The following is a 144,179-nucleotide window of genomic DNA, read 5'->3' on the forward strand; positions in this document are numbered from 1 at the left end:
AAAGAGTTGGGGACCCAGCACTGACCCCTGCGGAACACCACTAGTTACTGGTTGCCAATCTGAGAACGAACCATTTATCCCAACTCTCTGCTTTCTGTTAGAGAGCCAATCCTCCGCCCACACCAGAATATTACCCCCAATCCCGTGATTTTTTATCTTGAGCAATAATCTTTTGTGTGGCACCTTGTCAAATGCCTTTTGGAAGTCTAAATACACTACGTCCACTGGTTCCCCTTTATCCACCCTGTATGTTACTTCCTCAAAAAACTCAAGCAAATTTGTTAAACATGACTTCCCCTTCATGAAACCATGCTGAGTTTGTCCTATTAAATTATGTTTATCCAAATGTCCCGTTACTGTCTCCTTAATAATGGACTCTAACATTTTACCAACCACAGATGTTAGGCTAACAGGTCTATAGTTTCCAGCCTTCTGCCTACTACCCTTTTTAAATAAGGGTGTTACATTAGCAGTTTTCCAATCTGCCGGGACCTTTGCTGAGTCCAGTGAGTTTTGGAAAATTATTACCAATGCATCCACAATCCCTACCGTTACTTCCCTCAAGACCCTAGGATGCAAGCCATCAGGTCCAGGGGATTTATCCACCTTGAGTCCCATTATTTTACCAAGTACCACTTCCTTAGTGATTTTAATCGTATTTAGTTCCTCCCCCCCTTGAGCCCCCTGTTTGTCCAATGTTGGGATATTCTTAGTGTCCTCTACTGTAAAGACTGATACAAAATAATTGTTCAGTGTTTTTGCCATCTCCATGTTTCCCACCATTAATTTCCCGGTCTCATACTCTAAGGGACCAACATTTACTTTAGCCACCCTTTTTCTTTTTATATAACTATAGAAACTTTTACTGTCTGTTTTTATATTTTTTGCTAATTTACTTTCACAATCTATCTTCCCTTTCTTAATCAATCTTTTTGTTATTTTTTGCTGTCTTTTAAAGACTTCCCAATCTTCCATCCTCCCACTAGATTTGGCTACCTTATATGCCTTTGTTTTTAGTCGGATACTATCCTTAATTACTTTACTTAGCCATGGATGGCTATCTTTTCTTTTACACCCTTTTTTCCTCAGTGGAATATATTTTTTTTGGAAGTTGTAAAATTACTCCTTAAATGTACACCACTGGTCATGTACCGTCTTACCCTTTAATCTATTTTCCCAGTCCACTCTAATTAATTCTGCTCTCATACCTTCATAGTCTCCTTTATTCAAGCTCAGCACGCTTGTTTGAGATCCAACCTTCTCACCCTCTAATTGAATATGGAACTCAACCATGTTATGGTCACTCATTCCAAGGGGATCCTTTACTAGGACATTTTTAATTAATCCTGTCTCATTACACAGGACCAAATCTAAGGTTGCTTGCCCCCTGGTCGGTTCAGTTACATACTGCTCAAGAAACCCATCCCTAATACACTCAATGAACTCTTCCTCAAGGCTGCCCTGCCCAATTTGATTTGTCCAGTTAATATGATAATTAAAATCCCCCATAATTATAGCTGTTCCCTTATTACAAGCCTCAACTATTTCCTGATTAATACTCCGTCCAACAGAGTTGCAACTGTTCGGAGGCCTATAGACTACACCCACTAGTGTTTTATTCCCCTTATTATTCCTTATCTCCACACAAACTGTTTCACTATCCTGCTCCTTTGACCCAATATCATTTCTCTGTATTATAGTGATTCCTTCCTTTATTAACATAGCCACCCCACCTCCTCTCCCTTCCTGCCTGTCCTTCCTGATTGTTAAATAACCTGGTATGTTTAATTCCCAGTCATGGTCACCCTGCAGCCATGTTTCTGTAATGGCCACAAGATCATACCCATATGTCATTATTTGTGCCGTTAACTCATTCATTTTGTTACGAATGCTACGTGCATTCAGATAAAGAACTTTCAAATATGTTTTGTAACACTTAGTTCCTGTTTTTTCCCTTTTTAGTACTTTACTTTTTGCTCCATACCTTCTGTCCCTTCCTGACACATTCTGTTTTTTAATTCCCCCACTGCTACCTAAGTCTATGACCTTCTCTGTTGTCATTTCTATTATTTGCTCTCTAGAAACCTCCCCCCCACTAATTAGTTTAAAGCCCTCTCTACAGCCCTAGTTATATGATTCGCCAGGACTCTAGTCCCAGCACTGGCCAAGTGGAGTCCATCCCAACAGAACAGCTCCCTCCTGTCCCAGTACTGGTGCCAGTGTCCCAAGAAGCAAAACCCATTTCTCCCACACCAGTCTTTGAGCCACGCATTTAACTCTTTAATTTTATTTATCCTCGCCAAATTCGCTCGTGGCTCAGGTAATAACCCAGAGATTATTACCCTTGAGATTCTGTTTTTTAATTTGACCCCTAGCTGCTCATACTCCTTTAACAGAACCGTCTTCCTTGTCCTATCTACGTCGTTTGTACCAACATGGACCACGACAACTGGATCCTCCCCCTCCCACTCCAAGTTTCTTTCCAGCCACGACTTTAACACGACTAACAAAGGTTGAGTGATTATAATCAGGGATGCTCAAGAGGGCAGAATTAGAAGAGCACAGATATCTTGGGGGGTTGTGGGGCTGAAGGACATTACAGAGATAGGAAGGGGCAAGGCCATGGAGGGATTTGAAAACAAGGATGAGAATTTTGAAATCAAGGCGCTGCTTAACCGGGAGCCAATGTAGGTCAGCGAGCACAGGGCTGATGGGCGAATAGGCCTTCGTATGGGTTAGGACATGGGCAGCCGGGTTTAGGATGACCTCAAGTTTACGTAGGGTGGAATATGGGAGGCCAGCCAAGAGTGCATTGGAATAGTCAAGTCTAGAGGTAACAAAAGGCATGGATGAGGGTTTCAGCAGCGGATGAGCTGAGGCAAGGGCGGAGACGGGCGATGTTACGGTGGTGCAAGTAGGCGGTCTATGTTATGCTGCTGATATGTGGTCGGAAGCTCATTTCAGGGTCAAATATGACACCAAGGTTGCGAACAGCGTGGTTCAGCCTCAGACAGATGTTAGGAAGAGGGATGGAGTCAGTGGCTGGGGAATGGAGTTTGTGGTGGGGACCGAAAACAATGGCTTCGGTCTTCCCAATACTTAATTGGAGAAAATTTTTGCTCATCCAGGACTGTATGTCGGACAAGCAGTTTGACAATTTAGACACCGTGAAGGGGTCGAGAGAAGTGGTAGTGAGGTAGAGCTGGGTGTCGTCAACGTACATATGGAAACTGACAGTGTTTTCCAGGCAACATGTAGATGAGAAATAGGAGGGGGCCAAGGATAGATCCTTGGGGGACACCAGAGGTAACGATGCGGGAGTGGGAAGAGAAGCCATTGCAGGTGATTCTCTGGTTACGATTAGATAGATAAGAATGGAACCAGGCGAGTGCAGTCCTACCCAGCTGGACAATGGTGGAGAGGTGTTGGAGAAGGATGGAGTGGTCAACCGTGCCAAAGGCTGCAGACAAGTAAAGAAGGACGAGGAGGGATAGTTTACCTTTGTCATAGTCACAAAGGATGTCATTTGTGACTTTGATGAGAGCCGTTTCGGTGCTGTGGCAAGGGCAGAAACCTGATTGGAGGGTTCAAAATATGGAGTCGCGGGAAAGATGGGCACAGATTTTGGAGGCAACAACATGTTCAAGGACTGGAGAGGAAAGAGAGGTTGGAGATGGGGTGGTAGTTTGCAAGGATGGAGGGATCAAGGGGTTTTTTTTTGAGGAGAGGGGTGATGATGGCAGTTTTGAGGGAGAGGGGGAAAGTACCTGAGGAGAGAGAACCATTAATAATATCAGCTAACATGGGAGCCAGAAAAGGAAGTTGGGTGGTCAGCAGTTTGGTGTGACTAGGGTCAAGGGAGCAGGACGTGGATCTCATAGACAAGATGAGCGCAGAGAGGTTATGAGGGGAGATCGGAGATTAACTGAAGAAAGATGTGAGTCAGGGCTAGGGCAGGGGGGAACATTAGAGGAAGTTTTGTCCTGCGGCTAGAGGAAGGACGGGAAGTGGCAGAGGCAGCTGAACGGATGGTCTCAATCTTAGAGATAAAGAAGTCCATGAGCTCCTCGCACTTATCGGAGGTGAGGGTGGAGGAGACAGGGGAGAGGGGTTTAAGAAGACTGTTAGCAGTAGAGAATAGGAGTCGGGTTTATCTTTGCATTCCAGAATGATTCTGGCATAGTGAGCAATTTTGGCAGACGAGAGCAGGGCTTGATAGTGCTTTATTTAGTCCAGCCAGATCTGGCAGTGAATGGTTAAACCAGTTGTCCACCGTTTTAATGCAATCCATCATTCCAGGATTATTTTATGGAGAAGGAAAAGTTTAAGGATGGCTCCAAATAGACCTAGGCTATCCTCTTTGGCCCTAGCTCATGACACCTCTGATATAGCAGCGGAGAGGCGCATAATGAGACTCATGCAGCCAACAGGAACATTAGCAAGCATAGTTTAATTGTCTTGAAGCAGCACTAGATACCTGGACAGGTCAGGGGTCTTTCCAATGTAAGCCCACTACATCTGCATGGTCATTGTAATCTACTGCATATTCCATAGCTTTGCCCTCCAATTTGGCATAAGCATGGAACAAGTTGAGGAGCACAACAATCCACAGCCAAGAGCAGAGCAAGAGCCAGAAAGACTCCTGCTGAACCAGAGGACACTGTCTAAGTCCTCAAGAGGGCTATAATAGTACTACAATAGCCATGGGGCAGGAAATAAAAAGTAAGTGTCCCACTTAGATTTTAAGTTCTGTTCTGCCCAGTTTCCGCCGGATGGAGGGAGTTAAAATTCTCATAATTTCAGCTCTTGGGATAAGGCCTGAATGTCTTAGGATCTCTTCAAACCAGCTGCTCTACAGTGCATTCTATTTACTGCAGATGACTGTTTTTATAAATTTCTTAAAATGCCGATTAACTTGTTTAATCAAAAAGGTTGTTCTGTGCAGAGACTTCTGTCAGTTTTGTGAAAAAATATTTGCTAGGCAATTTGCAGTTGCTGATAATCGAACCATCAAGTATTACAACAGTGCAAGCCAAATGGTAGTTTGAAGCAGATTCTGTTGTGTTTCTGCTGTTTGATGTTTTTCGATATTGCATTGTGACTGCATTGCATTCAGTGAACCAAGTATATAAGAAACCAATGCCATTCACAGGAAATCTTAACAAATTCAACAATTCTGTATTCAGTAAATTACATAAAAACAGCATTCAAAGCAAACCTCACAACAAACAGAGCTTAGTGTCAATTTGACAGTAATTGCCTGTGTGACAGTCATGAAAAACTATGTGCAATTTACAGCTACCATCAATATTCCCTTTGATACCCTCCTCCAAGCTGTAACCTTAAATCACTGGAGCTCACTGCATAGATCACCTGGCAGTTGGTCAGCTCTAGACTCCCGATTAAGCCCCTTTAGCACATTTTAATTGAACATTGCAATTAGTGCCTTCTGACATTCAATGAGCAATCCTACTTCCAACAGCTCCTCGTATTCCTATTTGCCTCAGCAGAAACTGCCGAGTTTGCCTTTAGATGCAGCAGCTTAATGTTGAATTTCATTTTTCTTCTGCTTAATTCCACTTTCATCAAACATTCGGCTAAAACATTCCTTAAATGTTACTATATTCCTCAGCGTTTAAAATTCAGCCTGATAAACAAAACAAATTGAAATCAAACTGAAGAAAAGACTATACTTTAAAATCCAGTTCTAAGTCACTGCTCCATTTGTAAAGAATGGACAGGTTAGATTTTTCACCCCCTCGCTATTCCCCACTGCTTCCCCTTCAAACAATTTCCCGGTGGGCAGACCCAGTGGCATAAAATGCCCCATTCCTGCATTTGTGGACGTGCAAAGGATGTTTAAATGAGGAAAGTGTAGCCTCTGCTGTATTTCCCATTTGCCCTGTTTGAACACTGGGTGCAAGAGCCACCTGTTAAACCCAAGCATCCAGTGTTCACCAGTCAGCATGAATGCCCTAAAGTGACTTTGATTGCTGGCGCGGCCCATGTAAGCATTCACAGAGTCCTGCCCTACCTAGATCCAAGGAAAAAAACGGCGATTTTTTTTCTTTCTTGCAGTTCAGAGGCTGCTGGAATCCCGACACTGCTGCAGGCCGCCAATTCTTGCCATGTTCCGACTCCATCCTCCTTTCCCTCCCCCTTCAGCACAGCTGGCCAGCAGAGGCCTGAGTACCTATCCCCATATTTTAAGAACCCCAGGGCAGTGTTGTGTATGTACCTTTAAGAGAATAACTGGTCTCAGACTGCAGTACCGGCAGTGACCACCCCTGTATATAAGGCGCTAGAGAGCCTCTGTTTTGTTAGATTCGTTTATGCCTTTCACCAGTAAAGTTCTGTTTGTTTCTCTCTGCTAGTCTGTGTCTCAATCATTCACGGACTTAACACTGGCGACGAGTTAGAAACGAACTTACCTGCAACTCAGCAGCAGCTCCAACGACGTGTTGAAGGTCAGAGCCAGAAGAAAAAAAAAAAAAAAAATAGGCCATTGAAACTCGAGCAACGGGCGTCGACCGTCAATCATCGATTTCAAAACTTGCAGGAGAGACTGTCCAGAGCCAAGCTGGGTTCCTCGGTCTGTGGTTTCCCAGCTAATTGGGCTGGTGGCAGGTAGTGCTCTGATCCTTCCTGGGCTGCAACGGGGCCGGGCAGCGAGTTGGGAAGCAAGGAGAGAGAGAGAGAGGGTGGAGCATACAGGGCGCGGCCGGTGTTTCAAAGCTGGGCAGCGTTCGGACCTCAGAAGAGGGAGGGAAGTGTCCCAGAGGGTCCGCTCCACGATGGGAAGATAATAAAAGAAAACGAATTAATATTTAACGCGCAGGAAACCGTGGAAAGCAGCGCTAACAACAGCGGGGAAGAAGGAAAAGCGTGGGAGGCGCCATTTTGTTAAATCGGAGAAGAAGGCAAAGCGCGGGAGGCGCCATTTTAGATTTGCAAGATGCCGAAGACTGGCTGTATCACTGCTTTTGATAATACATTAGAGGACTGGACCACGTATGTGGAAAGAGTCAAGGTATATTTCGAGGCAAACGATATAGCGGAGGGGAAAAAGGCATCGGTATTGTTAAACTTAATGGGCGCTAGAACGTACGGCCTATTGCGGGACCTGATTACTCCAGCCAAACCGAAGGCGAAGAGTTTTAACGAAATTGTTGCTGTTCTACAGGAGCACTTAAACCCTGCACCGCTGTTGATAGCAGAAAGATTTAAATTCCACAGGAGAACTCAGCACAAAGATGAGAGCAATGCTGAGTATCTTACAGAACTACGCAAGCTATCAAAGCACTGCCAGTTCGGAGCAGGACTGGCAAGTTACTCGCAGAAAAAGAGCTGACGCTAGATAAGGCTTTCAGCATGGCAATATCGTATGAAGCAGCAGCCAGGGGAGCTGCAGAAATTCAACAAAAACCACAGGAATACGGCACCCACGAAATGACATGGGGATTTGCAAAATGTTATCGCTGCGGCAGAACTAACCATGACCAGAAGGACTGCTGGTCCAAAGACAAAATATGCAGACACTGCGGAAAGATTGGACACATTGCACGAGTTTGTAGGTCTGGGAAGAAGACCAGCGACAACAAAAAGGCTACTAAGGAACTGTACAAGAAAGTACAAAAGATGACGGACAGTAGTTCCGAAGACCAGATGAGCGATAGTGAATCCGGAAACATTAGACTAAGCTGTCTCAAACTTCACAATGTAATCGCAAAAGAGGATCACCAAACCATTTGGGTCACTCTCACGATAGCAGGGTCCCAAGTTAAAATGGAATTGGATACAGGATCAGCGCTAACCGTCATGAATCAACGAGACTACGAGCGGCTATTTTCACACATACCCTTGAGAGAGACATCCATCGCCTTGATGACATATACGGGGCAAAAAGTATACCCCAGAGGCAAAATAAGGGTGCCTGTCGAATACAATGGCAAGAAAATACGGAAATTGTATCTCTACATACTGCCAAATGGTGGACCACCGTTATTGGGACGGGAATGGATCAGGAAGATAAACTTAGATTGGCATTCCATTCATGCAATGACGATGGACGGTAAAAAAGATGAAGACGTCACTCCTGGACGATTGTCAACAATCTTAGCTAATGCCAAAGAGATATTTCAACAAGAACTGGGCACGCTTAAAGGCGTAACCGCCTCGATAAAAATAGAAGAGAATGCAGTTCCCAAGTTTTTCAAAGCGAGACCGGTACCATATGCAATTCGCCCAGCCGTCGAGGCAGAGCTGGAGAATCTGGAGAAGGCGGGCATGTTGTCTAAGGTCGACTGGAGCGAGTGGGCGACACCCATCATTCCTGTCATGAAGAAAACGTTAACCAATAAGTCCAGAGAGCCAAGGAAGATTCGCATCTGTGGGGATTTCAAGGTGACGGTGAACCCTGTCCTTCGCACAGTACAATATCCTCTTCCAAGGATAGAAGACATCTTCGCCTCGCTGTCTGGAGGGAAGCGTTTTACAAAAATTGACCTAGCACAAGCATATTTGCAGATGGAAGTTGAAGAGTCCTCTAGGAAGTATCTCACGATAAACACTCACAAAGGTCTTTACCAGTATCATCGATTGGTATTCGGAGTAGCATCGGCTCCGGCGATATGGCAAAGAGCGTTGGAACAAGTCCTGCAAGGGATTCCGGGGACTCAGTGTTACTTGGACGACATCCTTGTAACAGGTGAAGATGACAGTGAACACCTTAACAACCTAGAACAGGTGCTCACTAGACTACGGGAACATGGGCTGCGAGCCAACCGCCCCAAGTGCGAATTTTTAAAGAAACAGATATCGTATTGTGGCCACGTGATTGATGAAGAGGGGTTACATAAGTCCCCTGACAAAATTGAAGCGGTTGTTAAGGCCCCAGCGCCTGAAAATGTGTCGCAGCTGAGGTCATTCCTCGGGTTGGTGAATTACTATCATAAGTTTTTGCCGAATTTGTCGACAATTCTGCACCCACTGAACGCCCTGCTACGAACGGGGGTAGCATGGAAATGGAGCGATGATTGTAAGCGTGCTTTTCAGAAGAGTAAGGACTTAATCACTTGAAAGGAAGTATTGGCTCACTACAACCCGGCACTGCCAATCAGGCTGGCGTGTGATGCGTCTCCCTGCGGCATTGGGGCGGTACTGTCACATAAATTCCTTGATGGTTCGGAGAGGCCGATAGCTTTTGCGTCACACTCGTTAACTTCTGCCGAGCGTAACTACGCCCAGATTGACAGAGAGGCCCTCAGCCTAGTGTGGGGGGTGAAGAAGTTCAATCACTATCTGCACGGTCAAAAATTTACTCTACTAACCGATCATCAACCTCTTGTCTCCATTTTCAACCCTCAGAAGGGCGTACCGATAATGACAGCACAACGGCTGCAGAGATGGTCCCTTTTCCTAGGGGCACACCAATATGACATCGAGTACAAAGGAACTAAACAGCATTGAAATGCTGATGGATTGTCACGTCTACCGTTGCCGACGGTGGAAGAAGAAGACCTTGCAGTGGATCCAATGGAGTTATTCCACTCGACCATAGTCGAATGTCTCCCTGTGATGAATGCAAACATAGAAAAGGAAACACGGAATGACCCGACACTATCACGGGTCTATGATTTAACGGTGAAGGGATGGCCAGCACATGGTGAACCACTGCTGCCAGCATTCTCGCCGAGAAGAGAACAGCTGTCAGTATGCAGAGGAACCTTGATGTCTGGATCCAGAGTTGTAATTCCACCTAAGTTGACGGATAGAGTGCTCAATGAGCTTCATGAGGGTCATCTGGGTGGGGTAAAAATGAAGAGCTTAGCCAGAGCGTTTGTGTGGTGGCCGGGAATCGATAGAGAAATCGAAGAGATGACCAAGAGCTGTGCAGGATGCCAGAAGGTCCAAAACGCCCCACTACAAGCTCCTCTGCATCCATGGGAGTGGCCCTCATCTCCATGGCAAAGGGTGCACATTGATTTTGCTGGTCCCTTCATGGACTCGATGTTTTTAATTGTGGTGGATGCACATTCAAAGTGGCCAGAGGTAATAAAAATTTCCTCAACCACCACGGAAAAAACTATCACAGTTTTACGAACCATATTCGCCAGGAATGGGCTGCCTGAACAGATTTGCTCTGACAATGGACCACAGTTTGTGTCTGAAGAGTTCCGGAGGTTCTTAAAGAACAATGGTGTTAAGCATTACACATCTGCCCCATATCATCCAGCCACTAATGGATTGGCCGAGAGGTTTGTCCAAACATTCAAGAAGGCTATCAAGGCAATGTGTAATGAAGATATACCCCTACAACACAAGGTGGACAACTCCTTGTTTGCCTACCGGAATGCGACACATGCGGTTACCAACCAAACTCCAGCCATGATGTTCTTCAATCGAAGACTACGATGCCACTTGGATTTGGTTAAGCCAAACGTCCGAAGAGATGTGGAGAACAGACAGTTTCAGAATATGAATGAGAGGCCGACCAGGAGTTTTAAGATAGGTCAACCAGTTTTGGCCCGGGGCTACCGCACTGAGAAATGGCAGCCAGGAACGATTTGTACATGACAAGGACCTCTCATGTATAACGTGGACGTTGGGGAGAGCATTGTAAGACGACATGCTGACCAGATTCTAGAGTCACTGGAAAACGTCAACTCCACACCACGATCTGATACACCTGGTAATGAAATCGACGTTCCAATTGCAGCTACCGCAGACCCGGTAATATTGGAAGCAGATGAACCAAACAATGACATTGATTCCGACTCAACATTGCCAGAAGAACCTGATACCCCAAAGAGGCGTTAGCCAGACAGAATCAGGAAGTCTCCTCAAAGACCGAACTTATAATTGCTTAAACTTAACCAATGTATCTAGCAACAGTAATTGTGATTGTAATTCGTTATCATTAGTTGTTAAATGAATGTTATGTACTGTTTATCTAAAAGGGGAGGAATTTTTGTGTATGTACTTTAAGAGAATAACTGGTCTCAGACTGCAGTACCGGCAGTGACCACCCCTGTATATAAGGCGCTAGAGAGCCTCGGTTTTGTTAGATTCGTTTATGCCTTTCACCAGTAAAGTTCTGTTTGTTTCTCTCCTGCTAGTCCGTGTCTCAATCATTCACGGACTTAACAGGCGGAGGCCTTATCAAGTAAGTATAAAACTTACCTTTGTGGAGCCATTTCCTCCCCCAACCCGTAACATCAGACTACTGGCCTCGGGCTTGAAATCTAGCTTTGGCCAAGGAGGTGCACCCAATTGAAGACTATCAGAGAATCCTGGCTTTCATCTTTCAATGTGTTCACAGAACAGTCAGAGAGAGAAAATTGTGAAACCTGTAGCACAGACACATTTTATGTTTCAAAATTTTCCAATTAACATTCATGTAAAATAAATGATCCTGAATTTTTAGGTTAAACTCCTAATGCAACACTTGGTCTGTCGTTGGGATCCACCATGGTGGCTTAAGTTCTACCATTGATCAATAGTCAAGCCATTAACCTCAACATGATCAGTTTCCTTATTTTTTAGTCAGCTCTGTCTACTTCGGCCAGTAATCACTATTAACCAAGTTCCAGGAAACCCAAGACAGTCCTTCATCGAAATTGTCCAACAGTAAATCCAACTACCATCGCCTTAATCATAGATCGACTGACTCAACTTGGGTCATCTCCATTAACGTCACCTAACTTTGGGTAAAGATCACAATATGATGCAACTTGCTTAACAATGAGCATTGTCACCATCAACGGAATCAACCGGATGGCCCACTGAGTTTGGTCCATCATCCATAATCTTTGCATAACAATGAACGTGGTCACCACCAACAAAGTCATAATGTGGCCCAAATGACACTTTGCTCAATAACGAGCATTGTCACCATCAACCAATTGACTCAATCTAGCCCTCTTTCCACCTTGCTCAATAATGGCATAAGCATGCAGTTGCCAGCCTAGTGACTGTAGTCCCAATGCACTGCACTATAGAGCAGTAAGGCGCACATTTGTTTAGGCATCCTTATTCCTCATATCTTGTCCAATTTCAGATATGTAAGTTGCTCCGTTGCTCTCACTGTGACCCCTGTATCCCTGCACATTCTCCTGATTACTATTACCTTCATCTTAGCATTCACTTTTAGGCTTCTTATTGGATTTTGCAAGAAGCCTGCAGTATATCTTTTACATGTAATACTGATGTACTATTCACGGTAAAAAGGGATGGAACTACATGTAATGTGCGACTTTATTGGTAAGATCCCCTGGCTCTAATAGTGAATGCATCCTTGCTTGTTGCTGTGCTCTGTTCAATGGCTGGAACCCTGCTCACCTTTGAATTCCCAGTCTACCAGGACTCTATATCAGGACTGCACTGCTGTGCTGGATTACACTGTACATCCTGACTGCCGTGACTCTGCTCTGCCACTCAAGTTGGTTCAAGTTTAAGGTAACCTGTTCCAGCATATAATGCCCATCCCCCACCTGCTGCTCTTACCTGCTGACCTTCAGGGCTGTACTTCAATGCACTGCTGGCTTCTCAGCTTTACTCTGCTGTTGTGTTGAGTTCCTGGACAGAAATTGGCTTTCTTCTGGGCTGAAGCCCATTTCTCAGCTTGCTCCTAGGCTATACTGTGACCTCCACCTTCGCAGCCGCTTTCTACTGAGAGTAGATTCTCTGCTGGACGGCCTCTATTCTGGTACCTCGTCTGCCTCTGCTGGTTCATTTTTTTGCTCCTCCACTCAACATTTTTCACTCTATGCAGGGCTAGCTCTTGTCTATTCCTGCTGGTTCCCATCCTTCTTTGGACTCTGCTCCCTTGTTGCTGAATGATCAAAGCTTTGCTGTTTTGTTGCTTGCTTCCCTTGGCTGAAGACTCCACTCATCCTTCAGAACTCCTCTGTCATCCTTCGCTGGACTGGGTTGGACCACCTCATACTACTGCTTCTGATCTTTTGTGGCCCTCGCTTCCCTACAGCTGTTCCACGGACCAGCTCCCTCATATACACTGATTTTGTGGATTTGCCTTTCATCCTCTCTTGGCTCCTGGACTTCACTTCTCTTGGTCCTTGGGTTTCACTCTCACTCATCCTCACTCCTCTGTTGGTGTACTGGATCCGCTGGTGTGCACTGTTAACACCTGAGGTCCTCTGTTTCCACTGTATAACCTCCAGCGGGGCACCCACTGGTACTCTGCACCTTGAACAAACTCTGTGCCTTGAACAGCTCCTAATTCACTCCCTCTCCACTAAGTCTCTGGATGTTAGTTTGTCAATGCTCCAAGATGAATCCACTCTGTCAACAATTCAACTTAATTCCACCACAGGTCCTCAGACTTTAACTTTGAACTTTTTCATATCATGCCCACCCTACCCTCTGTTTATGACCTGGACCTGTCTCTCTCAATCCTTGCCATACCAATGTAACCTGAATTCCATCTGTGTCCATTCACATGCATACTCTGCTCTGCATCTGAGTCCACTTGTTTTTATCTCTATTTTCTCCCCTTGGCCTCTTTCGGCCCTTTATCTCCTGTTTCCTCTTCTTTTGGCTACCCAGTCTTCTTCCTGGGGTCGTCATCCATTTTTTGTTGACCAATTATGCCTCTGTGAAGCACCTTGGAGCATTTTTCTATATAAATGCAAGTTCTTGTTGTTGTACTGAAGCCCAATCCTGCTGCCTGTGGAAGGTCAAGGATGACCACGGTAATCTCGCTCTCCAAGGCTTACAATAATAAGCATGGAGAAATGCTAGAAGTGTGATCTTCATGCATTATATAGCATTTTTTAAATGTAATTCTATTTCTGTCACTATTGTGGTGGCCCATCAGTTACTTTTTAGCATTCTAACAAGCTGAACGTTATAATGACAGTGTCAAATGTGCACTGGTCCATTCGGCTTTGGGGAAAGTGCTATACGGCTTTCAGTTACTTGGCAGGTTTAAAAATCATATATTGCACCATTGCTGCCGCAAATTGAAGTGTTGCAGTGGGATTTGATGGTGCAAAATCTGTGGAGCCTGCCATGTGAGTAAGTGGCTGCATCTGGTAAAAAACATTATGCCGGCAGAAGTCATTGAGGCCTTTGTCTGTGGCCATTACTACCTGTTTTGGGCCTGACAGTTTTAGTACCTACACTACATTTTCTTTACAGCCCTTGTGTGTGAATGTTGTACCCTAAACACAGCTTAAGTTGTCACCTTAATATTCCATTGAAAAACATTCCCCTTTGAACAATATAAGTGCTATTTTATTTTTAGCATTTCATTCCTTTTGAGCACTTGAGTTTGCATTGTCATTTTTAACCAGCTTCCTATAGATTTATGTTGGACAGCACAAAAAAATTCAAATGCAGTGATCCCTGCACCCACCAAAATGTAATTTAGTTACACTGTTTATTTTGAAGCAGACAGCAAGGACAGTCTTCATTTCTTGATGTTTGAAATAAGCTAACCTTTTCAGGCAGGTTTCAACAGTTGGGATTTTTTGTTTCTTCTTGATAAACAGTTTTGTTCTGAATTTCTCATTTTTTGTGACTTTCACAACATAAGAACATACTTAAGTTTTAACTTCATTTCTTGAGTATTGTTCTGCTTTCTCGTAAAGCTTTTTTTTCAAAGTGTGGAAGTTTTAGTAAAAGTGCTCTTTGGGACAATGACTTTTTTTCCACATGGTTTCATAGATTCTCAACTCTGAGAACCTTAATTATTGCAACCTGTGAATGAAGAATGCAAGAATGTTTTAAAAAAAAGAAGCAATTTGCCCGGTTGTCAAGAAGAAAATGGCTTCTGTCTGACTGCGCCTGGAAAGGCAGATGCACCTCGCCAAAGCTTTTATTTTTTATTGTTGAGTGAAAATTCCTTTGCACGGGAAAAAAATCAATGCAAACTTCCTGACTGACTCTGAACAAAGGAGAAAGCCAGATGGCAAGAGACAGGTGGCAACTTGGGTTCAATAGACTGAAAGAAAAAACATAACATTACAACAGACTGAATGATCGAAGTAGCACATCCTCCTTGATCCTAGCCAGGACAGACTGCTCATTGTGTTGTTCAAATGTCCTGAAACATGCTTTTCATCTTTTTGATAGAGCACATTTCTGATTCTCAGATATTAGATTGAGGTGCTAAACTGTACTTCTTTACAGTCAGGACTTGGAGCATGTTTGCCTATGAGAATATTTAGCCTTTGGAAGAAAAAATCTGTCAATAAATATGATGATAAAGTGCCCTGTTCTAAAGAAGCTATGAGGATAACCCAATGGCACAATGCCTATAGAATGAGAAGACACATATTTGGTTCCAGATTTGTTCACATGATAATTTCCTGATTTTAGTCGGGTACAGAGGAGGTGTGTACCTGGAAGATGGAAAAATCAGACAGCAGATCACTCTGTTACATTTGCATATCCTTCAGCAACCAGCTAAATAGTATTGTTGTTAAAGACCTGTAAATAGGCCATCTGCCTGTTTTTCTTGCTCAGAAATAATACAGTACATGTAGGGTACGGGAGGATCAAAATGAAGAAGAAAATAACTGGTGAAAAAAAAACATGTTTTGCTTTTGCTTTACTATAAACAATTAAATGAATAATTTACTCTGATGTTTTGTCAGGCTGGAAACTTCAACATAAATCTTCCCTTTCATAGTGACCTTGAAATTCCTTCAGATAGATCAGTGTTTTGTCTCTCCTACCAACAAACTACTCAATGAACCCAGATACAATTGTTTAAATTGTATCCTACGGGTCTGGCATTGATGCCAGCTGATTCCCGGTGGAAGCACTAATTTACTGGAAGGTCCCAGCAGCCCTATCTATGGTCATGTAGGTTAAGGATAGAGAAATAGATGTAAGATAGCAGTCAATGGTCTTTAATATCCAAATTGACTGATACCCCGTTATAACGGGTACAGAAAGCCCATCAACATAATGCATGTTGATAGGCTGCCCATTTTCTATAATATTTCTGTGAGAAACATGTGAAAATCAATAGAAAAGAATGTAATATGAGAACTACCGTGCATTTCTCATTTCTCACTCTTCCAGTTAAAGGAAAGCATTAGGCTAGTGTAATGTTAATGCCGGTCTAGTAGACACATTCTATTATGTCCGTGTGTAATTGAGACACGGACTGCAGGAGTTGGTTACAACAGGTGTTTACTGAGTGGCGACAAAACTGGAACTACTATGCAAAGTTACTACACAGGCTTATATACAGGGGTGGTCACTACTGGTACTGCAGTATACAGGGGCTGCAGAATATAGTTCCTTCTGCAAAGTACATACACTACAATTCCTCCCCTTTTAGCTAAACAGTACATAACATTCGATTAATAATTAAATAACATATTTACAATTACAGCTGCTAGATACATTAGCTGAAGTTAAGCAATTATAAGTTCAGTCTTTGAGGAGGCTTCCTTATTCTGTCTGGATAACGCCTCTTTGGGGTATCAGGTTCTTCTGGCAAAGTTGATTCGGGATCAACGTCGTTGTTTGGTTCGTCTGCTTCCAATATTGCCGATTCTGAGGTAGATGCAATTGGTACTTCGGTTTCATCACCAGGTGTATCGGATCGTGGTGTGGAATTGATGTTTTCCAGTGACACTAGAATCTGGTCAGCATGGCGTCTTACAATGCTCTCTCCAACATCCACGGTATACATTAGAGGTCCTTGCCGTGTGCAGATCGTTCCTGGCTGCCATTTCTCTGTGCGGTAGTCCCGGGCCAAAACTGGTTGACCTATCTTAAAACTCCTGGTTGGCCTTTCATTCATATTCTGAAACTGCCTGTTCTCCACATCTCTTCTGATGTTTGGCTTAACCAATTCCAAGCGGCATCGTAGTGTTCGATTGAAGAACATCTTGGCTGGAGTTTGGTTGGTAACCGCATGTGTCGCATTCCGGTAGGCAAACAAGAAGTTATCCACCTTGTGTTGTAGGGGTATGTCTTCATTACACATTGCTTGATAGCCTTCTTGAATGTTTGAACGAACCTCTCAGCCAATCCATTGGTGGCTGGATGATATGGGGCGGATGTGTAATGCTTAACACCATTGTTCTTTAAGAACCTCTGGAACTCTTCAGACACAAACTGTGGTCCATTGTCGGACCAAATCTGTTCAGGCAGCCCATTTCTGGCGAATATGGTTGGTAAGACTTTGATAGTTTTTTCTGTGGTGGTTGAGGACATTTTTATTACCTCTGGCCACTTTGAATGTGCATCCACCGCAATTAAAAACATCGAGTCCATAAATGGACAAGCAAAATCAATGTGCACCCTTTGCCATGGAGATGAGGGCTACTCCCATGGATGTAGAGGGGCTAGTGGTGGGGCGTTTTGGACCTTCTGGCATCCTGTACAGCTCTTGGTCATCTCTTCGATTTCTCTATCGATTCCCGGCCACCACACAAACGCTCTGGCTAAATTCTTCATTTTTACCCCTCCCAGATGACCCTCATGAAGCTCATTGAGCATTCTATCCTTCAATTTGGGTGGAATTACTACTCTGGATCCACACATCAAGGTTCCTCTGCACACTGACAGCTGCTCTCTTCTCGGCGAGAATGCTGGCAACAGTGGTTCGCCATGTGCTGGCCATCCCTTCACCGTTAAATCATAGACCCTGGAGAGTGTCGTGTCATTTCGTGTTTCCTTTTCTATGTTTGCATTCGTCACAGGTAGACATTCGACTATGGTCGAGTGGAATATCTCCACAGGATCCACTGCAGGTGCTTCTTCCACCATCGGCAACGGTAGGCGCGACAATCCATCAGCATTCCCATGCTGTTTAGTTCCTTTGTACTCGATGTCATATTGGTGTGCCGCTAGGAAAAGGGACCACCTCTGTAGCCGTTGTGTTGTCATTATCGGGACGCCCTTCTGAGGGTTGAAAATGGAGACAAGAGGTTGATGATCAGTTAGTAGAGTAAATTTCTGACCGTGCAGGTAGTGATTGAACATTTTCACCCCCCACACCAGGCTGAGGGCCTCTCTGTCAATCTGGGCGTAGTTATGCTCGGCTGAAGTTAACGAGCGTGACGCAAAAGCTATTGGCATCTCTGAACCATCAAGGAGTTGATGTGACAGTACCGCTCCAATGCCGTAGGGAGACGCATCACACGCCAGTCTTATCGGTAGTGATGGGTTGTAGTAAGCCAATACTTCTCTTGAAGTGATCAGGTCTTTACTCTTCTGAAAAGCCCGCTTACATTCATCGCTCTATTTCCATGCTACTCCAGTTTGTAGTAGGGCGTTCAGTGGGTGCAGAATTGTGGACAAGTTCGGCAAAAACTTATGGTAGTAATTCACCAACCCTAGGAATGACCTCAGTTGCGACACATTTTCAGGCGCTGGAGCCTTAACTACCGCTTCAATTTTGTCAGGGGACTTATGTAACCCCTCTTCATCAATCACGTGGCCACAATACGATATCTGTTTCTTAAAAAACTCGCACTTGGGGCGATTGGCTCGTAGCCCGTGTTCTCTTAGTCTAGTGAGCACCTGCTCTAGGTTGGCAAGGTGTTCACTGTCATTTTCACCTGTCACTAGGATGTCGTCCAAGTAACACTGAGTCCCCGGAATCCCTTGCAGGACTTGTTCCATCGCTCTTTGCCATATCGCCGGAGCTGATGCTACTCCGAATACCAGTCGATTATACTGGTAAAGACCTTTGTGAGTGTTTATCGTGAGATACTTCCTAGAGGATTCTTCAACCTCCATATTCAAATATGCTTGTGCTAGGTCAATTTTTGTAAAACGCTTCCCTCCAGATAGTGAGGCAAAAATATCTTCTATCCTCGGAAGAGGATACTGTACTGTGTGAAGGACTGGGTTCACCATCACCTTGAAGTCCCCACAAATGCAAACCTTCCTTGGCTCCTCAGACTTATTGTTTAACATTTTTTTCATGACAGGAATGATGGGTGTCGCCCACTTGATCCAGTCTACCTTAGATAACACGCCTGCATTCTCCAGATTCTCCAGCTCTGCCTCGACGGCTGGGCGAATTGCATACAGTACCGGTCTTGCTTTGAAAAACTTGGGAATTGCATTCTCTTCTATTTTTATCGAGGCGGTTACGCCTTTAAGAGTTCCCAGTTCTTGTTGAAATACCTCTTTAGCGTTAGCTAAGATTTTTGACAATCGTCCAGGTGTGACGTCGTCATCCTTTTTACCAGCCACAGTCAGTGCCTGAATGGAGTGCCAGTCTAAACTTATCTTTCTGATCCATTCATGTCCCAATAACGGTGGTCCACCATCTTGTAGTATGTACAGATACAATTTCTGTATTTCTTTGCCGTTGTATTCGACAGGCACCCTTATTTTACCTCTGGGGTATACTTTCTGTCCCGTATACGTCTTCAAGACAATGGATGTCTCTTTCAAGCGTATGTGTGAGAATAGCCGCTCGTAGTCTCGTCGATTCATGATGGTCAGGGCTGATCCTGTATCCAATTCCATTTTGACTTGGGACCCTGCTATCGTGAGGGTGACCCAAATGTTTCGGTGATCCTCTTTCGCGATTACGTTGTGAAGTTTGAGACAGCTTAGTCTCTTGTTCCCGGATTCACTATCGCTCTTCTGGTTTTCGGTACTAGTGTCCGTCATCTTTTGTACTTTCCTGTATTGTTCCTTAGTAGCCTTTTTGTTGTCGTTAGTCTTCTTTCCAGACCTGCAGACTCGTGCAATGTGTCCCATCTTTCTGCATTGCCTGCATATTTTGTCCTTGGACCAGCAGTCCTTCTGGTCATGGGTTGTTCTGCCGCAGCGATAACATTTTTCAAATCCCCGTGTCATTTCATGGGTGCAGTATTCCTGTGGCTTTTGCTGTATTTCTGCAGCTCCCCTTGCTGCTGCTTCGTACGATACTGCCAAGCTGAAAGCCTTATCCAGCGTCAGCTCTTTCTCTGAGAGTAACCTCTTCTGGGTTCCTTCACTCAGGATTCCCAGACAAATTTGTCCCGTAGAGTATCTGTCAGTCCTGCTCCGAACTGGCAGTGCTTTGATAGCTTGCGTAGTTCCGTAAGGTAATCAGCATTGCTCTCATCTTTATGCTGATTTCTCCTGTGGAATTTAAATCTTTCTGCTATCAGCAGCGGTGTAGGATTTAGGTGTTCCTGGAGGATATCAACAATTTTGTTAAAACTCTTCGCCATCGGTTTGGCTGGAGTGATCAGGTTCCGCAATAGGCCGTACGTTCTTGCGCCCATTAATTTAGTAGTACCGATGCCTTTTTCTCATCGGCTACTTCGTTTGCTTTGCAATATACTTCGACTCTTTCCACATATGTGGTCCAGTTTTCTATTGCATTATCGAAGGCAGTGATATTGCCAGTCTTCGACATCTTGGAAATCTAAGATGGCGCCTCCCGCGCTTTGCCTTCTTCCCCGATTGAACAAAATGGCGCCTCCCGCGCTTTGCTTTCTTCCCCGCTGGATTAAGATGGCGCCTCCCGCGCTTTCTGTCTTCTCCGCTGCTGCTAGCGCTGTTGCTGGCATTTTTATGCCTTGATGGCGACGCCCTATGGTCTTCGCGCACTTCCCCCCCGTGCTGCTGCTAACGCCGCTCTCCGTGGTCCCCGTGGCAAACTGCAGCTCCTCGCGGCTTTCTGCGCTTCTAATTTCTTTTATTTTCCCGTCGTCAGAGCAAACCCTATGGGACACTTTCCTCCCTCTTCTCGGGTCTGTATGCTGCCCGGCTTCGTAGCACCGGCCGCGCCCTGTGTGCTCCACCCTCTCTCTCTCTCTCCTCTTCCCGACAACGCTGCTCGGCCCCGTTGAAAAGCCACCCGATCGAGCTCTAGCCCGTCGCAGCCCAGGAAGGATCAGTGTACTACCTGCCACCAGCCCGATTAGCTGGAACACCATAGACAGGATAACCAAGCCCCGCTCTCGACAGCCTCTCCTGCAAATCTTCAAATCCGATGAATCAGAGGCGGTTGCCCACGGTCGACGCCCGTTTCTTCTGTTTTTTTTTCTTTCTTCCTTCTGGCCTCGACCTCTGACAACTTCGCTTCAGGGATGGATCCCCATGAGGTGGTGCAGACTGTAGGTAAGTTCGGATCTGCTCGTCGCCAGTATTATGTCCGTGTGTAATTGAGACACGGACTGCAGGAGTTGGTTACAACAGGTGTTTACTGAGTGGAGACAAAACTGGAACAATATGCAAAGTTACTACACAGGCTTATATACAGGGGTGGTCACTACTGGTACTGCAGTATACAGGGGCTGCAGAATATAGTTCCTTCTGCAAAGTACATACACTACACATTCCAAGATAATTCGTGTGGATTACCAGCTACATTATACTTTAAAGACTAAGTCAGATTTTAATTGCACAGAAAAGTGCTTGAAGACAAATGGGAAGTTCTTTTATATCAAATTAAACATGTAAAATGGCACACTGGCAGTAATCTAGTGCTGTAAAACAACCTAATGGTTCGAGTTTACTTTTGCCTTGTACACTTGTCAAAAAGGCAATTTCCAGAAGCGGACTGAATCTGCTATGAACTGAAATCCAAGTAATTATGCATTCCTAGATTGGACGAGCAGACCCAGGGTTAACAATTGCCCTCTAACTGCAGTATCACAGACCACTGCGACCTCATGACTGTTTTTGAAAGGTGGGAAATACCACGGTGCAAGACAATTAGTACAGCCGAAAACTAATAGTCAGATTTATTTACAGGTGGTGTTAGAGGAGGGGCTCTTATTTGTAATTTATTATTCAATAAGGTTCTAAACGTTGAAAATCAGGTGTCAGATTTCTTAAGTATACAGTACATGGACGTACACTTAAAAGGCCGTTCTTACAACACAACCTTGCTGGTTTAGTTGTGTAGGAGGTGGTGTGGGGTGGCGTGTCCGCCCAGTCAGTTATGCCTCTGACTATTTATGAGTGGTTCGAATTGCTCCCACACCCCTGGGTTCTAGACACCGGACTTAGGTACAAGGCGGCGATACAGAAAAGACTCAAGTAGACAGGATGTAAACAAAACCAAGATTTTATTGAAGAAGAAAATTAACACAATCTTATGAAAAGTTACTAGTATAAACTTTTACAAGCAAAATACAAAATAACTATATACTTATACAGGGAATGGGGAACACATGGCACATCGAGGGAAAATGACTATCTTATCCCACCCCCTATACATAACTAGGTTAAGCTATGAGGGGTCAGAATTCATGCTCACCAATCCAAAAGATCTGCTGAATTCAGACAGCGGTGGGGTTTGGCGTTCACTCTTTGTGCTCTCTGGAGCCTGCCGTCATCACGTGGTCTCAGGGTGCTGCAAGGGCGTTGTCCAGGTACAAGTACCCCAAAGTTAAAGTCTCTGCTTGGGTAATTTACCTCGCAGGGATGATGGTTCCTCATCCTCGGCCGATAGTTGGAGTTTGCATGAAGATAGTCGCAGGTCAGCTGGACTGAAGGCCTGATTATTCGAAGCTTTTCTTCAATCGTCTTTCCATTCACCTTCTTCACCACCTCGCCTCGTCATGTCCCGCCTCGCCTGGCCTGGTTTGTCCGCGTCCGCCTGGCGTGATGCTGGGCGGCCCTGAAGGAATGGGGAAGGCACGGGCAGTGGCCGGGCGGTAAGCGCAGGATGGGGGAAGAGCAGTAGCCATGAGGGCGAAGGGCCGGAGCAGGAGCAAAGGCTGAGAGAGCAGCGCAAGAAGGTTGCCAGTGGGCCTACAATTATACTCCTTTGGATGGCCCTGATCTGCACGCCAAATCAGGTTAGTTCTTTGTCCCAATCTTGGCGGGCTATTTTAAATAACGGTAGCAATCTACTCTAACTGTTTTTAGATGGCCGGTAATCGCATCTACTGGCCGGATAATTGACTTGTTTTGTTATTAATACCTCTTAATGGGCTTGTCCAGCCTCGATGGCTTCCTTAAGCTGTTCCCGATTATTTATGCAAACTGATTGATGGCCTTAACTATAGGCCTAACTGGGTTTGATCTGTCTCCGATTTGGTCTAATACATAATTCAAAGTCCTGATTGGTTTTCAAAATGCAAAGTCTCTCTTCACAGAAACTGCAGCTTTGGTTTCGATTTCTCCACGAGCTGCCTGTGCCGCAGAGTCCAAGTTTTAAAAAATCTCACAGGCTTTCTGCCACGAGGCGCAGATGCCATTTTGGGTACCCTTTTTTCATTAAAATGTCCATGCAGGGTCCCTTTTCTTATTAATAACCTTTGGGGAAATGTAGAAATTTTGTGAATCTTACACTCCCCCCTGTGATACTAAAACTTGCTTGAAGTATCATACTTTTACAAAGTGAGCAAAAAATTTCTGACCCTCCATAGTCAACCTCCCCCTGTAGTTACCTATCTAATATACCCACGACACATGCACTTCTCATTCCGTGAAAATTTAGTGTACATCAGCATACAGAGAGTAAAACTACAGACTTTACACACACCCAAGCATGGAGGGGGTCCAACACCCCTGCACCACTTGGTACACATACATCTTTATTAACCGCGTCGCAAAAAAACAATAGAAAAACCTTTATTAAAAATAACAATAGACAAAAAACAACAACCTTAATCAAAAATACAAGGAAAAAGACTTAAACAGGCGTATCTCCCTCCACCTTTACATAATGTTCTTTCCAGACCTTCTGGTTACGGTATTCTAACAACTGATCTTTTCCCTTACATTAAATGCAAACTAGATACAACACTATCCCTAACTGGCAAACCACGAGAATGTGGGAAGCCAGTCTGATCCGCGAAGGGACCTCTATGTTAAAGAAAATGTCCCACCAGGGTGGAATCACAATATCCAATATCTTAGTCCCTATCTCTACTGTTTTCTACTTTAGAGTGTAAAATTGTGTCTGCGAAACTATGACGGCTTTGAGTATTTTGGTAAGGTGTTCAGGGAGAGGGGGGAATTTCGTAGCCAAAGTGGGCTACGTATTTTTGCAAATCTGTAAAATTCTCCTTCACAGTGAGATGAACAGTGGAGGGTTCAGGAATGGGGACAATTCGCTCCTGGGCCACTTGAACTTCTGCCTCGGGTTTAAAACAGAAGCTGCTTTCACTGACCGGACACCAGCTATGCTGTCCATGCTGGTAGTGGGATGCGCCACAATTTATAGGTTTCGCGCCAGCAGCTCTGAACCCACACTGCGGTTTCGAATAGGCATTCAAGTGCTGGGGACACAGGATTATGTGTGCTCCCCGGCTCCGGCACCCTGAGAGGTCAGTACCTGTCATAGCATGCTCCCACTTTATGACGTAAGGCGGGACCGCTGTGAAATGAATGTGTGCACCCCCTTGAATGACTCCAATGTTCTCAACCCTGTATACCGGTGCGGGTCGGGCTGTTCTATCCATGACCGGCATCCTAACTATTACTCCCATGATTGTATGGTTGGACCGCCCACAATCCACGGGGACTGGACAGGTTTTGGAGGCTAGCCGGAGTTGGCACGGGCTCAATGCATTCTCAAAAGGGTGGAGGGCTGCGAGGTGCTTGTTGCTAATCCAGGAGGGGATTAACCCTGTTTAAAATCCTTCAGATTACTGCAGCCCTCGCCCAGTAACCACGCCCCGTATAACACGCACACCTCATTCTGCGCAGCCTGGTCAGAAGCATTTCTGTCCTCCCTTATGAGTGCATTTACTGTCTTTGCGTGCTTTTCCAACTCGGCTATGATCTCCTTTAAATGGACCGTCATGGCCTGGTCCACATGCAACTCCGAGCCCACTACTTTGTTCTCATCCAGTAATATCTTCTTTAACTGTGTTTTTAAACCGTTTATCTGGGTCTGCAGCTCTATGTCATCTAAACTGTTGATGACAGAGGACCCAGTATTAAACACAGTAAAAACATCATTCCATACTCCCCTTCTTTGCCTCCCTGCATTACCCAAAAACTCTCGGAGTGTGGTGTAGAGTTCGGTTTTGTCCACGTGGGCGAAATCGAACTTGCAAAACTTCTTGAACATGTCCTTTAATAGGGCCTGGTGTAGCTGCTCTGTTTCTATTGGACACCACTCCGGCAAATGTACCTCGGTGAGATTTAAAATCACGGAGGCTACCACGTAGTGTACCCCCTGGTACAGCATCTGATCGGTGGGGACTAGTACCAACCCATTCCCTGGTCCTTTGTGGTGGTGGGGCAACCTTCCCTGGGTAACCTCGGCGCCTGCGCCGTGGGCGGGGGCTTACGGGGGCGGGTTACAAGCTCAGTGACGTTGACTGGGTTCGGGGAGTATGGGACCGCACACACCTTCTGGCTGGCATCCCACCTTATCCCCTTCCCGGTGTCGTGCCACTGCCGGTGGAAAACGATGGACATGCCTGCGGGGCAGACCTCCTTTGACCCCCACATACAGATATAAATCCCTTGATCCGGTTCCCACCACTTGTCCCAATGCACACTTAATCCTCCGTGAGTCCCTGTGATCATCCGGTGGGTGTTGTTCCCCAACCGTTCCCACTCGACTTTGAGGTTCCTCATGTCCTTGTTCAGCTTCCTGAGCCACCACCATCTATCCAGTGGAATGTGTCCTTTACACGTCAAACATATTCGCTTCCCAACGGTGATGCTGACCCTCGTGGTAACGACCCGCACCCTGGGGCTCAGGAGTGAGGTCTCCCCGTATGTGAATCCGGTTTGGCTGGAGTACTGAGGCGAATTGGACCCCAACCATCCTGGCCACCTTCCCTCGTGGAAGTAGACGGCGGTCTCCTCCGCATCCCGTTCACCGCTCCCATCGATCGTCGTGGGCGCCTTATCTCCCGAGCACCTGTAGATGTGGGAGTCCTGGACGTCGCCCCGTCTTTCGAAGCTCATCCCAATCAGGGCGAATAGGATCACGATCCCCTTCATCCTGAAAATCTTTCTGCAAAAGATACAAAAACATGCAGCCAGGTCCCCAAGAGATTATTTGGCTTGGTGAAGCATGGTCGGGTCCCGCGACCTCGACCCCAAATATACACACTCTTAGCAGATTACTCACTAAAAACTACCCATCATCTCATTTAACTTAAACTAAAACACCCAAGCCTAAGTCAAATAATTAAACTTAACAACAAACACTAACCATAACTTAAACTAAAACTATATACATCCGCCACCCGTCTCCGGGCGGCCAGGCTAATCCCTGGTCGGACTGCGGCTCGCCGCTACCCCCGGCATGACCGCACCGTCCTTCCCTGTTGGTCCCTCGCAGTCCGTGGCTGCTGGCTGAGGACCTCTGTCCTTGGACCCTTCCCTGGCTCGAGGGGCGGCCCTTGGTAACTGGAGGGCTGGTGACCATGGCTTTCTCGGCTGGGGCATCCGTGGGGACCTTCTGGGGGCCTTGACGGGTGGGGCTTTCTTGGCCGCTGGGCCTTTAACCCGAACCGCTGCTCCCTCAGGCTTGACCCCTCCTGAACCTGGGCTGGGAGCAGGTAACCTTTCGCAGCCTGCTGCTGCAAGCTGAGGGTCTCCGCACCCAGGTCCCATGGCTGGGTCCGGGGCGGGGTTTTCGACCTCAGGTCCCCCCCTCTCTACACCTGGGTTAGGGGCGCGGTTTTCACCCTCAGGTCCCTCCCCCTCATCTGGATCCCAGCAGAGTGGGCGAGTGTCCCAATTGATGGGCGGGGTGGCCCCTCCCTTTAAGCAAGCCACAGCGCCTGCCTGTGCCGTCTGTGAACTCGCTCCTGCTGCAGGCTGAAGATATTTATCCTCAGACCTTTTCCCAACTGGCTGTTTTCCCCTTTCAGACGTAAACAGCTTACACTGGTTGATATGAAACCATTTTGTATGCCGGGGCATCTTCACGGCGTAAACCATGGGGCTGGCTTTATCTACAATACTGTAGGGCCCCATGTACAATGGCTCCAAACTCCCTACTCGGGCATAGTTTCTTACCATGACCTGATCTCCTACCTCCCACTCGTGGTGCTTTCTCGGTTTGAGCAGCAATCGGTTACTCCGATGCTGCCTTCCCATGTTCCCAGCCGCGTGCTCATGGACCTGCTTCAGGTGCCCAAAGAGGTTTCGGGCGAACCTGTCCCGGTTGACCTCTCTGAGCTGACCCTGCGTGAGCACCGGGGCGAGTACATGGGTGGGGGTCCGCATAACCCTGCCAGTCATTACCTCGTACTGGGAATACCCCGTACTTTTAGACTGGCTGGCCCGGATCCCCATCAAAACCAACGGTAGGACCTCGGCCCATTTACGGGGTGAGTCCAACGTCTCCTTTCTTAACCTTTCTTTGAGGGTCCGATTCATACGTTCCACAATCCCTGATGACTGCGGGTTGCGGGCCACGTGCCATTTCCCTTCAATGCCTAACAGCATAAGGGTGCTCTGCATCACATGTCCGGTGAAGTGACACCCTTGGTCGGACTCCACAAACTGTGGTATTCCCCACCGTGAGAACACTTCCCGGACCAGGATCCTGGCAGTACCCAGAGCTGTGGCTGCTTTGCAGGGAAAGGTCTCTACCCATTTGGTAAACACGTCCACCAGGACTAGGCAGTACTTGTAGCCTCCCTGGGTGGTGGGTAGGGGCCCGATGTAGTCGACTTGTATCGACTGCCATGGTCCCTCTACCCTCCTGACGTGTCCCATAGGGACCTTCATTTTATGGGGGTCAGGGTTGTTCGCAGCGCACACAAGACAGCCTGCACAGAACTTGCGGACATCGTCCCTGAGTCCCGGCCACCATCCCGCCTGTTCCACCCTCTGCAAGGTGGTTTCAGGCCCGGGTTGTCCCGCTCCTGGACCCTCATGGGCCAGTTGAAGGAATTCCCTCTGGCGCTGCTGCGGCACAACTCACTGTTCCCCCCGGAACAGCATACACTCTTTAACGGAGAGAGTCGCTGTGCCATACGGACCTTCTATTCCCTTTCCCTCAGCAAATGCGCTGAGGACTGCTTTTAGGACGGGGTCCTGGGCTTGGACCGTCTTAAGGTCCGGGGCTAATGCTACCCCTACACTCCCTTGGGTCCGGTCCCTACCTCTGACCGCCGCCATGGGTCTGGACCCAAATGTGTCCCAGAAAGTGCCTGCGCGGGCACCCTCCTTGGCGAGCAAGTCAGCCTGCTGGTTGCCTTGGCCGTGGGGTTCTGTGGAGGAATGGGCCTTCACCTTGTGGATGAAAACCTCCCCTTCCTCCCCCACTGCTGCCAGGATCTTTTCCAGTAGGGGTTTTACTGTGAGGGGTCTCCCATCAGCGGAGGCGTATCCGTGGTGAGACCAGATGGCTAGGTACTCCGTACACGAATTGCCCGTGAACATGCTTTCTGAGCAAATCGTGTAGGGGGTGGGGAAGATTTCAGGGTGTGTAACAACGTACACCACTGTGGACAGTTCAGCCTGCTGGGCGCTCATGGTGCTGGGGAGTTTAATCGCCAGGGCAATGTTTGCCGCTGGGTCATAAACTCCACACCCCGTGAGACGCTCGCCAGCAGATACCGTGCTGGAACCATCTACATAGATCTCGCGGCCTGTGGGATGTATCCCGGCCCGTAAACCTATGTTCACTTCCCAAATCCCGGTGGGCTGTTCCAGGATATACCAGGTTGGCTGCGAGCTTTGGCTCACAGAGACCCTTCACCTTGAGATCCATCTGTGAGAGGAGCAAGGTCCAGCAGGCAATGCGGGCAGTGCTCACTGTTCCATCCTTGATCCTCCCGTCCAGAAGCATCTGGGTGGGTGTGTGATGGGTGAGGAGGGTGATGGGAGAGGTGCCTGTGAAGACCAATGATCTTTTCACAGCCCAATGTGTGGCCAAAAGGTGCCACTCACAGTTGGAATAGCTCTTTTCCACATCAGTAAGTATCCTGGAGGAGTAGACCACCGGCCGCAGCCGGCCGTGCCGCTCTTGGAGCAGCACAGCACTCAGGCTGTCCCCGCTGTCTGCTACCTCCAGGAAAAACTCTTTCCCCCCATCTATGGCCCCTAGAGCTGGCGCGGTCTGCAAGTCTTTCTTGAGCCTGACAAATGCTGCCTGGCAACCCTCATTCCAAAGCCACTCCACTCCCTTGTGGACGAGTCGGAGCAGAGGGGCTGCGGTGGCTACATAGTCCTCAATGAAATCTCTATAGTACCCGGTTAGCCCTAGAAATGACCTCACACCCATTACTGTGTTAGGGACTGGTAGTTCTTGTACCGCCTGCCTCTTAGCCTTATCTATGGCCCTTTCTCCAGCGCGCACGGTCAGACCGAGGAATTTCACCTCCTGCTGGCCGATCTGCGCTTTCTTGGGATTTACCTTGAAACCCTTCTGCCCTAGCAGCTCCAGCAGTTCGGCCAATAGCGGGCCATGCTCCTCCTTCGAATCAGTGAACAGGAGCATGTCATCCACATATTGGACCAACTGTCTGGGCTGGCTAAAATCCTTCAAACTGTTGGCCATGCATTGATGGAAAATGCTGGGGCTGTTGTGGAAGCCCTAAGGCAAACAGTTCCACATGTACTGTTGCCCTTTAAACGTAAAGGCAAACTTGTACTGATCCTCCCTCCTTACAGGGATGGACCAAAACCCATTTGAAATATCCAGCACCGTGAAAGTGGTCGCGGATGCTGGAATACTCCCGATGAGGTCGGCAACTGCTGCTACTGTGCGTGCGCAGGCTGGGATGTTGCTATTGAGCACTCAATAGTCCACCGTGGCCCTCCAGGAATTGTCCGGCTTTCTGACCGTTCATAATGGAGAATTCACGTGGGTAGCTATCTGTCTCAGAACTCCCTGCTGCACTAACGAGGACATGGCTGCTTCCATGTCCGGTTCTGCTTCCCTGGGGAAGTTATACTGCTTCTGTGGTCGGGCCATGGTGCCCCCGTCTACGCTGACCTCAAACCCTGTAACCCTCCCGCAGTCGTGCTTGTGAGTGGCAAATGTGGCCAGGTGGGCCTGCACAAATGCCTGGAACTCTGGTGGGGTGTTGCTGACCATGAACCCGAGGTTATAATCCTCTTTGGGCTTCATGGTGCAGAGGGTCCCCTTCCCCTCCTTTCCCGGGATTACTATGACCTCTCCGTTTACTTTACCTGCCCCCCAAAGGCAGTGATTCCTCAAATCCACTAGGATCCCGTGGCCTACGATAAAGTCGGCTCCCAGGACCCCTCTTCCACCCTCCATGTCCCATTTCATCAGGACACAGGTCCACTTGGAGCAGAGCGGTCCTAACCGAATGGCGAGCGGGATGGAAAACGAGCCAGCCTGTTCCCTACCCGTGAACCCCGATAGACTGTATGGGACCCCGCTGGAGAGAGGTGAGGTGGTGGGGTTAGCTGAGTAGACCACGGTGCATGCTGCCCCCGTGTCTAACAGATAGGTCCTCATCATCTTCTCCACCTCCATCTCCAAAAGGGGTCTTTTCCACTCATCGTATTGGAGAGAACACAGATAAACAGGCTGCGTTGGCTCTAGTCATGGCTGTGGGTTGGATGGGGCGGATGGGGTGCGAGCACCGGTGGCGGCTGCTACTCTCCCCTGGCCAGTCAGCAAGGACCTCATGGCATCCAAAAGTGACTTGACCTCTGCGGAAGGGGTCCCTGCCCCTGCCTTTTGGGCTGGGGCTGTGGGATGCTTTCCCTTGCTATCTTTCCAAGGGTTTTTGCACTCCTTCTGTCATTAACCATCCTTCCCACACCCATAACAATTGGTCTTGGTGTTGGGGGGGTTACTCCCTTCCTGGTGCCACTCTTTCCTACCCGGTCCGGGTTTTACCTCATGCACCTTTCCCTTGGGTGGGTTGCATCGGCTCCCCTACCGTTTTTATAAGCCAGAGTGAGCTGCCTAATCACCGTAAGTTCGGTGGTCTGGGGATTTTTGGGATCGAACCAGGCTTCTGCCTTGGCCCGGGCCTGTGGCAAGCTGTTCGCCACCAGGCAACGGAGCCAATACGTCAGGGAATCCCTATTCAGGAACGGCCGGTCCGGCGTCCCAGGACAGGCCCTCCGGTACACCGGCCACAGCCGGTCCACAAAAGCCTGCAGGGTTTCCCCTGAGAGCTGGATTGTCTTCTCCACATGGGAGAAAGTACTTCCCTTATCCATCCCCATGGCCTCCAGAACTGCATCTCTAAGCTCCTCATACCCGCACTGTCCCCTTTTGCACTCGTCAGAGAGGGATTGGAGGAGACTACTCTCCAGGGAGAATAGCAGCATTTTGGCCTTCTCCGCATCATCACAGTTGTTGACGCTGGCCGTTTGCTCTAATTCCCTGAAGTGGATCGAGGGGTCTCCCTTTTCGGAGAGCCTCGGGGGATGGTTGACCATGGCCCTAAGCTGTTGGGTGTTAAAGGGTAATACGAACTGGTTTTGGAGGGGTCCCTCAATGTCGCCATTGGCGGGTGGGCCGAACCTCCGATGCCGTGCTGGGCACATCGGTCCCGGCTCTGACCTCTCGGGTGGGGATTGCTCTATCTCCACCCCCACCTCGGGCTCCACTCCGGGCTCCACTCCAGGTTCCACCCCCCCTTGCTGCCAAACCTCGCTGAAACATGGCGCTACGGGTGGTGGTCGTGAGGTCTCCTCTCTCTCAACCGGGTCGTCCCTAGACACTACCGGTGACGTTGGAACTGCCCTCCCCTCGTTCCCCATAAAATCTGCCTGACCTGCCTTTGGGCTTATGAGGCATACCATGCCTTTTGCCTTCCGGAGGGCCCGGCTCAGATTTTCTATCCTCTCTTTACAGGGGCCATGGTCTGCCTCCTCAAACCCCTGTTCACTTGCTAGCTTATACGCTACCTTTACCTCCTGTACTTTCTCTTCCTGTTCCCTAATCTGCCTTGCCAAGCGGGCGTTCTTCTCCCACAACCTTAACTCATTTCCCTTGGCCTCGGTGACTTGGCACCGTAGGTATTCCAACTGGGCCCTGTGTTCTCCCACTAAATGCACTCTCTCCTGATTCAGAGCCTGCAAAGCTACTAATAACTTCTCCCCTGCAAGAGCCTTATCCTGGATCTCCAGGGCTGACTCCCTTAACTCGACTGCCTGTGCTGCAACGAGCCTGTCCAAAAGCTGGACCTGCTTTTTAAAACACATCAGCCAAACTGCCTTCTCTAAGGACTTCTTGTGTTCCTTTCCCTCTGTCCACTTAGCTGCTGCATCTACCGGACGCGCAGCCCTTAACAGAGTGGTGATCCACTTCGTAGTGATATTCACCTTGCTCAACACGTAATCAGAAATCCTTTCCTCCATCATGGTTCGCTCATCCGAACCACTGTCCACTGCATCGCAACCTTGTTGCCGCTGTCCTGCCACGGTCACCATTTCTGTAGGGGTTGGTGTGGGGTGGCGCGTACACCCAGTCAGTTATGCCTCTGACTGTTTATGAGTGGTTCAAATCGCTCTCACGCCCCTGGGTTCTAGACAACGGACTTAGGTACAAGGCGGGGATACAGAAAAGACTCGAGTAGACAGGTGGTTGGATGTAAGCAAAACCAAGATTTTATTGAAGAAGAAATTTAACACAATCTTATGAAAAGTTACTAGTATAAACTTTTACAGGCAAAATACAAAATAACTATACTTATACAGGGAATGGGGAATACACGGCACATCGAGGGAAAACAACTATCTTAACAATCCCCTTATCCTTATCCCACCCCCTTTACCTAACTAGGTTAAGCTATGAGGGGTCAGAATTCATGCTCACCAATCCAAAATATCTGCTGAATTCAAGACAGCGGTGGGGTTTGGGGTTCGCTCTTTGTGCTCTCTGGAGCCTGCCGTCGTCACGTGGTCTCAGGGTGCTGCAAGGGCGTTGTCCAGGTACAAGTACCCCAAAGTTAAAGTCTCTGCTTGGGCACTTTACCTCGCAGGGATGATGGTTCCTCTTCCTCGGCCGGCAGTTGGAGTTTGCATGAAGATAGTCGCAGGTCAGCTGGACTGAAGGCCCGATTACTCGAAGCTTTTCTTCAATCGTCTTTCCATTCGTCTTCTTCACCACCTCGCCTCGTTGCGTCCCGCCTCGCCTGGCCTGGTTTGTCCGTGTCCGCCTGGTGCGATGCTGGGCGTCCCTGAAGGAATGGGGAAGGCACGGGCAGTGGCCAGGCGGTAAGCGCGGGACGGGGAAAGTGCAGTAGCCATGAGGGCGAGGGGCCGGAGCCGGAGCAAAGGCTGAGAGAGCAGTGCGAGAAGGTTGCCGGTGGGCCTACAATTATACTCCTTTGGCTGGCCCTTATCTGCACGCCAAATCAGGTTCGTTCTTTGGCCTCGATGGCTTCCTTAAGCTGTTCCCGATTATTTATGCAAACTGATTGATGGCCTTAACTATAGGCCTAACTGGGTTTGATCTGTCTCCAATTTGGACTAATACATAATTCAAAGTCCTGTTTGGTTTTCAAAATGCAAAGTCTCTCTTCACAGAAACTGCAGCTTTGGTTTCGATTTCCCCACGAGCTGCCTGTGCCGCAGAGTCCAAGTTCTAAAATATCTCACAGGCTTTCTGCCACGAGGCGCGGACGCCATTTTGGGTACCCTTTTTTCATTAAAATGTCCATGCAGGGTCCCTTTTCTTATTAATAACCTTTGGGGAAATGTAGAAATTTTGCGAATTTTACAGTTGAGGGACTCAAATATGTTACATTTCTGAGATCAGTATCTTAGGCCTTTATGACTCCAAATATTCATTACAAACAGACAATTTTTATACATTTCTTCTTACTCCCTCCACGTGTCAATCCACACAATTCTGTATTAGGTAATTAGATAATTGTTAACATACAACTCCATAAAAGGACATTTAATTAACTTATCCCTTATCAATAAATTTAGTTTTTACTTACTTAGCAAGTTATTTTTCTGTGTACTCCCTTTCTTTGTTACCTTATCGCTAGTTTCACTTTTGTTGCATAGAATTGCTATTCCACCAAGTGAAACTTTAATTATAACTCTGTCTTTAACTCGGTACCATTCTGTACCAGTCAAACTCCTCCTCCTACAGAAATCCCCATTTAAAAAGGATAATATATACTCAGATGTTTTCCTTGTTAGCGCTAACTGTTTTTCCAGCACTTGTTATCGACTGATTAAATATATGCATCAGTATGCACTGGCATGTTTTTTAATGAGGTTTACTGAAGTCACTAGACTGACCATTGTTTTAAGGTCAGCCCCAGCTCAACAGTCCAGTGGTACTTTAAATTGACTTAACCTTCCCTGCTTAACAGGCAAAGGCTAAAGGTCATTATTACTACAACATAAAGAGCTTTAACCAGTTACACAGCCTGAAAAAACATCGCACCGTTCACAGCGGGGAGAAACCGTACAAGTGTTGTGTGTGTGGACGAGGCTTCTACTGATCATCCAACCTAGAGAGACACAAGGACACCCACACCATGGAGAAACCGTGGAAATGTGGGGACTGTGGGAAGGGATTCAATTACCCATCTGAGCTGGAAACCCATCGGTCCTTCTTTATCTGGAAATAAATACCAGGGTAACATTAGCAGACTTCAGGACAGTCAGATTAACCCTTTCTTTACAATGGAATAATAACTAAATGTTCTGGACTTATGGACTTGTACATGCAGATAGCGCCCTCTGGTGGTGGTTATTGTGTTAGCAGTGTTTGTATACAGCAGAGGTCAGTTGACCTTTCTTCCTGTTTGACCCCGGAAGCAGTTTTCCCAGAAAGAACCTGGCAGTAATGGAGGATCTTCCATGAGGGATTCCACTCTCAATCCAATTGCATCTTATCTCATATGTTAGGCCAGATGCAATATCTGTGAGTATCTATGTTTGTTAACATGATAGCAACTTTGTCAGTGTAGTATTTTGACACTACTTTGTTTACAAAAGGTTAATGTTCTGGACCGATGGACATTGTGACATCCTGGATGTTTTTACATGCAATAGCACCCTCTGGTGGCGGTTATTGTGTTAACAGTATGTAAGCTGGAAAGGTCATTTGTTCCTTTCTTCCTGTGAGAGGTCATTTGACCTTCTTACCTTTCTTCCTGTTGACCCCAGGAAGCAGTTTTACCAGGAAGAACCTGACTTAAGTAATGGAGAATTCCATGAGGGATTTTCAATCCAGTGTAATCTGACTTCATATGTTAGGCCAAATGCAATATCTTTTCACAAATTTGTTCAAGTAAAAGCTTCAAAACAGCAACCGCTTCAGGAAGAATTATTATGAATGAGTGTTTAACTTGCTGGATAGCTAGATAGGAGCACGTCAAGCGCGGCCAGTACAGTGAAAAGATATCAGTGAAAAGATAGCAATACGGCTAGCTGTGAAGAGTGGAGCAGCAGGAACCCAGAGTAAGCCTTAACCTCGTAGAGCACATCTACCTCACATCAACATGTCAGAAGATAATAACGAAAATGCTTTGCAGCAAGTAGAAGACCTTAAACAGGCAGACGAAACTAGAACATGACAATCGGTCTATAAGCACCGGTTACTACAGGTCGCAAGTTGGCTCACGGTCATCGGGTGGTTCTAGAGTAAGCATAGCCCTCGCCAGAGCACAGGCTAAACTAATAGCAGCTCAAGCCAGAGCTGCGCATACGGACAGTGAAATAGAAATAAAAGTAAGTCAGGCCCGTCTCCAAGCTGAATTCCAAGTGGAACAGGCCCGACACCAAGCGGAACAGGCCCGACACCAAGTGGAACGCCAGGCTGAACAGGCCCGACACCAAGCGACATTAGAGGCTCTGCAGCAACAAAAAGAGATAGATGCTGCATTAGCCGAGACACAAGTATTCGAGGCAATTTTGGAGGGAGCTGATCCCGAGACAGCTTACAAACCTTTAATTCCCGTTCCGTGGCAGAGTCCACGACAGCGCACCATAGATTACGTGAGCGACCATGCCGACATACAGTTTACAGGAGAAAGGGATGGAGGCCCGCACATCTCTACAGATGCAAACACTTCGTATAACATGCCACAAGTTGCCAACCAAGGTCAAAGCAGACGGCGTGCCTCAAGCCGCAGAGTGTCCGCTAGCAGAACTGAAGAAACAGTGCAAAGGAATAGGACGCCGAATAGAGAAAGTCGGAGGCAAATCCCCTCTCGGTCCCTTGAGACCCCCAACAGAGCCCCCAGCCAAGGCAACCCTGGCCCAGGTCCCAGCACCTATGACCTCGCCAAATACCTTGCACGTACCCACCTGGTGACTTCGGGGTTAATCAAGTTTGATGACAGGCCAGAGAATTATCGGGCTTGGAAGTCCTGCTTCCACGATGCCATATCGGGCTTAGACCTGTCGGCAGGAGATGAGCTCGGCCTCCTTATCAAGTGGCTCGGCCCGGAGTCCGCCGGACAGGCCTGCAGGATAAAAGCGGCCAATGTGGGGCAGCTGCCAGAGGGGTTGAAGAAGGCTTGGGTGAGGCTGGAAGAAAGCTACAGCTCGCCTGAAGCCATTGAAAGGGCTCTCTTTGACAGGTTGGCGAACTTTCCGAGGTTGACGAGTAAGGAACCCCAGAAGCTCCGCGACCTTGGAGATCTGCTGTCGGAACTCGAAGCCGCAAAGCAGGACGGCTACCTACCCGGTCTATCGTACTTAGACACATCCAGAGGGGTAAGTCCCATTATTGAGAAGTTTCCATTTAACCTGCAGGATAAGTGGATAACGTTTGGATCAAAGTTCAAGCTAAAGCACAATGTGGCGTTCCCACCATTCTCTGCGTTCGTTAAATTCATCCGTAAAGAAGGCAAAGCCAGGAACGACCCCAGCTTCAACTTCTTCTCCTCCCAACCAGCACTTGCCAGAAGAGACAAGTTCGACAGACATGGAAAGACACCAATATCTGTCCACAGAATGCAAGTGTCCTCAACTGAGCACACAAAGATTCAGAAGAAACCGGAGGATATGAGCAAACAATGCCGTATCCACAACATGCCCCATCCTTTAAAGAAGTGCAGAGGCTTCAGGGAGATGTCCCTGGAAGATCGGAAACAATATCTTAAAGAGAATTCTATATGTTTCAGGTGCTGCTCGTCCACGAGCCATCTCGCCAAGAACTGCAAGGTGGATGCAAAATGCACTGAATGTGAAAGTGTACGGCACGTTTCAGCACTACACCCAGGCCCAGCTCCTTGGAAGTCAGAAACGCCTCCTCCCACATCAGAGCACGGCGGGGAGAGAGAGGGAGCTGTTGGTACGGAGATTACATCCAGGTGCACCGAGGTATGTGGAGAAGGAGTGAGCGCAAGAGCATGCTCCAAGATATGCCTCGTTAATGTGTACCCTGCGGGATGTCGCCAGGAATCTGAAAAGATGTATGCCATACTAGACGAACAAAGCAATCGTTCTCTAGCAAGATCCGAGTTCTTCAACATCTTCAAGATCAAAGGAAGTCCGTCGCCTTACACGCTGAAGACGTGTGCTGGACTTTCAGAGACAGCCGGCAGGAGGGCCTGCGGTTACGTTGTTGAGTCAGTCGACGGGAAGATTAGCCTCCCCCTTCCTACACTCATCGAATGTAATCAAGTCCCCGTCAATCGTTTTGAGATTCCCACTCCGAATGCAGCTCGTCATCACCGTCATCTGAGATGCATTGCAGACGAGATCCCACCTCTTGACCCAGATGCAAGCATACTTCTGTTGTTGGGAAGAGACATCCTGAGGGTACATAAGATAAGGGAGCAGATCAACGGTCCACATGACGCCCCTTTCGCCCAAAGGCTAGACCTCGGCTGGGTCGTTGTTGGAGATGCGTGCCTCAAGGGCGCTCACAAGCCATCTCAGGTGAGCACACTCAAGACTTCCATCTTGGAGAATGGTCGTCCAAGCTACCTTACCCCATGCAGTGGACAGATCCGCGTGCTGTTTGACTCCAGTGCACCATATCAGGGCATCTCTCTCAACGATGTACTCCTCACAGGGCCTGATCTTAACAACAGCCTCTTGGGAGTGCTCATGAGATTCAGGAAAGAGCCCGTCGCCATCACTGCCGATATCCAGCACATGTTTCATTGCTTCGTGGTGAGAGAAGACCACAGAGACTTCCTCCGCTTCCTGTGGTATCGGGACAATGACCCTAATAGAGACATTGTGGACTACAGAATGCGTGTCCATGTCTTTGGGAATAGCCCATCCCCTGCTGTCGCCATATACGGACTAAGGAGGGCTGCCAAGGAAGAAGACGACGACTTTGGCAGTGATGTGAGAGGGTTCATCGAACGAGAGTTCTACGTCGACGGCGCACTGAAGTCATTCCCGACCGAAGCAGAGGCCATCAGTACCCTCGGATGAGCTCAGGAACTACTTGCACTATCCAACCTCCGGCTGCATAAGATAGCCTCTAACAGACCAGCAGTGATGGAGGCATTCCCCCCTGAAGATCGTGCTAAGGACGTCAAAGACCTAGACCTCTTCACTGATGACCTCCCCCTACAGCGTAGCCTTGGGGTGTCATGGAACATAGCAACAGACACGTTCACGTTCCAAGTCCTAGATGCCAAGAAACCCTTCACACGTAGAGGAGTGCTCTCTACAGTCAACAGCCTATACGACCCTCTCGGCTTCTTAGCCCCTGTCACCATACAAGGCAGGCTGCTCCTCAGGGAACTCTCCATACGCGCTGAAGAGTGGGATTCACCTCTCCCTGAAGAGATGGCAGCAGAGTGGGACAGATGGAGAGACTCACTCCAAGACTTACAGGAGATCCGAATACCTCGCTGCTATTCGTCTTTCTCTCCCTTAAATGCCCAATTCAAAGAGCTTTGTGTCTTTGCAGACGCATCTGCTAAGGCCATTGCAAGTGTGGCTTATCTGAAGGTCACCACTCAAGAAGGACAAAGCAAAATCGGCTTCGTCTTTGATAGAGGCAAGTTGGCGCACCAGCCAGACCTCACCATACCCAGATTGGAACTGTACGTAGCAGAACGCAACCTACCCCCTCACAGCAGTCTACGGAAGCTGCATCCTATCGTCGACATCGACGGACTGTCTCTGAGGTGGTTCTTCTTTTGTCGCCAGAGGACTCCAGTGACAAGTAGAGTTCGGACTATGTGGAGTCGTTAATGACCCCAGACGGGGAGTGTTCTGGACCGATGGACATTGTGACATCCTGGATGTTTTTACATGCAATAGCACCCTCTGGTGGCGGTTATTGTGTTAACAGTTTGTAAGCTGGAAAGGTCATTTGTTCCTTTCTTCCTGTGTGAGGTCATTTGACCTTTGTTCCTTTCTTCCTGTGAGAGGTCATTTGACCTTCTTACCTTTCTTCCTGTTGACCCCAGGAAGCAGTTTTACCAGGAAGAACCTGACTTAAGTAATGGAGAATTCCATGAGGGATTTTCAATCCAGTGTAATCTGACTTCATATGTTAGGCCAAACGCAATATCTTTTCACAAATTTGTTCAAGTAAAAGCTTCAAAACAGCAACCGCTTCAGGAAGAATTATTATGAATGAGTGGTTAACTTGCTGGATAGCTAGGTAGGAGCACGCCTAGCGTGGCCAGTACAGTTAATATTTGGTAGTTACAGAAGTTAGTCCAAATGTTAGTTAGTTATACAATTAGTCTATTCTACTGTTGTAAATATGTTTATATCTTATGTAATATCTGATGTATAGTATTCAGTTTTATATACAAAACATACTTTGTCTTTGTTTACAGTTTCACAAATTTGTTCAAGTAAAGCTTCAAAACAGCAAACGGCTTCATGAGGAATTATTTGAATAAGTGTTTAACTTGCTGAATAACTAGATAGGACCATGTCTAGCGAGGCCAGTACATGAAAAGATAGCAATATGGCTAGCTGTGAAGAGTGGAGCAGCAGGAACTCCGAGTAAGCCTTCATCTTGTACACCACAACTACCTCACATCAACATGTCAGAAGATAATAACGAAAATGCTTTGCAGCGAGTAGAAGACCTTAACCAGGCAGACGAAACTGTAGAGTGTGACAATCGGTCTATAAGCTCTGCTTACTACAGATCACAAGCTGGTTCACGGTCATCAGGTGGTTCTAGAGTAAGCGTGGCCATCGCCAAAGCACGGGCTAAGCTAATAGCAGCTCAAGCCAGAGCTGCGCATGCGAACAGAGAAATAGAAATAAAAGTAGAACAGGCCCGTCTCCAAGCTGAACTCCAAGTTGACCAGGCCCGTCACCAGGTTGCATACCAGGCTGAACAGGCCCGTCTCCAAGCCACATTAGACGCTCTGCAGCAACAAAAGGAGATAGATGCTGCATTAGCTGAGACACAAGTATTTGAGGCAATTTTGGAGGGAGCTGATCCCGAGACAGCTTACAAGCCTTTAATTCCCGTTCCGTGGCAGAGTTGACGACAGCGCACCAGAGATTACGTGAGCGACCATGCCAACATACAGTTTACGAGAGAGAGGGATGAAGGCCCGCACATCTCTACAGATGCAAGCACTTCATAGAAACATAGAAACATAGAAAATAGGAGCAGGAGTAGGCCATTCGGCCCTTTGAGCCTGCTCCGCCATTCAATGAGATCATGGCTGATCATCCAAATTCAGTACCCTGACCCTGCCTTCTCCCCATATCCCTTGATCCCTTTAGCTTTAAGAAATATATACAACTCTTTCTTGAATATATTTAATGAACTGGCCTCCACCGCCCTCTGTGGCAGAGAATTCCACAGGTTCACCATTCTCTGGGTGAAGAAATTCCTCCTCATTTCAGTCCTAAATGGCTTACCCCTTATCCTTAGACTATGACCCCTGGTTCTGGACACCCCGGCCATCATAAACATCCTTCCTGCATCTAGTCTGTCCAGGCCTGACAGAATTTTATAGGTTTTGATGAGATCCCCTCTCAATCTTCTAAACTCCAGTGAGTATAATCCCAATCGACACAATCTCTCCTCATACGTCATTCCTGCCATCCCAGGTATCAACCTGGTGAATCTTCGCTGCACTCCTTCCATGGCAAGAACGTCCTTCCTCAGGTAAGGCGACCAAAACTGCACACAATACTCAAGGCGCTGTCTCACCAAGGCCCTGTACAACTGTAGCAAGACATCCTTGTTCCTGTACTCGAACCCTCTTGCTATGAAGGCCAACATACCATTTGCCTTCTTAACCGCCTGCTGCACCTGCATGCTTACCTTCAGCGACTGGTGCACAAGAACACCCAGGTCTCTTTGCACTTCCCCTTCTCCCAATCTATTGCCATTCAAATAATAATCAGCCTTCCTGCTTTTGCCACCAAAGTGGATAACCTCACATTTATCCACATTATCGTACATTTGCCATGTTTCTGCCCAATCACCCAACCTGTCCAAATAGTACTGGAGTTTCACGACATCCTCCTCACAGCTTACCCTCCCACCCAGCTTTGTGTCGCCTGCAAATTTGGAGATATTACATCCAATTCCCTCGTCCAGATCATTAATATATATTGTGAACAGCTGGGGTCCTAGGACCGATCCTTGCGGTACCCCACTAGTCACTGCCTGCCACTCGGAAAACGACCCGTTTATTCCAACTCTTTGCTTTCTGTCCGCCAACCAGTTCTCTATCCAAGTCAATACCTTGCCCCCAATCCCATGTACCTTAATTTTGCACGCTAACCTCTTATGTGGGACCTTATCGAAAGCCTTCTGAAAGTTCAAATACACCACATCCACTGGTTCTCCCTTATCTATTTTACCAGTTACATCCTCAAAAAATTCCAGTAGATTAGTCAAGCATGATTTACCTTTTGTAAATCCATGTTGACTTTGTCCGATCCTGTTACTGCTTTCCAAGTGCTCTGCTATTACATCTTTTATAATAGACTCTAGCATTTTCCCCACTACCGATGTCAGGCTTACCGGTCTATAATTCCCCGCTTTTTCTCTACCACCTTTTTTGAATAGTGTGGTAACATTAGCTACCCTCCAATCCATGGGTACTGTTCCAGAGTCTATCGAGTTCTGGAAGATGACCAGCAATGCATCTACTATTTCTAGGGCCACTTCCTTAAGTACCCTGGGATGTAGATTATCAGGCCCTGGGGATTTATCGGCCTTCAGTCCCATCAATTTTCCTAACACCATTTCCGTACGAATACTGATTTCTTTCAGTTCCACCCTTTCATCAGACCCTATGTTCCCCGGCATCTCTGGGAGGTTATTTGTGTCCTCCTTTGTGAAGACAGAACCAAATTATGAATTTAGTTGGTCTGCCATTTCTTTGTTTCCCATTATAAATTCCCCTGATTCTGACTGCAAGGGACCGATGCTTGACTTCACCAATCTCTTTCTCTTCACATATCTATAAAAGCTTTTACAGTCAGTTTTTATGTTCCCTGAAAGCTTACTCTCATATTCTATTTTCCCTTTCTTAATTAATCCCTTTGTCCTCCTTTGTTGAATCCTAAACTGCTCCCAATCCTCAGGATTATTGCTTTTTCTGGCCAATTTATATGTCCTCTCCTTAGATCTTATGCTATCTCTAATTTCCCTTGTTAGCCACGGTTGAGTCACCCTTTTTGTTTTATTTTTATGCCAAACTGGGATGAACAAATTCTGTAGCTCATCCATTCGGTCTTTGAATGTTTGCCATTGCCTATCCACCGTCAACCCTTTGAGTGCCATTCCCCAATCAATCCTACCCAACTCATTCCTCAGACCATCGTAGTTTCCTTTATTTAATTTGAGGACCCTAGTCTCTGAGTCAACTACTTCATTCTCCATCTTAATGAAGAATTCGATCATATTATGATCGCTCCGACCCAAGGGGCCTCGTACAACAAGATTGCTAATTAATCCTTTCTCATTACATAATACCCAGTCTAAGATGGCCTGATCTCTGGTTGCATCCTCGACATATTGGTCCAGGATACCATCCCGTAAACACTCCAGGAATTCCTCCTCCACAGTATTGTTACTAATTTGGTTGACCCAATCTATATGTAGATTAATGTCACCCATGATGACTGCTGTGCCCTTATTGCACACTTCTTTAATTTCCCTTTTCATGCCATCCCCAACCTCGGCCTTACTTCATATAACATGCACCAAGTTGCCAACCAAGGTCAAAGTAGACAGCGTGCCTCAAGCCTCAGAGTCTCCCCCAGCAGAACGGAAGACACGGTGCAGAGAAATAGAATGCTGAATAGAGAAAGTCAGCAGCAAACCCCCTTTCGTTACCTTGAGACCCCCAACAGAGCCCCTACTCAAGACAACCCTGGCACAGGTCCCAGCACCTACGACCTTGCCAAATACCTTGCACGCAGCCAGCTGGTGACTACAGGGTTAACCAATTCCGATGACAGGCCAGAGAATTATCAGGCTTGGAAGTCCTGCTTCCACGATGCCATATCAGGCTTAGACCTGTCGGCAGGAGAAGAGCTCGGCCTCCTCATCAAATGGCTCGGCCCAGAGTCCGCCGGACAGGCATGCAGGATAAAAGCAGCCTGTGTGGGACGTCTGCCATCGGGGTTGAAGATGGCTTGGGCGAGGCTGGAAGAAAGCTACGGCCTGCCTGACGCCATTGAAAGGGCTCTCTTTGACAGGTTGGAGAACTTTCCAAAGTTGACGAATAAGGAACCCCAGAAGCTCCGCGACCTTGGAGATCTGCTGTCGGAACTCGAAGCCACAAAGCAGGACGGCTACCTACCCGGCCTATCGTAATTAGACACTTCCAGAGGGGTAAGTCCCATCATTGAGAAGCTTCCATTTAACCTGCAGGAGAAGTTGATAACGTTTGGATCAAAGTTCAAGCTAAAGCACAAAGTGGCATTCCCACCATTCTCTGCATTTGCCAAATTCATCCGTACAGAAGCCAAATCCAGGAACGACCCCAGCTTCAACCTCTTCTCCTCCCACCCAGCACTTGCCAGAAGAGACAAGTTTGACAGACATGGAAAGACACCAATATCTGTCCACAAAATGCAAGTGTCTTCAACTGAGAACACAAAGGTTCAGAAGAAACCTGAGGATATGAGCAAACAATGCCCTATCCACAACAAGCCCCATCCATTAAAGAAGTGCAGAGGCTTCAGGGAGATGCCCCTGGAAGATCGGAAACAATATCTCAAAGAGAACTCTATATGTTTCAAGTGCTGCTCTTCCACGAACCATCTCGCCAAGAACTACAAGGTAGATGCAAAATGCACAGAATGTGAAAGTGATCGGCACATTTCAGCACTCCACCCAGGCCCAGCTCCTTGGAAGTCAGAGTCGCCTCCTCCCGCCTCAGAGCACGGCAGGGAGAGAGAGGGAGCTGCCGGTCCGGAGATTACATCCAAGTGCGCCGAGGTGTGTGGAGAAAGAGTGAGCGCAAGAGCATGCTCAAAGATATGCCTCGTTAATGTGTACCCTGTAGGACGTCGCCAGGAATCTGAAAAGATGTATGCCATACTAGATGAACAAAGCAATCGTTCTCTAGCAAGATCCGAGTTCTTCAACATCTTCAAGGTCAAAGGAAGTCCGTCGCGTTACACACTGAAGACGTGTGCTGGACTTTCAGAGACAGCCGGCAGGAGGGCCTGCGGTTATGTTGTTGAGTCAGCCGACGGGAAGATTAGCCTCCCCCTTCCTACACTCATCGAATGTAATCAAGTCCCCGACAACCGTTCTGAGATTCCTACTCCGAATGCAGCTCATCATCACAGTCATCTGCGACGCATTGCAGACGAGATCCCACAGAAATCACAGAAATCACAGAAACCCCACAGTGCAGATAGAGGCCATTTCGGCCCATCGAGCCTGCACCGACACATATCCCACCCGATCCCCGTAACCCCTACACCAACACATATTCCACCCTATCCCCGTAACCCCATGTATTTAATCCCCCTAATACTAAGGGTCAATTTTTTTTATCATAGCCAATCAACCTAACCCGCACATCTTTGGACTGTGGGAGGAAACCGGAGCACCCGGAGTAAACCCACGCAAACACGGGGAGAATGTGCAAACTCCACACAGACAGTCGCCCGAGGCCGGATTCGAACCCAGGTCTCTGGCGCTGTGAGGCAACAGTGCTAACCACTATGCCACCGTGCTCTTGATCCAGATGCAGGCATACTTCTGTTGTTGGGAAGGGACATCCTGAGGGTACATAAGATAAGGAAACAGATCAACGGTCCACACGACGCCCCTTTCGCCCAAAGGCTAGACCTCGGCTGGGTCGTTGTTGGAGACATGTGCCTCAAGGGTGCTCACAAGCCATCTCAGGTGAGCACACTCAAGACTTCCATCTTGGAGAATGATCGTCCAAGCTATCTTATCCCATGCAGTAGTCAGATCCGAGTGACAGAGAAGTTCAGTCATACGGCTCAGCCTCAGAAAACCCCAGCGCTGATCTCCACAGACAGCACACAGATGATGCTCACTGGAGAGATCCCGGGTCAGTCAGTCTTCTGTCACACCGCCAACGACTAAAAACTTGCTCCATCGATCGATGACATGAGATTCCTCCAGGTTATGGACAATGAGGTCTCTTGTGACAGCTCTAACAGCTGGGTTGCACCCTTACCCTTCCAGAACCCTAGACAACGGCTGCCGAACAACAGGGGGTATGCCTATAATCGTCTTAACTCACTTCGTCGCACACTAGAGAAGAAGCCAAAGATGAAAGCCCACTTTCTGGAATTTGTCAAGAAAATGCTTGTCAACGATCATGCAGAGATAGCTCCTCCACTCCAGGAAGTCCAAGAGTGTTGGTACCTCCCTTCCTTCGGAGTCTATCACCCCAAAAAGCCAGAACAGATCCGTGTGGTGTTTGACTCCAGTGCACCATATCAGGGAGTCTCTCTCAACGACGTACTCCTCACAGGGCCCGATCTCAACAACAGCCTCTTGGGGGTACTCATGAGATTCAGGAAAGAGCCCGTCACCATCACTGCCGATATCCAGCACATGTTTCATTGCTTTGTGGTGAGAGACGACCACAGAGACTTCCTCCGCTTCCTGTGGTATTGGGACAACGACCCCAATAGAGACATTGTGGACTACAGAATGCGTGTCCATGTCTTTGGAATAGCCCGTCCCCTGCTGTCGCCATATACGGACTGAGGAGGGCTGCCAAGGAAGAAGACGACGACTTTGGCAGAGTTCATCGAACGAGAGTTCTATGTCGACGACGCACTGACGTCATTCCCGACCGAAGCAGAGGCCATCAGTACCCTCGGACGAGCCCAGGAACTACTTGCACTATCCAACCTCAGGCTGCATAAGATAGCCTCTAACAGACCAGCAGTGATGGAGGCATTCCCCCCTGAAGATCGTGCTAAGGACGTCAAGGATCTAGACCTCTTCACTGATGACCTCCCCCTACAGCGTAGCCTAGGAGTGTCTTGGAACATAGCAACAGACACGTTCACGTTCCAAGTCTTAGATGCCAAGAAACCCTTCACACGTAGAGGAGTGCTTTCTACAGTCAACAGCCTATACGACCCTCTCGGCTTTTTAGCCCCTGTCACCATACAAGGCAGGCTGCTCCTCAGGGAACTCTCCACACACGCTGAAGAGTGGGATTCACCTCTCGCTGAAGAGATGTAAGCAGAGTGGGACAGATGGAGAGACTCACTCCAAGACTTACAGGAGGTCCGAATACTTCGCTCCTATATGTCTTTCTCTCCCTTAAATGCCCAATTCAAAGAGCTTTGTGTCTTTGCAGATGCATCCGCTAAGGCCATTGCAAGTGTGGCTTATCTGAAGGTCACCACTCAAGATGGACAAAGCAAAATCGCCTTCATCTTTGGTAAGGCCAAGTTGGCACCCCAGCCAGACCTCACCATACCCAGATTGGAACTGTGCGCAGCAGTATTAGCAGTTGAGATTGCAGAGTTCATAGAAGAGGAGATTGATCTTAAGTTCGACAGCATCACATATTATATAGACAGCAAAGTGGTGCTAGGATACATCCATAACCAAAGTAGACGGTTCTACATATACGTGAACAACAGGGTCCAACGTATTCAACAGTCCACATCCCCCGACCAGTGGAGGTACGTCCCTACAGACCTGAACCCAGCTGACCATGGGTCTAGATTTGTAACAGCGTCCCTACTCAGCAGCACGACTTGGCTGTCAGGACCTGCTTTGCTTCAGGATCTGTCCCCACACTTCTCTGAAATCAACGAGTCATTCGACCTCCTCAACCCTGTTTCTGACTCCGAGATATGCCCGCAAGTCACAGCGAACGTTACTCAAATCTCTAAGGACCTGATGAGCACTAAACGCTTCGAACGTTTCTCCAAATGGAACACTCTCATAAAGACGGTTGCACACCTAACCCACACAGTCATACCTTCTCCCAGTCTACACAAGAGAGTAGCTGCCATGGGTGGCACATCTGTCGTAAGAGTCCCTCTGAAGAGGAGCTCGAGAGAGCCACAATCCTTGTGATAAAGAGTGTCCAACACGAGTGTTACTCAGAAGAGTTGAAGTGCATAGCAGCAGAACGCAACCTACCCCCTCACAGCAGTCTACGGAAGCTACATCCTATCGTCGACACCGACGGACTTCTCAGAGTTGGGGGACGCATATCGCAGTTTCAACTAGGAACGAATGCAACCAACCCCATCCTCATTCCAGGTCGTCATCACCTGGCCACTCTGCTTGTGCGTCATCATCATGAGGCTGTGAAGCACCAGGGCAGACATTTCACCGAAGGTGCCATCAGAGCAGACGGCCTCTGGTTGGTTGGAGCTAAGAGATGTATCAGCAGCACGTTTTTCAAATGTGTCACCTGCAAGAAACTCCGTGGGAAGACGGAGCACCAACAGATGGCAGATCTGCCAGCCGAGTGGCTACAAGTAGCATCACCTTTCACCTACGTAGGCGTAGACGTCTTCGGACCATGGGACGTGGTCTCACGCCGCACCAGAGGAGGACACGCCAACAGCAAGAGGTGGGCGGTGATGTTCTCATGTATGGCCACAAGAGCTGTACACATCGAAGTTATAGAAACAATGAGCGCCTCCAGCTTCATAAACGCTCTGAGAAGGTTTTTCTCAATCAGAGGCCCGGCAAAGCAAATACGCTCGGATTGCGGCACAAACTTTGTTGGCGCTTGCAGAGAGCTGAAAATGGATGGATCCAGTTCCAGCTCAGAGAGTGTGAAGAAGTATCCCCAAGAGCATAAATGTACCTGGGTATTCAACCCACCTCACTCATCCCACATGGGTGGCGCATGGGAGCGCATGATCGGCATTGCCCGCCATATCCTCGACTGCATGCTTCTCCAAGGTAGATCGTCGTGCCTCACACATGAGGTCTTGACCACACTGATGGCTGAGGTCACCGCCGTGATGAATGCAAGGCCCCTCATTTCCGTATCTTCAGACCCAGAATCGCCCCTCATCCTCACTCCGGCCATGCTTTTGACCCAGAAGACAGGTGTTCCCCCTTGTCCTCCAGGAGAGTTTGGGGAAAGAGAACACTTCAAGGAAGAATGGAAACGGGTTCAGAGTCTGGCAGACACGTTTTGGGGCAGGTGGCGACGAGAGCACCTCAACACACTACAGAGCCGATGCAAGTGGCAGGACAAGAGGCCAGATCTCAAAGAAGGAAATGTTGTCTTGATGAGGGACAATCAGGTAAAAAGGAATGAGTGGCCTATGGCTATCATCGTGAAGTCCCATCCCAGCCAGGATGGGAGATTGAGAAAGGTGGACTTGAGAGTCATCAAAGAAGGAACAGCAAAGGTCTTCTCTCGGCCCGTCTCTGAGGTGGTTCTTCTCTTGTCGCCAGAGGACTCCAGTGACAAGTAGAGTTCGGACTATGTGGAGTCGTTAACGACCCCAGACGGGGAGTGTTCTGGACTTATGGACTTTTTACATGCAGATAGCACCCTCTGGTGGTGGTTATTGTGTTAGCAGTGTTTGTATACAGCAGAGGTCAGTTGACCTTTCTTCCTGTTTGACCCCGGAAGCAGTTTTCCCAGAAAGAGCCTGGCAGTAATGGAGGATCTTCCATGAGGGATTCCATTCTCAATCCAATTGCATCTTATCTCATATTTTAGGCCAGGCACAATATCAGTGAGTATCTTTGTTTGTTAACATGATAGCAACATTGTCAGTGTAGTATTTTGACAATACTTTGTTTATAAAAGGTTAATATTTGGTAGTTACAGAGGTTAGTCCAAATGTTAGTTAGTTATACAATTAGTCTATTCTACTGTTGTAAATATGTTTATATCTTATGTAATATCTAATGTATAGTACTCAGTTTTATGTACAAAACATATTTTGTCTTTGTTTACAGTTTCACAAATTTGTTCAAGTAAAGCTTCAAAACAGCAAACGGCTTCACGAGGAATTATTTGAATAAGTGTTTAACTTGCTAGATAACTAGATAGGAGCACATCTAGCGAGGCCAGTACATTAAAAGCCATGAGGCACAGCAAAATACTGGGAGCACAAGGCTTAAAAGTAATAAAAATAGAAGCAGTACACTGGGGTTAAAATACTTTTGGAACAAATTTCTTAAGTGTGATGAACAACCATGTATTGGGTGGAGTGGTCTTTTCTGGTCCTTCCCCAGTGTCATGTTTTATATGAGTGATATGAATTTCCGGCACACCCATGGAGTTCAAATCTCCAACCGGAACTTCCTCTAGATTCAAAGGCTAGAGTTTTCCTTCCAGTTACTGCTTGTTTTTGGGTGGTCCCAGGATGTCCAACGAAGGAAAGTGGGGAGACCTACGACTGAATCCCTGCTTCGAAATGGAAACTCTCTCTGCTCATAGAATTGAGGGGGTCTCAGCGGGAGTTTTGAGTGGCATGAGTTCCAACAATTGCTCCGGCAGAAAGCCAGCCAGTCAATAGGACTGGGTGGCTCCCACTGGTTCCATTTGGCAGGAAATGAATTGTGCAGCCTTCCTGAAGAGAGATCAGTGAGCTTCTGAATGCAGAGGTGAGCTGCTTACTGCCTAATACAGTACCCATCACCTGACGGTGTCTGGAAGGATCTAGATGCAAATACATTTAAGCCAATGGTGACCTGAACTGGTAGAGAAATGCTTTTCTCCTATTGGAAATGGGCTGCAGTCTTCAGCCAGAGTTGACATATTTCCTCAATAGCCTCTGGACAGTGGGCAGGGGAAGGGAAGGGCAAGCCTTCTGACAGACAGCTAGCATAGAAGTCTAAGTAAGACCTTCTTGCTCTGTAGACCCTGGTGAATGAGTGGCCACGTGTAGGGAAGAGACGCCTGTAGGGGGTGGCGTGTGGTGGTGTTTGGTGCGTACGCCCAGTCAGTTATGCCCCTGACTGTTTTGTGAGCGGTTCAAATCACTCCCACGCCCCTGGGCTCTAGACACCGGACTTAGGTACAAAGTGGCGGTACAGAGAAGACTCAAGGAGACAGGTGGTTGGATGTAAGCAAAAACCAAGATTTTATTGAAGAGGAAAAAATCTTATGGAAAAATTACTAGTGTACACTTCTACAGGCAAAAATACAAAAGAAGAATAACTATACTTTTACAGGGAATGGGGAACACACGGCACATCGAGGGAAAACAACTATCTTAACAATTCCCTTACCTTTATCCCACCCCCTATACCTAACTAGGTTAAGCTATGAGGGGTCAGAACTTCATGCTCACCAATCAAAAGGGTTTGTTGGACTCAAAACAACGGTTGGGTTCGGGGTTCGCTCTTGGTGCTCTCTGGAGCCTGCCATCGTCACGTGGCCTCCGAGCGCTGCAAGGGCGTTGTCCAGGTTCGAGTACCCCAAAGTTAAAGTCTCTGTTTGGGTACTTTACCTTGCAGGGATGATTCTTCGTCGACAGCCGACAGATTGAGTTGGTGTGCAGATATTCGAAGGTCGGCTGAGGCTGAAGGCCCGATAATTCGAAGCCTCCCCTCAGTTCATCTCCTCAGTTGGTCTTCGTCAACCGGTCTTCCTCAGGTGGCCTTCCCTCCGGTGGTCTTCCCTCCTCCCCTCATCGCGTCCCGCCTCGCCTGGCCTGAATTGTCCGTGTCCGCCCGACCCGGTGCCGGGGCGATTCCAGATGGAGTGGGGAAAGGCACGGGCAAAGGCCAGGGGGTAAGCGCGGGACGGGGAAAGAGCGGCAGCCACGAGGGCGAGGGGCCGAAGAGCAGCAGCACCAGGACAGCACAGCACACCACACTACGAAGAACACCCCGATTGCTACCCGGGGGCCTTCAATTATACCTTTGTCGAAATCCCTTATCTGCATGCCAAATCAGGTTAGTTCTTTGTTTTAATCTTGGCGGGCTATTTTAAATAATGGTAGCAATCCATACTAACTGTTTTTAGATGGCTGGTAATCGCATCTACCGGCCCGATAATTCGACTTGTATTGTCATGAAAGTTCCTTGATGGGCCTGTCCAGCCTCGATGGCTCTGTTAATCTGTTTCCGATAATATATGTAGACTGCTTGATGGCCTTAACTATAGGCCTAAACCGAATTTAGATTTGTCTCCAATTCGGTCTAATGCATAATTCAGAGTCCTCTCTGGTTTCAAAATACAAGGTCTCTCTTCACAGAAGCCTGCAGCTTGGGTTTCGATCCACAAGCTGTCTGCGTTGCAGAGTCCATTTTAAAATCCCACAGGCTTTCTGCCACGAGGCACGGACACCATCTTGGGTACCCTTTTTTTGATTTAATAAGTCCACGCAGGGTCCCGTTTATTAATAACAGCCTTCGGGGAAATGCAGAAACTTTGCAAATCTTACACACCTCCTCTGGTACCTGACTCTAAGGGCTAGAAATTCGGTATCACCCCGGTTGAGCGCTAAATTTTAAAAAGTTGTAGAATTAGCGCCAGGCGCTAATCCTTCTGACCTCCCACTAAATTGAATGTTAGCGCTCCAAGAAAGAACTGGAGCACTAAATCAAGTGCTAATCACCTCACTTAGGGCGCTACACAAAGAGAGCGGGGCGCTACCCGAAGAGCGATAACCAATTTCAGGTGCGCTCCAATCGGAACTCATCATTCACACTGGCGCCTTCCAGTTCTTAAAGGGGAGGTTCAATTATTCTGCACAACCTCATTCTCAACATTGCTGGCTCTGAAGGCGACCTCCAAGCCACTCAACTGCTATACCTCTTATCCTCATGGCTGATCCCAGTCCCAGGGAGAGAGCTCACCGTTTCAGCGATCAGGCATTGGAGACATTGGTCGCTGCAGTCGAAAGAAGGAGGGCAGTGCTGTTCCTGGCCACTGGCAGGAGGCCATTGCCCCAGGTCTTCAGGGCAATGTGGAGGGAAGTGGCCCAGGACGTCTCGGCCAGCAGTGTGGTCCTCAGGACCCTCACGCAGTGCCGTAAAAAATTTACGATCTCACTCAGGTGGTCAGGGTGAGTAAGTACTACATCCCAGCATCTGAACCTCAGTCTGTACACACTGCACAAACCACCACACCTCCACCAGCCACCAACCAAGCATCTCCACCTGCTCAAACTCACATACACATCTCATGCCTTGCCTACAATCACAGCTATTCAACTATGGCAGGCACATCGCCCAAACACATAGCTGCACACTCACTCACACACTTTCCTTTCTCTTGCAGGCCAAGCTGGGCCACAATAGGAGGGAGCAGGAATGCACAGGCAGGGGCGAAGTGGACATCCAACAGCTTACAGACCTGGAGAAGCAAGTGCTGAGAGTCATTGGGTGCCAGGTGGTGGGCACCGTGGCCATCGACGATGTAGACCCTCTCGGTGTGTTCATCCCCTCTCCTCTCATCCCACTTCCCCCTCACACCACAAGCCTTTCCCACTTTGCAGCTCATTATGCTGTCTGCATTCCTTGCTCCCCTCCTGCCCCCATGCCCTCACCTTAATGTGAGTCTTGTGCCTTTATCAGCAACCAGCTGACCAGCCTGTCCCTGAGCCTCCCAGTGAGAGTGTGGTGGGAGAAGAGGAGGAAGAAAGTACCGCGTCACTGCATGTCTCACCCGCAGGTACCACCTCAGATACTGGCACTACCCGACCTTTAGAGGTAAGTTTGGTAGCTGGGTCTGCACAGGGTGATGCACCGGGGACGAGCAGGCTGCAGCAAGGCCAGGGGGAAAGGGTAGCTTGGGAACCAACTCCCCAGAGAGCAAGTTCGTGCGCGAGTTCTGCTGCACAGGATTGAGATGAGGACCCTGATGGGGAGGCGTTCACAGGAAGGGTGAGGGGCATGCACACTGAGATGATAGGTGCAATAGCAAGGATGCCCGATAGCCTGTTGGAAATGGTAAGGAGCGTGGAGGAGTCCGCCTCCAACATTGCACAGATCTCTGTGTACACCATGGAGCCCATCCTCGGCAGACTGCAAAGGATGGTGGACTCCCTGAGAGAGCCAGACCTCATGCTATGTGTCATGGGCGACCTGGTAGTTTCCATTGCAGCACAGGCGGAAGCCACACAATGTCTTAGTGCTGTAATGCAGTCAATGGTTGCTGCCATCAAGTCTCAGACTGCTCTCATGCAGTCTCAGCTTGATGCCACGCCAGCTCTGATTGCTGCCATCATCGCTGGGTCCACCACAGTCCAATCGGGATCTCACGGTGTCACAGCAGGCCAGCAATCTGTGCTCCAGCAGATTGGTAGGGATGCTGAGGTGCTGCCCCGGGGGAGTGGCAGTGGGTCAGTCAAGCAGGAAACTGCTGTCCTCTCTCAGGATGACAGCAATCCTGCTCCCACCACTGCCACTCTGCCATTGCCCTTGACGCTGCCTGTCATCCAGTGCTGGGCAGGAGTATTGGGGTTGCGGAGGGGAGTCATGAGCCAGGTGGAGAGTGGATAGCCCTTGTCTCGAACCAGCCAGCCACCAGCTTGATGTGGTGGCTGGAAGAGTGCTGGAACACTGGTCTGGCGCAGGATGAAGGCATTGTGGATGCTGCCAGGATAGCGGGCATTGACATTGAGGATTCACCATCTGTGGTCACACACCAACTAAACATTAAGTGAGTGGTAGCCTTTGCGTTACAGAAAACCTCAGGATTGTTACTGGATGCCCGCAAAGCGATGTGGGTGCAGTCAATGTCGCTCTGCACCATGGGGAATCCCACTATCCTGGCAAAGCCACAAGCACTCTTGTCCTGCTTCTCTCTGGTGATGGGGAAGGAAATGTAGTCCCTTCTCCTTCTGTAGAGAGCATCTGTGACCTCCCGGATGCAGCAATGGACGACGAACTGCGAGCTGTTAGATATGCCTCCTGCTGCAGACTGGAAGGATCCGCTGGTGTAGAAATTGATGGCGATGGTGACCTTGACTGCCACTGGGAGAGCCATGGTGGTCCTGATCTGAGGCTCGAGGTCTGGCTGCAGGAGGTGGCAGAGCTCTGTGGCCACCTCCTTGGTGAAGCAGAGCCTTCTAAGACACTGCTCCTCAGTTAAATTTATGTAGGAGAAGTGCTCCTGGAATACCCTGGGATGGTAAGGCCTCTTGTTGAGAGCCCTGTTGGCCCTCCTCCCTCTGGTCACATTTTCCAATATTTATCTCTGCCTCTGCTGCCTGCGATGTTGATGCTGGAGGGAGAGGTCAAGTGCCAGTACAGCTTCCATTAATGTGACTAAGCGTAGGACTTCAAAATCTTAGCATAATGAAGTGACAAATTTTTAGAAGGCAGAACACTCCTGAAAGTAAGCAACGTTTAACTCACTGAAAATGGCTGTTTCGCTATGTGAAACTGAGAAGGCAGCATTGATTGATGACTAAAATGAAACCTTTAAATACCGCTCCTACAGCGGCCATTGGAATGCATCACCCCTACTCTTCCTGCGATTGTTCAGGCCAGGCGCTAAGGCAGGGGGGGTGACAGTGAATTTTGCATCTAGGCCGTTAACGGGGCATTCCAAACTCATTGATGTGAGAGCCGCTAAAGGCCTAGGCGGTAAATGTTAGCGCCAGCGCTAAATCCCGGGTGAATTTCTCGTGCGGCATTGGATTCGCCGCAAACCCATTAGTGCCCCGTTAGCGCCCCCCCCAGGTACTAATGGGAGGCGCTAACATGCCGAATTTCTCCCCCACGAGCATTTAATCTGGCCTCCTGCATGTCCTTATCCTTCTCCACATAACAAAAAAAAAAGCTCTTCCCCTAGGGGAATCCATGTCTACAGTGCTAAGCTGTACTTTGAGCAGATCTGAGTAAAAATTTTCTGCAGAAGTCTTGACTCAACCCTTAAAATAGTTTAAAGAAAGCTCATTAGCATGAATTATTTGGGGAAAAATGGAAAGGGTTGAGTCAGAGGTACCCTAAATGTGCCCCCAAAATGAGAAGAAACGCAGAGGAGAATCCCCTCTGGACTTCCTCCCCCTTTCTAGGTTTCCTACCTTTCATTTTCAAATTTGGTAAGGGACGTCATCTTCCATTTTAACTCCAGCTACTTTAAATTGCTGCAACCAGTATTACTCCATTTCCGCTCTTTGCGGTATCTTCCAAATGATGTTGGAAAAAGTAGTCAGCAGACTTAATTCTTTGTCTAATACAATATGCCAAAGCCCATTCTGTATATCCAAAAAGATGAATAGTTTATTTTTCATAAGCTCAGGCAGAAAATCTATGGTTTGAAATGCATAGTGATTACATTTGAGGGCTTTATGTAATCGCTTTGGATTGATGCACAGGCACATTTTATCATTCCCTTTCATCACAACCATGATTGAAGACACCCTATCAGTTGGAACACTGACTGGTGCAAGAACATTTCTATCAATAAGTTCATTAATGTGCTTCTTGACAAGTTCTTCTATAGCCAATGGTAATTTTATGGCTCACAATTATGTAGGTGAAAACTTGGAGTCAATTTTAAGATGGAGAGTATTTTCTAACTTCTCCTCTCCCTTAACGATATCCTGGTACTTGGTTACTACATCTTGTTTTGTGTGTTTTGATGTAGCCTCCATCATGTTCATCATGGTCTCATGATTCACTGTCACAAGTTGTAAATGTTGAATAACTCCAGCAACTAGAACAGGTCTACATCCACTTGGCACTATCTGAAACCCAATGCTGCACATCTTGTTGTTCTTGGGGATTTTCAACATTGACCCTTCCTTTTCAAAATGGCTTCCTTTTAGCTTTGTTGAGCATGAATAATGAAGCATCAGAATCCGGAAGTTTATCAAGTAGCCTATCATACTCATCTTCTGGCACAACATTGACAGTCTAGCAGAACTGTGACTGGACTATTGCTTATGAACATTTTGGCATATAAAGGCCAATAGCCTTGTGTTGCATTTGGAGAGAGGACTCCCTCCCTCCATGTGAGGGCCACAGATTCGGACTAGTAGGCCCGAGTGCACTCGACACTCAACTTCCGATTCTGAGGGAGAAGTTTTGTTCCGTTTTGGTTGCTCTACATGCATGTGCTGGCCTCGTTTCCATTTCTGACCCCAAAGAGGACAGATGTTTTTCTTTTTGATATGCCATTTTCCATAGTATTTACAGCTATTTTGGGAGCTTTGAAAAGTGTGATGTGATAAGGTGCTAAATAAATGCAAGTTTTTTCTTTCTATTGGGTTCAAATAATTTTGCAAGATTTTTAGGCTTGATATATCCTATGAAGTATTCAATAACTCTCAGACCTTAAAACTTTGCTGTATGAATATTTTTAAAGAATGCTTAACATATTTGTATCAAATTCTTTTATCCAGTGATGATAACCCTTTATTCAAAACAAGTAATGCCTTAATTAAAATAACAGACAGAAGAATTTAACCTGAAATATTTGTGTTGATGCACTAATATTTCCATATATTCCAGGCCTTACATTTCTGAACTCTTGACATCTCCTATCTGAAAATTGAACATTGCCAATTGAAATTTAAATTAGATTACGTTGTACACATCAGAAAGCTACTTTAAGGAATGACTGTGGCCAGGTGTTGTATTTTGGTTTAATGAGGATCAGAAGCTCGCCTCATATTAATACTTTCAAAATGGACTTGCGTGTCTGAGCTCTGCCTGCCAGAAACAGACTGAATTCACACGAGAGCTCGGTTAGAAATGGGCTTTGCCTTGAGCGACTCTACTCATGCAGCACCAAGGTGAAGGTTGTTGAATCTGATCTAATGTAGCTCTGCCACAGCTCAGGGGTTTTATGAATGCAGCTAAAGGTTGTCCATGAGATGTCGGCATTGCCTCAAAGCCAGAAGAGGGAGATTCATTCATCTTACGTGATGTGTGAAGGCATAGCTGGTTGAAAACTAAAGCAAAAGTACAAATGAAATATTTACAGTGAAGGTTCAAGAAGGAGGTGCAATTTGAGGAGTGGAACTGAAAAGATACGGGAAGCACAGGTTAGAGTGAGCGAATTTATGTTAAAACCATGCAGAAGTCTGGTGAGTACCCAATTTGTGGTAATATCCATTTTCAGATCTGCAGAATTACAAGAATCACTGTAATGAAGTGGAATCTGTTCAGACTTGTCTGACATTTAATTGAAGAAAGCATTGGGATATTGGGAGGTTAATCTGCTCTGCGTTAAGAAATAGTCACATACTAAATGTGTATTAAAGTTTATTAAGTGCTAGCTGGTGTTAATAGAGTGGATTACTAACTTTTGCCCATGCTCCTAAAATTGCTCTTAGCATCAAAGAAACATACATTAGTGCACAGCCTGGCATCTAACTTTTGTTAAATTGTTATTTGCTTGTTAAAGTTGCTTGTTAGGATTTATTTAATTCACCAGAGGAAGCAGGCAGTGTTCGAGGGGTGAGCAGCACAGGAGATAGTTTAGGGAACTATTCTAGGAGGAGTTTTTTGATGAACTGTGCAGAATAGGTGTTGCATAAAACTTCTTCATCCAAAACAAAGAGCACAACGATAAGTATGGATGAGCAAGGCCATTCAGCCCATCTGGCCATCCTCCCATAGAAATGTATAATCCACAAGCACACTCTCCAACTACCTCTTGAATGACTGCTGAATTTTTCCTTTTGTTACTCTTATACAAAAGATTCCACTAACCACCCACCTGTACAGACTCAGATGACCCTGGTCCATGTGTTAGTAATAACCAATCCTGTCTTGGCTGTGTGCAAGGGACTGGAGACAATTTAAGAGCCACTGGCCTGTTTATGTGATTTTACAAACATACTGCTACTGAAGAAAGAAAGAACTTACATTTATATAGTGTATTTCTCGACCTCGGGACTATTCAGGCAAACGTGGTTGGCGTCTGCAATCTCCTTCTGCAGACATTTCTACAAATGTAAGATAACTGATGCTCGTACGCAAGGAAAACAAATCGCTATTCATGCTATCTAGCAGTGTAGAACAAGCAGGTTATTGGCACCATGTTGGCCTCCCATGGGATTCCTTATCCTGCCAGCTGGACTTTCTGTTTGCCTGCCCTTCCAAACAATAAGAAGACACTTCTTAAATTCCTTTATGCCAACCACAACAACATGCATTGCGGCATCAATGCTCAATTTGCTCACTATCCTACTGAACTAATTCACTGAGCATTATTTATAGCATATATGTGCGTATTAAGGAAGGTAAGAGGAGATTTCATGATTTCAGGCTTTTCTGATTGTCTACTTAGATGTGCTGGAATCAGAGCTTTCTTATGTGTAAAATAGGGAATATTTCTGTATTGTATCTTAGATTGACAAAGTAACATGAATTAAAGGTTTGTTTTGGATTAGCTGTATCTGTAAAACAGTTTCTTTGTCTCTGTGTCAGATGGTAGCCATCTGATGAAACTTTCTGGATTCAGACACATGACAATAAAGGTTCTCTGTCCCAGTTGCCAGTAGTGTGACAGTGATGTGCAATAAAAGGCTTCTTGCACTTAATTGATTTCTTTTCCTCCTCTTGTTCATAGCCTTTTTCGATCTCCCTTCTGGTGTGAACCATAAACCTTTGTGGCAATCTCTGTCACAGAACGTCCAATTCCAGTCTAATTTCCAATGTTGTCCAAAAATTGCTGTAGAACAGAAGTAACCTAGGTACAGCAGCTAGATCCGCTGTATAAGATTTTGTCTGCAGCACCTGGGTTTTGCTAATCTCAGACTTCTTGCATGACTGCAAATGGATTTGAGTGAGGTTCTGATCGCAAGCATACATAGCCTTTAGCATTGCTGCACTTTTTATGACCAAGTGAACGTAAACTCAGTCAGTAAGATGGATAAATACAGAGCATCAAAGCAAGGTGTGTGGGATCTTCTAATGATTATGTAGTTGATCTAAAGCTTTGTTTAAACCAACCAATTGGACTTGGGCCTATGCAAAGATTAAAGTTGAGCTTCTCAACAAGACCAAAAAATATTTCCAACAAGGACCATGGTTGTTTGGTTAGTGTTATGATGGTCCTTAAATTGTGATGGGGATACTAGTGTATGAATAGCATTTGGTTTAGATATGGCAATGCTCCATTAAAATAGTAGAAAAGTAATTTCAAACAAACACATTAAGCATTCGTACACTAGTGTCACACAGGGTAACCTCAAGAGTGCAAATTTTCCACTGCTTAAACTCAAAATATTTTTATAATAATTGAGTACTTTTTGACCGGCTGAATGTTATTCATTATCTACCATTAAATTCTAAGAGATAAATTACTGCATGAGAATCAGAAAATTGAACAATCTTTTGCAGCAGGAGGCTGCTGGCAAAATAATTTCTTCTGCCCTTAAAGTGGCAGGGGGTTGGGAACCTGAGCAGGGAGACAGAGGAAAGGGAAACAAGGAAAAAAGCAAAAGACAGGAAGGAGAAAAACAAAATTAGAAGGCAAAGAACTCAACGGTTTAAATCAAACATGGTCACAGTAAATAATAATTCATGTAGGTCTGAGAGTGTTAAAAAAACAAGCCTGAAGGCTTTGTGTCTTAATGCAAGGAGCATTCGGAACAAGGTGGATGAATTAACTGCGCAAATAGAGGTAAACGAATATGATTTGATTGGGATTACAGAAACATGGTTCCAGGATGGCCAAGGCTGGGAACTCAACATCCAGGGGTATTCAATATTTAGGAAGGATAGGCAAAAAAGAAAGGGAGGTGGGGTAGCATTGCTGGTTAAAGAGGGGATTAACACAATTGAAAGGAAGGATATTAACTCTGATGATGTGGAATCTGTATGGGTAGAACTGAGAAATATCAAGAGGCAGAAAACGTTAGTGGGAGTGGTATATAGACCTCCAAACAGTAATACGGAGGTTGGGGATGGCATTAAATGGGAAATTAGAGACGTGTGCAATAAGGGCACAGCAGTCATCATGGGTGACTTTAATTTACATATAGATTGGGCTAACCAAATTAGTAAAAATACTGTGGAGGAGGAATTCCTAGAATGTTTACGGGATGATTTTCTGGAACAATATGTCGAGGAACCAACCAGAGATCAGGCCATCTTAGACTGGGTATTATGTAATGAGAGAGGATCAATTAGCAATCTTGTTGTACGAGGCCCCTTGGGTCAGAGCGATCATAATATGATCGAATTCTTCATTAGGATGGAGAATGAAGTAGTTGACTCGGAGACTAAGGTCCTGAATTTAAATAAAGGAAACTACGATGGTATGAGGCGCGAATTGGATAGGATTGATTGGGGAATGTCACTCAAAGGGTTGACGGTGGATAGGCAATGGCAAACATTCAAAGACTGCATGGATGAACTACAGAAGTTGTTCATCCCAGTTTGGGATAAGAATAAAACAAAAAGGGTGACTCAACCGTGGCTAACAAGGGAAATTAGGGATAGCATAAGATCCAAGGAGAGGGCATATAAATTGGCCAGAAAAAGCAGTAACCCAGAGGATTGGGAGCAGTTTAGGATTCAACAAAGGAGGACAAAGGGATTAATTAAGAAGGGGAAAATAGAATATGAAAGTAAGCTTACAGGGAACATAAAAACTGACTGTAAGAGCTTTTATAGATATGTGAAGAGAAAAAGATTAGTGAAATCAAGTGTAGGTCCCTTGCAGTCAGAAGCAGGGGGAGTTATAATGGGGAACAAAGAAATGGCAGACCAATTAAATGCATATTTTGGTTCTGTCTTCACAAAGGAGGACACAAATAACCTCCCAGAGATGTTGGAGAGCATAGGTTCTGATGAGAGGGAGGAACTGAAAGAAATCAGTATTTGTAGGGAAATGGTGTTGGGGAAATTGATGGGATTGAAGGCCGATAAATCCCCAGGGCCTGATAATCTACATCCTAGGGTACTTAAGGAAGTGGCCTTAGAAATAATAGATGCATTGCTGATCATCTTCCAAAATTTGCTGGAATCTGGAATGGTACCCATGGATTGGAGGATAGCTAAAGTTACCCCACTATTCAAAAAACGTGGTAGAGAGAAAGCGGGGAATTACAGACCGGTAAGCCTGGCATCGGTAGTGGGAAAAATGTTAGAGTCCATTACAAAGGATGTAATAGCTGAGCACTTGGAAAACAGTGACAGGATCGGACAAAGTCAACATAGATTTACAAAAGGTAAATCGTGCTTGACTAATCTACTGGAGTTTTTTGAGGATGTAACTGGGAAAATAGATAAGGGAGAACCAGTAGATGTGGTGTATTTGGACTTTCAAAAGGCTTTCGATAAGGTCCCGCATAAGAGATTAGCGTGTAAAGTTAAGGCACATGGGATTGGGGGCAAGATATTGACTTGGACAGAGAACTGGTTGGCGGACAGAAAGCAGAGAGTAGGAATTAATGGGTATTTTTCCGAGTGGCAGGCAGTGACTAGTGGGGTACGGCAGGGATCGGTCCTTGGACCCCAGCTATTCACAATATACATTAATGATCTAGATAAGGGAACTAGATGTAATGGCCTAGAAATTCAGTATAGCCACTTTTGGGGCGGTAAAGTCGGGCGGGCGCTAAAGTTAGCGCCCGCCAGAAAGTGGAGGCCACTTCGCCGATATTCAGTAGCTTTGGCCAAGGAGTTTGGGCGAGCGCTGAAACTGGCGTTGCACCCCTATCTTTAGGCGCTAAGCCGGCGGTGCAGAGTGATAACGCCGAGACCAGGCGCAGCGCAGGTGCGGTCATGTTTTGATTGACAGCAGACACCCTGACGCCGGCCAGCTCTTAAAGGGGGAAGGGTCAACTTGGTCTGCTGCCACGCCCTGGATAGTGGAGCCCTCCAGCTAGGCCTGAACACTGCTGCTGGACCCAAATAGCGCCTGAAGCCATGCAGAAGGCCCGTGAACGAGCGCAGCGCTTCTCAGAGCATGCTTTGAGGGTGCTGCTTAGGGGTTTGGAGAAGAAAAGAGATATCTTGTGCCTGGACAGTGGCAAGAAGGCTCCCAAGAGGCTGTACAGGAGAGCCTGGAGGGAAATTGCCCAGAGGGTCACAGCCAACAGCGATGTCCCCAGGACTGGTGACCAATGCCGTAAGAAGTTCAACGACCTCACTCGGTTGGTCAGGGTGAGTACCATTTCCAGTGTCCTCCTCATCCTTGCATGTGCACCTTACATTATGGGCAAAGGGACCTCAAAGGCCTAATGGCCAGCCCTCCTCCAGCAGCTATGGCACTGGCATGATCATCAGTAGCACTTTCTGCACTTGACACACTGGCCAAGCTATTCGACCATGGGAGGCAGTGCACACAACAACAGGGCACCACACTGGCCAAGCTATTCGACCATGGGAGGCAGTGCACACAACAACAGGGCACCACACTGTACTTAGAGGCCGTCCTTTCTCTTGCAGGCCAAGCTGGCGCAGAATCTGAAGAGCCGGACTGTCACCGGGGGAGGCCGTGTCCAGTTCCAGGAGCTCAGTGACCTGGAGGAGCGCGTGGCTCGACTCATGCGTGCCCGGGTGATTGGCCCCGTTGCTATTGGAGATGCCGACCCTGTGCTGGGCCCCAACGGTAAGGACATGACCGTTTGGACCTCTCTCGTTCCCCTTGCGCTTCAGATCTACATCCTTTGCCACTGTCCCACCAATGCGCATAATGCCACCACTCATGCCTCCCTCGCTGATGCCCTGTCCTCACTCTAAAGCTACTCTTGCGCCTTCCTGCTTTCAGCTGGTGAGGAGGAGGTCCCTGAAGCTGCGAGTGTCAGTCCCTCGGAAGAGGAGGACGACGAGGACCAAGAGGAAGGCGGCACATCGGGGGAACCCTCATCCGCGCCAGGGGATGGCAATGGAGGGGACACGTCTTGCCTGGAGGAGAGCCAGGGGGAAGTGTTGCAGGGGGGTGTAGCTCCTGTGCCCAGTGGCGTCCAGCCACACGGGAAGGGTCGGGTAGCACGGCTGCCTTCTCCCCAGAGGGGGGAAGTGTTGCAGGGGAGGGCAGTTGCTGGGCCCAGTGGCGTCCAGCCACGCGGGAAGGGTCGGCCAGCTCGGCGGCCTTCTCCCCAGAGGGAGAGTCCGGCCTCCAGTCCGGAGACGGTCCTCGCCCAGGAGGTGCGCCTCCTTGATCAAATGTCCGCGGATTCGGAGCGGCGCCACACCGAGTTCATGGGGTTTGTGGGACAGTTGCCTCAGGCCATTGAGTCCCTGGCTCATAGTGTGGCCGATTTCGGGGACTCACAGGCCAGGGGTGTCGAACAACTCGCGGCAGCACAGGACGCGAGTCGAGAGTTCATGAGTGGTGCCGTGCAGACACTGGCTGGTCTGATGCGGGCACAGACCAGGGCAGTACGGGCACTCACTTCTGCCACACTCGCTGTGTCACGGACGCATCGCCAGGGCACCCGCCGCGCTGCTGCAGCACAGCGGTCTGGCCTTCACCAGATTGCTGCGCTTGCTGCAGTGCCAGCCCGGCCGAGTGCCAGTGTCTCTGGCGACCAGCGAGCGCCTGGCACCAGCCAGCTTGCCCCCATTGCTGCAGCCGCCACTGCCACTCCCCCAGCAAAGCTGCGACGAGCTGCTGGAGAGACTGATGCTGCCCAGCCACAGCTGCAGCAGTCAGCAGCCGGCCCCTCCAGGGCCGGACCTCGTCTAGGCCGACCCCCAAGGGCATCTGCCGTCACACTTTGTGCCCCTCAGGAGCCTTCCCCCAGCCTTGCAACACCCACAGGGCCCAGGCTGAGGTGGAGCAGCAGGTCGGGCAGGGGCCGGAGAAGCCTGCACAAGGACTCGCCCTCTCGGCACACCAAGTAGAGTGTGTTGCCAAATGTTTTTTTATATGGGGGTGTTTGTGTTCTGTATGGGGGGGGTTTATTTTGGTAAGGCCGAAGATGATGGCAAATGTTTTTTTAGATGGGGGTGTTTGTGTTCTGTATGGGAGGGTTTGTCTTGGTAAGGCCGACGATGAAGGCCAATTGGATGGACAAGTTTTGTTATTCTTCCCCAGGTTGTGGGAGTGAGATATGTTTTTGACTGTTTTTTGGGGGTCTTGTCTGTTTTTGTGTTTCATGTGGGAAGGGCCCTGAGTTTGTTAAATAAAGCTTTTTATTTATTCAGCTTGTCCATGTGTCATGTTTCAAGTGGTTGTTGCGTTAACCGGCTGAAGGCTTGCGGAGCGGCTGCATTCAGGTGCGTTCATTGCCACAAGCCATTCCCTGACAGGGGGCCTAGAAGTGTCGTTCAATAAGCCGCCGGCGGACGGCCCTTGGACCTTGTGGCTCCCTCCTGGGCTGATACTCCTCCTCCTCCTCCTCCTCCTCCTCATGCTCCTCCTGCTCCTCCTCCTGAGGTGGTGGTCCAACGTGAGGTGGCAGTGCCTGAGTCCTGCGGATAGCCAGGTTGTGCAGCATGCAGCAAACGACGACGAACTGGGAGACTCTATCCGGCGAATACTGTAGAGATCCGCCGGAACGATCCAGGCAGCGGAACCGTTGCTTGAGGACGCAAATCGTTTGCTCTATGATGTTCCTTGTGGCTTGATGGCTTTCGTTGTATGCCTCCTCAGCAGGGGTCCTGGGCGCACGGAGCGGGGTCATGAGCCATGTACACAAAGGGTAGCCCTTGTCCCCGATAAGCCATCCCCTTGGGGGAGGCTGTGCCTGGAACATGTCAGCCACAGTAGTCTGGCGCAGGATAAATGCATCGTGGCTGCTTCCTGGGAAGCGGGCATTGACAGCTAGGATGCGCTGCCTGTGGTCACACACCAGCTGTACATTGAGGGAATGGTAGCCCTTCCGGTTGCGGTAATCCTCGGCATTGTCGATAGGTGCCCGCATAGCCACATGCGTGCAGTCAATGGCGCCCTGCACCATGGGGAAGTCGGCGATCCTGGCAAATCCGACTGCACGCTGCTCCTGCCTCTCTAGGGTCATGGGGAAGGAGATGAATTGGTGTCTCCTTGCGAAAAGGGCATCGGTGACCTGCCGGATGCAGTGATGCACGGCGAACTGGGAGATGTTCGCTATGTCCCCAGCAGCGGCTTGGAAGGAGCCGCTTGCATAAAAGTTCAGAGCCACCGTGACCTTCACTTCCACCGACAGAGACGTCCTGCACATCAGCTGTGGACGCAGATCTCTGTGAAGCAGCTGGCAGATCTCTGCAACCACCTCCCTTCTGAAGCGCAGCCTCTTCACACAATGCGCGGCAGTCATGGTGAGATAGGACACCTGCTGCCGGTATTCCCTGAGTGGGTAAGGCCTACGTTGCCGACGCCTGATGGCCCCTCTGCGTCCAGGCATGGCTGCCCCTCTCACACAGCGTCTGCGAGCCCTTCGCTCATAATGCTGGAACTGAGGGTTGGAACCCCATGCAGCCCCCATAATATACTTGCAAACAGTCAAATCACAATGAGTCAAATTTCCAAGCTCTGGCCAGAAGCCAAAAATACCTCTCCTACGTTGTCCCAAATCAGTAAGGTCTGTTCCTTGGTCTCTGTCCAGAAATCCAAAGCACTAAAGTCATTGCAGCAAAATGGCTGGCCTTTATACCTCAGTCTAAGTGCCCTTTAATTAGCGCTCCCCGAGGCCCGCAGGGCCTCTGCTGCGTTCCACTTCACAGTTCTTAACAGCGCCACGCCCACACTGAAGTTCCGGTTTGGGGCGCACAAACGGCGTTGCACGACGAAATGACATCATAAGGTGCGCGCGCAGCTGAGCGCGCGCAAACACTTTGCGCCGGCGCAAAATGTCAACTGAAGTTGGGCGTAGGCGCAGATCGCTCTGCGCCCGGGCGCAAAGTGCCTAGCGCTCGAAATCTACTCCTCTTATGGCGCTAACGGCTGACGAACGCAACTGAATTTCTAGGCCAGCTATTCACAATATATATTAATGATCAAGACAAGGGAACTAGATGTAATATCCAAGTTTGCAGATGACACAAAGCTGGGTGGGCGTGTGTGCTGCGAGAAGGATACCGAGAAACTCCAGGATGATTTGGACAGGTTCGGTGATTGGGCAGAAGCATGGCAGATGCAATATAATGTGGATAAATGCAAGGTTATCCTCTTTGGTGTCAAAAACAGAAAGGCAGACTATTATCTGAATGGCAATAGATTGGGAGAAGGGGAGGTGCAACGTGACCTGGGTGTCCTTGTGCACCAGTCGCTGAAGGTAAGCATGCAGGTGCAGCAGGCGGTGAAGAAGGCAAATGGTATGTTGGCCTTCATAGCAAAAGGGTTTGAGTACAGGAGCAAGGATGTCCTGCTGCAGTTGTACAGGGCCTTGGTGAGACCACACCTTGAGTACTGTGTGCAGTTTTGGTCACCTTATCTGAGGAAGGATGTTCTTGCCATGGAAGGAGTTCAGCGAAGATTCACAAGGCTGATCCCTGGGATGGCAGGAATGACGTATGAGGAGAGATTGGGTCGATTGGGCTTATACTCGCTGGAGTTTAGAAGAATGAGAGGGGATCTCATCGAAACTTATATTCTGACAGGCCTGGACAAACTAGATGCAGGAAGGATGTTCCCGATGGCGGGGGCGTCCAGAACCAGGGGTCACAGTCTAAGGATAAGGGGTAAGCCATTTAGGACAGAGATGAGGAAGAATTTCTTCACCCAGAGAGTGGTGAACCTGTGGAATTCTCTACCACAGAAGGCGGTTGAGGCCAAGTCTTTAAATATATTCAAGGAGGAGTTAGATATATTTCTTAGAGCTAAAGGTATCAAGGGATATGGGGAGAAGGCAGGTACGGGGTACTGAGTTTGGATGATCAACCATGATCTCATCGAATGGCGGAGCAGGCTCGAGGGGCCGAATGGCCTACCCCTGCTGCTATCTTCTATGTTTCTATGTTTCATTTCTGCCCTGATGGCTGAGTGAGCTTATGCAGCCATACTGGCTAGGAATGTCCCAAGTGTGATCCCTACTCTATGCCAAATTCACTGATCCATGTAATAGAGGCCCTACAATTGCCCTCAGTGTCATGTGTTAGGGAGGGGAAAGATCAGCCGGTGTCCCCACCATTGATACCTTTCCAGTGATTCTCTCACACGTGTGCGCGTTGTTTGAGTACAGCGTCAGGGCTGGCTGTCTTGGCCCTGGTCAGATAGCCTGCTGACAATTACTGTCAAAGGTCACAAGAAGCAAATCACCACTTGAATGAGTTACGGGAGGAGTCATAGTGCCTGTTGAACTGTATCTCAGCAAGCAAAAGAGAAAATTGATGAGAAAAGGTAAAAAGCGGTACTGTAACTTTAAGCTCATGTATTAGTATATTCCACACATAGGATATTATTATTTATGAAACATTAGCTACCTAAATCATGATAGCATTATCTATATTCAATGTTACACTCTCTGGAAACCATTCTAAAAGCAAAATATATTCCTGAAGCTCTCGGGAACAACATGATGTACTTGGGTTTGACAGACCTGCTGTAATGCATAGTGTGCACCATCAGCTTTCATGACCATTGTTAATATAAGAATCAATATTAAATACTGTCTGCCGAGATTTTCCCAAGGCCACTTGCTTCTATCACTATCACAACCAGCTTTATGGCTGCATAATGCCTGGCATTCTGCCCATTACGGCGTCATTACATTTTTTGTTCAGTTTTTAAGGTGAGGAATGAAAACCTTTCTTGCATCAGCACTCTAAACTAACAGAGCAGCACATCAGAGAGTGTGCGGGAAAACTGCTGTGTTTTATTTTCTCTGTTATCGTAAAATTGATGATGCACTGACTTTAATAAGGGCACGTTTGTTTTTGTAGTCTGCATCCAACACTACTCTGTTATTGAAGAAACACACTTTTTTTTAAAACCAGAAGGATGAAATTGCCTGGTGCAGAAATGCCACTGCTGCTCAAACTTCAAATAAAAATAAAATCTTGTGTCTATGTAGCTCCTTGTGTTTCTGAGAAACTTCTAAACCACTTCACATGCCAGAAGCTACTCAAGTGCAGTGACTGTTGATATGCGTGTTGATGTAACGTGGCAGCCATTTTGTGCACAAGACCAACAGACAGCAAAAAGATGAAAAATGAATGAACCTGCTTTTGGTGGTTGAGGAAGGAATAGCAGCCAGTAAACCGGGAAAATTCCCTGCTCTTCTTCGAATAGTGCCATGGGTTCTTTAATATTCACCAGAACTGGCAGAGAGGGGCCTGAATTTTCTTGTGTCCATGTGGGTGGGATTGGAGGCAGGTCGGGAGTGAAAGTTGAAATAACTTGAAGCGGGTCGGGAAACTGCCGTCATCCCACCTCCAACACCTTTACCTCAGGTGCGTTTGCTAGTGCGGCAGAGACCCGAGCGGCAGAGGTGGCCGAGCTAATTTAAATGATTATGAGGTACTTGTCAGACCCTTTAAGCATCTTTTTAACCCTAACTTTCAAATTTCCCTGGATGACCATGGGAATCATGCAGCTCAGGAATTATGTCTGTGAACCTGAGGCGGACGTTCAGTGGCCATTGATCCAGCTCATTAGTGCACAGCATGGAAAGCACAATAAATACTCCCACCAGATACCTGTTTACTTTGCTAAGACAGATGCTGTTGCTGAGTGCATTGTCAGCACAGATTTAGCTTCCGAGAGTGTAGTGTATGTACCCGTCTATCTTTAAGGGAACTATTGAATGTAACCGTTCACCTTTAAGGGAACTACTTTAGGTGTGGCACTATTTGTTTGGCTTCTGTATACTGTAATACCGATAGTGACCACACCAGTATATAAGTGTTGTAGCAGGATTGCTGGGGCAGATTCGCCCTGACCTTCGAATAGTAAAGACCTGTTTGTTGTTATTTCTGAAGTCTGTGTATTTATTAACTGCACAACCCACAGACTTTACAGTGGCGACGAGTCCGATCGTACCCTGCGGCAAGATTACCAAAGCAAGAAGAGCGTCGAAGAGAGGCAACCGCCCTCGTCGTGCTGCTGGAAGAAAACACGAGGCTGCAGCAGGAGAAAGGTGGAAGACTTTAGCAACAAAAGCTTCCATTAGCAACAGGCACTGACTACCCTTCTACCACGGTGCGGAGTGAGCCGATCAGCTGGAAACAAGGTGGCCGAAGAGACTGTGAGTAGGGGAAGGTGTAGAAGTATCCGGGGGATAAGGGCAGAGCACTCGACCTCGGTCGAGGGGGAGCTGTGCCGGCCAAAAGTCGGGTTCAACGGCGTCGGGTGACAGCCGGACCGCGATCGGCGGGAAAAATCCGGGCAGCGACCGCAGCCACGAAGCGCTGAGCCTGCGAGTAGGCGCGGGAAGAGAAACCCAGCCGCAGCCGGGGAGGGAAACACCGGTCTGCGAGAGGGCTGGGGAGGTGAACGGGAACCGTGCGGGTGAGAGCCGGGTGTGGAGAGAGAGACTGCGAGGAGCCAGTCCAGCGGCTGAGCTGTTCTCCACCAACGGGGTACTCAGAGCTGGCAAAACCGAACGTGCGGGAGTGGGTGGGAGACACAGCCGAAAACGGGGTGAGAGACTGCGTGAGAGCCAGTCCAGCGGCTGAACTGTTCTCCACCAACGGGGTACCCAGGGCCGGTAGCACCGAACATGCGGGTGAGAGAGCGACAGAGCCGGGTACGGAGAGAGAGACTGCGCGAGAGCCAGTCCAGCGGCTGAACTGTCCTCCGTTAACGGGGTGTACCTAGCGCCGGTATAGCCGTGCGGGCGGGAGGAAAGGACATAGCTGAGTAAGGGGAGCTGTGCGGAAGCCAGACAGCGGCTGAACTTGTCCGCTGTGGGGGAAGCGTACCCCTTCCACCGGGAAGAAGCGGGAAACCGCCATTAAAGTGGGCGGGGCGAGAAAGGAAGAGCGGGAAACCGCCATTTTTGCGGGAAAACCGCCATCTTGATTGACATACCGCCATTGAAGTGGGCGGGGAGAGAAGGAAAGAGCGGGAAACCGCCGATTTCGTGGGAAAACCGCCATCTTAGAAACAAACAAATAAATAAGAATACTTAAAGAAATACTGGTGCTGCTCCCAAGGGAAGAAAAATGCCTAAGCGAGGGAATATTAACGACTTTAATTCTGAAATAGAAGACTGGGCCACGTACGTGGAACGCATAGAGATCTATTGCGAAGCCAACAAAATAGAGGAAGACGACAAGGCGATAACATTGCTAAACTCGATGGGGGCAAAAACATACTGGCTCTTGAAGCCTCTAATAGCACCAAATAAACCAGCGGATCAGACCTTCGAAGAGATTGTGGCTGTGCTGAAGGACCACTTGAACCCCACACCGTTGATGCTGGCTGAACGATTCAAGTTCTACGCAAGAACGCAGAGGAAAGACGAAAGCAATGCGGAATACTTGGTCGAGCTGCGTAGGCTGGCGAAATACTGCCAGTTCGGAGGGAATCTGACAGAAGCGCTGCGGGACAAGTTCGTATGCGGATTGTCCAAAGAAGGGACGCAGAAGCAACTACTGGAAGAGAACGACCTCACACTGGACAGGGCTGTCCTTATAGCTGCATCGCACGAAGCCGCAGCGAAAGGAACGGCGGAAATGCAACTAAAGGCGGCGGCACTCGGGGTGGACCAAATTACTTCAAGCACAACAAAATGCTACCATTGTGGGAAGACAACGCATGACCAGAATCAATGCTGGTTTAAGAACCAAGAGTGTAGGAAATGTGGCAAACTGGGTCACATCGCGAAGGTATGCCAGTCCGGGAAAAAGACCAATAATCATAGGAAGCCACCACAAGAAAAGTACAACAAGGTACACAAGGTGGCTGAGAAGAGTTCAGACGAACAGAATTCAGACTCAGACCCAAACAACCAAGAGCTGGGTAGGCTGAGAATCCACAATGTGGGTAAAGAAACGGATCTACAGGCCATCTGGGTCATACTAAAAATAGCTGGAGTCCAAGTAAGAATGGAGCTGGACACTGGATCAGCTCTATCAGTCATCAACCGAAGGGACTACCACCGGCTATTCTCTCACATACCTTTAAGAAATACCAAGTTCGTATTACAGACATACACGGGGCATAACGTATACCCCGTGGGGAAAATAAGAGTCAAGGTGAGAGATAGGGGTAAAGAACACCCAAGAATGAACTTGTACGTATTACCTGAGGGAGGACCACCACTTCTAGGACGGGAGTGGATTAAGAAAATAGACATGGAATGGCATTACCTAAAAGCCATAATGAGGGAGGACTCGGTGCAAGCTGTTAGCTCAGATTCTGAAATGGATGATGATAAGACCAAGTCGAATATGGAAGACAAGGCTAAAAGGGACTTGCCGACGATGGGAAAGAAAACGAAGACATGCAGAAGGACTTATGGTACCAAGAAGAATAAAGCTGCAGAGCAGAACTCCAGGTTGACAGAGAATTCTGAGCCTGTTCAAGCAAAGGATTCATCCATGACGGAAGAACACCGAGCTCGGACGCAAACTTATGTCAAAGTACGACAACAATTAGAACAGTTGAGTGACCGTCTCGTACAAGAGATGAAAAATATGGAAAGGTTCTGGGACACCGAATGGGAGAACCTGGAAAGACTACAGAGACAGCTAGCTCAAGCAGAGAGCGACCATAGAGCCATCGTGGTCAAATACCAATCACATTCCCCTGATGCTGTTCAGGAACTAGAATATTTACAGAATGAACCAACGGAAGAGGAATCTTCAGGGAGCCAGGAGTTTATTCCAGTTCTTCTCTACGACTCCTTACAAGCAGAGTGTGAGAAGTTGAAAGAACAGTATGAACAGGCCCAGGCTACAATTCTGGAGGGGGTTAACTCGGCAGCCTCCGAAAAGCTAGCTTCAGTAGAAGCATATGAACAACTAAAGGTTGAACATGAACAAGAAGTCCAAAGGCTGCAGGAGATTCTTGATGAGCTCAAGGCCAAGACAGACTCATCGGTAGGAGCTCCATCCATAGATGAGAAATTAGAGGTGAAAATCATGGCAGAGCATGAAAGACAGGATGTCCAAGAACTTATAAAAACATTGAAGGACACCCAAGACAAATATGTGGCGGCAATGACCGAGGTTCAACAACTTGAAGAACAGATTCAACTGGGAATCCTTTCAGTGGAAGAACAGGACACTGTAAGAATGGTCCCTGAACATGAACTAGAGAGCATCAGGGCGCAACTTTTCCGAGCGCTGAAAGCCAAAGTTCAAGAGGAACGTAAGGTGGAAGTATTGGAGAAAGTGGTGATGGAAATGGAGAAGACTCTGATCCACCGTGTTCCCAGGGAAGAGTTAACGGTCAGCCAACTCCTTCATATGCTGAAGGACAAGACTCTGCAAGGGGAACAATCTGAACACGAGCTTCAATCTTCAGGGGGAACGAGTTCGGAGCTCTCAAAAGTCACGGAGATAGCTGAGGTGGCAACACAAATTTTACAAGGATGCCAAAAGTACGTTGAATCACGTCAAGGTGAACAGAAGAATGTGGAAACCGTTACTTCAGTAGAAGGGTTAAATAGCCTGATAACGCAATTACCGATGGAAAGGAAGGTATTGAACTCACAAATGAGGTCCGTCGTGAAGGAATGGCAGATAACCCAGGAAGAGCGGGATGAATATGAATGCATGAAGAAGGCTTTTCAAGAAAGATGTTTAGGGAAGGAACCACCGTCAGCTAACGTCCAGATGGGTGAGGAGGAAGAAGAAGTCTCTCTCGCTGGCCTAACTCAGGACGAACCCGAATATTACCATGACCTGTTGAGTGACACTGAATATTACGAGGATGTGGTCTGCCCAGCTTGTGATGAAAACTCTCAAAGTGCTGAAATCCAGAGGAAGCACTTAAGGTCTAAGGAACATAGAGAGTTGGTGGCGCTACAGCTGGCAGCCGAGAGAGGAGCTCCGAGAGTTTCAAAAAGGCAGAAAAGAAAAAGAAGAAGTAGAAGATAATAACTGTCTAAAATATTAGCACTTCTACCATTCCAGGCGGGACATTACGAAAGGAGCTAAATTAGTTGGAAAACTGGAAAATGTCAAGACAGCCAGTTGGTTGTAAAAGTCCGCACTGCTGGTTCAACAGGATGAAGGTTCAAGCTGTTACGTCAAGAAAAAGGCTATGGAGGAGTCACGCTAGCCAGGTAATCCGGCTACACCAAAGAAATGTTGTTCGGAACGAGTCAAGATCAGAGACTGAATCTATGAACTGTTTCCGCAGAGACTGAACCTGTGAACTGTTTCCACCGAGATTATATTTGTAAATTGTTTTATATGACATTGACTCCACCGAGATTATATCTGTAATTTGTTTTATAGGAAGTTGAAGATATGTATGTTTAACGGGGACTCTGTAAGTAATAAGCTAAAAAGGGAGGATTGTAGTGTATGTACCCGTCTATCTTTAAGGGAACTATTGAATGTAACCGTTCACCTTTAAGGGAACTACTTTAGGTGTGGCACTATTTGTTTGGCTTCTGTATACTGTAATACCGATAGTGACCACACCAGTATATAAGTGTTGTAGCAGGATTGCTGGGGCAGATTCGCCCGGACCTTCGAATAGTAAAGACCTGTTTTGTTTGTTACTTCTGAAGTCTGTGTATTTATTAACTGCACAACCCACAGACTTTACAGGGAGGTTGCAAGTTTTCAGCAAAGTCAGGATGCTCTGTCACCTCATTGGTAGAACTTATCACACGATTGACAGATTGCTTCTCTCATATCTACCTACCTGCCATTTATTCCATCAGCATGGGTGCCATTTATTCTCTCTCACCTTGTTCCTCAGATTCAGACCACAATGTGCCCCAACACCAGCAGCACCAGGCAGACCAGCAGCATCAACAACAACAACACCAACCTTCTCCTCACTAACGTGATGCTGCACAGGACACAGGGCATCAGTGCAGGGCTGTAACACACTGGAGGCGATACCCCCAACACAGAGTATACAGGCAGAGGATGAGCTTCCTCAATATGAATGAGCAGCAGTGCCAAAGGAGGCTCAGGCTATCGTGCCAGGTCATCACAGATATTTGCACATTGCTGGAGCAAGACCTGCAGCCCAATGGAGCAGTGGACATGCCTTACCAGTGGTTGTCAATGTCACCAGTGCCCTCAATTTCTTCACCTCAGGCTCCTTCCAGGGATCTGCAGCAGACATTTGCAGAATCTCGCAGTTGGTCGCCCACAGATGCATCACACAGGTCACCGATACCATGTTTGACAAGTCAGCCAATTATATCAACTTTGCCACTGATGAAGCCAGTGTTACTGAGCAGGCACTGGGCTTTGCCGCTCTGACTGGCTTCCCACGGGTGCAGGGCGCCATCGACTGCACACATGTGGCCATCAGGGAATGCCCATCATCACCCAGGAGTGTTTGTCAGCCGCAAGGGCTTCCATTCCCTCAATGTGCAGCTCGTCTGCAACCATAGAAAGATCATCATGCATATGTGTGCCAAATTCCCTGGCAGCTTCCATGACTCTTTCATCCTTCGCCAATTCACCCTCCCTCAGCTCCTCGATCCTCCAAACAGACTCTCCGGCTGGCTGCTTGGAGACAAGGGCTATCCATTGAAGACGTGGCTCATGACACCTTTGAGGAGGCCAAGTACTGAGGCCCAGGAGCGATATAATGAAAGCTGCATTTCCACCAGATGTGCCATAGAGCAGACAATAGGCATGCTGAAAATGTGCTTCAGATGCCTAGACAGATCTGGAGGAGCCCTTCAGTACGCCTTCAGAATCATCATGGTCTGCTGCACCCTGAACAACATAGCACAGCAGCGAGGATTAGCGCTGCATAAGGAGCAGGGCTCTGAGCGCATAGCCTCTTCAGAGGAGGAGGAGGGGGAGCATCAGCTGGAAGACGAGGAGGAGGAGCAGGAGGAATTTGTGGTCCAGATTCCATCAGCATCCGAGCGCATTGCTGCCCAGGAGGCCAGGAATGGCCTCACCATGGCCAGATTTGCTTTACTTTATGCAGTGCATCCATATGGCTGCCACATGCTGCTCCAGGTTCCCACCACCCCACAGCAACAGCATAAAACATCCCTACAATGATCAAGCCATTCCTTTCACACTGACCACCATTGCTGGAGGTAATGTTGTGTCTTACCATTCACTACAACTCACTAAGCCACTTCCAAACATGCAGACAGAATTGGCCATGACCAGAAAGTGGTGAAAACAATAATTTATCTGTGACATCAGAGTAACGGAAGCTTAACACAATCAGTTATTAACACACCCAAGTGGCTACCCTTGTGCATCTACTTGTGTTTCATCTCTCTCTTACGGGTGCTTCTACAAGGTGCTACCCCTGTGGCTTCAGTAGAGGTAGAGGCACCCTGCTCACTTCCCTGCTGCGACTGCTTAGACACTTTTGGCAGACGTTCTCTGGTCTTGGAGCCTGTGATGGCCCCACCAAAGTCTGCTCCTCCAGCGACTGTGCAGGGGCAGACTCGACCATCGTGATCCCAGGAAGCATGCAGGGCTATGACTGAGGAGGAGGCAATGGGGGAGAAGTGTGAGTGCTTTGCGAGGAGCCTCCACTTCCCTCTCCCCTCACACCATCATCCCTCTCATGCACCACCCACACATCCCTGCTAGCAAGGAGGTGGAGAGCACCTTCCTGCACAGAGTGGGGTGATGAGGACCCAAGTCTACGTTGACATCCCTCCTAGGGAGGAGGTCTATAAGCCTCTGCCATCTATTCTCCACAGAGACCATGTGCTCCTGTGAGTGGCGCTTTAGCTGCTCTATGCAGGTGGCCATCCTTTCCACGGAAGAGCACATCGTCGCCATTGCCTGCGACACGGTGGTGCTCATGTTGGAGGTGGACTCCTCCATTTTCTGCACATTTGCAGACATCGGGGTCACAAAACCTCTTAAAGCCTCCTGCACGTCTTCCTGCACCTCCAGGATCACCCTCTTTCTAGATGGCCCCCGAGGTTCAGCATCTGCATGCAACTGAGCAGAGCTGGTAGCATCCTACGCTCTCCGGCAAGGACTCTCCACTGCTGTCCCTGTCTCCACCATCTGCTCTTGCTCACTAGTGACTTGTGAGACACCAGGTGACAGCACTATTCTATCTCACATGGGACCCACCGAGGTGTGTGTATCTGCGCTGCTGCTGGGTGTGCTTATGTCTGGTGACGGTACACCCTCAGAGGCTGGAGGCTCCTCTGAGGAGTTGTCTTCCTCTTCCTCCTGGACAGTGGGGGGTGAGGGCTCTTGATGGACCTGTGGGAGAGTAAAGAGATGATTTAGAAATGTCATATCAAGAATAGGTAACGATATCATTATGCACATGACGAACATTCACTGGCTGCTGACATCAGTTCCCATATAAGTGGCTGCTGTATACTATGTGGTTGTATGAAATTTAGAAGAATGAGAGGTGATCTAATTGAAACATAAAATTCTTAAGCGGCTTGACAGGGTTAATGCTGAGAAAATGTTTCCTCTGGCTGGGGAATCTAGAACACGGGATCACAGTCTCAGAAAATGCGGTATGCCATTTAGGACTGAGATGAGGAGAAATTTCTTCACTCAAAGGGTTGTGAATTCTCTACCCCAGAGGGCTGTGGAGGCTCAGTTGTTGTGTATATTCAAGACAGAGGTCAATACATTTTGGGAACTTAGGGAATTAAGTGAGATGGGGATTCTGCGGGAAGGTGGAGTTGAGGTAAAAGATCAGCCATGATCTTGTTGAATGACGGAGCAGGCTCGAAGGGCCAAATGGCCTACTCCAGCTCCGAGTTCTTATGTTTCTTATGTTCTAATTCTGTCACCAGGTTGCTGAGCTGTCCCCCTCTCTCCATCTCCCACCTCCAGCTGCTCTGCGACTCCTGATAATTAAAGGGCGACCTCCTCTGCTGCAGTTAAGGTGGCCAATGATGGAGGGCCACCCTCGGTTCTCTCCCTCTCCCTCTTATTGTGGGCTCTCTTCTCCTACAAGGAGGGAAAGAAGAGAAGTTTGAGTGAGAGTGAAGGAATGAGTGTAAGGAATGGATGGGTTACATCTTTAGAGGGTGAATATGATGGAGTGGGGTGCCAAAGCCAAGTGGCCTCCTTGTGTGTTGTTAGATGGTATGAGTGCATTAGGATGAGGGTGAGTGTGAGTGGTGGTTAGTCAGATGGGGATGTGATAATGTAGATAGAGAGAGAGGGATGGGTGGACATGCAAGGTGTGTTGGTGTGAGTAATGATATGCAGGAATAGGCTTGGGAAGGCAGAGTGTTGGGGATGTGATGAGAGTGTAGAAAGGGAGTATTTGGCTTTGGGGTTATTGTCTGGCCAGCCAGGCGTATCTGTGCTGCTCCAGGCCCCGTGCAGTTTTGAATCGCTTCCCTTTCTGGTTCTGACCGCCGTACTTATTTCAGTAGCGATATAAACAAAACGAGACTCGTGGTTGGGTGCAAAGAAGACCAACATTTATTAAAAATAAAGAATAAATCGCTATACAGTGAAAATAGTTATGAATACAGCACACTTGCACACTTTTACTTAACGGGGAGGAGAGATAACGGACACATCGAGGGAAAATGGACTAAAAATGACAATTTAACAAAATTCCCCTTTAATTCCCACCCCTTATACCGATCTAGGTTGCCTTGTAATGGGCCAGAAAGTTTATGCTCACCAGTAAATGCCTGATCCGTGCCCCTGCGACCTGCCTTGAATTCTTCACTGCCCCAAAGTAGAGGTACCTCAGTAATTCAAAAGTAACTGTTGGTATTCCACTTCTTTGGGCGGGCTGCTGAGCTGTTCCTCTGGTAAGCAGGGCACTGGAGGCGAGGCGGTAGAGAGAGAGAGAATGGCTTCCTGAGGGGCTATCTTTATACCTCATTTGGGAGCCCTTACCTTTGCGCCCAAATCTGGACATATCCGGGGTACACAAAAGGGACTGATCTGTCCCCATTGACCGTAATGGGTTTGAATGCGTTTCCCATTCGTTTAACTGGTTTGTGCTCAGTTTAAAATGTCCCACTGATTTCTCAAGTGCTGGACAAACAAATCCTTAAGTGTTCAGTAAACAGCCCTTTGTCCTGCGGTTATATTCCAACCACAATTGATTGACAGCTTCAAGTGCTTAAGCCCTTGAGTCAACACTGTTGAGAGCTTGTAAACAAACAATCCTTTGTTCGATGTTGAACTTCCTAAACCACAGTTGATTGACAGTTTAAGTACCTCAAGTACTTCAGCCAGTGATGGGAGATGTTCAGACAGGCTGTCTTTTTCTTTTGCCACGAGGCCTGGCAGCCATCTTTGAAGCCCTGGGTTTTTAAGGTACATTCCAACCAGGTTTTCTTTAATCAAATAATCTTCGGGGGCTGTCGAAATTTTCAAAAATTTTGTGAACCTTACAGTCCCCCCAGGATACTAAAACTTGCTTGCAGTATCCTGTTTAAAGGTGAGCAAGAATTTCTGACCCCCCACAAACAACCTTCCCTTATACTTATCGATATCTATCTCTGATCCCTTAACACCTCCATCCCTCTTCCTCAGAGAGCATAGTAGTGCACTGTAGGCATCTATCGATAGAAAAACATGATTAGTTACAATAATTCAAGCATAAGGGGGTCCAATGCCCCTGCACTACTAAGTATTTACAATAATTCAAGCATGGAGGGAACCCAATGCCCCTGCACCACTTGTGACATAGTTTTAACACGATACAACATCTTTAATGAGATTACCACCAAGCCAAAACATATCTGATAAAAATACAAACCGAAGAAACAAGTTTCCCTTTTTGTTTTGTAATGCAATCGCCTGACACTTTAATAAATGGCACCATTCTTCAGCCATAAATGTATTTCAAACTTCCACAATTTACAAACACAACAATCCACAGGCATATGCAATTTGTTCAATTGACTCTAAACAGTTAGTACAATCTCACAGTTAGGAACTAAATTCACACATTATTTCCTTTGGAGTTGGGACCAGTACATAATACAAATATAAAATAATTAACAAGCCTTTTGTAAACTCTTAATCTTAATCTGGATTTCCAATAACAGTTTAATTGTTGTGAACAATAATGTGCCAAGTATTGTTACACATTCTACACGTCAATCAATGTGTTCTAGTGTGTGAAACTGAATAGAAATTTTAAATTACTTCTCACGGATAGCGTCTGCCATCACCCATGAATAGTTACAATTCAGTCTTATTGACCTCCGAAAAGTCAAATTTACAGAATTCCTGAAACATCTTTTCTTGGGGTGAGGGTTTGTATCCTCGGGCACTGGAAGGAGACCTCCCCATACGTGAAACCAGTCTCACTAGAATACTGGGTTGCCTTGGATCCCAGTCATCCTGGCCAGCTCCCCTCGTGGGCATCTGCCTCCTGCAGACCCCTCCCTTCATGGGCTAGGGGTGCTCCCTTCCCCGAGCGTCCAAAGACACGATGGTCCTCTGCATCTTCCGAAACTCTGAAAAAGACTTAAAAAAACATCTAGCCAGGTTCCCTGGCTTGGGGGAATGTGATCGGGCCCCGCAACCTCTGCTCACATAGAGAGCACTCTGGAACGGTACCATACTTGAAAATTATACTCTAATACTTAACACTACCGAATTGCAATATAAAATTAAAATTAACACATTCTAACATAATCCTCTATACACATTACTTGAACAAAACTATATACAAGCGCCGCCCGTCTCTGGACGGCCAGCCTAATCCCTGTCTGGACTGTTGCAGGCTACTGCCTGCAGCAAAGCTGGACTGATCCCAACTTCCAGTCCCTCACAGCTTATGGCTGCTGGTTGGGGACTTCTGTCTTTTGGCTTCCCCCTGACTCGGGAGCCCACCCTATTCAACTGGAAAGTGGGTGACCATACTTTCTTGGGCTGGGGTACCCAAAGAGACCTCCTAGGGAGTGTCGCTGGTGGGGCTACCCTGGTGGGCGGACCCTTAGCTCGGGTCACAGTCCTTGCTGGCTGGGGACCTTCTCCCTTGGGTCCCTCCCTTCCCAAACCTGGGCTGGGGATGGGCAATCCCTTGCCACCGGCTGCTGGTGGCTGAGAGTCTTCCCCTACAGGTCTGGAACCTGGTTCAGGCTCCTCCCCGGAGTCCCATAAGAAAGGGGGAATTGCTCAGACCAAGTGCTGGGGAACTTCTCCCTTCACGCACGCGACTGCACCTGCATGTGCGCTGCAGGCTGAGGATTTCTAATCTCAGGTTCAATCCCAGCTGCCTGTTTCCCTGCCTCCGGCTTAAACAATATGCATTGATTAATATAACTAGCAGCCTGCCAGTAACCCTGTTCTAAATTTTTTTCCTCACCAGGGCGGCCTTAAAGGTGGAATCTTGGGCCTGGACCTGCTTTTGGTCCGGGGCCAAAACTATCCCCTGTGTTCCTCCCTTGTCCTGGATTGCTGCTACCGGACCCGCTCTACAGGGGTCCCAGAACTCTCCTTCCCTGTCCCCCTGCTTGGCCACCTTGTTGGTCTTGTGGTTACCCTCCCACGTGGTATGGAGGGATCCTAAACCTATGGCCAAAGGTTTAGACTTTTCCTCAGCCTGCTTGTTCCCTGTGGGTCCCATTAAGCTAAATGGGACCTTGTTAGACCGGGGTGAATTGGTCAGGTCTTCCGAATGGACCACCATGCTGGAAGCTCCAGTGTCCACTGAATATCTCCCCTGCACCGTCTTCACCCTCATCTTATCATAGGGCCTGCTCCCCTCAGCATTTTCGCGGGGACACAGGTCGACAGGCTGCGCTGGCTCTAGTCATTGCTGGGAGTGGGATGGGGCAGACGGGGTCAAAGCACTGGTGGTGGCTGCTACTCTCCCTTGGCCAGTCAGAAGAGACCATAGGGACTGTAAAAATGACTCAATCGCAGCGGGAGGGATATCTGGCCCTGCCTTTTGTGCTGGGGCTGTGGGATCCTTTCCCTTGTTATCTTTCCAGGGATTCTTACAGTCTTTTCTCCAGTGCCCATCTTTCCCACACCCATAACAATTTAACTTAGCCTGGGAGGGACGGTTCCCCTCCTGGTGCCACTCTTTCTTACTCTGGTACCCAGGTTTAACCTCATGGACTTTTCCTTTGGGTTGGGGCGTCTCGATACACCTCATGTTTCTAAATGCTACTGTGAGCTGACGGTTCACCGCTTCTTCGGTGGTCTGGGGGTTTCGGGGGTCAAACCAAACCGCGACCTGGGCTTGGATCTGGGGTAGGCTGTTTGTCATAAGACAATGGAGCCAGTGAGTCAATTGGACTGGGTTCAGTGCTGCCGGCCCTGGCATTTTCGGGGCATGCACTCCAGTAGACTGGCCACAGCCTGTCTGCGAACGCCTGCGGGGACTCCCCTGGGAGCTGCACCGTTCTTTCTACCTGGGCGAACGGACTTCCATCATTGAGTCCCATGGCCTCCAATATCTCATTCCTCAGATCCTCATAATCCTTTGGCCCCCTTATGCACTCGCCAGATAGGGCCTGGAGGAGATCACCTCCCAGGGAAAACAGCAGCATTTTTGCTTGCTCTGCGTCATCGCAGTCATTAGCACAAGCTGCTTGTTCTATCTCCCTGAAGTGCAGTGAGGGGTCTCCGTTTTTAGTGAGCTTGGGGATGTGGCTAACCATGTCCCTGAGCTGGTGGATGCCATACGGCAACACAAACTGATTCTGGATGGCCCCTGGGTCATCTTCATCAACGGGCGGACCGTACCTCCGTTGTCGGAGGGGGTATACTGGTCCTGGTCCCGGCCTATCTAGTGGGGCCTGCTGTGCTTCCTCTACCACCTCATCCTCCACCCCCCCTTGCTGCCAGAGCTCCTGAAAAGTCAGAGCTGTGGGTGGCGGTCGTGGGACCTCTGATTCCCTAACCAACTTCGTTCTGGGTGTTGCCTGTGGGACGGTTCTCTTTGGATTGCCGGTAAAATCTGACTGACCTGTCTTCGGGCTGATAAGACATATCATCCCCTTTGCCCTCTTTAAAGCCATATTCAAGCTTTCTATCTCTTCCCTACAGGTGCCATGATCTGCTTCCTCAAACCCTTGGTCGCAGGCCAGCTTATACGCTGCCTTTACCTCCCTAACCTTTTCCTCCTGCTCTCTTACTTGTTGTATGAGGCAGGCGTTCTCCTCCCGTACCCTCATCTCATTGCTCTTGGCCTCTGCAACTAGGCACTTCAGGTACTCTAACTCGTACCTCATGAGGCTTTTGCCCTCACTAAACTGGTCCACCAGGCGCTCTATCTTGGCCTGGTATTCTTCAATCTCCATTTTCTTATCCCAACTCTCTGCTTTAACTTCCCTAAGCCTGCGGGTACCTAACCACAGACACATCAGGGGTGTGATAAAAAGAAAACCAATAACTGCTGCTCTCTCCAGACCCAGACCACCGTCTGCTACATCGCATACTGTTGCCGACGGTCCTGCCGTGGTCGTCATTTTGTAGAAAGGGCGGGGTACTTGGTTTTGGGGTTATTGTCTGGCCAGTCAGGCGTATCTGAGCTGCTCCAGGTCCCGTGTGGTTTTGAATCACTTCCCTTTCTGGTTCTGACCGCCGGACTTATTTCAGTAGCGATATAGACAAAACGAGACTCGTGGTTGGGTGCAAAGAAGACCAACGTTTATTAAAAATAAAGAATAAATCACTATACAGTGAAAATAATTATGAATACAGCACACTTGCACACTTTTACTTAACGGGGAGGAGAGAAAACAGACACATCGAGGGAAAATTGACTAAAAATTACAATTTAACAAAATTCCCCTTTAATTCCCACCCCTTATACCTATCTAGGTTGCCTTGTAATGGGCCAGAAAGTTTATGCTCACCAGTAAATGCCTGCTCTGTGCCCCTGCGACCTGCCTTGAATTCTTCACCACCCCGAAGTAGAGGTACCCCAGTAATTCAAAAGTAACTGCTGGTATTCCACTTCTTTGGGTGGGCTGCTGAGCTGTTCCTCTGGTAAGCAGGGCACTGGAGGTGAGGCGGTAGAGAGAGAGAGAATGACTTCCTGAGAGACTATCTTTATACCCCATTTGGGAGCCCTTACCTTTGCACCCAAATCTGGATGTATCCGGGGTACACAAAAGGGACCGACCTGTCCCCATTGACCGTACTGGGTTTGAATGCGTTTCCCATTCGTTTAACTGGTTTGTGCTCAGTTTAAAATGTCCCACTGATTTCTCAAGTGCTGGACAAACAAATCCTTAAGTGTTCAGTAAATAGTCCTTTGTCCTGCGGTTACATTCCAACCGTAATTGATTGACAGCTTCAAGTGCTTAAGCCCTTGAGTCAACACTGTTGAGAGCTTGTAAACAAACAATCCTTTGTTCGATGTTGAACTTCCTAAACCGCAGTTGATTGACAGTTTAATTACCTCAAGTACTTCAGCCAGTGATGGGAGATGTTCAGACAGGCTGTCTTCCTCTTTTGCCACGAGGCCTGGCAGCCATCTTTGAAGCCCTGGGTTTTTAAGGTACATTCCAACCAGGTTTTCTTTAATCAAATAATCTTCGGGGGCTGTCGAAATTTTCCAAAATTTTGCGAACCTTTCAAGATGCACAGCAGGATGAAGTTGAGTGTAGCTTTGCACTCACCTTTCCTGATCTAATGAGATAATTGAAACATTTCCGGCACTGCACCCAGGTCCTCCTGACAACATCCCTGCTGTTCACCTCTGCAATCTCCAACCTGGCTCCTTTGGTCTGCTGGGGACGTCTCTTCCACCCATCGGAAGAGAAGAGGACCTCCCTGTGTGCTCTCACTCCCTCCACAAGCATATGAGTCATCTGAGAACCTGGATGCAGCAGTCTGCCTCTGTGCAGTCATGTTTCCAAATCTTTCCAACACTCCAAAGCTCCAGTACAGTGCCTGCACACTCCTAGATGAACCTTCAAATGCAATGTGGCCATGGCTCCTTTAAATATCCCGGCTGAAAACGCGTCATCGATGACGTCATCAAAGCCGCACCATTTAATAGGGTTGGGTTATGTGCAGGGCTGCCTTAACAGGTGCCATTAAGGGAGTGGAATGGAGTGAGGAACAGGATCGCGACCTGCCACAGTGACCTCCCGCAACCGACCCACCCAGGTACAGAAAATTCTGGCCAGGGTCTCAATTTGACATCTCATCTAAGGAACAGCCCCTCTTATAATGCAGCACTCCCTCAGTACTACGCTGAAGTATCCGGCTAGATTGCATGCCCAAGTCTTGGGGCTTGAGTTTACCAATTTCCCTCTTTATATCAGAATGGAATAGCAAATCCAAAGTTACATAAGAAATAGGAGCAGGAGTAGGCCATTTGGCCCTTTGAGCCTGCTCCGCCATTCAACCTTCTACCTCATCTCCACTTTCCTGCACTATCCCCATATCCCTTGAATCCTTTAATATTTAAAAATCTATTGATGTCTGATAGTGCATGAGTTCAAAGTTCAAGTCCCACCATGGAAAGTTGTAAAATTAAATTGAATAAACGAGTTAATTTGTGGGCCAGCTCCAGAGAACATGAAAGTTGACTGATTATTGTGAAGACCCAATTGGTTCAATAATGTCCTTCAGGGAACCTTGTGCTACTAGCCGATCTAATCTACACATTAATCTAGTCTACACTAAATGGTTGTTTCTTAATGCCCTTTAAAGTAGCCTAGCAAGCCATTCAGTTGTGCAAACAATTGCTAAAGGGCTCATCAGCACCTTCTCGGGGCAACAAGGGATGGGTAATAAATATGACCTTGCAAGTATTGTTCACATCCTGAGAACAATTTTTTTTAAAGTGCCTTTCTTTCCTTCAGTCTCTATGTTCAGTTACTGTGAAAAGTAAAATTGAAGAGAGCTGTTATAATTTCATCTGTGAGATGAATGAACAAGTAATTTTGTTTGTTTTATGCACTGCAAATTATTGCTTCCCTATTTTCTCCTTATTAAATTTTGCTGCACTTGCCTGGTGGCCAAGCACAGCTCTATGCCAATTCTGCTCCCTAACTAGTTGCTAGGTGATATGGAAGAGTGGCCCAGCTGATTGGAGCTGTGAATCGCCCTCCATCACTGTGGAGAAGTACTGCACCTGAGGATAAGACTGAGGCCTCGTATTCATTCACTGGTAACTTTTATTCACAATATTTATCACAGGATTGCATGTTGCCAATAAGGACCAACAGATGTCTTTAAGGGAAAATCCACAAAGACTGTGTTCCCTGAGCAGAGCCACACTAGATAGGAGTGCGAGTTGGAGAAAGGGCTATAACATTGCAGCTCTGATATCGAACACACCGTCTCCTCTAGTGAGATCTGTACTGGGATTTTAGCCTCATTGAATTTGTCCTTATGTGTCCTTTCCACTCGTGTAGAGGTGAGAAGGGCATCATGTGGGCCAACGTTCCTGTTCTTTGTATCGGATGACCCGAGTGCAGCGCATAGAGGAAAATCGGGTCGGGAGGAGTGCACGCCTGTAATGGGTGCTGCCCAATTTACATTCCTTTAGATTAATGGACAGCAGATCAGGCAGGCTTCCTTGCAGATATGAAATCATCTCAACCAGATTTCCTCTATTCACTGTGCTCCGATGATCCAATATGCCTAAACACAATAGCAGGAAAGTCTAATACAATAGCAAAATACTGCGGATGTTGGAAACCTGAAATAACAACAGAAAACGCTGGAAAAACTCAGCAGGCCAGACAGCATCTGTGGAGAGAGAAACAAAGTTAACGTTTCAGGTCGAAGACCTTTCATCAGAACTGGAAACAAGCAGGAAAAGGAACAGATTTTAAAGCAAGTTTAGGGGTGGGGAAATGGGGGAGGGGATGAAAGAACAAAAGGGAAGGTCTGTGATAGGATGGAAGGCAGGAGAAGAAAAGAGACATTAAGAGATATTCAAGGTAAGAGGAAATGGTAATTGGACAGGATAAGAAACAAAGGATGGCTCTAGATGGAGTGTGAATTGCGCTGGCAGAATGAAAGACAGCTGCCATGTGGGAAAAAAAAGCAGCACAAACAAAAAGTGTGGATAAAAAATATATATTTGATAGGGGCCAAGGTTATGATCTGAAATTGTTGAACTCTATGTTGAGTCCAGAGGGCTGTAAAGTGCCTAGTCGAAAGATGAGGTGCTGTTCCTCGAGCTTACGCTGAGCTTCCATGGAGCAATGCAAGAGGCCGAGGAAGGTGAGGTCTGAGTGGGAGTGGAGCGAAGAATTAAAGTGACAGGCCACCGGGAGCTCGGGGTCACCCTTACGGACTGAATGGAGGTGTTCCGCAAAGCGGTTACCCAACCTGCGTTTGGTCTCCCCAATGTAGAGGAGACCACATCGTGAGCAGCGATTACAGTATACTAAATTGCAAGAAGTACAAGTAAATCGCTGTTTCACCTGGAAGGGGTGTTTGGAGCCCTGGGCAGTGGGAAGGGGGGAGGTATAAGGGCATGTGTTGCATCTCCTGCGCTTGCACGGGAAGGTGCCGGGCGAAGGGGAAGGGGTGCTGGGAGTGATAGAGGAGTGGACTAGGGTGTCGCGGAGGGAGCGGTCCCTACGGAATGCTGAAAGGGGAGGTGAGGGGAAGATGCATTCGGTAGTGGGATCACGCTGGAGGTCACTTTAATTCACCGCTCCATTCCCACTCAGACCTCACCGTTCTTGATTTATTAGCCAAGAATTGGGAAAAAGTTCTTTGGTGGGGCAAACAAGTTTAGCCTGACAGCTGATAGCCATTGGATATACAATTCATCAAGGGCAGTATATAGAAAAGGACACAGCCACCAGATTGTAGGGGAAGATCGCTGTTGCACCATTGAAGGAGATGATTGCACTAAAACCCTGAGGCCTAGAAGTTCAGTTGCGTGCGCCAGCCGTTAGCGCCTTAGGAGGAGTAGATCTCGAGCGCTAGGCACTTAGCGGCCGGGCGCAGCGCGATCTGCGCCTACGCCCAACTTCAGTAGACATTTAGCGCCGGCGCAAAGTGTTTGCGCGCGCTCAGCTGCGCGCGCAGATTATGACGTCATTTCCTCGTGCAATGCCCTTTGTGCGCCCCAATCCGGAACTTCAGTCGCGCCCGCCCAATGTGGGCGTGGCGGTCCTAAGAACTGTGAACTGGAACGCAGCAGAGGCCATGCGGGCCGCGGGGAGCGCAAATTAAAGGGCACTTACCCTGAACTATAAAGGCCAGCCATTTTGCAGCAATCACTCTTGTGCAACGGATTTATGGACAGAGACCAAGGAAGAGAGCTTACTGCTTTGGCCCAACATAGGAGAGGTATTTTTGGCTTCAGGCCAGAGCTTGGCAATTCACCTTCATTGTGAGGTCATTGTTTGCCAGTATATTATGGGGGCTGCATGGGGTGCCAACCCTCAGTTTCAGCATTATGTGCGAAGGGCTCGCAGACGCTGTGTGAGAGGGGCAGCCCTGGCTAGACGCAGAGGGGGCAACAGGCGCTGGCAACCTAGGCCTTACCCACTCAGGAAATACCGCCAGCAGGTGTCCTATCTCACCATGCCTGCCGCACAGTGTGTTAGGAGGCTGCGCTTCAGAAGGGAGGTGGTTGCAGAGATCTGCCAGCTGCTTCACAGAGATCTGTGTCCACAGCTGAGGTGCAGGACGTCTCTGTCGGTGGAAGTGAAGGTCACGGTGGCTCTGAACTTCTATGCAAGCGGCTCCTTCCAAGCCGCTGTTGGGGACATTGCTAACATATCCCAGTTCGCCATGCATTGCTGCATCCGCCAGGTGACCAATGCCCTTTTCAGAAGGAGACACCAATTCATCTCCTTCCCCATGACCCTGGAGAGGCAGGAGCAGCGTGCAGTGGGATTTGCGAGAATAGCGGACTTCCCCATGGTGCAGGGTGCCATTGACTGCACGCATATGGCTTTGCGGGCACCTATCGACAATGCCGAGGATTACTGCAACCGGAAGGGCTACCATTCCCTCAATGTACAGCTGGTGTGTGACCACAGGCAGCGCATCCTAGCTGTCAATGCCCGCTTTCCAGGCAGCAGCCACGATGCATTTATCCTGCGACAGACTACTGTGGCTGACATGTTCCAGGCACAGCCTCCCCCAAGAGGATGGCTTATCGGGGACAAAGGCTATCCTTTGTGTACCTGGCTCATGACCCCACTCCGCGCGGCCAGGACCCCTGCTGAGGAGGCATACAACGAAAGCCATCAAGCCACTAGGAACATCATAGAACAAACGATTGGCGTCCTCAAGCAACGGTTCCGCTGCCTGGATCGTTCCGGAGGATCTCTGCAGTATTCGCCGGAGAGAGTCTCCCAGGTCGTGGTCGTTTGCTGCATGCTGCACAACCTGGCTATCCACAGGACTCAGGCGCTGCCACCTCACGCTGGAGCACCACCTCAGGAGGAGGAGCAGGAGGAGCATGAGGAGGAGGAGGAGGAGGAGGAGGTGTACCAGCCCAGGAGGGAGGCACAAGGTCCAAGGGCCGCCCGTCGGCGGCTTATTGAACGTCACTTCTAGGCCCCCTGTCAGGGAATGGCTTGTGGCAATGAAGGGACCTGAATGCAGCCGCTCCGCAAGCCCTCAGCCGGTTAAGGCAACAACCACTTCAAACATCAAACATGGACAAGCTGAATAAATAAAATGCTTTATTGAACAAACTCAGGGCCCTTCCCACATGAAACCCAAAAGCAGACAACACACCCAAAAAACAGTCACACACATGACTCACTCCCACAACCTGGGGAGGAATAACAAAACATTTCCACAAAAATGGCCTTCATCCTCGGCCTTACAAAAACAACCATCCCCATAAACAAAACAACCATCCCCATATAAAAACAACCATCCCCATATAAAAACACATTTGCCCACACCCTCTACTTTGTGGCCCGCGAGGGCGATTCCTTGACCAGCCTTTCGCGGCCCCTGGCCGCCCTGCTGCTCCTCCTCAAACTATGCCCAGTGACTGCTGCAAGGCTGGGGGAAGGCTCCTGAGGGGCACATGGCGTGACGGCAGATGCCCTTGGGGGTCCGCCTAGACGAGCTCTGGCCCTCAAGGGGCCGGCTGGTGACTGCTGCAGCTGTGGCTGGGCAGCAGCAGTCTCTCCAGCAGCTCGTCGCAGCTCCACTGGGGGAGTGGCAGTGGCGGCTGCAGGAATGGGGGCAAGCTGGCTGATGGCAGGCGCTCGCTGCTCGCCTGAGACACTGGCACTCGCCCGGGCCAGCACTGCAGCATGCGCAGCAATCTGCTGAAGGACAGACCGCTGTGCTGCTGCAGCGCGGCGGGTGCCCTGGCGATGCCTGGCTGACACAGCGAGTGTGGCAGCAGTGAGTGCCCGTACTGCCCTGGTCTGTGCCTGCATCAGACCAGCCAGTGACTGCACGGCACCACTGATCACCTGGCGACTCGCGGACTGTTCTGCCCCGAATTCGGCCCGACTCGCGGACTGCTCTGCCCCGAATTCGGCCCGACTCGCGGCCTGTTCTGCCCCGAATTCGGACCGACTCGCGGCGTGTGCTGCTTCGAATTGCTCGAAACTGCTGGCCTGTGAGGCGCCGAAATCGGCCACACTATGAGCCAGGGACTCGATGGCCTCAGGCAACCGTGCCACAACCCCCATGAACTCGGTGTGCCGGCGATCCGAGTCCACGGACATTTGATCGAGGAGGCGCACCTCCTTGGCGAGGACCGTCTCCGGACTGGAGGCCGGACTCTCCTTCTGGGGAGAAGGCCGCTGAGCTGGCCGACCCTTCCCGCATTGCTGGATGCCACTGGGCCCAGCAACTACACTCCCCTGCGACCCTTCCCCCCTCTGGGAAGAAGGCCGCCGAGCTGCCCGACCCTTCCCACGTTGCTGCACGCCGCTGGGCACAGGAGCTACACTCCCCTGCGACACTTCCCCCTGGCTCTCCTCCAGGGAAGACGTGTCCCCTCCATTGGCATCCCCTGGCGCGGCTGAGGGTTCCCCTGATGGGCCGCCTTCCTCTTCCTCTTCCTCCTCCTCCTCCTCCTCTTCCGAGGGGCTGTCACTGGCAGCTTCAGGGACCTCCTCCTCACCATCTGAAAGCAGGAAGGCACAAGAGTAGCTTTAGAGTGAGGAGAGGGCGTCAGCGAGGGAGGCATGAGTGGTGGCATTCAGCGCATTGGTCGGACAGTGGCAAAGGATGTAGATCTGAAGCGCAAGTGGGACGAGAGAGGTCCAAAAGGTGATGTCCTTACCATTGGTGCCCAGAACAGGGTCGGCATCTCCAGATGCAACGGGGCCAATCACCCGGGCACCCATGAGGCTACCCATGCGCTCTTCAAGGTCACTGAGCTGCTGGATCTGGGGACGGCCTCCCCCGGTCACAGTCCGGCTCTTCTGATTGTGTGCCAGCTTGGCCTGCAAGAGAAAGGACGGCCTCTAAGTGCAGTGTGGTGCCCTGATCTTGTGTGCACTGCCTCCCATGTTCGAATAGCTTGGCCAGTGTGGTGCCCAGATCTTGTGTGCACTGCCTCCCATGGTCGAATAGCTTGGCCAGTGTGTAAAGTGCAGAATGTGCAATTGATGTTCATGCCAGTCCCATAGCTGCTGGATGAGGGCTGGCCATTAGGGCTTTTAGGTCCCTTTGCCCATAATGTGAGGTGCACATGCAAGGATGAGGAGGACACTGGAAAGGGGACTCACCCTGACAATCCTTGTGAGGTCATTGAACTTTTTCCGGCATTGGACACCAGTCCTGGGGACCTCGCTGTTGGATGTGACCCTGTGGGCGACCTCCCTCCAGGCTTTCCTGTAGACGCTGGTGGCAGGCTTCTTGCCACTGTCCGGGAACAAGAGTTTGCGTCTCCTCTCCAAAGCCCTAACCAGCACCCTCAAATCATGGCCAGTGAAGCGCTGCGCTCGTTCATGGGCCTTCTGCATCTTTCCCGGCGCTATTTCTGTTCAGCAGCAGTGTTTAGGCCTAGCTGGAGGGCTGCAGTGTCCAGGGCATGGCAGCAGACAAACTCGACCCTTCCCCCTTTAAGAGCTGGCCGGCGCCAGGGTGTCTGCTGTCAATCAAGAAATGACCGCACCTGCGCTGCGCCCGGCCTCGGCGGTTTAGCTCAGCACCGCCGGCTTTGCGCCTAAAGATAGTTGTGTAACGCCAGTTTTAGCGCTCGAGCAAACTCTTAGGTCGAAGCTACTGAATATCGGCGAAGTGGCCTCGACTTTGCGCCGGGCGCAAACTTTAGCGGCCGCCCGACTTTTCCGCCCCAAAAGTGGCTATACTGAATTTCTAGGCCTGAGACTCTAATGATCTGTGTTAACCATTCCACGATGTCTCAACTCCCTCCCTACACCTTTTTTTTTGTCTTAAAATACTCCTGTGCAGCACCTTGGGACGTTTTACTACACTAAAGGCGCTATATAAATACACGTTGTTGTTGTTGTTGTTAAAATCTTTGGATTCTGAGCAGCTTCCACATTTTACCTCATGCCCTCATTAAAATGTTTGCTGCAGTCCGTGCATCTTCTGTTTACTGGAGAGGTGACATTTAATTTAGCTGACACTTCATTCCCGTGCTTTCTCAGCTTTTAAGGGCTTGGAGGCTTGTTTGCAGATTTTGCTGATCGTTTTGGAAGACTGTTTCAATTTGGGGTTATATTTACCTGCATATCAAGCCAATGCAGCCATACTATTCTGTCTTTGCAGTGTCACTGCTGGTCCTGCATTGTTCTGTCATGTTATCCAGCGTACTCTTGGGTCTTACATCATAAAATTCTTCAGGTATGGATGTGACTCAAACTCAAATTTAAAAAAACACTTCCGCATCAAGCAAGAGACTCCAAAAATAATAAGGAAAATTGCTTGAAATCAAAATTCATTGTTTGAATGCATTACAGATCATAGAAGAATTATAAAATGGTGAGCTATAATACATTTAACCAGTGTCTTGGCTAAGTGCATGAATATGTTGATTGCATTAATGTTTCTAATCATACACGTTCAACAGTAAGTTCATCGACCCGGCACCCCCGTCAGCAATGTGAGTCAGACAAGCAGAGCCAAAGTGTTGTGGCCCAATCTCCGACCCCCCGCTATCTTCGAGCACAGCTTCTCTGCTGGGAGCGCTAAATATACCCCAACCTTTGTTTTCCTGTCATATGACTCTCTTTTCACAAGTGTTGCTATGGGTCGGAGGGATGCCCTCTGGTTAATCTGTGCCAGTGACACTGTGAACGTTACAGGAAGATTTCTTCTGACCACTATTTGTAGCAAAATCACAAAAGCGTTTTTTTTTAAATTCCCCCCCCCCCCCACAATATTGAGAGTTTCTTTTTAAAACAATTTATCCAGTAATATAGTTTGTAGGCAAGAATGCACTAAGCTCAGTGACTGTGGCGGAGTTTGATGAGCTTTGCAATTAGCATTCATAATGAGCAAGCGTGGAATAATACGTGTTTGAAAACTGTCAGCGACCCAGTAGGGCAGTGGGTTAGCACACTGAACTTTCACCCCGGGACCTGAATTTGAATTCAGTTCAGTATATTTAAATTGCGCTGTGCTTTTGTTTATGTGCGTAAAAGCTGTTGCCAACCTCAAGGAATATTGTATTTTTTCTTCAATTCCCACCACGGTTGATATTTTTCACCCTATTTCATTGCTTAAAGTGATAATTGGACTGGGAGTAAAAACTAATTGAAAACCTGAAGTGGATGGTTTGTGAAATTTTGTTTTTTAGACTCAGTTTTCAACCAAATTGGGTAGTTTCAGGGTCACCTTTCTCATTTTTTAAAATAGTAGCATGACAAACATGCACATATACCACCATTTTATGTATATCACCCATAATGTTCCCAGGATAATGGTAGATGGCAAGAGAATGATTGCCATCCAGGTCTGGAGTCATAACAAGAGTAAGTCCTTTATGAAGAAATTGTTCAAAATGTAGATCTGCTGCTGTTGGTCTAGCAAGAGAAGAGAAAGGGTTGGTTCATGTGAAGCATGTGTTCAATCTCTGGTTCACTGGTGAAGGGTGGGCTATGGGTTGAGTTTCTAATCTCAATCAGATCATCAAAGGGAGATACTGAGGGAACTTAAGCACTCCGCCATGAGTACTGAAGGAGAGACATTCACACCCTCAGTGAAGCAGACCACTTTTATACAGTAATATAGGCAGAAACTGGGAACAGATTTCAGTTTTTGAACAATATTATTCTTATTTTGAGCCTGTTTTAGCATTCTTTCTCATCTAAGATTGAAAAAAAATGAAATAATTTTGTAAACATTCAAAGCAACATTATATACAGCATTATTCCACAGTTTAACCTCTGTAAATGATCTTTCAGGAAGGTAGGGGGATGCTTGAATTTGCTCTGGCAGCATTAGACCTTGCCTAATGTGGTCCTATTGACTTGCGCAAAATAAGACATTTACTGAAGTAATGGACCATCTATAAATGCTTGTACTATGTCATTATACTGATCTTCTCATCCAAGTGTGAATCACAGGGAGAACCAAAAATTAAAAATGAAGAAAAAGTCTAAAATATTTATAGTAAAAGACTATAGCTAGAGCAATGGGCAAAAATTAGGTTAGAAATAAATAATTCTTAATGTGAAGTCTACTGAAAAGCTGATTTATCCCCCCATGCATTGCCATAAGACAAAAGTTCAATTCTATCATTAACCTTTACACACAGATGTTACACTCCCTGACATTAGCCATTAGCCATTTTGTTAAAGCATCAGGGGGTTTGGTGGGATACTGAAGAATGCCAGTTACATGTAAATGACATGTTAATATACCTCACTCCACTCTGTATGGCATCTGTTGCCATCTTTGTTTGAAACCAGAGGAAGAATAGCTCCAACAAGTGTTATTAAGAGCAGGCTCTATTCCCCTCCGTCTTTGCCCGAATGCATTTCACTTTTGTGAAAGAAAATTGATTATTTATTTGAATTCTTGTCTCTGCAGGATAGGAGTTCTACTTTAAACCAACTGCCTTAAAAATGGTGCAAGGAATTAAATACAAGCCGTGCAGTTTTATTTTAGCAATATTGGCTTGACTCTTGGGTCCAGCTATTCACTGTGGAAAGAGTCCTCGCACCATCCTGGGAAACATTCTTCCATCAAAAAACACCACCTAGAATAGGTTAACTGGTTATTTGTCTCATTGATGTTTAGGGAGGGAGGTCTTGCTATGTGCAGAAGGCTGTCACATTTAAACTACGTAACAACCCTGATTGTATCTCAAAGTAATTCAAAGATTGTGAAGCTCTCGGGGACAAGTTGCTATATAAATGCAAGCTCGTTCTTATGAATGTTAATACATTCGGATGGCATACTTTTGTCTGCTATTTCCTTGAGCTGTTAGCCCATTTATTTTAAACAAGTTAAAACTGCAGACAAAGAAATGTCATATGTATGTATTATGCATTGATGTGCTAAAACTTTCACAGTGTAATGTCAAAGCAATAGTGTTAAATATATGGTTATTATATTAGTTTTAGACTTGGCAAAAGGTGGCAATCCTAAAGTTTCACAAGTATTTTACATGATTAATATTGCTGGTGAATGCAGTTTCATGAAAAATTAATACTAATTCAGCTTTATCGAGGTTGATTAACAACATAGGCCAGGCACCACTGTTCTGGAGGTGTCAGGGCAGGAGTAGATTGCTTCCGATTTATCATTGTCTAGGCTCGTGTTTCCAGCCATTGGGCTGAATTCTGTAATAACTCTGTCAGTGTGAGTAACGCATCTACTCATGGCACATTTGAGCAAGAGCAGGTTCTGTTTTTGATGCACGCTGTACTTTGAAACCAATAAGTGGATGCCACTGAAGAGCAAGTATGCCTAAGTGATGAATTTGTTTCTTTTGTTGCGTTGCTCAGTCATCACTGCAGTTGTTTGTAGAAAATATTTATTTATCATTTCCTCTGATCAGCACTCACATGTGGCTGGTGGCTATTTGCCTAGATAACAATAGTTACTGCACTTGGAACTGTATTTTGGATTGTGAGAGAGTGACTAAAATGTGACTCTATATGATTCTACTGTCAAGACAAGGAAGCCTGTTTAGCAATGTAAATGCATGTACCCTACCCATGGATGACACTTTCCCAGGATCCAAGCTACACAAGCAGGAAGGGGTAAGTGTTGCGAACCACAGAAGTTTTCAACGCAAAGGAGGCCATTGGACCCTGAAGTCTGGAGTGTTTTAACACAACCTCAATTAACAGGAGGTCATGTGTGGGGGTCAGCATGACAGTTCACCCAATTGTATAAGTATAAAAAATCCAGCCCTTTGTGTCTGTCTTCACGGAAGAAGACGCAAAAAACTTTCCGGAAATAGTGGAGAACCAAGGGCCTAGTGAGAATGAGGAACTGAAAGAAATTAGTATTAGTAAAAAAAATAGCACTGGAGAAATTAATGGGACTGAAAGCTAATAAATCCCCTGGACCTGATGGCCTACATCCTAGGGTTTTGAAAGAGGTGGCTATAAAGATAGTGGATGCATTGGTTGTCATCTTCCAAAATTCCATTGATTCTAGAATGGTTACCACGGATTGGAAGGTAGGAAATGTAACCCCACTATTTAAGAAAGGAGGGAGAGAGAAAACAGGGAATTACAGACCAGTTAGCCTGACATCAGTAGTAGGGAAAATGCTAGAATCTATTATTAAGGACGTGGTAACAGGACACTTAGAAAATAATAATAGGATTGGGCAGAGTCAACACTGATTGATGAAAGGGAAATTGTGTTTGACAAATCTATTAGAGTTTTTTGAGGTTGTAACTAGCAGAATAGATAAGGGGGAACCAATGGATGTGGTGTATTTGGATTTTCAGTAGGTATTCGATAAGGTGCCAGACCAGAAGTTATTGAACAAAATTAGGGCTCATGGGATTGGGGGTAATATACTAGCATGGATTGAGGATTGGTTAACGGACAGAAAACAGAGAATAGGAATAAAAGCGTCATTTTCGGATTGGCAGGCTGTAACTAGTGGGGTACCGCAAGGATCAGTGCTTGGGCCTCAGCTATTCACAAACTACCTCAATGATTTGGATGAGGGGACCAACTGTAATATATCCAAGTTTGCCGATGATACAAAGCTGGGTGGGAATGTAAGTTGTGAGGAGGATCAAGGAGGTTTCAAGGGGATATAGACAGGCTAAGCGAGTGGACAAATGGAGTATAATATGGAGAAATGTGAAGTTATCCACTTTGGTAGGAAAAATAGAAAAGCAGAGTTTTTTAAATGGTGAGAGATTGGGAAATGTTAGTGTTCAGAGGGACTTGGATGTCCTTGTACACGAATCGCTGAAAGTTAACATGCAGGTACAGCAAGCAATTAGGAAAGCAAATGGTATGTTGGCCTTTATTACAAGAGGATTTGAGCATAAGAGTAAAGACTTCTTACTGCAATTTTACAGGGCCCTGGAGAGACCACGCCTGGAGTAATGTGTACAGTTTTGGTCTCCTTACCGAAGGAAGGATATACTTGCCATAGAGGGAGTGCAACAAAGGTTCTCCAGACTGATTCCTGGGTTAGGGGGGGGATTGCCCTATGAGAAGAGATTGAGTAGACTAGGCCTATACCCTTCAGAGTTTAGAAGAATGAGAGGTGATCTCATTGAAACATGCAAAATTCTTACAGGGCTTGACAGGGTAGATGCAGGGAGGATATTTTCCCTGGCTGGGAAGTCTAGAACCAGGGGTCACAGTCTCAGAATAGGGGGTTGGCCATTTAGAACTGAGATGAGGAGCAATGTCTTCACTCAGAGGGTGGTGAATCTTTGGAATTCTCTACCCCAGAGGGCTGTGGAGGCTCAGTCATTGAGTATATTCAAGACAGAGAGCGATAGATTTTTGAATATTAAGGGTATCAAGTGATATGGGGACAGTGCAGGAAAGTGGAGATGAGGTAGAAGATCAGCCATGATTTTATTGAATGGCAGAGCAGGCTCGAAGGGCCAAATGGCCTACTCCTGCTCCTATTTCTTATGTTATGTTCTTATGGAATGCTGGAATTGATTCCAGGTGTTGGGGACCAATTGGGGGAAACTTATTCAAGAGCAACAGGATCATTGTTGTGGAAGGTACGGAGAACAGTGAACAGTCTGATACCATCTCTACTCACATTCCAGGGGTGGTCCGGGAGGTCACCACAAAGTTTACTGTGGACACTCAATCTCTTAGCAAGATGGGTGGGAACCACATCAAGGTTCGTATTGCCAACCCATCTGGTGCCAAGACTGATAGTTACATCAAGGACAATGGTGATGGAACATACCACATGGAGTACACGGCATAGGAAGATGGTGAGTGGTAACGGGGCTTCTTCATTTACAAGTTTCATCTTCCTGTTTTCTTACGGCCGTCATGTTGGTTCCCCAGCGATTCGGTACCCTGTTCCCTGGCAATTTGGTGTCCGTTCCCCAGTGAGGTAACTCTGGCCGCTTCTGATCAGCACCAACCTTCCACAAACACGTTTGACCTCGAGGGGAAAAATGATGGTTAAAGTTATTAGAATTGCTGGAAAGATTATCTGATCTCCATCATCAGGACAACCTCAACCCTGGGCACCATGCATACCGACTGCCTCCTATTTTTGGCCATTCAGAGTTTGCTCTTGAAACCCATTGGCTGCTTTCAGATTCCCAAACATGGTGCTGCCCTCCCCTTCCGCCCTCCTATGTCAGGTTGCTGAATTCCCTCTGTCCTGTTCCCAGCCAGGAAACAGAGTGATGACACCGGGGTTTCTCCTTGACCCTGAAAGTTGTCATCAAGGGATCTTGGAAAGAAATGACGAGCAGAGACGTACACGATTCCCTGACATGATCAGGGCTCCCGACGGAAGGTCTTTTCCCCAGCTCTGCTCACCTTTCCTTCAGACTCCCAATGGGCTCCTGCCTTCCATTGGAGCAGTCACTGTTGTGAAAGGTATGGAGAACAGGGAACAGTCTGATACCATCTCTCACACTATGCATTCCTTGGCACGGTGCGAAAGGAGAGGTGCCTCTGCTTTGGGATCTTAATGTGCGACATCTAATAACCAGAGTGTGATGAGGAAAGATGTCCATTGTTGGTTTGTGGGTCAGTCTGAGTTGGGCAGAGCCTGCTGTCAGCCCGCTAGGTGGCAGCACTGATCTGTGTATTGCTGCGATGGGTTACCATGCCATGTTGATGACTCTTTCAGGAGTGCATGTGATTGAATTGCTGTACGATGATGTCCCACTCCCCAAGAGTCCATTCAGAGTCGGAGTCACGGAAGGCTGCGATCCCACCCATGTTCGGGCCTATGGGCCAGGCCTGGAGGGAGGCCAAGTCAACAAACCCAAACAGTTCACGGTGGAAACCAGGTGAGGTGCAGTCTGAGCAGGTAGATAAATGGTGCAACAGAGAGGGTGCATCAGAGGGTTACAGTGTAGGGTATATCAGTGTTACATTGAGGGGTGTGGGGTATATCAGTGTTACAATGAGGGGTGTGAGGTATATCAGTGTTACACTTAGGGGTGTGGGGTATATCAGTGTTACACTGAGGGGTGTGGGGTATATCAGTGTTACACTGAGGGGTGTGAGGTCAATCAGTGTTGCACTGAGGGGTGTGAGGTATATCAGTGTTACAGTGAGGGGTGTAGGGTATATCAGTGTTACACTGAGGGGTGTGGGGTATATCAGTGTTACACTTAGGGGTGTGGGGTATATCAGTGTTACACTGAGGGGTGTGGGGTATATCAGTGTTACACTGAGGGGTGTGGTGTATATCAGTGTTACACTGAGGGGTGTGGGGTATATCAGTGTTACAGTGAGGGGTGTGGGGTATATCAGTGTTACACTGAGGGGGGTGGGGTATATCAAAGTGTTACAGTGAGGGATGTGGGGTATATCAGTGTTACACTGAGGGGCGTGGGGTATATCAGTGTTACAGTGAGAGTTGTGGGGTATATCAGAGTGTTACAGTGAGGGGTGTGGGGTATATCAGTGTTAAACTAAGGGGTGTGGGGTATATCAGTGTTACACTGAGGGGTGTGGGGTATATCAGTGTTACAGTGCAGGGTGTGGGGTATATCAGTGTTAAAGTAAGGGGTGTGGGGTATATCAGTTTTAAACTAAGGGGTGTGGGGTATATCAATGTTACAGTGAGGGGTGTGGGGTATATCAGTGTTACACTCAGGGGTGTGGGGTATATCAGAGTGTTACAGTGAGGGGTGTGGGGTATATCAGTGTTACACAGAGGGGTGTGGGGTATATCAGTGTTACAGTAAGGGGTGTGGGGTATATCAGTGTTACAGTGCAGGGTGTGGGGTATATCAGTATTACACTGAGGGGTGTGGGGTATATCAGTGTTACAGTGCGGGGTGTGAGGTGTGGGGTATATCAATGTTACAGTGAGGGGTGTGGGGTATATCAGTGTTACACAGAGGGGTGTGGGGTATATCAGAGTGTTACAATGAGGGGTGTGGGGTATATCAGTGTTACAGTGAGGGGTGTGGGGTTTATCCGAGTTTTACAGTGAGGGGTGTGGGGTATATCAGTGTTACAGTGCGGGGTGTGGGGTGTGGGGTATATCAGTGTTACACTGAGGGGTGTGGGGTATATCAGTGTTACAGTGAGCGGTGTGGGGTATATCAGTGTTACACTGAGGGGTGTGGGGTATATCAAAGTGTTACAGTGAGGGATGTGGGGTATATCAGTGTTACACTGAGGGGTGTGGGGTATATCAGTGTTACAGTGAGAGTTGTGGGGTATATCAGAGTGTTACAGTGAGGGGTGTGGGGTATATCAGTGTTAAACTAAGGGGTGTGGGGAATATCAGTGTTACACTGAGGGGTGTGGGGTATATCAGTGTTACAGTGCAGGGTGTGGGGTATATCAGTGTTAAAGTAAGGGGTGTGGGGTATATCAGTTTTAAACTAAGGGGTGTGGGGTATATCAATGTTACAGTGAGGGGTGTGGGGTATATCAGTGTTACACTGAGGGGTGTGGGGTATATCAGAGTGTTACAGTGAGGGGTGTGGGGTATATCAGTGTTACACAGAGGGGTGTGGGGTATATCAGTGTTACAGTAAGGGGTGTGGGGTATATCAGTGTTACAGTGCAGGGTGTGGGGTATATCAGTATTACACTGAGGGGTGTGGGGTATATCAGTGTTACAGTGCGGGGTGTGAGGTGTGGGGTATATCAATGTTACAGTGAGGGGTGTGGGGTATATCAGTGTTACACAGAGGGGTGTGTGGTATATCAGAGTGTTACAATGAGGGGTGTGGGGTATATCAGTGTTACAGTGAGGGGTGTGGGGTTTATCCAAGTTTTACAGTGAGGGGTGTGGGGTATATCAGTGTTACAGTGCGGGGTGTGGGGTGTGGGGTATATCAGTGTTACAGTGAGGGGTGTGGGGTATATCAGTGTTACAGTGCGGGGTGTGGGGTATATCAGTGTTACAGTGCGGGGTGTGGGGTATATCAGTGTCACAGTGCGGGGTGTGGGTATATCAGAGTGTTACAGTGAGGGGTGTGGGGTATATCAGAGTATTACAGTGAGGGGTGTGGGGTATATCAGTGTTACAGTGAGGGGTGTGGGGTATATCAGTGTTACACTGAGGGGTGTGGGGTATATCAGTGTTACACCGAGGGGTGTGGGGTATATCAGTTTTATACTGAGGGGTGTGGGGTATATCAGTATTACAGTGAGGGGTGTGGGGTATGTCAGTGTTACACTGAGGGGTGTGGGGTATATCAGTGTTACACTGAGGGGTGTGGGGTATATCAGTGTTACAGTGAGGGGTGTGGGGTATATCAGTGTTACACTGAGGGGTGTGGGGTATATCAGTGTTACAGTGAGGGGTGTGGGGTATATCAGTGTTAAACTAAGAGGTGTGGGGTAAATCAGTGTTACAGTGCAGGGTGTGGGCTATATCAGAGTGTTACAGTGAGGGGTGTGGGGTATATCAGTGTTACAGTGAGGGGTGTGGGGTAAATCAGTGTTACAGTGAGGGGTGTGGGATATATCACTGTTACAGTGAGGGGTGTGGGGTATATCAGTGTAACAGTGCGGTGTGTGGGGTATATCATTGTTACACTGAGGTCTGTGGGGTATATCAGTGTTACACTGAGGTGTGTGGGGTATGTCTTAAATTGCAACTTCTACAAGAAGTAACTCAGGAAGTACTACTGAACGGCCAGCTGAGGGCGCTGTCCGATGAGTATAAATACTTGGGTGTGGGCCCAACTTGGCCAGAGACAATCTGGAAACAGGAAGCTAGTGACTACTAACTAGACCTCCATGTTTTGTTACAAGTCGATTAAAGCCTTGCTTTATGTACAACCAAGTGCGTAGTGAGTCTTTATTGCGTCAATTTAGTCGACTGGTTATTGTCTCCACGCCTTGGGTGATTCGGAACAACCAGCTGCAACTTGAACCGCAGAAAGGGACTTGGGCAAGAAACTGCTCTATCATGGAAAAGCTCCTTAGACCCGCTCGTCTTGACCTGGACCCGAATGCACCTGCGGCAGCAAAGGTATGGAAGCATTGGTTTCGTACCTTTAGCAACTTTCTTGAAGAATGTGGGGCGGATGCCCCTAATAAGTTACGAATGCTTATTAACTACGTATCCCCTCATGTGTATGATTATATTGTATAGACTACAACGCTGCTATCCAAATTTTACAGCAGCTGTATATCAAGTCCCCGAATGAAATCTTTGCTCGACACCTATTGGCCACAACTCGGCAGCAGCCTGGGGAATCACTCGATGAATTCATCCAGAAACTTCGCAGGCTCGGCAAAGATTGTAACCTTAAAGCGGTTAAAGCTGAACAGTATCAAAAGGAACTAATCCGCGATTTCTTTATCAATGGGATTGCGTCCCATTTTATACGTCAGCACCTGCTGGAAAATAAAACCCTCAATTTACGGGCTGCTTATGACCAGGCGTGTTCCCTGGACTTGGCCAAGAAGAATGCAGACACTTATCTCCCACCACGTGCACGGGCGGCGGCTATCATCTTTAATAAGTCTTTCGATAGGTCTCGGGTGGATGCCCCCGCTGTTGATGACTCTACTCTAATGGACGACGACCCTACCCGAGAGGCCTTTGCTGATGACGACCCCGCCCTAGCAGCATCCTGGCAATCAGGAAGAAAGTGTTTCTTTTCTGGAGGTACGTTCCATTACAGAAAATTTTGCCCGGCTCTTGATGCGACCTGCAATCATTGCAGCAAGAAAGGACAATTTTCCAAAGTATGCCAGTCATGAGCCTCTGCTAACAAGAAAGGCCACTCCTCTAAAGTATACTGGTCGAGAGCTCCTGTTAGCTTCACAGCTGCTATCTATGGAGCTGCTCCTCCCCCAAGAACCACTGCTAAGGCTACAGCTGCCGAAGGAAAAATTACCCCTCCTCCCATCACAGCTGTTTTTCCCCAAAGTTTGTCCCATGCAGCCACGAAGGTTTCAGTAAATGGGCACACTCTAAGCGCGCTAATCGACTCCTGCAGCTCTGACAGCATCATTAGTAAGCGGGCTGTCAGCAGGTTATAACTGCACATTTATCCCTCAGACAGGGAGATTGCAATGGCTCTGACGACTCTGACCACCAATTCTTCTGGCTTCTGTCTTGTCAACCTCATCCTCAATGGTCGCACGTATCCCTCCGCCCGGCTCGGAGTACTCGAAAACTTATGCAGCGATGTGCTTCTGGGGCAGGACTTCCAGAAGCAGCACAAAAGACTCACTTTTGAGTTTGGAGGGTCGAAGCTGGAGCTTACCATTTCTAAGGTGCCGTTTTGTGCACTCTCGGTGGCCTTACTCGGTGAGCCCTCCCTGTTTGCCAATCTTTCCCCCCGCTGCAAACCCATAGCCACCAAATCATGGCGCTTTATCCAAGACAACCGAGCATTTATCGAGGCAGAAATCTCTCGCCTTTTAGCTGATGGTATTATCGAGCCGTGTTCATCTCCCTGGCGGGCTCAAGTCGTCATTGTGAAAAACCCTTTAAAACAACATAAGAAACGTCTGTGTATTGATTATTCGCAGACTATTAATCAATATGCCGATCTGGATGCCTACCCGCTACCACGCATAGATGACATGGTCAACAACCTTGCCAAATACAAGGCATTTTCAACCTTCGATTTAAAGAGCGCATACCATCAGGTACCGCTGAAAGACTCTGACAAAAAGTATGCGGCCTTTGAGGCCAATGGTCAGCTTTATCAGTTTTGTCGCCTTCCATTTGGGGTCACCAATGGGGTGGCCATCTTCCAACGGGCAATGGATGGCCTAGTCCGGCAAGAGAACTTGACGGATACCTTTCTGTATTTAAACAATATCACTATTGCCGGCCATGATCAAAAGAAGTATGACGCCAATCTTCAGCGATTTTTTGACGTTCTCCGTCGTCGCCACTTAACGTTAAACGAATCCAAGTCAGTGAAGTCGGTGCCATCAGTGAACATTCTCGGCTACTGGGTGGGCAACGGTTTTATTAAACTGGACCCAGAGTGACTTCATCCACTTCAGGAGCGCCCTCCCCCTACAAATCTCGGCTCTCTTCGTAGGGCACTTGGCATGTTTGCTTATTACGCAAAGTGGATACCTCACTTCTCCGATAAAATACAGCCCCTGCTTCATGTGAAGTCTTTTCCATTGGAAGCAACGGCTATTTCTGCCTTCAACCTCCTCAAACGACAGCTGGAGAAAGCCACGCTTCGCTCCATTGACGAAAACCTTCCTTTTGTGGTCGAATGCAATGCATCAGAGGTGGCGATCTTGGCTACCTTGAATCAAGGTGGTCGACCCGTGGCATTCCTATCCAGAACCTTACAGGGTAGCGAGCTCCATTACCCCCCCGTCGAGAAGGAGGCTACAGCCATCATTGAGGCTGTATGCCAATGGAGTCATTTTCTTGCTCGGTGTCATTTCATGCTCATAACTGCCCAGCGCTCCGTAGCCTTCATGTTGGATAACCGGAAGCGTACAAAAAACAAAAATAATAAAATTCAACTGTGGAGGATGGAGCTGGCCGCCTTTAGATATACTATCCGTTACGGATCCGGCAAACAGAATGTGGCCCCAGATACCTTCACACGGGCATTTTGCTCTTCAATGTCAATGTCAACTCTGGCGGATCTGCATATGGACTTAAGCCATCCTGGCGTTACCCGTATGTTGCACTTTGTGCGCTCCAAAAATCTACCTTCTCAACGGAGGACGTAAAGAAAACATGCTCCTCCTGTAGGATTTGTGCAGAAATGAAACCACAATTCTTCCGCCCATCAGATGACTTACTCATACATGCAATGCAGCCTATGCAGAGGCTAAGCATAGACTTTAAAGAGCCATTGCCTTCGTCGACACGGAACACCTACCTACTTATGATGGTAGACGAGTATTCACGCTTTCCCTTTGCCTTCCCCTGTCCTAATATGCTTACCTCTACGGTAATTAAGTGCCTCGATCAGGTCATTTCCCTTTGCGGGACGGCCAATTTTATCCACACGGATCGGGGTCCCTCCTTTATGTCGAGTGTACTTAAAAGTTATCTCTCCCGACGGGGAATCGCCTCGAGTAAGATGACACCATATCACCCAATCGACAATGGGCAGGTTGAACGATACAACGCCATCATCTGGAACGCTGTCCATCTGGCACTGAGGTCACGCAACCTACCAGACCAGCAGTGGGGAACTGTGCTCCCCGACGTGTTATACTCTATCAGGTCTCTTCTCTCCACGTCCACTAATGTTACACCTCATGAGCGATTCTTCAAGTTCCGGCATCGCTCTACACATGGGACATCTCTACCATCATGGTTGGTGGCTCCAGGCCCTGTGTTACTCCGAAGGATCGTCCGGTCTGCCAAGAACGACCCTCTTGTTGACGAGGTGGAGTTAACGGAGGTAAACCCCAAGTATGCGCACGTGCGGTACCCTGATGGCCGGGAGTCCACCGTCTCGCTCAGAGATCTGGCTCCCTGCCCAACCGGTCACATGGGCCCGAATGATGAAGGATCCCACGACGATGATGTCAACGCTCCGCACCCCTCTGATGATGACTCCCTACCTGGGACATCGAGGGATCTGCCGGCAGTGCTAGCGGATCAACTCAGGGAGCCAGACACTCCCCGTAGGATGGCGACCCGAAATCAGGGCGCCGGACAATCTCCGGCTATGACCCAGGATGAGGCCAGCTCTGCGCCAGTGGGGACCCGCACCTGGAGTCATGATATTCCCAGGCCTCCACAGGACGATCAAGATGATGCAGACTCTACCGACTTACCGGTATGGGTCAAGCGACCCAGGGACCAGGACACGGTCCGGGGAGACGTGCCCTCCGGTCACAAGCAGAAAGCTAAACGACTACGGCTATTTTTGGTCCGCCTAGTCCGTTAAAGGAAGACTGGACTTCCAAACCTTTTAGGGAGGAAGAATGTCATAAATCGCAACTTCTACAAGAAGTAACTCAGGAAATACTACTGAACGGCCAGCTGAGGGCGCCGTCCGAGGAGTATAAATACTCGGGCGTGGGCCCAACTTGGCCAGAGAAATCTGGAAACAGGAAGCTAGTGACTACAGACTAGACCTCCATGTTTTGTTACAAGTCGATTAAAGCCTTGCTTTATGTACAACCAAGTGCGTAGTGAATCTTTATTACGTCAGGGTATATCAGTGTTACAGTGTGGGGTGTGGGGTATATCAGTGTTACAGTGCGGGTGTGGGGTTTATCAGTGTTACGGTGCGGGGTGTGGGGTATATCACTGTTACACTGAGGGATGTGGGGTATATCAGTGTTACAGTGCGGGGTGTGGGGTATATCAGTGTTACAGTGTGAGGTTTGGGGTATATCAGTGTTACAGTGCGTTGTGTGGGGTATATCACTGTTACACTGAGGTGTGTGAGGTATATCAGTGTTACAGTGCGGGGTGTAGGGCACATCACTGTTACAGTAAGGGCTGTGGGGTATATCTCTGTACCAGTGCAGAGTATGGGGTATATCACTGTTACAGTGGAGGGTGTGAAATATATCACTGTTACAGTGTGGGGTTTATCGGAGTTACGCTGTGGGGTGTGGAGTATATCACTGTTACAGTGAGGGGTGTGGGGTATATCACAGTGATGGATGTGGAATATATCACTGTTACAGTGTGGGGTTTATCGGAGTTACACTGAGGGGTGTGGGGTATATCAGTGTTACAGTGAGGGCTATGGAGTATATCTCTGTTACCGTGCGGGGTGTGGGGTATATCGGAGTTACAGTGAGGGGTGTGGGATATATCACTGTTACAGTGAGGGGTGTGGGGTATATCGGAGTTACTGTGTGGGTTATATCGCTGTTACAGTGAGGGCTGTGGGTTATATCACTGTTACAGTGCGGGATGGGTAATATATCACTGTTACAGTGTGGGGTTTATCGGAGTTACGCTGAGGGGTGTGGGGTATATCTCTGTTACCGTGCGGGGTGTGGGGTATATCGGAGTTACAGTGAGGGGTGTGGGGTATATCACTGTTACAGTGAGGGGTGTGGGGTATATCGGAGTTACTTTGTGGAGTGTGGGTTATATTACTGTTACAGTGAGGGCTGTGGGTTAAATCACTGTTACAGTGCGGGGTGTGGGGTATATCAGAGTTACAGTGAGGAGTGTGGGGTATATCATTGTTACAGTGAAGGGTGTGGGGTATATAACTGTTAGTGAGGAGTGTGGGGTATATCACTGTTACAGTGAGGGGTGTGGGGCATATCGGAGTTACTGTGTGGGGTGTGGGTTATATCACTGTTACAGTGAGGGCTGTGGGTTATATCATTGTTACGGTACTGTGTGTGGGGTATTTCAGAGTTACAGTGAGGGGTGTGGGTTATATCACTGTTACAGTGAGGGGTGTGGGGTATATCGGAGTTACAGTGAGGGGTGTGGGGTATATTGGAGTTACAGTGAGGAGTGTGGGGTATATCACTGTTACAGTGAGGTGTGTGGGGTACATCACTGTTACAGTGAGGGGTGTGGGGTATATCAGAGTTACAGTGAGGGGTGTGGGGTATATCACTGTTACGGTGCGGGGTGTGGGTTATAACAATGTTACAGTGAGGGGTGTGGAATATAGCACTGTTACGATGCAGGGTGTAGGTTATATCACTGTTACAGTGAGGGGTGTGGGGTATATCAGTGTTACAGTGCAGGGTGTGGGGTATATCACTGTTGCAGTGCGGGGTGTGGGTTATATCACTGTTACAGTGCGGGGTGTGGGGTATATCACTGTTATAGTGAGGGGTGTGGGATTTATCACTGTTACGGTGCGGGGTATGGTTATATGTCTGAGACCGTACCCAGGAGTGAGTACGAGCCCAGCAGTGTGGTCAAGGCCCAGGATGGCGCAACGTTGACCAGCAGCAGTGTCCGGGCCCAGGGAAGGTGCAGCACAGGCCAACAGCGAAGTCGGGAGGACCACAATGCATCCTACGAAACTCAGGCACAGAGGTCCTGCGGGAAGGAGGGAGGAGGACAGTAGGAGTATGTTTGTGTGTGTGTGTGTGTGTGTGTGCTAGGCCATTGTAACAGAGCCTGGTCTCCAATCGTCTTGTCATTGGACCAAAACCTTGCTCTGTAAAGCCCGTATGGTAGCTGGTGTGCAACGGCCACCCCACATTAAAACACGCACATGCATCTTCCACCCTTTAAAATGAAGTTCGGGACCTGGAACGTCATGGACAACCCCGACAGTGACAGACCAGAATGCTGTACTGCTATCATTGCCAGGGAGCTCAGACGTTTCAACCACCATCTGCCCCACCTGTGACAGAGACTGTAGGTCCCGCATTGGATTCATCAGTCACCTGAGAACTCATTTTTAACGTGGAAGCAAGTCATCCTCGGTTCTGAGGGACTGCCTAAGAAGGAGAAGAAGGATGCTAACTAATTAAGTTTACCCCTGAAAAGCACCTTGAAATGTTTTGACTTGTATGTGTTATTATGACAATAATAATATAATGGCCCAGAAATTCGGGTCGGGGGCTTCCCGCGGTTGCAAGCACTTACCTTGCGCGCCAGTAGTTGAGCTGTAGGGCCCCGTGGAATTCCGCTCCGGGGCCTGGCCCAGCTGTCGGCGCGCTGTGCTTGCATGTCCCAGGGACATAGTTAGTGCGATGCGTCCACTGGGATCACGTGAGCCATGGGCAGCCAATCGGAGGAGGGAAAAGCCCATTCATAAGATTGACAGGAAGACCTGTCAAAACTTATAAATACTACGGGCCCAAAATAGCAGTAAACCTTCAAATAATTTTTTTTTTAATCACACTTTTTAAATAAACTATAAATTACATTAAATAACTATTTAAAATAATAATTTACATTTTTGAAAAAAAATAATTTTATATTATAACGGGGCTAAAAATAAACTTACCTTGCTTTAAAGTATTTAAAAATAATAAACCTGTGGAAAAAATGTTTAAATTTTAATTAATTGACCACTTACCTTGCAAAAAGCAGGCCTTACGCCTGCTTTTTAAATGTGTAACTCCTGCAGGCTTACCCTCCCGGGAAAACCTGTAAAAAAAACCTAAGTTCAAAGCGCACGTGCAGCCTCCCCTGCGCACGCGTTCGACCTCTGAACATCTTCGTTCAGAGGAACGGAAGTGCCGGTTTCCCGTGCATGCGCAGTGCATGCAGGAAACCGGCAATTCCATCCAGCCTACGGGTGAGTACCCCATGTGTGCTCACCCAGGGAGAGCCGAATTTCTGGGCCAATATCTTTTTCACTTGGTGATAATTCTGAAGCTTAGTGGCAACAATGTACACTCTAGTTATTTGACCAGTAGTGTGACCAAAACCAGCAGCATTGAACAGCAAGTGGTAAGATGTACCTTATTAAGGTGAAGAATTACCCTGTAATTCTTTCACTGCCTACCACTAGTGATAGTAAGACAGCTAGTTCTACTTGATTTATGGAAGTATAGAATTTTACAGCACAAGAGACCTTTCAGCTTATCATTTATGCGCCAGCTCTTTTCTAGCAAACCAAAAACGAATCCCACTCCCGCACTCTCTCCATAGCCCTGTATCTGCCTCCGCTTCAAATATTTATCCAGTTTTCCCTCAAAGGTGTAATGGTCTCTGTCTCAGCTACTGCCTGTGGCAAAGCATTCCATGCTCCAGCACTCCTTTGCATGAAGAACTTTCTCCTAACCTATCTCTCCATCTCTTTAAATTGACTATTTTAAATTGAAGACCTCTTGTCATTGACTCCCTAATCAGAGGAGGCAGTCTTTCCCTATTTATTCAATAAACACTTCATAATTTTAAAAACCTCTATTAAATCTTCCCTTAGCCTTCTCTGCTTCAGTGGAAGTACTCCCAGTATCGCAAGTCCCTCCTCAGGACTGTGGTTTCCTTGGCAATGTCCTGGTGAATCTATGCTGCATGCTCTCTGGTTTTAATTCCTGTCTATAATGCAGCGCCCAAAATTACACACATCTAACGACAGCCTAATCACCATTGTGCACAGATTTATCATTAGTTCTTTATTCTTGTACTCTATGCTTCTATTTATAAAACTCAAAATGGCGCTGGCCTTATTTACGGCCTTATCTGCCTGGACTCCTACTTTATGGGAATTATGTATTTGAAGCCCCAGCCCTCAACAGAGGCCAGTGTCGGGAGGAGCAGAGAGTGGTGGTACAGTGAGTACTTAAACTCACTTTCGTGGGCTTTTTTACAGAGGCCTTTGTCGGGAAGAGCAGAGAGTAGTGGTACAGTGAGTACTTAAACTCACTTTCGTGGGCTTTTTTACAGAGGCCTTTGTCGGGAGGAGCAGAGAGTGGCGGTACAGTGAGTACTGAAACTTACTTTCGCGGGCTTTTTTACAGAGGCTTAGCAATCTCACAGACCGGCGGTGGCATTCCGGAGCCACGTCACGATTCAAAAAGTGATGCGGGCAAGAGGAAGCAGCTGATTGGGTGAGTACGGCCAGGTGAGTATTTATACTACTCTATAGTTTGACAGTTAAGATTAATAGTTTATAAATTTTAGAAGGTCTTAATTTTTGTGGTTATAGTTTCTAAGGTCTCTGTTGTGCATTGGGGAGTGCTAGTAACTAAGGGCCCTTGAGTATATTATTTAATTGTAGTGTAATTAATGGTATTGATTTGATTTAAATTAATTTAGATTAATTAAAGGGTAAGTCATGGCAGGAAAGCTCGGCCCTGTGGCATGCTCCTCCTGCGCTATGTGGGAAATCAGGGACACTTCCTGTGTCCCTGACGACCATGTGTGCGGGAAGTGTATCTAGCTGCAGCTACTGACAGACCGCATTGCGGCGCTGGAGCTGCAAATGTATATATACTGGAGCATTTGTGATGCTGAGGACATCGTGGCTAGCAAGTTTAGGGAGTTGGTCACACCACAGGTAAAGGCTGCACAGGCAGGAAGGGAATGGTTGACCACCAGGCAGAGTAGTAGGCGCAGGTAGGTAGTGCATGGGTCCCCTGTGGCCATCCCCCTCTCAAACAGATACACCACTTTGGATATTGTTGAGGGAGATGGCATATCGGGGAAAGGCAGCAGCAGCCAACTTCCTGACACCATGGATGGATCTGCTGCACAGGATGGGAGAAAAAAGACTGGGAGAGCTACAGTGATAGGGGATTCGATTGTAAGGGGAATAGATAGGCATTTCTGCGGCCGCAAACGAGACTCCAGGATGGTATGTTGCCTCCCTGGTGCAAGGGTCAAGGATGTCTCGGGGTAGCTGCAGGGCATTCTGGAGGGGGAGGGTGAACAACCAGTTGTTGTGGTGCATATAGGAACCAACAATATAGGTAAAAAACGGGATGAGGTCCTAAAAGCTGAATATAGGGAGTTAGGAGGTAAATTAAAAAATAAGACCTCAAAGGTAGTGTAATGATCAATAACATGTCATTCTAGAGTGCTACACTAGATGGAGCCATAGAGCTGTATTGCTGTGTATATAGTTGTATGTGTTTAAGACTACACTACCCACGGTGCACTAGGCTACCCACAAGGCAGTAGTCAAGATGACTGCCTGCACACAGAAGTACACATGCTGAGTATCTACAGATGCTGTACCTAAAGAACATGTATTGAATAAATGACGAGCAAAAGCTAGCTGTTCATAATAAGAATGTCTAGTTATTAATGAACATAACATGGTACCAGGATTGGTGAAGATCTGCTGAAAATTGTGAAAAGCGACATGGAGAATTTGAGGCCACCAGAGTTTTTGAATCTCACGGGAAATGTTGACTACAATTGGTGGACTTTCAAACAACAATTCGAACTCTACATTGCTGCCACCGGATTCGGTACGAAGCCAGATGCAAGAAAAATAGCGTTGCTGCTCACGGTTGCAGGCTCACAGGCAATAGAGGTATTTAATACATTTGTATTTAATCCAGAGGAGAACAGAGAAAATTCAGACGATGTGCTAAAGAAATTTGATACACATTGGGCCAGAAATTCAGATCGCGGCTTGCCGCGCGTGCAAGCCCCTGATATGCACTTACCCGACGCGCTGGCCGTTGACCTCCAGGGACGCCTGGAATTCGATTTTGAAAAAGAAGAATCCCGGGCAGCGTATGACGTCACGCCGCCCAGGAGTGCAGCCAGCGTGAAGCCTGTAGCGCGCTGTGCAACTGAGACACGCCCCTTGAGGTCTCAGTTTAACAGGACACGCCCCCAATGTTTCTGCCAAGCTGCTAAGCATTTTTACATGCAAAGCAGCAGTTTAAATAGGTTTTTGGAAGTTTTTTGAAGATTTTGGTAACTTTTATAAACTTTTAAAAACGTTTACATTATTTTGAAGAATCTGAAGTAGTTTTAAACAGAATTAAAGCAATTTAAAGACTTTTAAAAGCCCTAAAAGAATTTTTATAATTCCATTTATTTATTTAGCAATGTCGTTGTCATACGTGTCTTCACACTGTTCCCTTTGGGGAAGTGTATGAAGTGGTGGAAGGATTTATGACCATGATTAACGCTCATCCTGTGACCGTAACCATCTTTGAACCAGCCATTAGGGCGGTTAGTTCTATGGCGGGAGGGTTTTATGGGCTCCCACAAGCTATACAAGGAGGGGGGGCCACCCACACCCACGGACACAAATATCCCACTGAATGTCAACTCAGAATTTAGAGCCGGAGCTCCGACTCCACTTGCCGGGACTGTCTGGAGCGGGGTTCGAAACCCTACCCTGATCTGGCCCAGCGGCGGGGATCCTACCGCTATGCCAAAGGCCCAATCCGATTAGCAAAGTGAAATGGCTGGGATGAGCACAATTCACGGCATTAAAAGAACTCACAATTGAACTGATGATGACCTCAGCAATCTACTCAAGGAGGTGGAGACGCAGCACCTGCTCATCATTGGTAATGAGAAGTCAAAGGCGCCGCAAAAAGGGCAGATGATAGCTTGGTCTTTCAAGTGGCAGCATAGGGCTCCAGTAACGGGGAGGGAAAAGGCGCAGGAAACGTATGGGTGTCACCTTTTGTGCGGAGTGGGCCTTTTGCGTAGCAGTAAGCATCCCTGCCGCTGGGCCAGAAGGAGTAGGGTTTCGAACCCCACTCCAGACAGTCCCGGCAAGTGGAGTCGGAGCTCCAACTATAAATTCTGGGTGGACATCCAGCGGGATACTTGCGTCCGTGGGTGTGGGTGGCCCCCCCCTCAGATGGGTTGTGGGAGCCCGTAAAACCCTCACGCCATAGGACTAACCACCCTAATGGCTGGTTCAAAGATGGTTACGATCACGGAATGAGCGTTAATCACGGCCATAAATCCTTCCACCACTTCATACAGTTCCCGAAAGGGAACAGTGTGAGGATACGTACGACGATGACCTCTTGCGCAATGCACCTCCTTGGACCCTCAGTCGCAGATGCGAGGGGGCAAATCGTGCAATTGTTAAATTTTTCATTTTATTGACATGTAAAATGTTGGCCCAGTAATTCCCTTCCAAATGCGCGAGTACGGTCGGGGTACTTATGCGTCTGGCCGGAGGAAATGCCGGTTTTCAGCATGCACAGTGCATGTGGGGAAAACCGGCATTTCCTGTCCTCTGAACGAAGGGGTTCAGAGGCAGAACGCGTGCGACTGCACAGGCAGCGCGTGCGCAGTAAAATTCATCGCTTTCATTCATGCTTTCAGTGAGGTCAAGTCCTTACAACTTACACATGAAAAAAGCATGGATACAGTTGCTCCAGAGGCTGCGGAGGAAGATATTTCTTATCGTGGAGCTTCTGAAAGTATGTATGTCTGTATATATTCCTTTGCGTGTTATGTATATATTCCTTTACTTATGTGTATGAATGTATTATTTAATTATGACTTTCAGAGAAAGTAACTTATTGGAAAATCATAATTAAAAACATACATTCATACACATAAGTAAAGGAATATAAAACATACATACATATACGTAAAGGAATATATGCGGACATACATACATAATTACTTATTACTGATGAAAAGTTTCTTTCTTAAAAGTGCTGGAAATGTTACATTACTCATTTTAGAACACTCATTTTCACATTCCATTCACACAGCCACAATTGCTCCTTCTACCTACCGTTCTGAAAACCCGTTTAAAAAAAAAATTAAACTTTAAAACTTACTTAAAATTTCTTAAAATAACTTCCCTCCCTTTCCCAAACAAAAATATTGCCTTTCAGAAGCTCCACGATAAAATATATCTTCCTCCGCAGCCTTGGAACAACTTTACACATGCTTTTTTCAAGTGTAACTTGTAAGGACTTACCCTCACTGAATCCATGAATGAAATCGATGAAGTTCACTGCGCAAGCGCTGCCTGTGCAGTCGCACGCGCTGTGCCTATGAACCCCTTCGTTCTGAGGACTGGAAATGCCGGCGTTCCCCGCATGCGCTGTGCTTGCTGAACGCCGGCATTTCCACCGGCCAGATGCGTGAGTACCCAGACCGTACTCACGCATTTGGACACAAATTTCTGGCCCATTGTTCTCCCAAAAAGAATGAGACCTATGAAAGATATGTGTTCTGTTCAAGGACACAGCAGCAAAATGAGACTTTTGATAGCTTTGTGACTGATCTGAAACTGAAAGCACAGACATGTAATTTCTCTGAGCTGAAAGCATCCATGATTCGTGACCAAATTGTGTTTGGTATTCATGATAAAAAGGTCAGGGAACGTCTGTTGAGAGAAACCGAACTAACATTGGAAAATGCTGTGAAAATATGCCAAGCCAGCGAGTTAGCTCAAAAGCATGCGGAGACTTTCAGTGAAATCAATAATGATGCGATTGTAGTAAGTGCTGCTGTCAGTGCTGTGTACTATAAGGGGAAGAAACATGGGCAGAACAGAAATGAAAAGCAATCGGAGGAAGAAAATTTTAATTGTAAACGCTGTGGTTACAAGCACCAATTAAGAAAATGCCCAGCGTTTGGAAAAATGTGCACAAAATGTCATGGAAAGAATCACTTTGCCAAACAATGCTTTTCAAAAGTAACAACAAAGAAAGGGCAACAAGTCAATATGATTGAGGACACTGATTTAAGTGAGACATTTTTTGTATGAATGGTGTCATGTGACAATGTCAAAAATGATACAGAAAATGTGCAGCCCTCAGATATGGACAATGCTGAACATAAAATTAATGCAGTAAAAGAGGACAAATGGATGATCCCACTGCAGATAAATGGAGCATTAGTTACATTGAAACTGGACACTGGGGCAAAAGCAAACTTATCAGTATGAGTGACATTAAAAACATGAAAGAAAAACCCAAAATACGGAAAAAGTCAGTACTGCTGAAGGACTATAATGGACAGAAAAAAGATAGCTTAGGTGCATGCAGACTCAAAGTGACAGTCAAAGACAAAGTGCATCATCTCATGTTTTCTGTTGTGGCTGAAGGACTTGATTCACTACTGGGTGACAAAGCTTGTGAGGACTTAGAACTGGTCAAGAGAGTATACCGTATAAACTGTGCCATAAACAGACCAGATGACTCAGTGGATTCTGTATTAAATAATTTCCAGGATGTGTTCAAAGGATTTGGAGTTCTACCATTCACTTACAAGATCCAGCTAAAGGAGGATGCTCAGCCAGTGGTACATGCTCCACGAAGAGTTCCAGCACCCCTGCGTGACCAGCTCAAGAATGAACTGGACAGAATGAGCACACTAGGAGTCATCAGGAAAGTCGAAGAGCCAACAGACTGGGTTAACTCCATGGTATGTGTAAAGAAAAAGAACAATGATCTAAGAATATGCATGGATCCAAAGGACTTAAATGCAAACATAAAACATGAACACTTCCAGATTCCCAAGCGAGAAGAAATCACCAGTGAAATGTCAGGTGCCAGATACTTTACAAAGCTCGATGCCTCACAAGGATTTTGGCAACTAAAACTGGATGAAGAGAGCACCAAATACTGTACCTTCAACACACCATTTGGCAGGTATTGTTTCCTCAGAATGCCTTTCGGGATAATATCTGCATCTGACATTTTTCATAGAGCGATGGAACACATAATTGAAGGTCTGGAAGGAGTCTGGGTCTATGTTGATGACATCATCATCTGGGGCTCCACACTGAAAGAGCACAATGAGCGACTGACTAAAGTGCTACAGAGCATACGCCAGAGTGGACTGAAGCTCAACAAAGCCAAGTGTCAGTTTCCTAGGAGATAATCTATCTGGTAAAGGAATAGAGCCAGATATGGAAAAAGTAAACGCCATACTCAAAATGCCCCGACCAACTGACAAAAAAGGGGTACTACGCATCATTGGGATGATAAACTTCATTGGAAAGTTCATTCCTAACTTGTCAGCCAAGACAACCTGTCTGCGAGACCTGCTACATAAAACAAATGAGTTCGCATGGACAGAAAGACATGAACAAGAGTGGATGTACCTCAAAACAGTGCTGACAACCACACCTGTACTCACTTTCTTTGACCCAACAAAGAGAATCAAAGTGTCAACGGATGCATCAAAGGATGGCCTAGGCGCGGTCTTGCTACAAGCAGAGGGTGAAGATTGGAAGCCTGTTGCCTATGCCTCCAGGCCTATGACTGATACTGAGTGTCGATACGCCCAGATTGAAAGGAATGTCTAGGCTTGGTAGTTGGATTAGAAAAGTTCCATGGCTACATATATGGACTTCCCACCTTCACAGTTGAGACAGACCACAGCCCACTGGTTGCCATCATAAAAAAAAATCTGAATGAGATGTCTCCAAGGATTCAACGACTCATGATGAAGCTGCAAAGATATGACTTTGAACTGATCTACACACCAGGCAAATACATAGTGTTAGCAGATGCACTATCCCGAGCACCCACAATGAGTCAAGTGAGCTCTACTGAAGAAGACGTGGATGTTCATGTGAGTATGGTCACTGCTGCGCTGCCCGTGTCAGACACAAAATCAAAGCAAATAGCAAAAGAAACAGTAAAAGATAATGGCCTAGAAATTCAGTTGCATGCGCCAGCCGTTAGCGCCTTAAGAGGAGTAGACTTCGAGCGCTAGGCACTTAGCGGCTGGGCGCAGCACGATCTGCGCCTACGCCCAACTTCAGTAGACATTTAGCGCCGGCGCAAAGTGTTTGCACGCGCTCAGCTGCGCGCGCAGCTTATGACGTCATTTCGTCGTGCAACGCCCTTTGTGCACCCCAAACCGGAACTTCAGTCACGCCCGCCCAATGTGGGCGTGGCGGTGCTAAGAACTGTGAAGTGGAACGCAGCAGAGGCCCTGCGGGCCTCGGGGAGCGCTAATTAAAGGGCACTTACACTGAACTATAAAGGCCAGCCATTTTGCTGCAATGACTTTTGTGCAACGGATTTCTGGACAGAGACCAAGGAAGAGACCTTACTGATTTGGCCCAACATAGGAGAGGTATTTTTGGCTTCTGGCCAGAGCTTGGCAATTTGCCTCATTGTGATTTCATTGTTTGCCAGTATATTATGGGGGCTGCATGGGGGGCCAACCCTCAGTTCCAGCATTATGTGCGAAGGGCTCGCAGACGCTGTGTGAGAGGGGCAGCCATGCCTAGACGCAGAGGGGGCATCAGGCGTCAGCAACGTAGGCCTTACCCACTCAGGGAATACCGCCAGCAGGTGTCCTATCTCACCATGACTGCTGCGCAGTGTGTTAAGAGGCTGCGCTTCAGAAGGGAGGTGGTTGCAGAGATCTGCCAGCTGCTTCACAGAGGTCTGCGTCCACAGCTGATGTGCAGGACGTCTCTGTCGGTGGAAGTGAAGGTCACGGTGGCTCTGAACTTTTATGCAAGCGGCTCCTTCCAAGCCGCTGCTGGGGACATAGCTAACATATCCCAGTTCGCCGTGCATCGCTGCATTCGGCAGGTCACCGATGCCCTTTTCACAAGGAGACACCAATTCATCTCCTTCCCCATGACCCTGGAGAGGCAGGAGCAGCGTGCAGTCGGATTTGCGAGGATCGCGGACTTCCCCATGGTGCAGGGCGCCATTGACTGCACGCATGTGGCTTTGCGGGCACCTATCGACAATGCCGAGGATTACCGCAACCGGAAGGGCTACCATTCCCTCAATGCACAGCTGGTGTGTGACAACAGGCAGCGCATCCTAGCTGTCAATGCCCGCTTTCCAGGCAGCAGCCACGATGCATTTATCCTGCGCCAGACTACTGTGGCTGACATGTTCCAGGCACAGCCTCCCCCAAGAGGATGGCTTATCGGGGACAAAGGCTATCCTTTGTGTACATGGCTCATGACCCCGCTCCGCGCGCCCAGGACCCCTGCTGAGGAGGCATACAATGAAAGCCATCAAGCCACAAGGAACATCATAGAGCAAACGATTGGCGTCCTCAAGCAACGGTTCTGCTGCCTGGATCGTTCCGGCGGATCTCTGCAGTATTCGCCGGATAGAGTCTCCCAGTTCGTCGTCGTTTGCTGCATGCTGCACAACCTGGCTATCCGCAGGACTCAGGCACTGCCACCTCACGTTGGACCACCACCTCAGGAGGAGGAGCAGGAGGACCATGAGGAGGAGGAGGAGGAGGAGGAGGAGTACCAGCCCAGGAGGGAGCCACAAGGTCCAAGGGCCGTCCGTCGGCGGCTTATTGAACGACACTTCTAGGCCCCGTCAGGGAATGGCTTGTGGCAATGAAGGGACATGAATGCAGCCGCTCCGCAAGCCCTCAGCCGGTTAACGCAACAACCACTTCAAACATCAAACATGGACAAGCTGAATAAAGAAAAAGCTTTATTGAACAAACTCAGAGCCCTTCCCACATGAAACCCAAAAACAGACAACACCCCCAAAAAACAGTCAAACACATGACTCACTCCCACAACCTGGGGAGGAATAACAAAACTTTTCCATCCAAATGGCCTTCATCCTCGGCCTTACCAAAACAGCCACCCCCATAGACAACACAACCACCCCATATAAAAAAACATTTGGCAACACCCTCTACTTTGTGTGCCGAGAGGGCGAGTCCTTGTCCAACCTTTTCCGGCCCCTGGCCGACCTGCTGCTCCGCCTCAACCTGGGCCCTGTGGGTGCTGCAAGGCTGGGGGAAGGCTCCTGAGGGGCACATGGCGTGACGGCAGATGCCCTTGGGGGTCCGCCTAGACGAGCTCTGGCCCTCGAGGGGCCGGCTGCTGACTGCTGCAGCTGTGGCTGGGCAGCATCAGTCTCTCCAGCAGCTCGTGGCAGCTTCACTGGGGGAGTGGCAGTGGCGGCTGCAGCAATGGGGGCAAGCTGGCTGATGCCAGGCGCTCGCTGCTCGCCTGAGACACTGGCACTCGGCCGGGCTGGCACTGCAGCATGCGCAGCAATCTGCTGAAGGCCAGACCGCTGTGCTGCTGCAGCGCGGCGGGTGCCCTGGCGATGCCTGGCTGACACAGCGAGTGTGGCAGCAGTGAGTGCCCGTACTGCCCTGGTCTGTGCCCGCATCAGACCAGCCAGTGACTGCACGGCACCACTGATCAACTGGCCATTCGCTGCCTGTGCTGCCCTGAAGTCGTCCCGACTCGCGTCCTGTGCTGCCCTGAATTCGGCCCGACTCGCGTCCTGTGCTGCCCCGAATTGCTTGAAACGCCTGGCCTGTGCTGCCCCGAGTTGCTCGAAACCCCTGGCCTGTGAGGCCCCGAAATCGGCCACACTATGAGCCAGGGACTCGATGGCCTCAGGCAACCGTGCCACAACCCCCATGAACTCGGTGTGCCGGCGATCCGAGTCCGCGGACATTTGATCGAGGAGGTGCACCTCCTGGGCGAGGACCGTCTCCGGACTGGAGGCCGGACTCTCCCTCTGGGGAGAAGGCTGCCGAGCTGCCCGACCCTTCCCGCGTGGCTGGTCGCCACTGGGCCCAGCAACTACACTCCCCTGCAACACTTCCCCCCTCTGGGGAGAAGGCCGCTGAGCTGGCCGACCCTTCCTGCGTTGCTGGACGCCACTGGGCACAGGAGCTACACCCCCCTCTGACACTTCCCCCTGGCTCTCCTCCAGGGAAGATGTGTCCCCTCCATTGCCATCCACTGGCGCGGATGAGGGTTCCCCCGATGGGCCGCCTTCCTCTTGCTCCTCCTCGTCCTCCTCTTCCGAGGGACTGTCACTGGCAGCTTCAGGGACCTCCTCCTCACCAGCTGAAAGCAGGAAGGCACAAGAGTAGCTTTAGAGTGAGGACAGGGCGTCAGCGAGGGAGGCATGAGTGGTGGCATTCAGTGCATTGGTCGGACAGTGGCAAAGGATGTAGATCTGAAGCGCAAGGGGACCGAGAGAGGTCCAAAAGGTGATGTCCTTACCATTGGGGCCCAGCACAGGGTCGGCATCTCCACATGCAACGGGGCCAATCAGCCGGCCACCCATGAGTCGACCCACGCGCTCCTCCAGGTCACTGAGCTGCTGGAACTGGGGACGGCCTCCCCCGGTGTCAGTCCGGCTCCTCAGATTCTGGGCCAGCTTGGCCTGCAAGAGAAAGGACGGCCTCTAAGTACAGTGTGGTGCCCTGTTGTTGTGTGCACTGCCTCCCATGGTCGAATAGCTTGGCCAGTGTGGTGCCCTGTTGTTGTATGCACTGCCTCCCATGGTCGAATAGCTTGGCCAGTGTGGTGCCCTGTTGCTGTATGCACTGCCTCCCATGATCGAATAGCTTGGCCAGTGTGTAAAGTGCAGAAAGTGCAATTGATGTTCATGCCAGTGCCATAGCTGCTGGATGAGGGCTGGCCATTAGGGCTTTGAGGTCCCTTTGCCCATAATGTGAGGTGCACATGCAAGGATGAGGAGGACACTGGAAAGGGTACTCACCCTGACAATCCGAGTGAGGTCGTTAAACTTTTTCCGGCATTGGACACCAGTCCTGGGGACATCGCAGGTGGCTGTGACCCTCTGGGCGACATCCCTCCAGGCTTTCCTGTACACCCTGGTGGCAGGCTTCTTGCCACAGTCCGGGAACAAGATATGGCGTCTCCTCTCCAAAGCCCTAATCAGCACTTTTAAATCATGGGCAGAGAAGCGCTGCGCTCGCTCATGGGCCCTCTGCATCCTTCCTGGCGCTATTTCTCTCCAGCAGCGGTGTTTAGGCCTAGCTGGAGGGCTGCAGTATCCAGGGCGTGGCAGCAGACGAACTCGACCCTTCCCCTTTTAAGAGCTGGCCGGCGCCAGGGTGTCTGCTGTCAATCAAGAAATGACCGCACCTGCGCTGCGCCCGGCCTCGGCGGTATCACTCTGCACCACCGGCTTAGTGCCTAAAGATAGCCGTGCATCGCCAGTTTTAGCGCTCGAGCAAACTCCTTGGCCAAAGCTACTGAATATCGGCGAAGTGGCCTCCACTTTGCGCCGGGCGCAAACTTTAGCGGCCGCCCGACTTTACCGCCCCAAAAGTGGCTATACTGAATTTCTAGGCCACTGTGTTACAAACAGTAATAGAGAACATTCATCATGGTTGGCCAAAAGGTTCCTGTCCAAAATACTTTCACATAAGGTCAGAATTGAGTGTTGCAAGTGGACTATTACTAAAACAGAACAGAATAGTCATTCCACAGTCTCTATGTCAAGACATGCTCAAAAGGATTCATCAGGGACACCTCGGAATTGAAAAATGCAAAAGGAGAGCAAGAGACACTGTTTATTGGCCTGGCATGAATAAGAACATTGAGAACATGATAGGCATATGTGAGACATGTCAGAAACACCAAAACAAACAAACAAAGGAACCAATGATAGTAGCTGACATACCAACAGCACCATGGCAAAAGGTTGGTATGGACCTTTTTCATTTAAATGGTAAAGAATATCTAATAGTGATTGACTACTATTCTAACTATCCTGAGATGGCGCTGCTCTCAAGCACCACAGCAAGCAGTGTCATAATGCATGTGAAATCCATCTTCGCCAGACATGGAATTCCCAGGACTGCTGTTAGCGACAATGGTCCGTGCTTCAACTGTAAGGAGTGGCAACAGTTTGCAGCACATTATGACTTTCAGCACAGCACATCCAGTCCTTTGTATGCTCAGTCAAATGGTAAGGTAGAGAATGGTGTTCAAGTTCTCAAGCAGCTACTGAAGAAAGCGACAGAAAGCAAGTCTGATCCTTATCTCGCCCTGCTGAGCTACCGAGCCTCACCTTTAGACTGTGGTTCTTCACCTGCTGAACTACTAATGGGTCGCAAGTTGCACACCACGCTACCCTACTGTGCAAAAGAACAGCAAAGTAAGGAACTGAGACAGAGACTTCAACTGTTAAAGCTGAAACAGAAATCATACCATGACAAGCCATCCAAAACTCTAAAACCATTGACAAGGGATGATGTTGTCAGGATTGAGGATCCAGATGCATGGAACAGGAAAGCTACAGTTCTTGAGGAAGTAGGACCAAGGTCATACACTGTTAGAACTGAGGAAGGACAGATTCTCAGGAGGAACCGCCGTTCCCTCCTAAAAACACAAGAGACTATCCAAGAGCAGATTGATGACAATTCCGCAACTGAATCTTGTCACTCACCACCAGAACAATCTCATGCAAACACATCAAACTTACCCGTGTTGAGAAGGTCCACACATGAAGTAAAAAAGCCTGATAGACTTAATCTTTGAGTATAAAGTAAAGCTTTGAAAATGTGTTGACTGTTGTGAACATTTTTATGTTTATAGAGCACTAACAAAAGTGTTACTGATATCTTCTTTATCGTGTTTCGTGTAAGTTGATTGATATTGATTTTGTTTAACCTCAAAGAAAGGGGGGATGTAATGATCAATAACATGTCATTCTAGAGTGGTACACCAGATGGAGCCGTAGAGCTGTATTGCTGTGTATACTACACTACCCACGATGCACTAGGCTACCCACAAGGCAGTAGTCAAGATGGCTGCCTGCACACAAAAGTACACATGCTGAGTCTCTACAGATGCTGTACCTAAAGAACATGTATTGAATAAATGACTAGCAAAAGCTAGCTGTTCATAATAAGAATGTCTAGTTATTAATGAACATAACAGGTAGTAATTTCAGGATTCCTACCAGTGCCATGTGCTAGACAGACTAGAAATAGAAGGCTATTTCAGATGAATACGTGGCTAGAGGAATGGTGCAAGGTGGAGGGATTCAAATTCCTGGGACATTGGAAGCAGTTCTGGTGGAGGTGGGACCAGTAAAAACTGGATGGCTTGCACCTGGGCAGGACTGGGACCGATGTCCCAGGGGGAGTGTTTGCTAGTGCTGTTGGGGAAGGTTAAAAAACTAAAATGGCAGGGTGTTGGGAACCTGTGCAGGGAGACAGAGGAAAGGGAAGCAAGGATAGAAACCAAACACTGGAAGGACAAAAGCAAAAGTGGAAGGCAGAGAAATCAAGGGTGTAAGTCAAACAGGGCTACAGTAAATAATAATTCTAAAAGGACTAACAGTATTAAAAAAAACAAGCCTGAAGGCTTTGTGTCTTAATGCGAGGAGCATTCATAATAAGGTGGATGAATTAGCTGCACAAATAGATGTAAACGGATATGATGTAATTGGAATTACGGAGACATGGCTCCAGGGTGAGCAAGGCTGGGAATTCAACACCCAGGGGTATTCAATATTCAGGAGGGACAGGCAAAAAGGAAAAGGAGGTGGGGTAGCATTGCTGGTTAAAGAGGAGATTAACACAATAGTAAGGAAGGATATTAGCTCTGATGATGTGGAATCTGTATGGGTAGAGCTGAGAAATACCAAGGGGCAGAAAATGATAGTGGGAGTTGTATACAGACACCCAGACAGTAATGCTGAGGTTGGGGATGACATTAAAAAGGAAATTAGAGACGCATGCAATAAGGGCACAGCAGTTATCATGGGGAACTTTAATCTAAATATAGATTGGGCTAACCAAATTAGTAAAAATACTGTGGAGGAGGAATTCCTGGATTGTATACGGGATGGTTTCCTTGACCAATATGTCGAGGAACCAACTAGAGATCAGGCCATCTTAGACTGGGTATTATGTAATGAGAGAGGATTAATTAGCAATGTTGTTGTGCGAGGCCCCTTGGGGAGGAGTGATCTTAATATGATAGAATTCTTCATTAAGATAGAGAGTGAAGTAGTTGACTCCGATACTAGGGTCCTGAATTTAAATAAAGGAAACTACGATTGTATAAGGTGCGCGTTGGCTAGGATGGATTGGGGAATGTTGCTTAAAGGGTTGACGGTGGATAGGCAATGGCAAACATTTAAAGATCGCATGGATGAACTACTGAATTTGTTCATCTCTGTTTGGCATAAAAATAAAACAAAAAAGGTGACTCAACCGTGGCTAACAAGGGAAATTAGGGATAGCATAAGATCCAAGGAGAGGACATATAAATTGGCCAGAAAAAGCAGCAAAACTGAGGATTGGGAGCAGTTTAGGATTCAGCAATGGAGGACAAAGGGATTAATTAAGAGGGGCAAAATAGAATATGAGAGTAAGCTTTCAGGAAACATAAAAACTGACTGTAAAACCTTCTATAGATATGTGAAGAGAAAAAGATTGGTGAAGTCAAGTGTAGGTCACTTGCAGTCAGAATCAGGGGAATTTATAATGGGGAACAAAGAAATGGCAGACCAATTAAATACATACTTTGGTTCTGTCTTCACAAAGGAGGACACAAATAACATTCCAGATATTTTGGGGAACATAGCGTCTAATGAGAGGGAGGAATTGAATGAAATCAGTATTTGTAGGGAAATGTTGTTAGGGAAATTGACGGGATTGAAGGCCAATAAATCCCCAGGGCCTGATAATCTACATCCTAGGGTACTTAAGGAAGTGGCCCTAGAAATAGTGGATGCATTGCTGGTCATCTTCCAAAATTCTATAGACCCTGGACTAGTTCCCATGGATTGGAGGGTAGCTAATGTAGCCCCACTATTTAAAAAAGGTGGTAGAGAGAAAACGGTGAATTATAGACCGGTAAGCCTGACATCGGTAGTGGGGAAAATGCTTGAGTCCATTATAAAAGATGTAATAGCAGAGCACTTGGAAAACAGTGACAGGATCGGACAAAGTCAACATGGATTTACAAAAAGTAAATCATGCTTGACTAATCTACTGGAATTATTTGAGGATGTAACTGGTAGAATGGATAAGGGAGAACCAGTGGATGTGGTGTAGTTGGACTTTCAGAAGGCTTTCGATAAGGTCCCGCATAAGAGATTGGTGTGCAAAGTTAAAACACATGGGATTGGGGGTAAGGTACTGACTTGGATAGAGAACTGGTTGGCAGACAGGAAGCAGAGACTTGGAATAAATGGGTCTTTTTCCGAGTGGCAGGCAGTGACTAGTGGGGTACCGCAGGGATCGCTGCTAAGACCCCAACTATTTGCAATATATATTAATGATCTAGATGAGTGAACTAGATGTAATATCTCCAAGTTTGCAGACGACACAAAGCTGGGTGGGTATGTGTGCTGTGAGGAGGATGCCGAGAAACTCCAATATGATTTGGACAGGTTGGGTGATTGGGCATGGCAGATGCACTATAATGTAGATAAATGCGAGTTTATCCACTTTGGTGGCAAAAACAGGAAGACAGATTATTATCTGAATGGCAATAGATTGGGAAATGGGGAAGTGCAATGAGACCTGGGTGTCCTTGTGCACCAGTCGCTGAAGGTAAGCATGCAGGTGCAGCAGGTGGTTAAGGAGGCAACTGGTATGTTGGCCTTCATTGCGAGACGATTCGAGTACAGGAGCAAGGATGTCTTGTTGCAGTTGTACAGGGCCATGGTGAGACCACATCTTGAGTATTGTGTGCAGTTTTGGTCACCTTATCTGAGGAAGGATGTTCTTGCCATGGAGGGAGTTCAGCGAAGATTCACCAGACTGATACCTGGGATGGCAGGAATGACGTATGAAGAGAGATTGGGTCAATTAGGCTTATATTTGCTAGAGTTTAGAAGAATGAGAGGGGATCTCATTGAAACTTATAAAATTCTAACAGGACTAGACAGACTAGATGCAGGAAGGATGTTCCCGATGGCGTGGGAGTCCAGAACCAGGGGTCACAGTCTAAGGTTGAGGGGTAAGCCATTTAGGACTGAGATGAGGAGGAATTTCTTCACCCAGAGAGTGGTGAACCTGTGGAATTCTCTATCACAGAAGGCAGTTGAGGCCAACTTATTAAATATATTCAAGAAGGAGTTAGATATATTTCTTTAGGCTAAAGGGATCAAGGGATATGGGGAGAAAGCAGGGACAGGGTACTGAATTTGGATGATCAGCCATGACCTCATTAAATGGCGAAACAGGCTCGAGGGGCTGTGTTCTGGACCAATGAACATTTATGTGTGCAGATAGCACCCTCTGGTGGTGGTTATTGTGTTAACAGTTTGTATGCTGGAAAGGTCATCTGATCTTTCTTCCTGTGAGAGGTCATTTGACCTTCCTACCTTTCTTCCTGTTGACCCCAGGAAGCAGTTTTGCTAGGAAGAACCTGACTTGAGTAATGGAGAATCTGCCATGAGAGGTTCCATTCACAATCCAATGTAATCTGATTTCAAAGTTTAGGCCAAGCGCAATATCTGTGAGTATCTTTGTTCCTTAGCATAATAGCAACATTGTCAGAGTAATATTTTGATAATACTATGTTTATAAAAGGTTAATATTTGATAGTTATAGAAGTTAGTCCAAATGTTAGTTAGTTATACAATTAGTCTATTCTACTGTTGTAAATATGTTTATATCTTATGTAATATCGAATGTATAGTACTCAGTTTATGTACAAAACATACTTTGTCTTTGTTTACAGTTTCACAAATTTGTTCAAGTGAAGGCTTCAAACAGCAAACGGCTTCAGAAGAATTATTTTGAAAAGAGTGTTTAACTTGCTGGATAACTAGATAGGAGCACGTCTAGCACGGCCAGTACAGTGAAAAGATAGCAATACGGCTAGCTGTGAAGAGCGGAGCAGGAGGAGCCCAGAGTAAGCCTTAACCTTGTAGAGCACATCTACCTCACATCAACATGTCAGAAGATAATAACGAAAATGCTTTGCAGCAAATAGAAGATCTTAAATAGGCAGACGAAACAGTAGAACGTGACAATCGGTCTATAAGCTCCGGTTACTACAGATCGCAAGTTGGTTAACGGTCATCGGGTGGTTCTAGAGTAAGCATAGCCATCGCCAAAGCACGGGCTAAGCTAGTAGCAGCTCAAGCCAGAGCTGCGCATACGGACAATGAAATAGAAATAAAAGTAAGACAGGCCCGTCTCCAAGCTGAACCCCAAGCAGAACAGGCCTGGCTCCAAGCAGAACAGGCCCGGCTCCAAGCTGAATTCCAAGCGGAACAGGCCCATCACCAAGTGGAACGCCAGGCTGAACAGGTCCGTCTCCAAGCCACATTAGACGCTCTGCAGCAACAAAAAGAGATAGATGCTGCATTAGCCGAGACACAAGTATTCGAGGCAATTTTGGAGGGAGCTGATCCCGAGACAGCTTACAAACCTTTAATTCCCGTTCCGTGGCAGAGTACACGACAGCGCACCATAGATTACGTGAGCGACCATGCCAACATACAGTTTACAGGAGAAAGGGATGGAGGCCCGCACATCTCTACAGACGCAAGCACTTCGTATAAAATTCCACAAGTTGCCAACCAAGGTCAAAGCAGACGGCAAGCCTCAAGCTGCAGAGCCTCCGCCAGCAGAACGGAAGACACGGTGCAAAGGAATAGGATGCCGAATAGAGAAAGTCGGAGGCAAATCCCCTCTCGGTCCCTTGAGACCCCCAACAGAGCCCCCAGCCAAAGCAACCCTGGCACAGGTCCCAGCACCTACGACCTCGCCAAATACCTTGCACGCACCCAGCTGGTGACTTCGGGGTTAATCAAGTTTGATGACAGGCCGGAGAATTATCGGGCTTGGAAGTCCTGCTTCCACGATGCCATATCGGGCTTAGACCTGTCGGCAGGAGAAGAGCTTGGCCTCCTTATCAAATGGCTCGGCCCAGAGTCCGCCGGACAGGCCTGCAGGATAAAAGCGGCCAATGTGGGGCAGCTGCCAGAGGGGTTGAAGAAGGCTTGGGTGAGGCTGGAAGAAAGCTACGGCTCGCCCGAAGCCATTGAAAGGGCTCCCTTTGACAGGTTGGAGAACTTTCCGAGGTTGACGAGTAAGGAACCCCAGAAGCTCCGCGACCTTGGAGATCTGCTGTCGGAACTCGAAGCTGCAAAGCAGGACGGCTACCTACCCGGTCTATCGCACTTAGACACTGCCAGAGGGGTAACTCCCATCATTGAGAAGCTTCCATTTAACCTGCAGGAGAAGTGGATAACATTTGGATCAAAGTTCAAGCTAAAGCACAACGTGGCGTTCCCACCATTCTCGGCGTTCGTTAAATTCATCCGTAAAGAAGCCAAAGCCAGGAACGACCCCAGCTTTAACTTCTTCTCCTCCCACCCAGCACTTGCCAGAAGAGACAAGTTCGACAGACATGGAAAGACACCAATATCTGTCCACAGAATGCAAGTGTCCTCAACTGAGCACACAAAGATTCAGAAGAAACCTGAGGATATGAGCAAACAATGCCCTATCCACAACAAGCCCCATCCTTTAAAGAAGTGCAGAGGCTTCAGGGAGATGTCCGTGGAAGATCGGAAACAATATCTTAAAGAGAACTCTATATGTTTCAGGTGCTGCTCGTCCACGAGCCATCTTGCCAAGAACTGCAAGGTGGATGCAAAATGCACTGAATGTGAAAGTGATCGGCACGTTTCAGCACTCCACCCAGGCCCAGCTCCTTGGAAGTCAGAGACGCCTCCTCCCGCATCAGAGCACGGCAGGGAGAGAGAGGGAGCTGCTGGTACGGAGATTACATCCAGGTGCACCGAGGTGTGTGGAGAAGGAGTGAGCGCAAGAGCGTGCTCCAAGATATGCCTCGTTAATGTGTACCCTGTAGGACGTCGCACACTAGAGAACAAGCCATCTCAGGTGAGCACACTCAAGACTTCCATCTTGGAGAATGGTCGTCCAAGCTACCTTACCCCATGCAGTAGACAGATCCGCATGGTGTTTGACTCAAGTGCACCATATCAGGGCATCTCTCTCAATAACGTACTCCTCACAGGGCCCGATCTTAACAACAGCCTCTTGGGAGTGCTCATGAGATTCAGGAAAGATCCCGTCGCCATCACTGCCGATATCCAGCACATGTTTCATTGCTTTGTGGTGAGAGAAGACCACAGAGACTTCCTCCGCTTCCTGTGGTATCGGGACAATGACCATAATAGAGACATTGTGGACTACAGAATGCGTGTCCATGTCTTTGGGAATAGCCCATCCCCTGCTGTCGCCATATACAGACTAAGGAGGGCTGCCAAGGAAGAAGAAGATGACTTTGGCAGTGATGTGAGAGGGTTCATTGAACGAGAGTTCTATGTCGACGACGCACTGAAGTCATTCCCGACCGAAGCAGAGGCCATCAGTACCCTCGGACGAGCCCAGGAACTACTTGCACTATCCAACCTCAGGCTGCATAAGATAGCCTCTAACAGACCAGCAATGATGGAGGCATCCCCCCCTGAAGATTGTGCTAAGGACGTCAAGGACCTAGACCTCTTCACTGATGACCTCCCCCTACAGCATAGCGTAGTGGTGTCATGGAACATAGCAACAGACACGTTCACGTTCCAAGTCCTAGACGCCAAGAAACCCTTCACACGTAGAGGAGTGCTCTCTACAGTCAACAGCCTATACGACCCTCTCGGCTTCTTAGCCCCTGTCACCATACAAGGCAGGCTGCTCCTCAGGGAACTCTCCACACGCACTGAAGAGTGGGATTCACCTCTCCCTGAAGAGATGGAAGCAGAGTGGGACAGATGGAGAGGCTCACTCCAAGACTTACAGGAGATCCGAATACCTCGCTGCTATTCGTCTTTCTCTCCCTTAAATACCCAATTCAAAGAGCTTTGTGTCTTTGCAGACGCATCCGCTAAGGCCATTGCAAGTGTGGCTTACCTGAAGGTTACCACTCAAGAAGGACAAAGCAAAATCGGCTTCGTCTTTGATAGAGGCAAGTTGGCACCCCAGCCAGACCTCACCATACCCAGGTTGGAACTGTGCATAGCAGAACGCAACCTACCAGCTCACAGCAGTCTACGGAAGCTACATCCTATCATCGACACAAACGGACCGTCTCCGAGGTGGTTCTTCTTTTGTCGCCAGAGGACTCCAGTGACAAGTAGAGTTCGGACTATGTGGAGTCGTTAACGACCCCAGACGGGGAGTGTTCTGGACCAATGAACATTTATGTGTGCAGATAGCACCCTCTGGTTGTGGTTATTGTGTTAACAGTTTGTATGCTGGAAAGGTCATCTGATCTTTCTTCCTGTGAGAGGTCATTTGACCTTCCTACCTTTCTTCCTGTTGACCCCAGGAAGCAGTTTTGCTAGGAAGAGCCTGACTTGAGTAATGGAGAATCTGCCATGAGAGGTTCCATTCACAATCCAATGTAATCTGATTTCATATGTTATGCCAAGTGCAATATCTGTGAGTATCTTTGTTCCTTAGCATAATAGCAACGTTGTCAGAGTAATATTTTGATAATACTATGTTTATAAAAGGTTAATATTTGATAGTTATAGAAGTTAGTCCAAATGTTAGTTAGTTATACAATTAGTCTATTCTACTGTTGTAAATATGTTTATATCTTATGTAATATCGAATGTATAGTACTCAGTTTATGTACAAAACATACTTTGTCTTTGTTTACAGTTTCACAAATTTGTTCAAGTAAAGGCTTCAAACAGCAAACGGCTTCAGAAGAATTATTTTGAATAGAGTGTTTAACTTGCTGGATAACTAGATAGGAGCACGTCTAGCACGGCCAGTACAGGCTGAATGGCCTACTCCTACTCCTATCTTCTATGTTTCTATATAACACCTCATATTTAACATTCTCATCCTTGGGTTTAAATCCTTCATGGCCTCACCGTCTCCCTATTTCTGTAATCTCCTTTAGCAATACAGCCCCCTCTCAGAGCGACGATTCCTCTGACCTCACCTCGTGCATCCTCCTTCCCTTCGAACACCATTTGCAGCTATGCCTTCAGCTGTCTGCCACCATACTCTGAAATTATCTTCCTAAACCCCTTTACTTCTCCACTTCCGTCTCCTGCTATAAGACCCTTCTTAAAGCTTGCTTCTTTGATCAAAGTTTTGATCACCTTCCTCAATCGCTTCATCAGTGGCTCAGCATCCATTTTTTCCTTGCACCTTGGGACAATTTTTTCTCTTAAAAGCTCCACATAAATGGAAGTTGTTTTGCACTTCAGGAAGCCTTTCTTTTTAAAGTTTAATATTTTTTTGTATTTTCATTAAAAGTTTTACCTTGTCCCTTGATTTTTTGTATTTCCTTTTTGTTTTATTATCTTCATTGCCTTGTTCTTGCATTTCTGAATGTTATTGCACTCTTCTCGTTTTACTTACAGATTTTTCTCCTGACTTCCTTGTTGTTATTTGAATGTCTAACTACTTATTTAAATAGATAAGCCCATCTAATCTAGCATCAACAAAGTGAATTACTTACCTGGAAGGTGGTGACTTAGGGGGGAATTTGGGGGGAGGCTCAGCGGGTGCATTTGGTGGCGGATCGGGTGTGAAATTTTTTTTTTCACTGACGGTGGGTCGGGAACCCACTGTCATCCCACCGCCACACTACTTTCCCAGATTTCGGGTCTCTCAGGACTGACCAGCGGGGGAGACAATTTAGGTCATGATGACCTTGTTAAGAGCTCATTAAAAAGTATTTTGAGCTCACCTTAACTTTTCAGCAGGTCGCCCACGGAGTTCACGCTGCTCGGGGATCACGTCAGGTCAACAGTTCGGGAGTTGAATCAGCATGGAATCATCTGATTACTTGACAGCTGCAAATGATGTATAAAAGCTCCCATCTCACAGCTGTTCACTTTCCAAGCTCAGAAGCTGTTGCTTACTGCATTTGGAAGTCAGATTGAGCTTTATGCAATTTACAAGTGTTTGGAGCAAACTCTGTATCCAGTGTCACCTCATTGGAACAACCTCTCTCTCCTTCTGTCATCTCAACTTCACCTGCCATCTATTACATCAGAATGGGTACAGTTTATACTCTCTCAACTTGGTCCTCAGAATCTGACCATGATGAGCCACAACAGCAGCAGAACCAGGCAACACCAACAACAAGAGCACCAATCTTCTCCTCGACCACCTGATGCTGCGCAGGACAGAGGGCATCAGCACAGGGCTGGAGCACACCGGAGGCGATACCCCCAATACATGGTGTACAGGCAGAGGATGAGCTTCCACAACATGACTGAGCAGCTGTGCCAAAGGAGGCTCAGGCTCAGGAGGTCATTGTAGACATTTGCAGATTACTGGAGCAAGACCTGCAGCCCAGAGGAATGGGGGGACACCCATTACCAGTAGCTGTCAAATTCACCCTTGCACTCAACTTCTTTGCCTCAGGCTCCTTCCAAGCATCTGCAGCAGACATTTGCAGCATCTCGCAGTCGGCTGCCCACAAATGCATCACACACGCCTCCGATGCCCTCTTTGACAAGTCCGCCAATTATATCAACTTTGCCACTGATGAAGTCAGTGCGGCTCTGGCTGGCTTCCACAGGTGCAGGGCGTCATCGACTGCACACATGTGGCCATCAGGGCACCCCATCATCACCCAGGAGTCTTTGTCAACTGCAACGGCTTCCACTCCCTCAATGTGCAGCTCATCTTAACCATAGGAAGATCATCATGCATGAAGATCATCATCATGCCGGACAGATCTGGAGGAGCCCTTCAGTATGCACCAGCCAGGGTCTCCAGAATCGTCGTGGTCTGCTGCACCCTGCACAACATAGTGCAACAGCGAGGATTAGCGCTGCATGAGGAACAAGGCGCAGAGCACACAGCCTCTTCAGAGGAGGATGACGAGGAGGAGGAGGAGCATCATAAGGTTGAAGATGAGGATAGGAAGACCTGGAGGACCTGGCGGTCAAAATGCCACCAGTACACGACCACATTGCTGCCCGTGAGGCTAGGGGTGGCCTCATCATGGCCAGATTTAGCTAACTTTATGTAGCGCAGCCATGTGGCTGGCACATATGTAGGCAGGTTGGTATCACCCCACAGCAACACCATAAAACATCCCTACAATGACCAGTCCATTCTTTTCACTGTCACCACCATTGCTGGAGCTTAAATTAGCCCTGACTGTTCACTCTGCCACTTCCAATTATGCACACTCATTTGGCAAGGACCACAAAGTTTCCAAAATAAATGATATAATACAAGAAATTAATTGAACATAAACTTCACAATAATATTTAAGAAAACACGCAAGTGCTTTTCCGAGTGCTTCTACATGGTGCTACCCCTGTGGCTTCAGCTGAGGTAGAGGCAGCCTCCTCACTTACCTGCTGCACCTGCTTAGATGCTTTTGGTGGTCGTCCTCTGGGTTTTGGAGCCTGTGAGGGCCCCACCAAAGTCTGCTCTTCCTGTGACTGTGCACACGGGGTGGCATCTGGGGCTCTGACCGAGGGGTTGGCAAGGGGGTAGAAGTGTGAACGCTTGGAGAGGAGCCCCCACTTCCATGTCCCCTCCCACCATCATCCCTCTCATAGCCCACTCGCACTTCTCTGCTAGCAAGTAACTGGAGAGCACTTTGTTTTCCATCAGTTAAGGGGAGATTTAATAGAGGTGTTCAAAATGATGAGTGGTTTTGATAGGGTAGATAGGGAGAAACTGTTTCCACTGGCAGGAGAGTCAATAACTAGAGGACACAGATTTAAGATAATCAGCAAAAAAAACAGGGGGGTGATGAGGATTTTTTTTTTTACTCAGCGTGTTATGATCTGGAATGCACTCCCTGAAAAGGCGGTGGAAGCAGATTCAATAGTAACTTCAAAAGGGAATTGGATTTATACTTAAAAAGGAAAATCTGCAGGGCTATGGGGAAAGAGGGGGGAGTGGGACTAATTGATAGCTCTTTTAGAGAGTTGGTACAGGCAAGATGGGTCGAATGGCCTCCTTCTGTGCTGTATCATTCTATGAAGCTATGAAAGAACTTAACATGTCCTCATCGGTGCAGTAACCTGGGAGGTTATGAGTAACCTGATCCACCAGGTGGTGCTGTGACAAATGGGTCTCCTGAGTTAAGTCTGGTCTGTACTTGTTGTACTCTTTTGTTTTTGCTGCCTCATGGCAGAAGCTTTTATGTGCAAGTGTTGATTAAACCATGTTACGGAGTTAACCTGTGTCCGTCTCCATCTATGGCCACCTCAAGATACCACATATGGCGACGAGAATAAAGGATGGAAAAGTTTTGATGGATCAGTCATAGTGATGGAGTATTCGGAAGAGGTGCTCGGGTGGGTTAGCAAACTAGTCGGAAAAGCACGAGGCTAGGCCACGGGAGTCGAAACGGAGTTTGATTTTTTGGCTGAAGTGAACGGACTCCAAGGATGGCAGGAACGGTAGGCTCCGTGGCACCTTTTGACAGCAAGTCGCAGTCTTGGGAGGAGTATTGTGAAATACTGAGCCATTTCTTTATGGCAAACGAGGTGGACAGTGCTGAAAAGAAAAGGGCCATTTTACTGAGTTGTGTGGGAGTGCAAACCTATACACGGATGAGGAATCTGCTGAGCCCGGAGCGGCCAGGAGAAAAATCTTTTGATGAGTTGGTGAGTCTACTAAAGAATCATTTCAATCCGAAACCTAGTGAAATAGTACAGAGATGGAAATTCAATTCGAGGGTTAGGAGGCCGGAAGAAAGCGTTACTGAGTATGTGGAGGAGCTTCGGAAGCTAGCACAGGACTGTAATTTTGGAAATACGCTCACAGTCATGTTAAGGGACAGACTAGTATGCGGAGCTAACGACGACAGTATACAGCAAAGGTTGCTGTCAGAAGAAGGATTAACATTTGAGACGGCACTTAAAAAAGCACAAGCCATGGAGACGGCTAACAAGGACATTAAGGACTTAAACAGTATGAGCAAGGAGAAATGGAGTAAACCAGTGGGAGGAGCTGTTTTCAAGATGGAAGCTGGCATGAAAAGTCCACCAGTCGGGGTTGGGGATTGCTACCGATGTGGCGGGACGAGCCATTATGCAAAGGACTGCAGGTTTGCAAAGGCAAAGTGCCACAAATGTGGAAAAATAGGGCACTTAAAGAAAGTCTGTAAAAGGGCAGTGAGTGAGAGAAGCAGTGCTAAAGGGGCAAAGCATGCTAAAGGGGGGAAGGAGAAGTACACAAAGCGGGCAAATTACATACAAGAGGAGGAAGAGTCTAGTGAGTCTAGTGAGGAGGTTTTCACTATATACAGTATAGACACTTCAAGGCCCAACATACCCCCTCTCACTCAGTATTTGATGGTGAACGGAGGTCAAGTAAAGTTTGAGATTGACACCGGATGTAGTGTAACCATAATATCGCAGACTGAGTGCGCCAAGCTATAGGGGGAAGCAAAAGTACCAGAGCTAGGTACATGCCCCATTAGTCTCAAAACCTACACAGGACAGAAGGTGGACATTTTGGGGGCGGCCGAAGTACAAGTGGAACACAAAGGAGTCACCAAAGAGCTTACGGTGGTAGTGGTAGCAGGGTCAGGGCCAAACCTGTTAGGGCGAGGGTGGATCAGTGAGTTGAGTGTGGACTGGCAGGCAATGAATACAATGGAGGACAGTACAGAGGCACTGCAAGAAGTGCTGATGAAGCATGAGTTAGTGTTCAAGGACGAACTGGGCACCTTAAGGGGAGCCACAGCCAAGATACATGTAGCCAGTGATGCCACACCTCGTTTCTTTAAACCAAGGTCGGTACCTTTTGCAATGAAAACCAAGGTTGAGGCGGAACTAGATCACCTGCTAAAGGACAAAGCAATAGAACCAGTGAAATTTTCAGACTGGGCGACACCAATAGTCCTGGTATTGAAGCCCGACGGTAACGTAAGGGTGTGTGGTGACTATAAGTTAACAGTGAACAGAGTATCATCACTGGAACAGTACCCCATTCCGAGAATGGAGGACATGTTAACATCGCTCGCTGGGGGAGAAAGATTCAGCAAACTGGACATGAGTCATGCGTATCAGCAGATATTGCTAGATGAAGAATCAAAAAAGTTTGTCACGGTGAACACGCACAAGGGGCTGTTCACGTATGCCAGGTTACCATTTGGTGTCAGTTCTAGCCCAGCAATATTCCAACGGACTATGGAGGGCATTCTGCAGGGCATTCCAAAGGTGGCCGTGTACTTAGATGATATTTTGCTAACAGGAAGTGACGATCAGGATCACGTAAAAACACTGGACAAAGTGCTACAGCGGCTGGACGAGGCGGGGCTACGCCTGAAATGGAGTAAGTATAGTTTCATGGAGAAGGAAGTTACATTCCTGGGACATCGGGTGGATGCCACAGGCCTCCATCCATTACCAGGGAAAGTGCGGGCAGTGCAGGATGCACCTGCACCCACCTCAGTGACTGAACTGAAAGCCTATCTAGGGCTCCTGAATTATTATAACCGGTTTCTTCCAAACTTATCGATGCTGCTGGCACCCCTGCACAAACTGCTGAGAAAGGAGGAGCCATGGCGTTGGGGGCCAGAGCAAGCGAAAGCATTTCAGCAGTCAAAGGAGCTACTTCAGTCCAGCAGGGTGTTAGTGCATTATGACGAGAAGAAGGAGCTGATAATGTCCTGCGACGCATCACCCTATGGAGTGGAGGCAGTGTTCGCCCACCGCATGCCAGATGGAGCGGAAAGGCCCATCGGGTTTGTTTCACGCACGCTCACAGCTGCGGAAAAGAACTATTCACAGCTTGATAAAGAGGGGTTAGCCATTATATTTGGAGTAAAGAAATTCCATAAGTACATATATGGGAGGAAGTTTGTAATCAGTATGGACCACAAGCCTCTTATTAGCTTACTGAATGAGATGAAAGCGGTGCCTCAAATGGCATCACAGAGAATAATGAGATGGGCAGTAATACTAAGAGCCTATGAATATGTGATCACGTACAGAGCCGGCAAGGAAAACGGGAACCCTGATGCTCTCAGCCGCCTGCCCCTCTCAAAATCTCCTCGCAGTACTTCCCCTGAGGAACACGTCCTGATGCTGGATCAGGAGATCAGTCCCCTGATGACTTCAGCGCAAATCCAGGGCTGGACAGCCAAGGGCCCCGTTCTGTCAAGGGTCCATGAGTATGTGTTGAAAGGCTGGCCAGATCACCGTGAGGGACCGGAGTTCGCGCCGTACAGACAGAGACAGCATGAGCTCAGTGTCCAAGATGGATGTGTGCTATGGGGGGCACGCATCATAGTCCCAGAGCGGGGACGCTCTACTTTGATGGAACAGTTGCATCAATCGCACCCAGGAATGACTAGAATGAAAGGACTGGCTAGGAGCTACCTGTGGTGGCCTACCTTGGATGCTGAAATTGAGTCAAAGGTAAATTCATGCACTATATGTCAGGAACAGAGGAAAGCACCAGCCGGGGCACCACTCCATCCCTGGGAGTGGCCCAGCAAACCCTGGAGGAGAATTCACATAGACTATGCAGGACCTTTTATGGGCAAAATGTTTTTGGTGCTGGTAGATGCTCACTCAAAGTGGATCGACGTTTATCCAGTGAGCTCTGCAACGACAGATGCCACACTGGATTGTCTCAGGAAGAGCTTCTGCACGCATGGTATTCCAGAAATGATTGTATCCGACAATGCACAGTGTTTTGTTAGTGAAGGGAGCAAAGAATTCATGGTAAGGAATGGAATCACACATGTCACCTCGGCTCCATATCACCCAGCCTCAAATGGGTTAGCCGAGCGAGCCGTGCAGACTTTTAAGGAGCTCATGAGGAAGAGCTCAGGTGACACCCTGGAGACCAAGCTCAATAGAGCCTTGTTTAGTTATCATATAACACCCCAAGCTACCACGGGGCTTTCTCCAGCTGAGTTGATGATGGGGAGAAAGTTGCGGTGCACGTTAGACCTGATACACCCAGATCTCAAAAGCAAGGTTGAGACAAAACAAACAAACCAAAAAGCGTACCATGACAAACATACTAAAGCTCGCCATTTCACCATAGGGGACTCTGTGTACACCCGGAACTTCGGCTATGGACCTAAATGGATACCAAGACTAATCCAGGACATTACAGGACCTGTGTCATATTCCGTGTTACTAGGGGATGGTCGAGGGGTTTGTCGGCATGTGGATCAGCTTTTCAGTCGGCAGCAGGGGGAACTGCCTCAGAGGGAACAAAGGGCAGTAGAGGAGGCTGTTCCAAGACCCAGCACAGCTTATAAGGTGCCAGTGGACACTGGTACTGCCAGGCCACAGCGGGACAGAGTAAAACCAACATCAGAGACTACTCCAATCTCAAGTGCGAGTGAATCTGAGAATCCACCACAAGTGGAATTAAGACGTTCACAAAGGATTCACAAGCAACCAGAAAGACTTATACAAACCTGTTAAATTAGTCAGGGGTTAACCATGGTTAGAGCATACTGGTTAATTAAAATGTAGTACCTAGTAAGGGTTATTGTTTAAGAATTGCATACGGCAATCTTAAGGGGGGAGGAGTGTAGTAACCTGGGAGGTTATGAGTAACCTGATCCACCAGGTGGTGCTGTGGCAAATGCGTCTCCTGTGTTAAGTCTGGTCTGTACTTGTTGTACTCTTTTGTTTTTGCTGCCTCATGGCAGAAGCTTTTATGTGCAAGTGTTGATTAAACCATGTTATGGAGTTAACCTGTGTCCATCTCCATCTATGGCCACCTCAAGATACCACAATCGGGATGATACCAGGATGAGAATCTATAGTTATGAGGAGAGACTTGAGATATTGGGACTATTTCCACTGGAGCAGAGATGACATTTTACGAAGGGTTTTGATAGTGTGTATAGGATATCCACTGATTGGGGAGTTGGTGATGAGTGGTCATCAATTTTACTTTGTCACTAAGAGTGAGGGGAGAGGTTAGGAGAAATTTCTTTTAGAATGTGGAATTCTTTGCCACAGAGAATAGTTGAGGCCTCTTTTATTGCCTCTTTTAAGGGATGAGCATGTAAACATTTGAAGCAGAGGAAGATACAGAGTTATAAGGAGAGACCTGGACATTGTGATTCATTCTGTATTGCTCTGGCAAAGAGCTGAAAGGCCTCTTTCTGTATTAGAGTTAAGTTTAGAAAAGGACTTGTGTGTAATCTCGGGTTGTGATGTGCAACTTTGATCGATACTCACCATTACATTTCATCAAATCCTGCTGGTAAATGATGGGTCTTCAGCAAGTCACTGTTTGGAATTATTGTCCGCTACCAGAATTCAGTGAGCGATGCTGTGTTATGGGTGGATGAGGTACTAAAGTGTTCATATGACTAAATTGGGGTTTGTCTTGGTTTTTAAACTGATTTATTGACAAGAAGAAACTAAACGAAATTTAATTTTACTTCTGCAAGAGTATCATAGAATGATTAATTTTTTTTTGTCTTTTAACACTCCTGTGACGCACCTTGGGATGTTTTACTACGTTAAAGGCGCTATATAATTACAAGTTGTTGTTGTTGTTGTTGTATCCAGCAATTGTTTGAAGAAACAATTAACATTCCAGTCTTAGTCATGGGACCTTTTAAGGAACTCTCTTAAAACGCAGTTCCCCATGAGATTGGTTTTGTTACATGAATGAGAATTATATCTTGGGCCTAGGCTTCCTCGTTCCATCCCTCTAGTTTTCCAGTACACCTGAGGTGGACAGAGCCAGAGATTATCTTTTAAAAATTTTTTTTATTCATTGATGGGGTGTGGGCATCGCTGGCTAGGCCTGCATTTAGTGCCCATCCCTAATTGCCCTTGAGAAGATGGCGGTGAGCCGCCTTCTTGAACCGCTGCAGTCCATATGGTGTAGGTACACCCACAATGCTGTTAGGAAGGGAGTTCCAGGATTTTGGCCCAGCGACAGTGAAGGAACGGCGATACAGGTCCAAGTCAGGATGGTGTGTGGCTTGGAGGGGAACTTGTAGGTGGTGATGTTCCTATGCGTCTGCTGCCCTTGTCCTTCTAAGTGGTAGAGGTCACGGGTTTGGAAGGTGCTGTTGAAGGAGCTTTGGCGAGTTGCTGCAGTGCATCTTGTAGATGGTACACACTGCAGCCACAGTGCACCGATGGTGGAGGGAGTGAATGTTGAAGGTGGTGGATGGAGTGCCAATCAAGCGGGCTGCTTTATCCTGAATGGTGTTGAGCTTCTTGAGTGTTGTTGGAGCTGCAGTCATCCAGGCAATTGGAGAGTATTCCATCACACTCCTGACTTGTGCCTTGTAGATGGTGGAAAGGCTTTGGGGAGTCAGGAGGTGAGACACTCGCCGCAGAATTCCCAGCCTCTGGCCTGCTCTTGTAGACACAGTATTTATATGGCTGGTCCAGTTCAGTTTCTGATCAATGGTGACCCCCAGGATGTTGATACTGGGGAATTCAGCGATGGTAATGCCATTGAATGTCAAGGGGAGATGGTTAGAGTCTCGCTTGTTGGAGATGGTCATTGCCTGGCACTTGTGTGGTGCGAATGTTACTTGCCACTTGTCAGCCCAAGTCTGAATGTTGTCCAGGTCTTGCTGCATATGGACACAGACTGCATCAGTATCTGACGAGTCTCGAATGGTGCTGAACAGTGTGCAATCATCAGCGAACATCCCCACTTCTGATTTTATGATGGAGGGAAGGTCATTGATGAAACAGCTGTATGCTCATCTCCCTCCCTTTTCCAGAGGGTGGGCTCAGCAACAGAGATGCACCTGCCCATACATGAAATACCTGTGTTTCCTGCCACTTGTCCAACTTGCACAGTAGACCCACAAGCCACCTGTTGGGGTCCAGCATTCAGTATTTGGCAGAGGGGGCCTTGGTGAGATAGTTGTGAAAGGCGCCAGTGCAAGTGCCCTCAGACTGTGATCGTGCACAGACCTCAGCAGCAGGGGAATTGCCATTTTCTTCAATCCACTCAGCAGCTGCTTTCCCTGATGCCCGTCACAGAAAGTTACCTGCCCTTTGTAATGTATGTAATGTATATATACCTTAAGGGAGAGAACTACTTTTTAAAGCTCCTGTATACTGTAGTACCGGCAGTGACCACACCTGTATATAAACCCTGAGTAGTGATCTGTAGAGTTAGTTCGAGAGTAACCCTCATTCAGTAAACACCTGTTAAATCGTTCCCTGCAGTCTGTTGTCTGATTATTGATGGACACAACATTAAGATACACGGATCTAACATTGGCGACGACGCAGATTCGAACCTACCTGCAACTCTGCATCACCTCCCAGGGATTCGCTCCTGGAGAACAGTGGAAGGAGGTCGAGTCCAGAAGCACGGGCGTCGACCACGGGCAACCGCCCAGCCATCCAGTGGAGATTTGAGCATCGCAGGGGAGGCTGTTGAGAGCCAGGCTTGGCTTTCCAGTCAAGGTGGGCCAGCGAAATGGGCTGGCAACAAGTACTGTGCAGACCCTTCCCGGACAGCGATGGGCTAGAGCCCGACCGAGCGGCACAGAAAAAGGCCGAGCAGCGTCGACGGGGGAGAGAGAGAGGGCAAAGCGCACAGGGTGCAGCCGGTGTTCAGGACCAAGCGGCGTCAAAGGGGGAGAGAGACGAGAGAGAGCAGAGCGCAGCCGGTGGTCAAGGGCCGAGCAGCGTCAATGGGGGAGAGAGGCACACAGGAAAACGCGAGAAGCTGCCATTGCCACGAGGACCGCAGAGAGCAGCATTGGCAGCAGCGCAGGAGCAGCGCACAAAACCCACAGGGCATCGCCATTTCCCACGAGGACCGCCGAGAGCGGCGTTGGCAGCAGCGCAGGAGACGCCATTTTAAGCCGCAGCGGGGAAGAAAGGAAAGCGCGGGTGACGCCATTTTAAGCCGCAGCGGGGAAGAAAGGAAAGCGCGGGAGACGCCATTTTAAGCCAGTCTAACCACACCCAAAAATGCCGAAGAGTGGCAGTATCACAGCGTTCGACAATGAAGTCGAAGATTGGACGACATTTGTCGAACGCATAGAAGTATACTGCAAGGCGAATGAAGTGCCAGATGACAAGAAAGCGCTGGTATTGTTGAATTCAATGGGTGCAAAAAGGTATGGCTTACTACGAAACCTAGTAACCCCAGAGAAGCCAGTAGAAAAGGATTTTGAAAACATAGTGTCAATCCTACAGGACCACTTAAACCCCACACCGCTGCTGATAGCAGAAAGATTTAAGTTTCACAAAAGAAACCAGTATAAAGATGAAAGTAATGCTGACTATTTAACGCAACTGCGCAAGCTATTGAAACACTGCCAGTTTGGAACAGGACTAGCAGATACTTTAAGGGACAAGTTTGTGTGTGGGCTTCAAAGTGAAGGAACCCAGAAATGGCTTCTATCAGAAAAGGATCTTACGCTGGACAAGGCTTTCAGCATTGCAGTATCACACGAAGCAGCAGCACGGGGCGCTGCAGAGATACAACGGAGACCGCAAGAATATGGCACAAATGAAATGTCATACGGAACAGAGAAGTGCTATCACTGCGGCAGAACAACACATGACCATAATGATTGCTGGTTCAAGGACAAAGTGTGCAGACAGTGTGGAAATGTAGGACACATAGCAAGAGTCTGCAGGTCGGGAACGAAAACCAACAGCAAGAAATCTCCACAGGAGAAGTACAAGAAGGTACATAAGGTGACGGAGAGCAGTTCAGACGAACAGAAGAGTGGTACAGACTCCGGAAGCAAGGAGCTGGGTTGTCTGAAACTACATAATGTGATCAAAATGGAGGATCACCAAACTATCTGGGTCACGCTCAAGATTGCAGCAGTCCAAGTGAAAATGGAATTGGACACAGGATCAGCCCTAACAGTCATAAACCGAAGGGACTTCAAGCGGCTATTCTCACATATACCCTTGAGAGATACAAGGATTGTCTTGAAGATGTACACGGGGCAAAAAGTCTACCCCAAAGGAAAAATAAGGGTGATCGTTATATATAAACACCAAAAATGGACCGATATGTATTGTCAGATGGAGGACCACCACTACTAGGACGTGAATGGATCCGGAAGATACAGCTAGATTGGCATTCCATACAAGCACTGACTGTAGATGCCAAAAAGGATGACGACGTCACACCTGGACGACTGTCACAAATGCTAACTGACGCACAAGAAGTGTTCCAGCAGGGACTCGGAACAATAAAAGGCATAATAACGACGATCAAAATAGAGGAAAATGCAAGCCCAAAGTTTTTTAAGGCCAGACCGGTACCTTATGCGATTCGCCCAGCTGTCGCAGCAGAGCTGGAAGGTTTGGAACATTCAAGAGTACTGTCCAAAGTGGACTGGAGCGAGTGGGCTACACCCATCGTTCCTGTAATGAAGAGGTCGTTGAGTAATACGCCTGGGGAACCAAAGAAGGTTCGCATCTGTGGGGACTTTAAGGTGACACTGAAACCAGTCCTTCACACTGTACAATATCCGCTTCCGCGGATTGATGATATTTTTGCCTTGCTATCTGGAGGGAAACGCTTCACTAAGATTGATCTGGCCCAGGCGTACCTGCAAATGGAGGTAGAAGAAGCCTCGAAACAGTACCTCACGATCAACACTCATAAAGGTCACTACCAATACAACCGGCTGGTGTTTGGGGTAGCATCAGCTCCGGCTATTTGGCAAAGGGCAATGGAACAAGTCCTGCAAGGGATTCCAGGGACCCAGTGTTATTTGGACGACATCCTGGTCACGGGCGAAAATGACAGTGATCACCTCCCCAACCTGGAGCAGGTGCTCACTAGATTGAAGGAATATGGGCTTCGAGCTAATCGCCACAAATGTGAGTTTTTCCAGAAGCAGATCTCGTATTGTGGCCACGTTATTGATAATGAGGGGTTACATAAGTCCCCTGAAAAGATTGAGGCAGTAGTCAAGGCTCCAGCACTGGAAAATGTGTCACAACTGAGGTCGTTCCTCGGGCTGGTGAACTACTACCATAAGTTCTTGCCGAATTTGACTACCGTACCACACCCACTGAACACCCTACTGCAAACGGGGGTACCATGGAAGTGGAGTGACGAATGTAAACGAGCTTTCCAGAAGAGCAAAGCATTGATCACATCAAAAGAGGTGTTGGCTCATTTCAACCCAGCACTACCAATTCGGTTGGCGTGTGATGCATCACCCTATGGCATTGGAGCGGTGCTGTCGCACAAATTCCCAGACGACTCGGAGAGGCCAGTAGCCTTTGCGTCTCGGTCACTAACCTCAGCCGAGCGTAACAAGCCCAGATTGACAGGGAGGCCCTCAGCCTAGTGTGGGGAGTGAAAAAGTTCAATCACTATCTGCACGGGCAGAAGTTCACCTTGCTGACTGACCACCAACCACTTGTCTCCATCTTTAATCCAAAGAAGGGCGTTCCGGTGATGACTGCGGAACGGCTACAAAGATGGTCCCTTTTTCTAGGGGCGTACCAATATGAAATCGAGTATAAGGGCACGAAACAGCATGGAAACGCTGATGGGCTATCACACCTGCCACTGCCTACTGCGGAGGAAGCACCAGCAGTGGATCCTGTCGAAATATTTCATTTGACTATAATTGAATGCTTGCCAGTAACTAATGCTGGTATAGAGAAGGAGACCCGAAATGACCCGACACTGTCTCGGGTATATGATTTGACGGTGAAGGGATGGCCAGCACATGGCGACTCACTGTTGCCAGCATTCTCATCCAGAAGAGAACAGCTGTCAGTATGCCAGGGCACCTTGATGTGTGGATCCCGAGTGGTAATTCCACCCAAGTTAAGGGAGCGAGTGCTCAATGAGCTTCACGAAGGCCATCTGGGAGGGG

The sequence above is a fragment of the Somniosus microcephalus genome, chromosome 11 (assembly GCF_052327205.1).
Source record: "Somniosus microcephalus isolate GS21.2 chromosome 11, FLI_Smic_1.0, whole genome shotgun sequence".
NCBI classification, from domain to species: Eukaryota; Metazoa; Chordata; class Chondrichthyes; order Squaliformes; family Somniosidae; genus Somniosus; species Somniosus microcephalus.